Raw genomic sequence first — 144,179 nt, forward strand, 5'->3', positions numbered from 1 at the left:
CATGGGCATGGCTTAGTTTCATTGAGTTAGACAAGGCTGTGGTCCTAGTGTGATAGATTGACTAGTTTTCTGTGAGTATGGTTTCAGTGTGTCTGCCCTCTGATGCCCTCTTGCAACACCTACCATCTTACTTGCAACACCAATCACATCTTACAAGAATACACAAAAGAACTGTACAAAAAAGATCTTCACAACCCAGACAATCAGGATGTTGTGATCACTCATCTAGAGCCAGACATCCTGGAATGTGAAGTCAAGTGGGCCTTAGAAAGCATCACTACGAACAAAGCTAGTACAGGTGATGGAATTCCAGTTGAGCTATTTCAAATCCTGAAAGATGATGCTGTGAAAGTGCTGCACTCAATATGCCAGCAAATTTGGAAAACTCAGCAGTGGCCACAGGACTGGAAAAGGTCAGTTTTCATCCCAATCCCAAAGAAAGGCAATGCCAAAGAGTGCTCAAACTACCGCACAATTGCACTCATCTCATATGCTAGTAAAGTAATGCTCAAAATTCCGCAAGCCAGGTTTCAGCAATATGTGAACCGTGAACTTCCAGATGTTCCAGATGGTTTTAGAAAAGGCAGAGGAACCAGAGATCAAATTGCCAACATCCGCTGGATCATGGAAAAAGCAAGAGAGTTCCAGAAAAACATCTATTCCTGCTTTATTGACTATGCCCAAGCCTTTGACTGTGTGGATCACAATAAACTGTGGAGAATTCTGAAAGAGATGGGAATACCAGACCACCTGACCTGCCTCTTGAGAAATCTGTATGCAGGTCAGGAAGTAACAGTTAGAACTGAACATGGAACAATAGACTGATTCCTAATAGGAAAAGGAGTACGTCAGGGCTGTATATTATCACCGTGCTTATTTAACTTCTATGCAGAATACATGATGAGAAATGCTGGGCTGGATGAAGCACAAGCTGGAATCAAGATTGCTGGGAGAAATATCAATAACCTCAGATATGCAGATGACACCACCCTTATGGCAGAAAGTGAAGAGGAACTCAAAAGCCTCTTGATGAAAGTGAAAGTGGAGAGTGAAAAAGTTGGCTTAAAGCTCAACATTCAGAAAACAAAGATCATGGCCTCCGGTCCCATCACTTCATGGGAAATGGATGGGGAAACAGTGGAAACAGTGTCAGACTTTATTTTTGGAGGCTCCAAAATCACTGCAGATGGTGACAGCAGCCATGAAATTAAAAGACGCTTACTCCTTGGAAGGAAAGTTATGACCAAACTAGACAGTATATTAAAAAGCAGAGACATCACTTTGCCAACAAAGATCCGTCTAGTCAAGGCTATGGTTTTTCCTGTGGTCATGTATGGAGGTGAGAGTTGGACTGTGAAGAAGGCCGAGCACCAAAGAATTGATGCTTTTGAGCTGTGGTGTTGGAGAAGACTCTTGAGAGTCCCTTGGACTGCAAGGGGATCCAACCAGTCCATTCTGAAGGAGATGAGCCCTGGGATTTCTTTGGAAGGAATGATGCTGAAGCTGAAACTCCAATACTTTGGCCACCCCATGCGAAGAGTTGACTCATTGGAAAAGACTCTGATGCTGGCAGGGATTGGGGGCAGGAGGAGAAGGGGACGACAGAGGATGAGATGGCTGGATGGCATCACTGACTCGATGGACGTGAGTCTGAGTGAACTCCGGGAGTTGGTGATGGACAGGGAGGCCTGGCGTGCTGCGGTTTATGGGGTTGCAAAGAGTCGGACACGACTGAGCGACTGAACTGAACTGTACTAACATGTATATGGTAACACATTCAGAAAAATAAACGTTTTTTTAAATTTTAATTTGGGCTTCCCTGGTGGCTCAGAGGCTAAAGCATCTGCCTCCAATGCAGGAGACCCAGGTTCTATCCCTGGGTTGGGAAGATCCCCTGGAGAAGGAAATGGTAAACCCACTCCAGTGTTCTTGCCTGGAGAATCCCATGGACGGAGAAGCCTGGTAGGCTACAGTCCAAAGATGAGGTAAATTTAAACAAAAATAAAAATCCTACTATTTTTTTCCTTATAGGCTAGTTGACTATGATGTGCTTTGTTTGGGATTCGTATTTTCCATTTTGATAACATCTATCTGTTATCTTCCCGATGGCTCAGTGGATAAAGAATCTGCCTGCAATGTTGGAGGCACAGGATATATAGGTTCAGTCCCTGGGTCAGGAAGCTCCCCTGGAGAAGGGAATTGCAACCCACTCCAGTATACTTGCCTGAAAAATCCCATGGACAGAGGAACCTGGCAGGCTACAGTCCAAAGAGTGACAGAGTCGGACACAAGGAGGTACACTCACTCCTATAAGCTTTCATGCAGAACGCCTTTTTGGGCTTCCTTTGCTGTTCAACTGGTAAAGATCCACCTGTAATGTGGGAGGCCTGGGTTCGATCCCGGGGTTGGGAAGATCCCCTGAAGCAGGAAAAGGCTACCCACTCCAGTATTCTGGCCTGGAGAATTCCATGGACTACAGTCCTTGGGGGCTCAAAGAGTCGGACATGACTGAGCGACTTTCACTTTTACTTTCATCTATATTGAGGCCTTGGTTGATATTCACATTGCACCAACAAGCAATTTTCAAGTAATTTTAACACATCAGTTTCTTAACCACATACAACATGGAAACTGGTGGGATTTTCTTTTCTTTTCCTTTACCAGAACAAGTCTCCAAATGTTTGTAACTGTCAGTTTCTTCTTCTGCAACTGGGGGTGTCCCCCATCTCACTAGAATGTTGCTGTTTAGTTGCTAAATCCTGTCTGGCCCTTTTGGGACCCCATGGACTGTAGCCTGCCAGGCTCCTCCGTCCAAGGGATTTCCCAAGCAAGAATACCGGAGTGGGTTGCCATGAATGTTATAGGTTCAAATTAATAAGATTAACCACCCTAACTGATGCTAGTTTCTTGTCATCCTCCCTAACCTCTCCCTCCAGTCCTGTTTACCCTAGCTTATCTCTTTAAAAGTGATATCAAGGTTTGCAAAATAGCCTTCCTTGTAATCAGGATGCCTGAATCCACCCTTTTTTTATTATGGAGGCAATCTTTAGCATTTCATGTCTGGATTCCTCCTATCCAAAGCAGTTTTGCTGTCAGAGCAAAGGTGTCCACTGAGTAGAACATTAAAAGGATAGTATATCTCCTATCATGAAACAGAGCAGGATGCTGTGGGGCTTCGGGGGTACAAATCCTTTCTGTGGCCCCCATTTCTTATTTGTAGGAAGTCGGCTTCATTCAGCCTCTGTGACCTTCCCTGAGTTCCAAAGGGCAGGTTCAAACTGTTGGCTCCAATACTTTGGCCATCTGATGCGAAGAGCAGACTCATTGGAAAAGACCCTGATGCTGGGAAAGATTGAGGGCAGGCAGAGAAGGGGACAATAGAGGATGAGATGGTTGGATGGCATCACTGACTTGATGGACATGAGTTTGAGCAAGCTCCGGGAGATAGTGGAGAACAGGGAAGCCTGGCGTGCTGCAGTCCAGGGGGTGGCAAAGAGTCTGAAACTCAAGGACTGAACAACAGCAATCTAAGGAAGGGAGGGAATACAGAAACTAGGGAGGACAGTCTAGAAACAACAGTGTTGCCTTGGGGCAGGTTCCTGGTTCCTCTGGAACCTATGTTATATACATAACAATACCTTTACATTCTTCTGCGATCCCCACCCTGGTGGAGGTTGGCAACTTCTGGCCAAGGGCCAGATTTCTGCAGCCCACCCTGTTACCTCACCACCAACCAACCAGCACAAAGCCACACACCTGTAGCCCTCACCGCAAATGTTACCCATACAAACTTCTTCCCCAGATAAATGGGGAATGTTTCTGAGCTGCCTATTCTCCTTGCTTTTGTTGTTGTTCAGTCACAGTCACGTCCAGCTTTTTGCGACTGTATGGACTGAAGCATGTCAGGCTTCCCTGTCCAAATCTTCTCAAGTAGAAACTCTCAGGACTCAGATATTGAGTTTATAATTTGCTCCAATCATTCCCTCACAGTGCAGTCGGTAAAGAATCTGCCTGCAATGCAGGAGACCGGGGTTTGATTCCTGGGTCGGGAAGATACCCTAGAGAAGAAAATGACAACCCACTCCAGTATTTTTGCCTGGAGAATTCCATGGGCAGAGGAACCTGGCGGGCTACAGTCCATGGAGTTTTAAGAGTCGAACATGACTGAGTGACTAAACCACCTTCCACTAATCACTAAACCACCTCCCACTAATCACTAAACCTTGTTTTACTTTTGTCTCCATAGAAATGGATCTTATTAAATACTTGATTGCCTGTATCCTATAGGCGTAACTTTAAGAGCCTGCTTGCATCAATGCTTCCTGAAATGAGTAACTGACATGACTTTATTGTCAAAACTAAGAAACTGACTCAGTGAGATAAAGCAATCTATCGACTTCTGGACTATGAAATGTCTTTAAAAATATTTCAAAGGTAGGACTGTAGGAGAGCAAAATTTGCCACTTATGGAGAAGAAAATGGCAACCTACTCCAGTACTCTTGCCCGGAAAATCCCATGGACGGAGGAGCCTGGTAGACTGCAGTCCATGGGGTTGCTAAGAGTCGGACACGAATGAGCGACTTCACTTTCACTTTTACACTTTCATGCATTGGAGAAGGAAATGGCAACCCATTCCAGTACTCTTGCCTGGAAAATCCCATGGATGGAGGAGCCTGGTAGGCTGCAGTCCATGGGGTCGCTAAGAGTCGGACACGACTTCACTTTCACTTTCACTTTGACCCCTACACTATTTCTAGATGAATATCAAGTCCCCAAAAGGCTCAGGAATAAGCTTTGATCTTCCCCCCAACTGCCTAAAAGAATGTAAACAGAGGAGCTGACCCAGGAATGCAGCCATCACCATAGATAACCATAGGATGAACTCCTTGGTATGGTAGACAGGGAGAGGCTGTTAAAATTCCTCTATGTATCCCATTGTCTCTGCCCTACATTTTTTTTTTTTTACTAATCTTTTGCTTTCTATCTCCATGTGAGTGGCCTTCCCCCCTCCCCAACTCTGAGGTCCCCAAACCACTGCCCCCAACGGCTTTAGCTAAGGATGGTATTTAAGGTGAGGGTTTTGACCATTTTGGGGAGTTACTGAATTCCTCTGGGTCTCTCTTAACTATGCATGTGAGCTAGGTCGCTTAGGTGTGTCTGAGTCTTTGCAACCCCATGGACTAGACCACCAGGCTCCTCTGTCCATGGGATTCTACAGGCAAGAATACTGGAGTGAGTTGCCATTTCCTCTTCCAGGGGATCTTTGCAACCCAGGGATGGAACATGTCATGCGTCTCCTGCATCTCCTGCATTAGCAGGCAGATTCTTTACCACTGAGCCCCCTGGGAAGCCCTCTCCCATATATACATGTTATTAAATTTTGTTTGGTTTTCTCATTTTTAAGAAAAAAAATTACTAGGTTATTTGTGAAAATTATTTTTTCCTACTCATATCTCAATTTTTATAGCTAATTAAATGTTGACTAATAGAAGAGACCAGTGTGTTAATTAACAGAGTTTCCCAATTTAATTAATCTTCCCAAATTAAAATTAGATTATTCACTCATTTGATGAGGCTACAGCATTTCAGATATTGTGAAAATTCTAAATATGGTCCTTGCCTTTAGAAAGCCTACAACAGTGAGAAGGCAAATATTGAATACGTAATTAAACATAAAAAGTTCTAAGAAGGAGCAGTGTTACCTTAAATATGAAGGTTGTCGATGCCTTAAGTGGTGGCATCTGCCTTCTTTATCTTGGCAATTCATTGTATAAGGTCCAGTTAGCTAGTTTAGCAGGGCTTTGGCCTTTTCTAAAATATAGATAGAAATTCATTATTCCATCTTCTTAATTAAGCATATAAAAGAATGTTGCTATCACTGTTTCTAATTATTAGCAACTTAGATGATATTTGCTTCTTACAAAGCACACTTAACAAAGCAACACTGTTGGTGTATGCTAACCCCTTTTGGTCTTTCCTGCAGCTAAAAAAATGGAGAAAAAAATATAGAAAATTTTAAATATTGAAAAATCAATCTCTCAGTAAAACCATTATTACATTTGTTCTGCTCAGTATTCAGGGGCTCTAACAAGGCAGAACTCAGTATCTTTTTCATTCATAAAGTTTAATTACTCCTCTGTGCTCAGTCATGTCCAGCTGTTTGTAACCCCATGGACTGTGGCCAGTCAGGCTCCTCTGTCCATGGGATTTCCCAGGCAAGAATACTGGAGTGGGTTGCCATTTCCTTCTTAAGGGTATCTTCTCAACCCAGGGATTGAACCTGTGTCTCCTGCCTATGTCTCTTACTTTGGCAGGTGGATTTTTTACCACTTGAACCACCTGGAAATTGTTCCTATATAATATTTTTCCTCCTCTTCTACCATCCTAGAAGAGGTAATCTTGTAACTTCAAAGTCTAAATCCCATCAAATGGGTCACAGCAAGGTTTGAAAAAGTGTGACTTGTGTATTAATAAAGCACTATATGTAAATTTCTTAAGAAACATGCCAATAATAAGGATTCTATAGAAAATAAATAATTTTTAGCATCAAATTATATGTTTTGTCTGAAGGTGTTGCTTTATCTTTCATAAAAGAGGGATCACCAAGACGCTCACTGTACAAATATCAGTTCAGTTCAATGAGTCATGTCTGACTTTTTGCAACCCCATGGACTGCAGTACGCCAGGCCTCCCTGTCCATCACCAACTTCCGAAGTTTACTCAAACTCATGTCCATTAAGTCAGTGATGCCATCCAATCATCTCACCCTGCGTTGTCCCCTTCTTCTCCCACCGTCAATCTTTCTCAGCATCAGGGTTTTTTCCAATGAGTCAGTTCTTCTCATCAGGTAGCCAAAGTACTGGAGCTTCAGCTTCAGCATCAGTCCTTTAATGAATATTCAGGACTGATTTCCTTTAGGATGGACTGGTTGGATCTCCTTGCAGTCCATGGGACTCTCAAGAGTCTTCTCCAACACCACAGTCCAAAAGCATCAAATCTTCAGTGCTCAGCTTTCTTTATATTCATATACACATATATTTTATACATTCATACACGACTACTGGAAAGACCATAGCCTTAACTAGACAGACTTTTGTTGGCAAAGTAATGTCTCTGCTTTTTAATATGCTGTCTAGGTTGGTCACAACTTTCATTCCAAAGAGTAAGCATCTTTTAATTTCACAGCTGCAGTCACCATCTGCAGTGATTTTGGAGCCCCAAAAAATAAAGTCTGTCACTGTTTCTCCATCTATTGGCCATGAAGTGATGGGACCGGATGCCATGATCTTAGTTTTCTGAATGTTGAGCTTTAAGCCAACTTTTTTCACTCTCCTCTTTCACTTTCATCAAGAAGTTCTTTAGTTCTTCTTCACTTTCTGCCATAAGGGTGGTGTCATCTGCACATCTGAGGTTATTGATATTTCTCCCGGCAATCTTGATTCCAGCTTGTGCTTCTTCCAGCCCAGTGTTTCTCATGATGTACTCTGCATAGAAGTTAAATAAGCAGGGTGATAATACACAGCCTTGACGTACTCCTTTTCTTATTTGGAACCAGTCTGTTCCTTGTCCAGTTCTAACTGTTCCTTCCTGACCTGCATACAGATTTCTCAAGAGGCAGGTCAGGTGGTCTGGTATTCCCATCTCTTTCAGAATTTTCCACAGTTTGTTGTGATCCACACAGTCAAAGCCTTTGGCATAGTCAATAAAGCAGAAATAGATGTTTTTCTGGAACTCTCTTGCTTTTTCGATGATCCATCAGATGTCGACAATTTGATCTCTGGTTCCTTTGCCTTTTCTAATCCAACTTCAACATCTGGAAGTTCATGGTTCATGTATTGTTGAAGCCTGGCTTGGGGAATTTTGAGCATTGCTTTGCTAGCATGTGAGATGAGTGCAATTGTGCAGTAGTTTGAACATTCTTTGGCATTGCCTTTCTTTGGGATTGGAAAGAAAACTGACCTTTTCCAGTCCTGTGGCCACTGCTGAGTTTTCCAAATTGCTGGCATATTAGTGCAGCACTTTCACAGCATCATCTTCCAGGATTTGAAAGAGCTCTCTGGAATTCCATCACCTGTACTAGCTTTGTTTGTAGTGATGCTTCCTAAGGCCCACTTGACTTCATATTCCAGGTTGTCTGGCTCTACATGAGTGATCGCACCATGGTGATTATCTAGGCTGTGAAGATCTTTTTTTTGTAGAGTTTTTCTGTGTGTTCTTGCCACCACTTCTTAATATCTTCTGCTTCTGTTAGGTCCATACTATTTCTGTCCTTTATTGAGCCCATATGATGATGTCACAGGGTGATATGATAATCTGGTCATTCAGATAACAACATTCCCTTTCTAAAAATGTGGTAAGTTGATGTCACAATGGCTGAGATTCTTGATAAGAGATGTATTCCTATTGATAATTTCTAAAATTCTGGGTCCAAAAACTGCCCTAAAGTAGATTAAAACTTAAAGTAAAATTTGAGAATGCTAATATTTTGTACAGTATACCATAACCTGTAGAATGGGTAAGAAGTGAGACAGGAATATAGTATGAAAAGTATAAAAGATTCATATAAATAAGTGAGAAGAAATTTAAAAAGAAAAGCAGAAAACCATGATTGGATGATTTCCTCCTGATGTCACAATTACTGTACTTAACAGTAAATGCAGAAACTAGAAAAGACCCAAGTTAAAGTGTAAAACAGAGCGAACCACCACCCACGCCATCCTGTCAGTAGAGAGTGTGTGTACCACAATGCTAACATTCCAGGTGGAGTCCTCACACTGGTAAGTTATATTATTTGGCCTTTAAGCCATGCTTTCCTTTTCTCATTCCTTATCATTAACATGCACCTTAGCCTATTTTCCATGGAAGCATTCACATAACAGTGCTAGGATCAGAGGACCCCTCATGCTTTTTCTTCCAACATGCTCATCCTCTGTCCTCACTTACATCCTCAGTCCCCGTGTGGCTTCAGTATCTTTACATTATGAACAAATCTCTCTATACGTTTGATCTTCCTTCTAACAGCACTTTCTCTATTCCATTTTATCAGATATCTGTTTTTACTTGATGACACCCCTTGTCCTAAAACCAGAAAACAATTCACTTCATGGGAAGTAGGAATGGCCTCGTAGGTACTCATCAGAGAAGAAGGATGGACCTTTCCTCTGACATCATCATTCAGCACAAGCTCTCTTTGGATGTTGCTGCCCTATGATTATATCGTTTGCTGATTTTTCACATTCTTGTCCCCCAAGTGAACACCACAGTGCTCTCCCAGCTTTCTGCAGTTGTTTTAATGGCTGTCTTGTAGATTTTTGGCATACCTCTGGCCCCAAATCATGGCATACCTCTGGCATACTCTTCTTTCACACCTTGTTCCCAATCCACCACTAGGTTCTATGGGTTCTGCAATCAAAATATATCATGAATCAGCTGCTTCACTAGTATTTGTCTAATCCCAGCCATAGTCATCTCTCATCTGGACTTCTGCAATAGCCCCCATATAACTGTTGTTCCTGTACCAACACTCTTTGCTACTTTATGAAGAAGACTCTACAGAGTCAATCAGATCAGGTTATCATTAAAATCCTTCAAAGCTTTCTCATGAAACTTAAAAACAAAATTCAGACCCCTTAGAGTAGCAATTAAACCTACTTGATCTAGCTTTTGGATCTTGCCTCCCTTTAAGGGAAGACAACACTAAGGAAACATTCATGGACCACATGCAGAGAGACCAGGAAACAACCTCATCAGCAGAGACTACAGCATCACAAAGGTCCAGGCAATCCCACAGGGAGGCCTGCGGTACTGTGCTCTCCCAGTGCTAGTGAAGCATGGCCTAGGCCTACAGATGAAGGCGTTGGTCAATGGCCAGAGGCTAAGAGCATCCCTTGCCTTCTTCCACAGTACCGCCCAAGGTTTGCTAACAAGACAAAACAGCAGAAAAGGGGGTAGTCAACAATTTTATAATTGGAAAAGCTAAAATTATTTCATGTTTTCCCTCCAGTGAACTGATACTTCTTGACCAGCTAGAGTGACCAAGGACAATTTATAATAATTGCAGTATAATTCATATTCTGCAAGCCCTATCCTTAATAAAGATCAACTCGATATTTTTCTAAACGGCATTGACAGTATTGATGATAGAGTGCTTATTCTCTGCTCTCTAAATCTCAGACCACCCTGAGAAAGGCTGTCAGGCACTATTATTATTACTTTTAATAATACTTCTATTAATACTTCCCCAATGGCTCAGTGGGTAAAGAATCTGCCTGCAATGCAGGAGACACAGGATACAGGTTCAATCCCTAGGTTAGGAAGCTCCCCTGGAGAAGGGCATGGCAACCTACTCCAGTATTCTTGCCTGGAGAATCCCATGGACAGAGGAGCCTGGCGGGCTACAGTCCATGGGGTCACAAAGAGTCGGACCTGACTAAGCCTTGATCTCTTTCACCCTCTGTCTATGTTTGAACCAGAGTCTGCAATAACTTCACCACTCAGTCATCTGAAAACCTCTTTCACTTATTCATGAATAGCCTTACTATGAGAAAAAAAGGCATTCTACATGAAAGCTCATAGTAGTGAGATCAAGGGAAGAGCCACAGGTCCAAGGGGACATGAAATAATGTTCAGTGAATACTTTCTGGCTTTCAGAAAGACCAAAATTTTAACAGTCCATCTATCCCATTTCTTAAAACACGGGTTGTCCTTCCACAGCAAAAATAAATATCCAACTAACACTGAAAATTAAAAAAATTCCTTTAAGCTGGATCAAAATATTTTAGTGTAGCTTCCATATTGAAAATAGGATAAAAGGCCCTAAAACTAAATAAAAAAGTAAAGATGGACTTTGAATGTGTTAAAAAAAAAAACTGAAGGATGATTATAGCCAACTGTACATTGTTACAAGTTTTTCTTCAAAAGTATTAAAAAACATCAACTTAGAAGATAGCTAGATCCCAGGGCCATAATTCTGAAATTGCTGTTGTCTTTTTTGTGTGGTAAGCAAGAATACTGTAAAACCAGTATCCTAACATCAATACGTTGCGTTTTTGGTATTGCTTAGGGAAGAAAGATTCTGACCTTGCAGTTTACTGGCCTGAAGAGACGCCACTCCACCCCTACTTCATGGGAAGTAGGAATGGCCTCGTAGGTACTCATCAGAGAAGAAGGATGGGCCTTTGCTCTGACATCATTATTCAGCACAAGCTCTCTTTGGACATTGCTGCCCTATGATTGTATCGTTTGCTGCTTATTCTCATCTGGACTTCTGCAATAGCCCCCGTATAACTGTTGTTCCTGCACCAACACTCTTTTGCTACTTTATGAAGAAGACTCTACAGAGTCAGTCAGATCAGGTTATCATTAAAATCTTTCAAAGCTTTCTCATGAAACTTAAAAACAAAATTCAGACTCCTTAGAGTGGCAATTAAACCTACTTGCAAAGGCCCTAAAACTAAATAAAGTAGTTTTAGGGCCTTAGGTAATAGCCCCCATATAGCCCCCATAAAGTAGTTTTAGGGCCTTAGGTAATAGCCCCCATATAACTGTTGTTATATGGGGGCTATTACAGAAGTCCAGATGAGAGATGAGTGTTGGTGCAGGAACAACAGTTATATGGGGGCTATTGCAGAAGTCCAGATGAGAGATGAGCAAAATATAATCAAGGAGAAAAACTCAACTTTCATGGCCAATCAACTCTCATAAATGTTATACCTTTCCTCATTTTATTAGTTTTGAGGAAATCAAATTTAAAACTGATATAAAAATACAGAGTTTAGAGTGAGGTGATTCCTGTTTACCTTCTACTTTAAAATTTGCTTTGTGGACTTCCCTGGTGGTACAGTGGATAAGAATCTGCCTGCCAATGAGGGGGACACAGGTTTGATCCTTGGTCCAGGAGGATCCCACATGCCATGGGGCAGCTAAACCGGTGAGCCATAGAGCCACAACTGGAGAATCCCTGCCTCGCAGCGAAAGATTCCTCTCTCAGCAGAGATCCCACATGCCGCATCTAAGACCTGATGCAGCCAAGCAAATAGATAAATATTTTGAAAAAAAAGAATGATGATGGACACACATCAAAAGGACAGGGAGGAGGACATCTTGAAGGGATGCTATTGATCAAAGCTGGGACAGACTAACAAGAAAAAATAATGCTTATAGCTAATTATAACTTACTGAATAGAACTGGAAATCATGAGTCCAAACAGTTATAAGTGAATGAATAAATTGAAATGATATAAATGGATAGATTTAATGTTTGATGAGGAATATGCTTTTTGCGTATGTTCCAAGAACCTAGGCATAAATATATTTAAAAGGGGAAAAGTAACTTTTTATTTTTTTGGTTCTGCCAAAAGGCTTTTGGGATCTCTGTTACCCTACCAGGGATTGAGCCCTGTCAGTGAAAGCCTGGAATCTAAACACTAGGCCACCAGGGAACTCCCTAAGTGGGAAAACGCAACTTTCATGTGAGACAAGCCGGCAGACACCACCTTAAATAAGTGATATAACTGTTAGGGACTGGGCCATACAGCAAGAGGTTAGCAGCCAGAGAGGGAGTGAAGTTTTATCTGTGGCTCCCCACTGCTTCCCATCACTCCCATCGTCACCTGAACCATCTCCAGTCCCTCTTCCCCCAGGGTCCATGGAAAAATTGTCTTCTCTGAAACCGGTCCCTGGTGCCAAAAAGTTGGGGATCCTTGATCATTATCAACAGAGGGTCCACCATCAAAATCATGCAACATTAGGTAGAAAGCAATAAAAACAGCATCACTTTTGTGATTTTTCTGGTCAAAGATGCATAACTTATTCTAATCCTGAGGAAACAGACAAAATTACTTTAAGAGATATTCTACAGAATATCCAACCATGGTGTTTGCCTGGTGGTTCAGTGGTTAAAACTCTGAGCTCCCAATGCAGGGGGCACGGTTTCGATATCTGGCCAAGGAACTAAGACCCCTCATGCCCAATGGTGTGGCCAAAAAAAGAAAAAAAAAAGTCCAGTCTTTCATCATCAAAAGTATCAAGGGCATGAAAGCTAAGACTGAGGAGCTGTTACAAAATAAAGGAACAAAAGACACACGGCAAATAAATGCAGCTTGAGATTCTGAATCGAATGCTTTTGTTATAAAGGACATTATTGGGATAATGGGCAACTCTTGATGGAGCTCAACTAAAATGACAGTAATGCATCACTGTTAAGTGTCTGATTTTGATGGTTGTATTGTATTGTTATGTAGGAGAACATCCTTATTTGTAGGAAATATATGCTATAGTATTCAAAGGTAATGGGGTCCACAGCTTACTCTTCAATGATTCAGGAAAAAAGAAATAATTGTTGCACTAGATTGCAACTTGTTTTATGTTTGTGAGTCTTTCAAATCCAATCAAATAGTTTTAAGTGAAGTTTCTGTTATAGTCATCTCTGCAGTTAGTGTATCAGCTCTGATACTGTGTTATCTCCAGTTTAGGATGCGCATGTCATAGGACACAGAAGCAAATCAGAATCTGAGGATAAGCAAAGGAAGAGAAGGGCTTCCCTGATGGTTCCATAGCTAAGATTATGCACTCCCAGTGCAGGGGGCCAGGATTCAATCCTTAGTCGGAGAACTAGATCCCACATGTAAGATATGACTTGCTGCAACTAAGATCACATGCTGCAACTAAAGATCCTGCTCACAACAACTAAGACCCGGTGCGGCCAAATAAATACAGCTTTTTAATAAAGCCTTTGTTAAAAAAGAAAGAAAGAGGATCTAAACAAGACTCCAAAGACAAGACAGTACTAAAGACACTCTGAACTAAGGTTTTTTTCTACTAACACCTGAATAGATAGGGATTTGTACTTACTAGCATTTGTCCTATAAGAATATAGTTTAGTAAACTGTTCAAAATTCATGTAATGTGAGGGTTCATTCTTCTCAATTTATTCTTTTTGTTGATTTTTTTTTTTTTTTTTGGTTGCCCCCATGACAGCATGAGGGGGATCTTAGTTCCCTTGGCCTGGGATGAATCTGTGTGCCCTGGAGTGGAAGCACAGGGCCTTAACCACTGAACTGCCAGTAAAGTTTTTTGTTGAATTTTTGAAATCCTGTGTTTAGAAGAAGATATCAACTTACAGGAATTCAGTGGTTTTTGCTCCTCTAGTGAGCAACAGATAGCATGCTTCTATGGAATGACCTCTGGATAAGGAAAATTATTGTCAAGGGCTCAAGCCTTGAATTTGATGGAATCCCAATCTGCCTTATTCACAAAGCCTGTGTGACAAACTCTAAACAGGAGTTTAAGAGAAGTGCAACTTTATTCATATTGAAGCGATAAAGCAATTCACTTCCAACTCAGTCTATTTTTAATCAGAGGAAATTGCACAAAACACACACTCATACATATCCAATAATATACAGAAGAAAAGTACAGGCGAGAGATTTCTGAGTTACTCAAATCTGTCCAATTTAAGTAAAAAAATGTTAACTGACAATTTTGCAAATTCCTCCATATCAAATTTGCAAATATTTACAAACTTAAAGTAATAATAATTTTATATAATTTTATTTCTAATGTGGAAAAGTTCAGATGTCTTAGAAGTTGATTTTTCTCTATTCTGCATTTTTGAACCATTAAAACTCTTTTAAAAGTTGATTTCCCAAGACTTCCTGGTGATCCAGTGGTTAAGAATCCGCCTGCTAATATGGGGGACACAGGTTCCATCCCCAGTACCGGAAGATCCCGCGTGCTACGCGGGACCTAAGCCCGTGATCCAGACTGCTGAGTCTGAGCCCGCCTGCTGCAGATACTGATGCCTGAGATCTCTAGAGCCTGTGCTCCGCAAGGAGAAACGCCCGCGCAATGAGCCGCAGGCGCTGCAAGGAGAGCAACCCCCGCCTGTCACAAGGAGAGAAAGCTTGTGCGCAGCAACCAAGACCCAGTGTATCAGTGAAGGGAAGGGAAGGGAAGTGAAAGTCGGTCGGTCGTGTTCCACTCTTTGCAATCCCATGGATATACAGTCCATGGAATTCTCTGCGCCAGAATACAGGAGTGAGGGACCGAACCCAGGTCTCCCGCATTACAGGCAGAGTCTTTACCAGCTGAGCCACAAGGGAAGCCCAAGAATTCTGGAGTTAGTACCCTTTCCCTTCTCCAGCGAATCTTCCCGATCCAGGAATGGACCGGGGTCTCCTGCATTGCAGGTGGATTCTTTAGTGCAAAAATGAACAAATATTTTTAAAAAGTTGATTTGCCTTTTTATTTTTTATTATTATTTTTTTTCATTTCCAAATTTCTTCTCTATAAAAGTAGGCTTCATCGCTGTTGTGCCTGGACTTTCTCCAGGTGTGGCTTCTGTGTGCGGGCTTCTTATTTTGGAGCCCCTCCTGTTGAGGACAGGCTCCAGGCCCGCTAGTAGCGGGTGGTGCCGCATGCGGGCTCAGTTCTGTGACTGTAGGGCCCTACAGAGCAGGCTCAGCAGTTGTGCACAGGCTTAGTTGCTCCTCAGCAGGTGGAAGATTGAACCTGTGTCCCCCGCCCTGGTCCCCCGCAAGGCAAAGTGGATATCCATCCACTGGGCTACAAGAGAAATCCAAGAACTAGACCTTTAAAGTACTTTTGAAGGCACCTGTGTGTGAGTTTTGCTATTTACATCTCTTCTTTCACACTCTCAACAATGCCCATTGTAGGCTGTATGTTTTAGTATTGTTTGACTATTTTTGTTTTCTAAATTATTTTAATACGATGTTTCCTCAGTTTGCAGGTTTTTTTAAAGTTAATCAAATAGAATTGTACTTTCTAAATAGTTTCCTTTTTTGAATAAAATCATTCTTTTGTAATTCTTCTGTTGTTGTTTGTATTTTACTCATGTTTTCTAGCTGTATACTATTATTGGGCTCCAAAATCACTGCAGATGGTGACTGCAACCACGAATTAAAAGATGCTTGCTCCTTGAAAGGAAAGCTATGACCAACCTAGACAGCGTATTAACAAGAAGACACATTACTTTGCTGAAAAAGGTCCGTCTAGTCAAAGCTATGATTTTTCCAGTAGTCACATATGAATGGAGAGTTGGACTGTAAAGAAGGCTGAGTGCCGAAGAACTGATGCTTTCAAACTATGGCTCTGGAGAAGACTCTTGAGAGTCCCTTGGGCAGCAAGGAGATCAAACCAGTTCATCCTAAAGGAAACCAATCCTGAATATTCATTGGAAGGACTGATGCAGAAGCTCCAATATTTTGGCCATCTGATACGAAGAGCCAACTCATTAGAAAAGATCCTGAAGCTGGGAAAGATTGATGGCAGGAGGAGAAGGGGGCAACAGAGGATGAGATGGCTGGATGGCGTCACCGACTGGATGGAGATGAGTTTAGGCAAACTCCGGGAGATGGTGAAGGACAGGGGAGCCTGGCGTGCTGCAGTCCTTAGGGTTGCAGAGGCGGACATGACTTAGCGACTGAACAACAGCAACACCACTTGTCCAAGCTGAGGAGACAGAGCTGAGGGTCTGGTGCTGATGCTGGAGCCGACAGGATGTGAACTTCAGGCTTCTCACTGTCCTGCCAGGGTTCCTGGCTTGATTTCTTCCTGTCATTAGAAGCCAGACCAGGGAGCACACCCTGAGCAGCAGGGGCACCACATTCCCCGTGACCTGGCAGGGGGCTCCTGGATGAGTCCCCAGCTGCCCATGCAGACCCCAACTTCTGTTTGTGGCTTTTGAAAACAATTTTATTGATAAAATTAATTAACATACAGATAATTAACATACAGTAAAACTGCACATATTTAGAGTGTATAATATAAAATTTTTGAAAAAGTTAAAGTTTTTTTTTAATTTTAAAAAAGTTAAAATGAGGATATTAACTATAGAGGAATAAATTAATAGAAGTAAAGAGAAGAGAAATTTTGAACCTCGTCTAACAGGTAAGTGGGAGAAAGGTTTCCCGCTAACTGCTGAGGACTCTGTGAAGACTTGTGAGAAAGGGTGGATATTTTTGTTGTGTCTCCATAGTTTTTCTTTCTTTTCTCCTTTCCTATTATGTTTTCTTCTTGTTCCATTCTCTCTCCCACCCTATCTTTGTGAGAGCTGCAGCACTTTGCCAAGGACGTGAAAATTCCAGCCCTCGAGATATATTTTAACATAGCTGAGCAGCTCCCGGGAAGATGCCAGTAATGTCAGAAGCCACATTACCCTGGCTCCTGAACCCCATATCTTGGACAAGCAGTCTGTTTTCTTTTCCCTGTTTGGTCAATTTACTATTTTCTCTGTGACTAAGACATGGCTTCCCAGGTGGTACTAGTAGCAGAGAACTCACCTGCCCGTGTAGGTAGACAAAAGAGATGCAGGTTCGATTCCTGGGTTAGGAAGATCCCCTGGAGGAGGAAATGGCAACCCATTCCAGTATTCTTGCCCGGAGAATCCCATGGACAGAGGATCCTGGCGGGATATAGTCAATGGGGTCTTAAACAGTAGGACACAACTGAAGTGACTTAGTATGTGTGACTTAGGGGAATCAGTACTTTTCTCCCTTGTATGAAAACTTGCATGAAAAATGTTTCTTGAGGGAAAATTGTCTCTGTCTGCTTCTCTTTGTCCATTCATTCGTCTATCCTCCTCCCAGTACCCAGAATCAAACGCCCAAAGGTCCCAGACTGACAAGAAATCCTTCGGAATGCATTTTCATGCAAAATCGGATGTGTTGTCATTACCATTAAGAGAAATTCCTAATTACCTGGAATGGATGAGGATTGGAGGGAGCTGGTGCTTCTTGGCCGTCCATTTTACCAAGTCTGAGAAATCCTGAGGAAAGGTTGGCGAGGTGTTGACCCTAGTTAGGCCTTTGAGTTGTGAATTTTGGTTTTGTTTTTAACATACACCCACCCTGAGTTGTGTTTGAGTTAGGTCCTTAGATAGATCCCAGGTTGGTTTTCAGATGTGTGTGCTGTGCTAAGAGTCTTCAGTGTGTCCGACTCAACTCTGTAGCCCACCAGGCTCCTTCGTCCATGGGATTCTCCAGGCAAGAATACATTGGAGTGGGTTGCCATGCCTTCCTCCAAGGGATCTTCCCAACCCGGGGATCGAACCCACGTCTCTTACGTCCTCTGCATTGGCAAGTGGGTTCTCTACCACCAGCGCCACCTGGGAAGCCCTTGTTTTTGGATACCAGAAAGCAATCAGTATCAGCACACTCATTTTTTTCTACGCCATCACTAACTTCAACATTCAACGTCCAGGAAGGGTCCCTGGACGGCTGGGCTGGGAAGACCCTGCCTTCCCCCAATGAAGATCCGCCGAGCCAGGTAGGGTCACCCGAAGCTCAAAGCTATGGCCACCTGTCTGCCTGCCCATTCCTCTCCCTGGCTCTCTAGTGGTCCCTCATTTTCTGCCTTGGTGAGAGATGCGCTCCAAGGTCCTCTCCTGGCTCTTCTTTTGTTGTTGTTGTTGTTTTTAAATTTTACTCAGCCTGTGAAGTTGGCCAGCAAATATACTACTCCTCCTCTCTCTCCAGATTTTTGAAAGTCAAAGAGTTCTTGTGCAAATGTCCTTCTGTTGCAGGATGAATTGGGGCTGTCTAGTCAAAGCGACCGGAGAAGGCAATGGCAACCCACTCCAGTACTCTTGCCTGGAAAATCCTATGGATGGAGGAGCCTGGTAGGCTGCAGTCCATGGGGTCGCTAAGAGTTGGGCACAACTGAGGGATTTCACTTTGACTTTTCACTCTCATGCATTGGAGGAGGAAATGGCAACCCACTCCAGTATTCTTGCCTGGAGTATCCCAGGGACAGAGGAGCGTAGTGGGCTGCCATCTATGGGGTCGCACAGAGTCGGACACAACTGAAGCAACTTAGCAGCAGCAGCAGCAGCAGTCAAAGCGATGGTTTTTCATGTAGTCATGTAGGGGATATGAGAGAGGGACCTTAAAGAAAGCTGGGCCCTAAAAATTGATATTTTCCAGCTGTGGTGCTGGAGAAGACTTTTGAGAGTCCCTTGGACAGCAAGGAGATCAAACCAGTCAACCTAAAAGGAAATCAGTCCTGAATATTCATTGGAAGGACTGAGGCTGAAGCTGAAGCTCCAATACTTTGGCCACCTGATGCGAAGAACTGACTCATTGGAAAAGACCCTGATGATGAGAAAGATTGAAGGCAGGAGGAAAAGGGGATGACAGAGGATGAGATGGTTGGATGGCATCACCAACTCTACGGACATGAGTTTGAGCAAACTCTGAGAGATAGTGAAGGACAGGGAAGCCTGGCGTGCTGTAGTCCGTGGGGTTGCAAAGAGTCAAGAAAGACATGACTGAGTTGACTGAGCAACAACAGCTGGTTTTCTCTAAGTATAGGTGTGGCATTGCTGGGTCATATGTTGGTTCTATTTTTAGTTTTTTAAGGAACTTTCATACTGTTCTCCATAGTGGCTGTAATAATTTACATTCCTGCTAACAGTGTAAGAGAGTTCCCTTTTCTCCACACCCCCTCCAGCATTTATTGCGCGTAGATTTTGTGATGATGGCCATTCTGATCAGTGTGAGGTGATACCTCATTGTAGTTTTGATTTGCATTTCTCTAATAATTAGTGATGTTGAGCATCCTTTTATGTGTTTGTCGGCCATCTGTATGTCTTCTTTGGAGAAATGTCTATTCAGGTCTTTTGTCCATTAAAATAAAAATGCATTTATTTTTTTATTGAAGGATATTGCTTTACAGAATTTTGCAGTTTTCTGTCAAACTTCAACATGAATCAGCCATAGGTATACATATATCCCCTCCCTTTTGAACCTCCCTCCCATCTCCCTCCCCACCCCACCACTCTAGGTTGATACAGAGCTCCTGTTTGAGTTTCCTGAGCCATACAGCAAATTCCCATTGGCTATCTATTTTACATATGGTAATGTAAGTTTCCATGTTACTCTTTCCATACATCTTACCCTCTCCTCCCCTCTCCCCAGGTCCATAAGTCTATTCTCTCTGTGTATTTCTCCACTGTTGCCCTGTAAATAAATTCTTCAGTACCAGTTTTCTGGATTCCATATATATATGTTAGAATATAATATTTATCTTTCTCTTTCTGCCTTAATTCACTCTGTATAATAGGTTCTAGGTTCATACACCTCATCAGAACTGACTCAAATGCCTTCTTTTTATGGCTGAGTAATATTCCATTGTGTATATGTACCACAACTTCATTATCCATTCATCTGTCAATGGACATCTAGGTTGCTTCCATGCTCTAGCTATTGTAAATAGCGCTGTGATGAACAATGGGATACTTGTGTCTCTTTCAATTTTGGTTTCCTCAGGGTATATGCCTAGGAGTGGGATTGCTGGGTCATATGGTGGTTTTATTCCTAGTTTTTTAAGGAATCTCCACACTGTCTTCCATAGTGGCTGTATCAATTTACATTCCCACCAATAGTGCAAGAGGGTTCCCTTTTCCCCACACCCTCTCCAGCATTTATTGTTTGTAGGCTTTTTGATGTTGGCCATTCTGACTGGAAATGATATCTCATTGTAGTTTTGATCTGCATTTCTCTAATAACGAGTAGTGTTGAGCATCTTTTCATGTGTTTGTAGGCCATCTGTAGGTTTCCTTTGGAGAAATGTCTGTTTAGGTCTTTTCTCACTTTTTGATTGGGTTGTTTGTTTTTCTGGCATGGAGTTGTATGAGCTGCTTGTATATTTTGGAAATTAATCCGTTGTCAGTTGTTTCATTTGCTATTATTTTCTCCCATTCTGAGGGTTGTCTTTCACCTTGCTTCTAGTTTCCTTTGCTGTGCAAAAGCTTTTAAGTTTAATCAGGTCCCACCTGTTGACTTTTTATTTCTGTTACTCTAGGAGGTGGGTCATAGAGGGTCTTGCTTTGATTTATGTCATCAAGTGTTCTGCCTATATTTTCCTCTAAGAGTTTTATTGTTTCTGGTCTTCCATTTAGGTCTTTAATTCATTTTGAGTTTCTTTGTTTATGGTGTTAAGAAGTGTTCTAATTTCATTCTTTTACATGGAGCTGTCCAGTTTCCCCAGCACCATTTATTGAAGAGGCTGTCTTTGCCCCATTGTATATTCTTGCCTCCTTTGTCAAAAATAAGGTACCCTTAGGTGCATGGGTTTATTTCTGGGCTTTCTATCTTGTTCCATTGGTCTATATTTATGTTTTTGTGCCAGCACCATACTGTCTAGATGACTGTAGCTTAGTAGTATAACCTGAAGTCAGGAAGGTTGATTCCTCCAGCTCCCGTCTTCTTTCTTGAGACTGCTTTGGGTATTTGAGGCCTTTTGTGCTTCCATATGAATTGTGAAATGTTTTGTTCTAGTTCTGTGAAAAATGCCACTGGTAGTTTGATAGGGGTCACATTGAATCTGTAGATTGCATTTGGTGGTATAGTCATTTTCACAATATTGATTCTTCCTACCTAGGAACATGGAATATCTCTCCATCTGTTTATGTCATCTTTGATTTATTTCATCAGTGTCTTATAAATTTTCTGTGTACAGTTCTTTTGTCTCCTTAGTTAAGTTTATTCCTAGATAATTAATTCTTTTTGTTGCAATGGTGAATGGGATTGATTTCATAATTTCTCTTTCCAATTTTTCATTGTTAGTATATAGAAATGCAAGCTATTTCTGTGTATTGATTTTGTATCCTGCGACTTTGCTAAATTCACTGATTAGCTCTAGTAATTTTCTGATACTATCTTTAGGGTTTTCTATGTACAGTATCATGTCATCTGCAAACAGTGAGAGCTTTACTTCTTTTTTCCCTATCTGGATTGCTTTTATTTCTTTTTCTGCTCTGATTGCTGTAGCTAGGACGTCCAGAACTATGTTGAATAATGGTGGCAAAAGTGGATACCTTTGTTTTGCTCCTGATCTTAGAGGGAATGCTTTCAGTTTTTCACCATTGAGAATAATGTTTGCTGTAGGCTTACCATATATGGCCTTTACTATGTTGAGGTAGGTTCCCTCTATGCCCATTTTTTGAAGAGTTTTAATCATTAATGGGTGCTGAATTTTGTCAAAGGCTTTTTCTGTATCTATTTAGATGATTGTATGGTTTTTATCTTTCAATTTGTTAATATGGTGTATCACATTGACTGATTTGCATATATTGAAGAATCCTTGCATCCCTGGAATAAACCACACTTGATCATAGCGTATGAGCTTTTTGATGTGTTGCTGAATTCTTTTTGCTAAAATTTTGTTGAGGATTTTTGCATCTTTGTTCATCAGTGATATTGGCCTGTAGTTTTCTTCTCTGTGTGTTGTCTTTGTCTGGTTTTGGTATCAGGGTGATGGTGGCCTCGTAGAATGAATTTTGAAGTGTTCCTTCCTCTGCAATTTTTTGAAAGAGTTTTAGAATGATAGGCATTAGCTTTTCTCTAAATGTTTGATAGAATTCTCCTGTGAAGCCATCTAGTCCTGGGCTTTTGTTTTTCGGGAGATTTTTGATCACAGCTTCAATTTCAGTGCTTGCAACTGGGTTGTTCATAATTTCTATTTCTTCCTGGCTCAGTCTTGGAAGATAGAACTTTTCTAAGAATCTGTCTGTTTCTTCCAAGTTATCCATTTTATTGCCATATAGTTGTTCATAATAGTCTCTTATAATCCTTTGTATTTCTGCATTGTCTGTTGTAACCTCTTCTTTTTCATTTCTAATTTTGTTGATTTGATTCTTCTCTGTTTTGTTCTTGATGAGCCTGGCTAAGGGCTTGCCAATTTTGTTTATCTTCTCAAAGAACCAGCTGTTAGTTTTATTAATCTTTACTACTGTTTCTTTCATTTCTTTTTTATTTTTTTCTGCTCAGATCTTTATGATTTCTTCTATTCTACTAATTTTGGGGTGTTTTTTTTTTGTTCTTCTCTTTCCAGTTGCTTTAGGTGTAAAGTTAGGTTGTCTATTCGATGTTTTTCTTGTTTCTTGAGGTAGGATTGTATTGTTATAAACATCTCTCTTAGAACTGCTTTTGCTGCATCCCATAGGTTTGAGTTGTCATGTTTTCATTGTCATTTGTTTCTAGAAATTTTTTGATTTCCCTTTTTATTTCTTCAGGAATCTGTTGGTTATTTAGAAACGTGTTGCTTAATCTCCATGTGTTTGTGTTTCTTATGGTTTTTTTCTTTTAATTGATATCTAGTCCATAGCACTGTGGTCAGAGAAGATGCTTGATATGATTTCCATTTTTTAAAATTTACTGAAGTTTGATTTGTGACCCAAGATGTGGTCTATGCTGGAGAATGTTCCATGTGCACTTGAGAAGAAGGTGTATTCTTCTGCATTTGGAGGGAATGTCCTGAAGATATGAATGAGATCTGTTTCATCTAATTATATCATTGAAGACTTGTTTCCTTTTTAATTTCCATTTTGATGATCTGTCCATTAGTGTGAGTGGATGTTAAAGTCTCCTATTATTGTGTTACTGTTAATTTCTCCTTTTATGTCTGTTAGTGTTTGTCTTATGTATTGGGGTGCTCCTATGTTGGGGCATAGATATGTACCATTGCCATGTCTTCCTCTTGGATTGATCCCTTGATCATTATGTAGTGTCTTTCCTTATCTCTTATAATCTTCCTTATTTTAGGGTCTATTTTGTCTGATATGAGGATTGCTGGTCCATCTTTCTTTTGCTTCCTGTTTGCATGAAATATGTTTTTCCATCCTCTCACTTTCAATCTATATGTGTCTTTAGGTCTGAAGTGGATTTCTTGTAGACAGCATGTATATGGAGCTTGTTTTTGTATCCATTCAGCCCGTCTGTGTCTTTAGGTTGGAGCATGTCATTTATTTACATTTAAAGTAATTACTGATACATATGTTCCTATTGCCATTTTCTTAATTATTTCGGGTTGATTTTGTAGATTTTTTTCCTTCTCTTGTATTTCTTGACTATATAAGTTCCTTTAACATTTGTTGTAAAGCTCGTGTGATGGTACTGAATTCTCTTAACTTTTGCTTGTCTGAAAAGCATCTTAGTTCTCCATCAATTTTGAATGCAATCCTTGCTGTGTACAGTAATCTTGGTTATAGATTTTTCCCTTTCAGTACTTTAAATATATCCTGCCATTCCCTTCTGTCCTGCAGAGTTTCTGCTTAAAGATCAGCTGTCAAGCATATGGGGTTTCACTTGTGTGTTACTTGTTGCTGCTCCCTTGCTGCTTTTAATATTATTTCTTTGTGTTTAATCTTTGTTAGTTTGATTAGTATGTGTCTTGGTGTGTTTCTCCTTGGATTTATCCTGTATGGGACTCTTTGTGCCTCTTTGACTAGACTGACTATTTCGTTTTCCCTGTTGGGGAAATTTTCAACTATAATCTCTTCAAAAATTTTTTCAGACCCTTTAATTTTCTCTTCTTCTGGGACCCCTATGATTCAAATGTTGGTGCATTTGATATTGTCCCAGAGGTCTGTGAGACTGTCCTCAGTTCTTTTCATTCTTTTTCTTTATTCTGCTCTTCAGAGTTAGTTCCACCATTTATCTTCCAGCTCACTGATTTGTTCTTCTGCTTCAGATATTCTGCTATTGATTCCTTCTAGAGTATTTTTATTTTTTGTAATTGTGTTGTTTGTTTTGTATGTTTATTCTTTAATTCTTCTAGGTCTTTGTTAATTGATTCTCCCATTTTCTCCATTTTGTTTTTTGGGTTTTTTTTTTTAATCATCTTTACTATCATTATTCTGAATTCTTTTTCAGGTAGTTTGCCTATTTCCTCTTCATTTATTTGGAGTTCTGTGTTTCTAGTTTGTTCCCTCATTTGTGTAGTATTACTCTACCTTTTCATTATTTTTTTGTAAGTTATTGTGTTTGAGGTCTCCTTTTCCCAGGCTTCAAGGAGAGTTGAAATCTTTCTTTGAAGAAAATTGAATTCTTCCTTTTGGTTTCTGCCCTCCTAAGATTGGTCCAGTGGTTTGTGTGAGCTTCATATAGGGTGAGATTTGTGCTGAGTTTTTGTTTGTTTGCTTGTTTGTTTTTCCTCTGATGGGCAAGGCTGAGTGAGGTTTGTAATCCTGCCTGCTGATGATTGGGTTTGCATTTTTGTTTTGTTTGTTGTTTAGATAAGGCATCCTGCACAGGGTGGTACTGGTGGTTGGGTGATGCTGGGTTTTGTATTCAAGTGGTTTCCTTTGTGTGAGTTCTCACTATCTGATACTCCCTAGGGTTAGTTCTCTGGTAGTCTAGGGTCTTGGAGTCAGTGCTCCCACTCCAGAGGCTCAGGGCTTGATCTCTGGTCAGGAACGAAGATTTCACAAGTGGCTTGTTATGGCATTAAGTGAGATTAAAACAAATACCCAAAAACGAGAAACCAAAGATGAACCTCAGGCAAATGACAGTTACAAAATAATGATTAAAATAATGGATTATACACATATACACCCATAAGCAAAGTCAAAATAGTCCAACTAAAATAAAGTACAGTAGACTGACCCAGCAAACAAAGGAAACCAAAAAGTATACTTACCAGTTAAGAAGAAAACTAACCTAAGCACAAACTGGAAAATAGAACTAAAGCAAGTGGGGAATAAAGCAATGAAAACAAGACTAACAGATATGTTGAGAGGAAAGGAAAGAAAGAAAAGAAGGAAAGAACAGATATGTAACTTAAATGGATGTAGATAAAGAAGATTTATATATGTTAAAGTCTAACTGCAAGGGGAAAAGAACAGTTGGAAAGACAGACAAAAGAATAAATGTAGAAAAATATAATAGGTTTAAAAAATTAAAATTATAAGAAAGAAAAAAAAAAAACTGAAGGAAAAAAAAAAAGGAAATAAAAGGAAAACTCCACAGTACTGCAAAAGCCCAACATAAAGGCAGAGGTTTATAACAACAATAAAAAATGTGACTGAATATAGACATATACATATATACCCATAATCAAAATCAAAACAGTCCAACAAAAATAAAGCACAATAGATTGACCTAGTGAACAAAGGAAACCAAAAATTACATCCACCAGAACAAAACTAACTAAAGCACAAACTGCAAAACAAAACTAAAGGAAGGTGCCAATTGGGGAATAAGGCAATGAAAATAAAACTAACAAATATGTTGAGAGGAAAGGGGAGAAAGAAAAGAAAGAAAGAATAGATATGCAAAGTTAAATAGAGATTAGTAAAGAAGATTTATATATATAAAGATTAACTGCAAGGGGAAAAGAACAGTAGGAAAAGAAAACAAAGGAATAAATGTAGAAAAAATAATAATAGGTTTAAAAAATTAAAAATGAGAATAAAAAAAAAAAAGGTGGGGGAAAACTCAACAGAATTGCAAAAGCCCAACTTAGAGGCAGAGGTTTACAACAACAATAAAAAATATGACAAAAAAAAAGCAAAAAAATCTTAACTGGATTTCTTAGTGCCAATAATATAGACAACTATAACAGAGTAGGGGTGAGGGGAAGAGAAAGGAAAAAAAATCCCAAAGAATCTACAGAATAAGTCAAAAAATAAGAATAATAAATGTTTTTCTTGAGTCGCTGCTGTCAGCGTCCTTCCCCTCGCTGGGAGTCGCAGCCCACCTCACCTCCCTAGAATGCCCTCCAACACTGTGCTGATCTCTGGACCTGCTGTGGGGGCAGCTCAGATTCTAATCTGGTCCTACCCCTGTGTGCTCTTGCCTCCAATGCCCAAAGCTATCAGAAGTAGTTCATTTTCTTTTGTGGGAACTCTCAAAGGCCTTTTATATATTCCATAGACACAGAGTCTGCTTAGTTGATCATGTGGATTTAATCTGCTGCTTGTACAGCTGGTGGGAGGGTTTTGGGTCTTCTTCCTTAGCCACACTGCCCCTGGGTTTCAACTGTGGTTTTATTTCCACCTCTGCATGTGGGTCTTCCACTGGGATTTGCTCCTGAGGCTGCCCTGGAGGACTTGGGTTTGCTCCTGTGAGGGCCAGGTGTGGAGGTAGTGCAGCTGCTTGGGTCCCAGGGGTTCTGGCAGCACCAGGTACTCAGGGGAATTGGAGGCAGAGTAGGACAGCAGGAAATACAGTGCTCTAGAAGAGTATGGCAACCAGTATTGGCCAATACGCTCCAGTATTCTTGCCTGGAGAACCCCCCTGACAAAGAAGGCTGTCAGGCCACATTCTACAGGGTCGCAAAGAGTTGGACACGAGAGAAACAACCCTGAGCACATAGACACAAGAGTTTGGTTTTTTTTTTTTGCCTGTATCAGCTCTGCCCCAGTGAGGGTTGAGCATGAAGTTGGCACAGCTGCTTGGCTTGTGGGGACCCTGGCGACACCAAGTGTGCAGGGACATTGACTGCCTCCACCACAGGAGCTGTGGCCTGATCAGAGTCTTTTTTCCAGCCTCTTGTAGCCGGTGATCAGAAGGCCTCTTTGGCCAGTATTTCTCCATAGCTCTGCCAGTTCAGGCACCTAGAGGGCTCCCTTGCCCGGGGTTCTTCTCTGTTGTTTGGTGTGTCAGGCACATAGAGGGGCTCCCCTGGCTGGAGTCCTATTCTGTAGATTGGTGCATCAGGCATTTGACGGGCCAGCCTCTCTATTGTTCTGCTGCCGATGCTGGCACGTGAAGAGAGAGAGGCTATCGTGATGGCTCCACCCCCGCTATCCTTCCCCCCGCCCCTCCATGCGTGACTCACATTATCACCTTGCTTCCATGGTGCCTGTCTTTCCTCCACAGGCATTTCCCACCACGATCTCCTCCCTCACATCCCCTCAACCCATATGTCCATTGTTAATAGCAGCCCATGCCCTGGGATTGCTCCATAACCCCAAACTCCAGCTCCCAGTCACTGCGCCTTCCAGAGGATCAGAGCTCCTGTCTGCTCTATGTATGGCAAGAAGAGGTGGCAAGAATACACAGAAGAACTATACAAAAAATATCTTCAGGACCCAGATAATCACAATAGTATGATACTCACCTAGAGCCAGACATCCTGGAATGCGAAGTTAAGTGGGCCTTAGGAAACATCACAAAGAACAAAACTAGTGGAGGTGATGGAATTCCAGTTGAGCTATTTCACATCCTAAAAGATGATGCTGTGAAAGTGCTACACTCAATACACCAGCAAATTTGGAAAACTCAGCAGTGGCCACAGGACTGGAAAAGGTTAGTTTTCATTCCAGTCCCAAAGAAAGGCAGTGCCAAAGAATGCTCAAACGACTGCATAACTGAACTCATCTCACATGCTAGTCGGAGAAGGTGATAGAACTCCACTCTACTACTCTTGCCTGGAAAATCCCATGGATGGGGGAACCTGGTAGGCTGCAGTCCATGGGGTCGCGAAGAGTCGAACACGACTGAAGCGACTTAGCAGCAGCAGCAGGAGCACACGCTAGTAAAGTAATGCTCAAAATTATCCAAGTCAGTCTTCAACAGTATGTGAACCATGAACTTCCAGATGTTCAAGCTGGTTTTAGAAAAGGCAGAGGAACCACAGATCAAATTGTTGACATCTATAGGATCATAAACAAACAAACAAACAAACAAAAAACACACACACAAGAGAGTTCCAGAAAAACACCTATTTCTGCTTTATTGACTATGCCAAAGCCTTTGATCACAATAAACTGTGGGAAATTCTTCAAGAGATGGGAATACCAGACCACCTGACGTGCCTCTTGAGGAATCTGTATGCAGGTCAGGAAGCAACAGTTAGAACTGGACATGGAACAACAGACTGGTTCCAAATAGGAAAAGGAGTATGTTAAGGCTGTATTTTGCCACCCTGCTTATTTAACTTATATGCAGAGTATATCATGAGAAATCCTGGGCTGGATGAAGCACAAACTGGAATCAAGATTGCTGGGAGAAATATCAATAATGTCAGATATACAGATGACACCACCCTTATGGTAGAAAGTGAAGAACTAAGAGACTCTTGATGAAAGTGAAATAGGAGAGTGAAAAAATTGGCTTAAAACTTAACATTCAGAAAATTAAGATCATGGCATCTGGTCTCATCACTTCATGGCAAATAGATGGGGAAACAGTGGAAACAGTGACAGACTTTATTTTTGAGGGCTTCAAAATCACTGCAGATGGTGACTGCAGCCATGAAATTAAAAGACACTTGCTCCTTGGAAGAAAAGTTATGACCAACATATAATATGACAGTATATTAAAAAGCAGAGACATTACTTTGCCCGCACAGGTCCATCTAGTCAAGGCTATGGTTTTTCCAGTAGTCATGTATGGATATGAGAGTTGGACTATAAATGAAACTGAGCGCTGAAGAATTGATGCTTTTGAACTGTGGTGTTGGAGAAGACTCTTGAAAGTCCCTTGAACTGCAAGGAGATCCACCAAGTCCATCCTGAAGGAAATCAGTCCTGAATATTCAGTGGAAGGACTTATATCAAGCTGAAACTCCAGTACTGTGGCCACCTGGTGAGAAGAACTGACACATTCGAGAAGACCCTGATTCTGGGAAAGATTGAAGGCAGCAGAAGGGGACGACAGAGGATGAGATGGTTGGATGGCATCAGCGACTCAATGGACATGAGTTTGAGTAAACTCCAGGAGTTGGTGATGGACAGGGAGGCCTGGCATGCTACAGTCCATGGGGTCGCAAAGAGTCGGACATGACAGTGACTGAACTGAACTGACTGTATGGCTGTGGCAAGCAGCCATATGTCTGATTCTCATTCCATTTAGGCTGCCACAGATCAGCTGTTTCACTCGCATACTTAAATGTTTCTCCTCTGACTCAGACAATTGCCCTGATGTGGGGATTTGACCCCTGCATTGAAATGCCCCCACCTGCTGAGGGCAGGTCCAGTCCTACTAACACTCCTGTTTTTTTCCCCTAGTCCCTTCATCCTACTAAGTTTTGTGTGTTCTATATATTCTTTTCCACTGGTCAGGTCCTCCTGTCCACTCTCAGCTGGTGTTCTGCATGCACTTTTGTGTCTGAAGCTGTATTCCTGATGCATCTGTGGAGAGAGACATACTCCATGTCCACCTACTCCTCTGCCATTTTTGTATCTGCCCATTATTTGATTGGATTGTTCGTTTCTTTGATATTGAGCTGCATGAGCTGCTTGTATATTTCAGAGATTAATCCTTTGTCAGTTGCTTCACTTGCAAATATTTTCTCCTATTCTGAGGGTTGCACTTTGAATTTTGAACATGCTGCTTCCTCCATCTGGACGTCACTTCCACCATCCATTTCCCTACTTGCTCTCTATTCAAGTCTAAATGTTTCTTGTGTGTTTTGGTTCTGGAGTGATTTTTAACATATTTTTAAGCTTCCAGGACTAATTCTGTCAAAGAGCGAAACTTTCTCAAGTTATAAGTCTAACTATTTAAATTTGCACATTTGTTCAGAAAAAAAATTCAAGGCTATTTTTCCCCCATTACCTCAATGACTGGGTAGACTTGAACAAGTGGTTGTCATTGGGTGGAAGATTATTCTCCTCATATACTAGTGACTTTATAATGTCTTCTTTCGAGCACTGGTCTTGGCCATTAGACATTATCTTTAGGTCTTTGGGCCACTTGTAAGATCCCAATTATGCAGACATTTCAGTAAGAGCTCAAACTTCTTCATTCTCAAGACGAGCAGGTGAATTATTTTTGGAAGTGTGTATGTGTTATTTCATATTTCTGAGGAGAAAGAGAGGAAATTCATGAGAAGATCACAACCCCACTTGGGATATGTCCCTTGTATAATTAAATCTCCTTAACAATGTAAGTGGAATATTGCCTATTCTGAATTGAAATTGATGTTCAGTTTCATATGCCATATTTGCACTTTTCCAAAAGTATCACCCTCCACTCCAGCCTGCCTTCTGCCAAACCTCACCAAGTTCTGTCTTAAATCCAAAGAAGTAAGACCGAAAACTGGCTACTCTCTTAAGAACCTCAGTTCAGTTCAATTCAGCCACTCAGTCGTGTCTGACTCTGTGATCCCATGGACGGCAGCACATCAGGCCTCCCTGTCCATCACCAACTCCTGAAGTTTGCTTAAAGTCACTTCCATTGAGTCAGTGATGCCATCAACCACCTCATCCACTGTCGTCCCCTTCTTCTGCTGCCTTCAATCTTTTCTAGCATGAGGGTCTTTTCCAATGAGTCAACTCTTGGCATGAGGTGGCCAAAGTATTGGAGTTTCAGCTTCAGCATCAGTCCTTCCAATGAACACCCAGGACTGATCTCTTTTAGGATGGATTGGTTTGATTTCCTTGCATTCAAAGGGACTCTCAAGAGTCTTCTCCAACACCACAATTCAAAAGCATCAATTCTTCGGCGCTCAGTTTTCTTTATAGTCCAATTCTCATATCCATACGTGACTACTGGAAAAACCATAGCTTTGACTAGATGGACCTTTATTGGCAAAGTAATGTCTCTGCTGAACAAAAAGACTTGGGGAAGAAATATAAGAATATACAATGAAAAGAGAAAGAACTAAAAGGGAAAAGACCTTTGTTCTCTAGTACTTTGAGTATGGCCACTTTCTAAGTGCTGCAGTATATATACTGATATATATGACCTTGTGCAGGAGAATGAATGCTTTCTATTGAACTGTACTTCTCCCTTCAAATGTCAAGGCCCAAATGAGAATTATAGAACATTTATAATTTTATTTGGTTTAACTATTCCTCATTTAACAATTAACTTTTAGGTTCCAATGCTAAATACAAAACTACACAAAATCTAGAACTTTTCTCTAGATATCAAAATTAAGTTAAAGAAAACATATAAATTTGTAAATGTCAAAACAATAACGTAAAAATCTATAGTTCAGAGTTAAGTGAAAGTAATTACATAAGTTTTAACTGTCTCTCTCCTGCTATCTTCTAAATAAAATGGAGCTGTAACACTGATTTGCCTAAGAGCTGTCACACGATTTGTCCAAGACCCGAGAGCTGTGACGCACCGAGGGCTTTAATGTCCGTCGCTCCAAAGCTTTGTTGTGACGAGACAAAGAACCGAGGAACATACACTGGCGTGACATCTATGGTGCCGTGACTCGGGTTTAACCTGGCTGAAACAACCTCCGCATGGAAGAGGCCAAGCACAACAGGAGCCCAACTCAGCGAAGCTCCCGTGCTAGAAGCGGAAGGTGAAGAAACCCAGCGCAGGGGAAGGCCCATCGTGCTGGAAACCGGGACAGCAAAAAATGAACTCAGCAGAAAGCTCACGCAGCCCAGTCTCAGATTCCAGCAGACCTCCAGTTAAGGTAAGAGGTCCTCGCTCCTATGGCTGGAGGGACCTTTACAATCTCTCGTTTCTTGTTTCCTCGAACCTCTTGCGAATAGGCAGGTGGCAGGGGGCACAATTGAGGGACTCTGGAGAGGCTACTCCTCAGCATGTCCCAAAGGCGTTATCTGCTGAGCCCCAGTAGCTGTTACCCAAGCTGGTGAGGGTTCTTCTGTCCTTTCTCTTCTCTGTGCCAAGGATCAGACCAATGAAAATGTGAGCACCGGTCAGATATTTAGCAAATTTTCCAGTGGGCTATGAAGGGGATTCCTTGGTGCGTTTTTCCCACTGCTTTTTCCTCCTGTCCTTCAGCTCTTTCCCGGGACTCAAGCCTGGCCAAAACTAATGAAACTCAGGCTCTGATGTCTCATTGCAAAAATTCATTGAGAGACAAAGCGATAAGAGGTGGATTTGTTAGGATCCAGAGAGAAGCCTCTCTTCAGGGTGTGAACCATTACCGAGGGCAAGGGCTGGGGCCATGGTATTAGGCCTGGCTAGGTTATGTAGCATTTGATTTAGGAGAAGGCAATGGCAACCCACTCCAGTACTCTTGCCTGGAAAATCCCATGGACGGAGGAGCCTGGTAGGCCGCAGTCCATGGGGTCGAGTAGAGTCGGACACGACTGAGCGACTTCACTTTCACTTTACTAACTAAGCATATGAATTTGCTTAGGAAAGTCTTTAAGCCTGCTGACAGTTAAACTAAACTCCTTTTTTAATTTTTAAAGGAAAGAAGTAAAAAATCATTTACTTGCAAGTGTGTGCTCACTTGTTAAATTCCTATAATTAGTCTCATCAATATTTGTAGGAAAATTCAGTTAGGTCAGGGATTCTGGGTTCTCTGGGCACCCTGTAAAAGTGATATGTTAATAAATTATTAAAATCATTGTGGAATACAAAAGTCCTAATGTACTCAAAATATTTTTCAAAAATAACAAAGTTAGAAGATTTACATTACCCAGCTTAAAAATGTATAATACATTTACTGTAATGAAGACTATAATGAACACAGAATGTGGTGTTAGCATAAAGTGAAATATATAAATATGTACAACAATGAAGCAGAGTTAGAATCCAGAAATAGATAACACCATGGTCAATTAATTTTCAACAAAGATACCAAGATAAATAAAAAATGGACAGGATAAATATTTTCCACAAATAGAGCTTAAACACTGAGACTATATGCAAAATGAACCTCATCCTCACATTATACCATATAAAAATTTAATTAAAAGTGGATCATTGATCTAATTGTATTTATAAAAAAGAAAAATTAGTGACCTCATGTTAACAAAGATTTCTTGCACATGGCACCAAAATGAAACAAAATAAAAAGCTGCTAAATTGTATTCATCAATATTAAAATTTTCATTCTTCAAATGATATATTTAGCAAAATTAAAAGATAAGCTATAGATTTAAAGAAAAAAATTTGTGAAACATGTATCAGCTAAGGGTTTTGCATCCAAAAGAGCACTTACAATTCAATAAGACCAATAATCCAAAGGAAACCATGGTACAAACTAGAAGACTTGAGTAGACACTTCACCAAAGAAGGTATTAATATCTCTATGGCAAATAAGGACCTTGTCTTTGTCTGTTCTAGCTTCTAGGACAAAAATACAAAAATACAATAGACTGGATGGCTTTTAAGCCCCAGAAACTTATATCTCATAGTTCTAGAGGCTGAAAAGTCAAAGGTCAAGATGCTGGCAGATTTGCCGTCTGCTGAAGACCTGCCTCCTGGTTTGGTGTCTTCTGGTGTCCTCACTTGTTAAAGTGAGTAAGGGTGCTCTCTCTAATAGGCCTCTAATTCTATTCATGATGGCTTCACCCTTATAACCTAGTCATCTCCAAAAGTCCTACCTCCAAACATTATTACAATGTTGATTAGCCTATTAGCCTCCTCTGTCCTTGGAATTCTCCAGGCAAGATACTGGAGTGGATAGCCATTCCCTTCTCCAGGGGATCTTCCCAGCCCAGGGATTGAATCTAGGTCTCCTTCATTGCAGGCAGATTCTTTACTGTCTGAGCCACCATGTAAACCTGATTAGGCTTTAACATATGAGTTTTGAGGGAAACAGACATCTAGTCTAGGACACATAAAACAATGCTCAACATCCTTAGTTATTAGTAATACATGTGCATATTAAAACTACGATGAGATACCACTACACAGTAAAAAGTGAAATGGCTTAAGTAATTAAGGCAAACAATACTAAATGCTGGTGAGAATGTGGGGGAATTAGAACTCTTGTAAATAGCTGGTAGCAAAATAAAATGGTCCAAAAATAAACAAAATGGTCCAGCTATCCTGAACAACAGTTTTACAGACTCTTAAATGATTAAATATATAAAACAAGTAACTCAGCACTTCCACACGTCAATATCTACCCACAATAAATGAAAGACAGATGAAATTTCATAGCAGTGTTATTCATATTAGTTAAAAACTCAAAATAATCCAAATGCCCATTATTTAATGGGCATTAATATGAATATATTGTAATTTACATTCATAAAATGCAATGCTACTCAGCTAAAATGGAATAAACTACATTGATGAAAAAGGCATAATAAACTCGAAATATTTTGTTAATTGAAGGGGGCCAGACACAAAGGACTATGTGTAATATGATTTCATACATGTGATGATTCTAAAAAAATAAAACTAGAGAGACAGAAAGGTATCTGGTTGCATGGAGCTGAGGATAGGAGTAGGGACTGATTGTGAAAGATCAGGAGGGATCTTTTGGAAAGACAGATGTATACTAGAAGTGGACGTGATGATGGTTGAATAAAATAAACTTAACAAACATTTATTAGAAGTCATTAAACTGTACATATAAGGTGGGTGAATTTTATGGTATATACATTGTACCTCAGTTAAACTAATAAATTATTGTACAGTCCCACAAGCTTTTTGTTAACTGGGCTTTTTTTTTTTTTTTAATATCAGAATATGCCATATCCCCTGGAGAAGGGAATAGCAACCTACTCCAGTATTCTCGCCTGGAAAATTCCACAAACAGAGGAGCCTGGTGGGCTACAGTCCATGGGGTTGCAAAGAGACAGACACAACAGAGACTAACACACACACACACACCCCATATTAGAAATTAAACCTAAAAATAATTAAATATTTATTTACTAAATAATTTAAAATAACATTTATAAAACCATTTAGGCCACAGGACAAATATTCTCTAAATATTATTTTAAATATAATTTTGACCTCACAGACTCCCACGAGTCTCAAAAACACACTTTGAGAACTGATGTAATAAGGACGTATTTCCTGTGAAGTCGGGATAGGGAAAGGAATGATCCAGAGGTGGGGCTGCCTGGGCCCCTGGATGAGAGGCCTGTACCTTGTTACTAGATTTTCTGGGCCCTGCAAGCTAAGGATGCATGGTGGTACTCCTGCATTCCTCTCAAGGCCCTGTAGCTATATGGGTGAAAGAGCCAGCATTTTTGGCCACTTTATGCTTTCCACCACAGACTATAAAAGGCGATAGTAGCAAGGTCAGCAGCAGCAGCAAGGTCACAGTGTGCTTCCAGCCTGTGCTTGGCAATAAGATTCTTTTTAAACTATCCTTCCTGTACAACCTAAAAGTATCACCTGTAATAGACATAGACTCAGTCAGAGATTCTCAAATTATGGTCCAGGGAACAGCAGCTTGTGAGCTATACAAACTCGCCTCTCATTACATATGCAAACTCGCATCTCACTAGACGTGCAAACTCTGTGACCCCAGACCTACTGAATCAAGAATCTTTGTGGCTGAAGCCTAGCAGCCTGTGGTCTACCAAGCCCTGCAGGTGATTCTGATGTACCTACTAGGCTACGTCGGCCTTGACAATTAACATCAAACAGGCCTAGCATCCCTTTTTAGAAGGGAAACAGCACAGCTGGGAAGGGCAGCAACTTTTGCTCTCTCTCATCTCCTCACCTTCCTGTACGTGGACAGCGGGCAAAGACAGAGAATCAGTCCCTGGTGTTGGGGACAGACAAAATCAGGCCACAGAGGTTCCTTGAGAAGAAGCACCAACTGAAAGGTGAGAAATGTGAGTTGTATAAAACAAGATTGCCTTGCTTTTGGTTAGTGTTTGTCTTTCCTTGTAGTTTTAATTGGGATTTTAAGAAAGCCTGTAATCAAAGTTCCAGCCTCCTCTCTGACCCTTGTTTGAATAAAAATGAAACCAGGACCATATTATGTGGAACAACCCCACCTGTGGTCCCCTCAGGGGTTATCCAGAAAATCTTCAAAGAAGTGGAGTTGTGGTGAGAGCTGCTCTCTGCACCTGGAGACTCCCCTCTGGATGCCTTGGTGGTTCTGAGTTTGCTTCCATTAAAGAAGGAAGCTTTATTACAGTTCATTCCAAGGTCTGAGGATACTGCAGAGACAGCCATCTACATCCTCTTTCCTAACACAATCTTGCACTCATATTTTTGCTACTTGCAAATTTGTAAAGTACCAAATAACAAAAATAAACTACTTTAACTCATAATACATAATTAGCATTAGTGATTTTGTTAATATTTGTTAATATTTTTGGTATGAGTATTTTCTTTATTTTAATTTTGTGTTTCATTGGAGAAAGTTTTATTAAAAAAATTAGCCAACAAAATTTATTGAGATGGACTGGTAAGGTTGCTTTCATAAATATTGAAATAAGGATTGAGGGGAAGATAAATAGAAAAGATCCTCATGGTGTGAAATCAGTTATAGGGTTGATATCCTTTTTGGGAAAAATTCTGAGCACATATCAGTTCAGTTCAGTCGCTCAGTCGTGTCCCACTCTTTGCCACCCCATGAACCGCAGCATGTCAGGCCTCCCTGTCCATCATCAACTCCCAGAGTCCACCCAAACTCATGTCCACTGAGTTGGTGATGCCATCCAACCATCTCATCTTCTGTCGTCCCTTTCTTTTCCTGCCCTCAATCTTTCCCAGCATAAGGGTCTTTTCAAATGAGTCAGCTCTTCGCATCAGGTGGCCAAAGTATTGGAGTTTCACCTTCAACATCAGTCCTTCCAATGAACAGTCAAGCACATATTCTAGGGATTAAATAATGTTTTAAAATGTATTTCACAAATCACAGCAATCTCTGCATTTTTGAAAAACTCTTGAATGTTAGTGTTTGGTGGCAGGCACAAATTCACATGAGAAGGGTAGAAAAGAAAGTCTGATATTCCCACTTTTCCAAAAGATTTTGTCTTCTTTGAGGGGAATCTTGTCTCTGGAGAAAAATAGCCTGGTGGGCTATAGTCCATGGGCTAACAGAGTTGGACACAAGTATGTGTCCAACAGAGTGACCAAGTATAGCACAAGATCCTCTTTTCCCCCAAAGACCCAACTCAGCCCACAATCAGAATTCAACTTTCCTTTTGCTTGATAAGACCCATAGTCCATCAATTATCCCTGAATACAGGGATTTAGAACCCTGAGTGTGGAAAACAAATGAAATCCCCAACCTGGATTATAAACATAGATATGTTTCCCTACATCATTCTTCTATAATAAATTTTTAAAGTTTCAAAAATCTTTTAAATGCTTTTCCTGAACTCAGCTACCTTTTGATGAGGTTGTTTTCCTTTCATCAACTACCATCTCAAATTTGGTTTTTCTTTTCTCTCTTTGCTTTATTTTTATTAGCTTTTCCTTAAGACTCTCTACTTTTCTTCCGATTCTTATATTGTTGTCTTTCTCATGACTGAGCTCCCTCTCTCTTTTGTTGTCATTTTTACTTGATAATTAGTAGAAATTAACTGTTCTACAAGATGCTGATCCAATTATCCCTCTTTCAAATAGGTACCTGGTTTGTTTTGCAAGTGGAGATATAGAATCGTCTCAAGATGGCAGGGTCTAGAGAACAGTGGGTCTAACTCAGCAATTTAGCTTCAGGATCTGTACTCTTAACCACAGACCATAGTGGTCTCCAATGTCTTTTTCACTTTGGGTGTTAAACTGCAGACGCTTCATGCCAACTTCTTGAAATGGGAGTTTTCTACCACCAAGAATTGGAGAAGGAAATGGCTACCCACTCCAGTATTCTTGCCTGGGAAATCCCATGGACAGAGAGTCTGGTGGGCTATAGCCCATGGTGTCACAAAAGAGGTGGACACAACTCAGCAACTAAATATTAACCACCAAGAATAGTTTTGAAATGTGCAGAAAGTTTTGCCTGTTGCTTCTTTTATCAGTATCTCATATTCTCTACAATTTTGCTGATATTGCCCAAGGGTTATCTTTCTCTTGGGTTCATCAATTAAAGCAAGGGTAGTTTACTTCGGACCAGGCAGCGTTTGAACCTCTTTTTCTCTATAACTGCCCGCAAGGTCACGTAACCCTGCTATCCAATTTTCTCTACAATTACATTTCTTTTCTTTTTTCATACTGCTTTTTCTAAGTGCCTCTCTACTCCTGATATCTCTTGTTTCCCTCTCATCTCTGATCCTTTGGACCTTACTTTCTTCTTCCTCTCTTCCTATGATATAATACCCCAAATCCCTTGTCCTGTAAGTCACGACCTCCTCACGTTTGTGGAATCAGTCAAAACAAGAGAAACTTCACTCCAGTTTCTTGAAGTCACATCATAGGAAAAAGACTGAACATTCTGGAAAGCTTCACCTTTTGCCACCTCCTCTTTGCTGCTGCTGCTGCTAAGTCGCTTCAGTCGTGTCCGACTCTACGCGACCCCATAGACGGCAGCCCACCAGGCTCCCCCGTCCCTGGGATTCTCCAGGCAAGAACACTGGAGTGGGTTGCCATTTCCTTCTCCAATGCATGAAAGTGAAAAGTGAAAGTGAAGTCGCTCAGTCATGTCTGACTCTAGCGACCCCATGGACTGCAGCCTACCAGGCTCCTCCTTCCATGGGATTTTCTAGGCAAAAGTACTGGAGTGGGGTGCCATTGCCTTCTCCGCACCTCCTCTTTAGGATCCTATATATTTATTGCTGGTTCCCAGGTAAGAACTGGCAGCCGTGACTCTTCATTCTGGGATATTTTGATGATCAACACACCTTATGTTACGAAAGCGAACAGCAAGAGCAGAGCCCTGGAATGTGGCTTTGTGCTGAGATATGGGCCAGACAGAGAATGAAGGAGAAGGGAAAGGATTTCAGGGTGGCTTTGTCAGACATCCTGATTCAGTAGGCCCAGAGTAGAGATACACACAGGAACAGTCAAAGCTGTGTGGCAAGGACGGGGCCTATTCCTTCACAGCAGAATGATAATACAGACACTAGATTTTAGCAAAGAGATGCCATGTCTCAGAGACTGCATCAGAAATTTCCACAGTCCAGAAGAGTGGGAGGTCAGAAGAACTCGCCTGACTGTCCTTCAGAGTATGGGAGGCACAGAGACTGTGCAAATAGAGCAGTTTCTAAAGATGGGGCCACGTTTCAAGTTCTGCAGGCCACACTTAGTGGTAAGGTCTAGGGGATGGCTCAGCTACGGGTTTTGAATCTATCACAGGCAGGATATGCTACCCTCTCCTCAGGAAGATGCACATGGACAGAAGTCCACAAGGCCTGTCTTTATTTTTTATCATTTATTTACTTACTTCTGTCTGTGCTATGGCTTCTTAGAGTGGTGGCTTCTTTTGCTGCTGAGCATGAGCTCCAGTAGTTTTGGCACCTGGGCTCAGGAGTTGCTGTTCCCCAGGTCCAGAGCCCAGCTTCCACAGTTGTGGCATCTGGCCTTTGTTGCTCCTCGGCGTGTGGGATCTTCTCAGACCAGGGATTGAATCTGTGTCTCCCACATTGGCAAGCAGGTTCTTTTACCACTGAGCTCCCAGGGAAGCCCCAAGACCTATACTGATGAGATTTTTCAGTGAAATATGGAGACATCAGAAGGGGCTTCCTGCTGAAGAGAGGTTCTGACCTTCTTCACTCCATTGGCCTAGAATTATCAAGTCTGTTTTTGGTGCCCTGTGAGGAGACGAACATCTCTCCCATTCAGGATTTGGCATATCTGTATCAATATGCCTTTTACTGTGTTGTATTCAGAGTGATTGTCCAGTTGACATCAAGCCCTTAAAGGGCTCTCTCACATAAAAAATATTTATTACACCAAATTTCCAGAGAGCTAGAGAACCATTTAATAGAAATCTGGAGCTTGAAAGGTAGATCTATAAAAGACTCATTGAATCCAGGGCCTTCATTCTCTGGATCCAGATCCCTGAGGTCAACTTATCAGGAAGAGCAGATATAGCAAGATTTATTCCTCCACTCCTCATCCCCAAAGAGACTCAACAATATCCCATTTCCCATTCTTTTCCTACAATGTAACTTCAATCCTGCTCACAACTGAAAGTGTTCCATCCCTTTGAATCTGGGTAGGGTTATGACCATAACAGGTGAGATACTCTGTGTTGCACAATTCCTCCTGACAATATTGGGATGGAAATAACTAGGAAACTAATTACCAGGCTGTGAGGAAGCCCATGAAGCTACATGTGTGATTAGGTGAAGATATTCTGGGCAACAGCCTCAGCAGAGGTAACCCAGACAGTGTCATCTGCCAGACTTGTGAGTGAGGTCTTTTGTGTCCAGTACATATTCAGCTTTCAAGAGAATGACTATTAGGGGAGTCTGTACACCCAAGAGATTCAAGATACTCAGGAGTCTTCCAGAGCTGCTTTTGTTAAACGATTCTCATTTGTTTTCAGTCTAACATGAGATGAGGATTATGCCTCAGGTCTTCAAGTGCCAGTTAAAACTCCTACCTTGTTTGAAGTCAAATTGAGTGTATTTTCCTAAGTCATTTTCCTAAGTCATTTTGGTTATTGACCATAGGTCCCTTTGGATAAGGACTGGGTAATCTCCACAGAACATACTTGTCATGATGTCACAGAGAACTTACTCCTAGGGATGTGGTCACCTTATCAATCAAGGAGCTCTAAGTCTGAAAATAAGGAAAGTCTGGAAAGAAGGATCATTAACTAGAGAAAAAACCCCTCTGCCTCCTGATAATACTTTCTTGATTTCTTCTGTTCATATCTTACAGCAGTATTATTGGCTTCTCTTGTATCTATTCTGCCCCTGGGGGTGCTATTCATTTTATTAACTATCTCTACAATTCCATATGGGTCAAGTCATCTTGGTTCCTGCTCAACCCTTGCTAGTCATTACACAGATTCAGTCTTGGTGGATAGTGTATCCTCTTGGCTTTATTGATAAACACAATGCTGTGATTGATCTTCTGATTTCATAACATATTAACTTTAACATGAAAATGCCCTTTGGCTTTTTAATCCTGTCCTGTCCCATCTTACACACCTTGCATTTCATTCTTGCATTTCATTGTTTAAGCATGGGCCTTCATTTTCCTAGGGTTGTAGGAGCCTACAGGCATCAAATGTGCCCCATCTTCTAATGTCCTTGTCAGACTATTATATTCTGTATCCTGAGGAAGTGTCCCCAGCCAGTAAACTCTCTCTTATCCTATTTTATGTCCCAGCCCTTTGATCAAGTATTTCAAAATCTAGTCCTAAAGGAACTCTCACAATCTCTGCCAGTGCACACTGGATAATTCTCCCAGCTTCTTTGGGATACAGTCCCTTAATTCTCAGTTAGACCCAATGTCTTCATGGTTAGGTTTTGCTGAGGATTAAGGAAGCCGTGAGAGAATCTGAAGGGCTCCCTATTGACTCTTAGGGGAGAAACCTCTACTGTGTCTACATAGCAGCTCCAGGTTTAATAGGAAGAGTGAGATACCTCTGTAATCTTTGTGGATCCAGAGAAGTCTTATCTTGTCTTGTCAGTCTTTTCAGTTCATTTGGATAAATACTTTGGAGTGAAATAGAATCTGCCTGCAATACAGGAGACCCAGGTTTGATCCCTGGATCAGGAAGATCCCCAGGAGAAGGGAATGGCAACCCACTCTCCAGTATGCTTGCCTGGAGAATTCCCTGGACAGAGGAGCCTAGTGTGTTAATTTCTTTTATGGATTGTGCTTTTGGTGTTTTATCTGGAGAAAGGCTATTCTTTCTCCAGTGAAGTGCTGATGAAAGTTAAAGTCTCTCAGTCGTGTCCAACTCTTTGCAACCCCATGGAATTCTCCAGGCCAGAATACTGGAGTGGATAGTCTTTCCCTTCTCCAGGGGATCTTCCCAACCCAGGGATTGAACCCAGGTCTCCCACATTGCAGGCGGATTCTTTACCAGCTGAGCCACAAGGGAAGCCCAAGAATACTGGCTACCGTTAAACACTTGTAAAAAAAAAAAATCAGCTGACTATATCTTTGCAGGTCTCTACTTTCAGTTTAGTTCTAATAATCAGTATGTCTTTCCTTTTCCCAATACTGTGTGTTTTTAGTACTATAGAATTCTACTAACTTTTAAAATCAAGTAATGTGAATATCCTGATTTTATTTCTTAGGATTGTTTTGGCTATTCTATTTGTTTGGTATGCCATAATACATTTCAAAACCAGTTCGTATATACCTATAAAATTTTTCTAGAGTTTTATCAGAGATTATGTTAAATTTATATATCATATAGAGGAAGATTGCCATTTTAACAGTATTAAATTGCCCAGTGTATAAACATAATTCTTCCACTGATATTTTATTAAAATTATAACTAGTTATTTCATTTTTTTGGCATGCACATATGCCAAGTCACTTTACTTGTGTCCAACTCTTTGTGACCCTACAGATGTAGCCCCCCAGGCTTCTCTGACCATGGGATTCTCCAGGCAAGAATACTAAAATAGGTTGCCATGTGCTCCTCTAGGGGATCTTCCTGACCCAGGGATTGAACCTACATCTCTATGTCTCCCGCATTGGCAGGCACGTTCTTTACCACTTGCACCACCTTCATTTTCTTAAAATTTAATAATTGTGTTCAGACATAATTGACAAAAAATAAATTCTGCATACTTAAAATGTACAATTTGACAATCTTTTGATACATGTATACATTTATAAATCCTCCATCAAAACCAAGATAATGAACATATCAATATATTACCTGCAAAAGTTTCCTTTGCCCTTTTTTTTAAGTTGTAGTATAAGAACACTTAACATGATATCTACCCATTTAACACATTTTTAATGATACAATACAATATCACTAACTATAGGTACAATGTTTTTTTATCAAATCTCTAGAACTTATTGCATTTGACTAACTCATTCTTTGAAGTTATTATAAATGTGAAGTTTAAAGAAATTCAAATACAAAATTTTCATACAGGTGTGTGGCATTAAAATCAATTTTTATATATTGGCCCTTTGTTTTCTGACCTTGCTAAATTTGCTTATTACTTCCAGGATGTTTTATATTAGATTCTGCCAGAGTCCAACTCCAGCAGCCAGGGATTCAACCTGAAGAGATGGACAGTGTCGGCAATGAGACAGCCTCTCATTTTTCTATGGACTGCCTGTTTATTCCAAGTTTAAGATGCTCTTTTATATTTTTACAAAAACACTGGGCCAGAGGTTTGACATTTTCAGTTCCTCCTCTCCCAGATTTATTATCTGCATAAATCATTGTTGCTCTTCAAACAGAGTTTCTGCTTTAGTGATTCTCTTGAAATCAGCCTTATCATCTATTATCTACCTCCTCTAATGTGTTCTGTAGTTAACTTGTGATTACATTGTAGCTCATGCTACATTCCTCAGTTTACTACTTATCTTCCTAAATCCTGTTTTCCCCTAACATCCTGAGCTCACTATCTCTTAAAAAGGCTTCTAGCTATAGTGTCTCTAAAAATTCCTAACTTCTATAAGCTATAGTAAAATATGCTAACTTTACAACATTCCTTAAATCTTTAACTTCTGTTTTAATTATTTCTAAGCCCTAAGTTCAGTAAACTCCTTTGTCATAAACATTCCCCTCACAAATAAGCTTCAGATAGCAATCCCTCCCATGGCCTCAAGCTATGGCCTATGTGCTCATCCTGGAACACTCTTTTGTAAAAGTCCTTGAACAAATGTCAAAGATTAACTTTATGAATTATTTTCTGAGCACAGCTATAGAAGGCTTTGTGCCTTCTCATGCTCCTCTCAAGAACAATAAGCAGCTTAATATTCCTTTTCAGTCAACTCAGCTGAGGAGAGAGAAAGACAAGTCAGAATTGCAAGGCCTAACTCCTTCATCCCGGGATCCGTGCCTGCGGAATGAGGAGAGCAGGCTGGGGCCATGCCTCCATTTTGTCAGTAATGCCTAACGCGGCTCCCGACAAGATTCTTTGGGATTTTCTACACTCATAGCTTTATCATCTATGAATATACATAGTTAGCTTAAAATGTTTTTGTTGTTTAGTCACTAGCTCGTGTCCGACTCTTTTGAGACCCCAAGGACTGTAGCCTGCGGGGCTCCTCTGTCCATGCAATTTCCCAGGCAAGAATATGGAACGGGTTGCCATTTCCTTCTTCAGGGAATTTTCCTGACCCAAGGATCAAACCTGCATCTCCTGCATTGCAGGCGGTTTCTTTACCACTCAGCCACCAGGGAAGCCCTGCTCAAAATATACCTCTTTAAATAATCTTTGTCCACTTTCAGTAATACTATATTGCTTTTCATTTAATGTAAAATCCTTATAATATTTCCAATTCCTCTTTCTATTTCTTGTGTCATTTTTGTCATGTTTCATAAACACATGGTTCATTGTTAAGCTATTGCTTTAAATAGTTGATATATTGCAAAACCAATACAATATTGTAAAGTTTAAAAAAATAAAAAATAGTGAGTTAAAGAAATAAAAATATAAGAGCTTATATTTTGCCTTTATTCAATTTCCAGTATCACTTATTTTTTGTGAGTAGATCAGTTTTCTTCTTAGCACACCATATGCTTTTAAATGAAGAGCTTCTTTATCTATTTCTTATAGATTAGACCTGATAACACTGAATTCCCTCAAGTTTTCTTTCTTCTTTTTGAAAAATTCTAATGTTTTACTTTTGAAGTATATTTTCACTAGATATGAGAATTTTGGGTTAATAGTTGTTTTCTTTCAGCAATCTGAAGATGTCACTTAATTGTTTTCTTGTTTGCATGGTTTCTGCTCTAATTTTTATCTTTATTTTTCTGTGCATAATCTTTATTTTTCCTATTTCTGTGGCTCCCTTAATGAATTTCTCTTTGTAAAAAGAAAGAAGGAAAGAAAAAATTTCTCTTTGTTATTGATTTTTATTTAGTTTTAATATAACTTGCCTAGTTGTGTTTTTGTTTGCTTATTCGTTTTGTATTTTTCTGTCTGATATTCTCTGAATATCACAGATCTCTTTTATGCTGTCTGTCACTAATTTTGCAACAGCCTCTAAAATTATTTCTTTAAATGCTTCTTTTGCCCTGTTGGGTTTCCCTGGTGGCTCAGCTGGTAAAGAATCTGCCTGCAGTGTGAGAGACTTGGGTTCAATCTCTAAGTTGGGAAGATTCCCTGGAGAAAGGGAAAGGCTACCCACTCCAGTATTCTGGCCTGCAGAATTCCATGGACTGTATAGTCCATGGGGCTGCAAAGAGTTGGACATGACTGAGTGACTTTCACTTCACTTTGCCCTATTATATCTTCATTTTCTTTCTGGAAATCTAATCACACAGATGTTAAACAATGTTAAACAACATTTAATGTTGTCTTACTGCTCTTTGATGGTCTGTTCTGTTGTAATTTTTTACTCTTTGTTTTTACTTTTTGTGTTTAGTTTTTGTATTTTACACTGACATACTGCCATGCTCACTGATAATTTTCTTACTTGTACATACTTCTGAACCCAAACATAAAATTCTCTGCATATGTTATATCTAGCCTATCTGCTTATCTTATAGTTTTCATCTGTTTCCTGAAATTACCTATCTTGCATCTTGTCAACATTTTTTTAATAAAAGTCTTTAACATACTAATCATAGTTATTATTATTTAAATTATTAATTTATTTTAATTGAAGGCTAATTACTTTACAATATTGCAGGGTTTTTGCCATATATTGACATGAGTCAGCCATGGGTGTACATGTATTCCCCATCCTGAAACCCCCTCCTACCTCCCTCCTCATCCCACCCCTCAGGGTCATCCCAGTGCACCAGCCCTGAGCACCCTGTCTCAGGCATAGAACCTGGACTGGAGATCTGTTTCACATATGATAATATACATGTTTCAATGCTATTCTCTCAAATCATCCCACCCTCACCTTCTTCCACAGAGTCCAAAAGTCTGTTCTTTACATCTGCGTCTCTTTTGCTGTCTTGCATATACGGTCATCGTTACTATCTTAGTTATCTTAATAGTTCTAATATCTGTTTTATATCTAAGTCTGGTTTTGATGATTGCTTTGTCTGTTTAAACTAAATTTTTCTTGCCTTATGATATGCCACATGATTTTTGTTGAACCCCCGACATATTATATATGGCAGTAGATACTGTGCAAAGTTCTTTTTGTATGTGGTGGTAAACACAAACTTTCTTCTGCTAGGATTTTAAGTCTAGAGATTTGTGTTAATTTAGTTGGGAATTGGCTTCTTCAGAATTAGGTAACTATTGTTCAATGCCATTGTTAAAAACCATTTCTTTCTGTGTTTTTGTTATCCTTAGATTATTGGCTTTTCTCCTCAGGCCAACTCATTCTGTGATCACAAAATGGCTATGCAAGTGGGCATTATATCTGGAAAATGTCCAGAAACAGAAAAAGCCATCCGTTAATTCTGTGCATCTCTTTTGGAACAAGAAAATTTTTTCTAAAATTGTCCTAGGAGTTTTAGCGTCTTATTTCATTGGCCAGGATTTGAACAATTACCTTGTGTTAACCAATCAGAGAGAGTTAAAAAAGGGGAAAATTGTGATAGTTTCGGATACAATGTGACTAGCTGTCTATGAATGATCCCAGAACCTCTGATTTCTTTGTCTTTGAAAAAGAGATAATATATGTGGAAAATACTGGATTTCTAATAGGGAACTGAGAAGTAGTGCTGGAGGCCAATGGTGGAAAATAATAACATATTTTTACTGGTCTATAGGACTCTCTTTTCTTCACCATCCTCAAAACATGGGCTGTCCTCCTATAGGACATATGTGTATTAGCGAGAGAAAGCTTAAGCTCAGCTCACATGCTGAAAGTCAAGAAAGTCCTTTCCTTCTGTTTTCTTAGAAACATGGCATCTGCTTCCGCACAGTGTCTCCCCGCTGAGATCATCTGCTCCATCTGCAAGGACACGTTCACAGACCCTGCCACCATTAGGTGTGGGCACCGATTCTGTACTCCCTGCCTCTGTCTCTTGTGGGAAGATGCCCCGACAGTTACTTGCTGTCCTGTGTGCAAGGCGGCATCTCCAAAAATGGACCTCAAAAGCACTATTCTTGCTAAGAAACATATTCGTTCCACCGGAAACTCAGTTATCTGCCAGTTACCTGGCTCTGCCAAGCAGATGTGTAGGACACACCAAGTGATAAAGCTCTACTTCTGTGAAGCTGACAAGAGCCTGCTGTGTTTGTTCTGCTCTCGTTCCACAGGGCATGCCACTCACGAACACTATTCAGTAATGCAGGTTGCAGAGCACTACAGGGTAAGTAATATCTCTGACTGAACTTTAAAATGTGGAGGACCCTGTATCTGATAGGCACTGAGGAAAATACATTGGTTATAACCATTATCATTTTATGCTATTAACAAATACAATTTCTGAACACCATGTGCCAGGCACTATTCTGAAATCTAGAGATAAAGCAGTGAAGAAACTTGATATCATCCTTGCTTTCCTGATGTTTAAATTCTGTTGAGCTGAAAGAGAGGAACGATGATGAAATTGTTGAGGATTAGGATGCCGGTACTTCAGAAGTAATGTGGTAGGTGGGCTTCCCTGGTGGCTCAGACAGTTAAGAATCTGCCTGCAATACAGGAGACGTGGGGTTGATCCCTGAGTCAGGAAGATCCCCTGGAGAAGGGAATAGCTACCCAATCTAATATTCTTGCCTGGAGAATCCCATGGACAGAGGAACCTGGTGGGCTACAGTCCATGGCATTGCAGAGAGTCAGATACAACTGAGCCACTAAGCATGCACAGAGTGTGGTAGATAAATATCTAGTTTCAGTAAGAGTCATTGGCTACTACAAACATGATTATAATGGTCCTGTTCTAATTAGAGCAGATTTAGAAACACTGGCCAACATTTTCTAACAGTGCCACAGGAAAACTGAGGGCTAATATTTCACAATTAAATATAAAGCAAGAGACCTCACAGAATGAATTAAGAGGTATTCCTTCCTCTTCCATTATTTTAGAAGAGTTGGAGAAAGATTAGTATTGATTCTTCTTTAAATGATTGGTGCATTTCATCAGTGAAACCATCTGGTTCTGGGCTTCTTGTTGTTGGAAAATTTTTCATTATCGATTCAATCTCTTTACTACATACAGGCCTGTTCACATTTTCCATTTCTTCTTGAGTTAATTTTGGTAATTTGTGTCTTTCTAGGAATTTGTTCTTGTTGACTTAAAAAAATGCATAACATGAAAAAAAAAAAAAAACAGGAACAAAAGCAAGATTCACTTCTGAAAACTGACCAGATTATTATAAATTCACTGCTAGATTCCTCGGATAATGGATTAAATTTTTTAAAATTTAGACATTCCACCTTTGGTTGATCTCCCCAGATTTAGGAGTTAGTATTCCAAAGGAAAATCACTGACATCTCTGCTTTCTTTACTGTTTGTCCCATGTTCATCCCCTTATATCTTCTTTTAAATATCTGAAATGTACTAACTTTGCTATTCTAGTGCTACAAATAATAGTTATTTTGCAGGAGCACCTTCTCATGCAAATGAAGTCAATTTGGAAAAAGAAACAGGAAAATCAACGAAATATAAAAAAAGTGACCAACACATTCAGAGCATGGGAGGTAAGCCGCAGACCCTGAATCCCTTGGAGCCAGTTTGGAACAAATAACCTGGTAACTTACAGTGGAAGAACTTGAATTAAATCATAATGTCCCCTGAGAGGGTGATCAAAGAGAGCTGCATATGGAAAAACATGACCTTCAATGTAGGATTTCATGTTGAATGACCCCAATAGGTAAATAAAAGATTTTTCCTGATTTTCTTGATAAAGCAATATCTACCACTAATACTTCAGCAGAGACAAGAAAATGCAGTATCACAAAACAAAATGCAAGGGTCACTCGGATGGAGGTAAAAAAACAGTTCTGTAGGAGTTTAATAAACTTTGAACGTTAAGCTTCTCAAACAAATAAAAATCACCCTGAAGCTAATGTTTTAGTAGAACCTGTAAATTCATAACACAGAGATCTAAGGGACAAGAAAGCTAAATATGAGAAAAAATCATAGAATTATCTGGGACATGTAGATAGCTCCTATTAATTAGTACATATGGTATAAGGCAGGCAGTGAGAGATATGGCTGGCAATGTAATTATAGCCATGGCAAGATGCCTAGCTAAGGATTTGGGGTTTTATTATTCATTGGTTCACATTTATGAATGGAGAGCCTGAAACTAAAGAAGTTGAACTACATTTTCATTTTCAAAGAACTCAATGACTTCTAAAGAAGATATATCAGCAGGCTATATTACAGAATGTTTCATTAAAGAGAAATCTGTACATAGTGCTGTAAAAATACTGAAGGACAATAACAAAATTACCCTGATCATTTAAGATGGCTTTCCTAATGAACCATTCTTTCATAGGAGGGCATGTAATATGTTGCTCACTGTTCTAGGTCCACAGAAAGATATGGAAATGGACAAAAAGAAGCAAATCAATGACTTCAGTGGATATAATCTTGTAAGAGAAGTCATATAACAAGTAAAGAAGAATAACATTTATAATACATCACATTTGTAAAGTTCTTGGAAGAAAATTAAAGCAGGGATATATATAAATAGTACAGGTTTCGGGGATGTATGCTGGCCAGAGAATACCCATCATGAAGGTTACATCTGGGTAGAGATCTAAAAGATCAAACGGAGTGAGCCAGAAGGTCTCTGAGAACACATCCTTCTGGAGCACAGAAGATAGAAGCTATGGTCTGAAAGTCTGGGTCCCCCACAGTTCAAATGTTGAAATTCTAACACCCAAAATGATAGTGTTAGGAGGTTTGGCCTTTGGAAAGTGATTAGGTCATTAGGAAAGAGTCCTTATTAATGGGATTCTTATAAAAGAAGCCCTAAAAAAAAAAAAAAAGAAGCTTAGTAGAGACTTGCCCCTTCTGCCATGTGAGGACACAACCAGAGGATGGCTATCTAGCCAAGGCATAGAAGAAACCTAAATGTTCGTTGACAGATGAGTTGATGAAGAAAATGTAGTATATTTATACAATGAAGTACTGTTCAGCCATGAAAAGAATGAAATAATGCCCTTTGCAGTAGTATGAATGGACCTAGAGATTATCATACCAAGGGAAGTAAATCAGAGAAAGGCAAATATCATATGATATCACTTACGTGTGGAATCTAAAAGAATGATACAATTACACTTATTTACAGATCAGAAATAGGCCAATAGTCACAGAAAACAAGCCTATGGTTATCAAAGGGGAAAGTGAGGGGAGGGATAAATTAGGAATTTAGGATTAACATATATACACTATTCTACATAAAAATAGATAAACAACAAGGACCTACTTTATAGCACAGGGAACTATCAGTTCAGTTCAGTTGCTCAGTTGTGTCCAACCCTTTGCAATCCCACAGACTGCAGGCACACCAGGCTTCCCTGTCCATCACCAACTCACAGAACTTGCTCAAACTCACATCCATCTCATCCCGTCATCCTTTTCTCCTTCCACCTTCAATCTTGCCCAGCATCAGGGTCTTTTCTAATGAGTTGGCTCTTTGTATCAGATGATCAAATTATTGGAGCTTCAGCATCAGCCCTTCCAATGAATATCCAGAGATGATTTCCTTCAGGATTGACTGGTTGGATCTCCTTGCTGTCCAAGGGACTCTCAAGAGTCTTCTCCAACACCACAATTCAAAAGCATCAACTCTTCAGCACTCACCAGGGAACTATAATCAGTATCTTGTAATAACCTATAGTGAAAAAGAATTGGAAAAAAGAATTAGCTATACACATGTATATGGATAACTGAATCATTTTACAGTATATCTGAAACTAACACAATATTGAAAATCAATAATACTTCAACAAAAAAATACATGTATATGGTAAAAAATGAAAACCAAGTATGTGAATGTGCTTTGTAAAGTGGAGTATATTTTAATTATTATTAAGCAAAAAAAAAAAAGATGCCTATTTAAGAGGTGGGCTCTCACTGTACACCAAACCCGCTGGCACTAATCTTGTATTTCTTACCTTACTGAACAGTGAGAAGTAAATGTCTGTTATTAATAAGCACTCAGTCTTTAATACTTTTGTTAGTAGTCCAAATGAACTAGGACAAACATTCTGTATATAACACATAGACAACAGATGATAAGGGAAGAATAAAACCATCCAAATACGTGATCTAATTAACCCAATGTCGCTGCAGGGTTTTATAAATCTACGACTGGTGATGATACGAGCTGAATACCCTAAAGTGTGTCAGTATCTCCAGGAAGAAAAGCAAAAACATTTAGAGATGTTGGCAATTGAAGGCACAGTTATTTTTCAGCGACTCACTAGAAATGTAGCCAGAATGATTCATATGGGGAAACTCCTGAGAAAAATATATGAGGAACTGAAGGAAATGTGCCTTAAAGCAGATGTGGACATGCTCCAGGTAAGGACTAAGGAAGGATGTTAGCTGCAGAACACCAACCCGCTTGGAAAACACTTGTATCATTTGACATTATATCCTCTTTGACTTCTGTTATTTTTCTGACTCCAAAGTCCAGATTCTGACTCTTCTACCTCTGTGATGGCAGGTTTTGTTCCTCCAGTATAACCTGGAGACAAAACATCAGTTTTGCCTTCTATGGAAGAAGGAAGATTATGTGGCAAGATTCAAGTAACAGAGCCAGGAAAAAAAAAAAAAAATCTCCCAAACCTTCTTATATCCTTCTACAGTTGCCCTTCCAACTCTCTACAGGTTTTGCATCTGGGGACTCAACAAACCACCAATGGAAAATATTTTTTAAGAAAATTCAGAAATTTCAAAAAAGAAAAACTTGAATTTGCCAATGCTGACAATGATTTACATAGCATTTACATTATATTAGATCTTATAAGTAATCTTGTTATTTAGTCACTAAGTCATGTCCAACTCTTTGCGACCCCATATATAGCCTGGCAGGCTTCTCTGTCCATGGGACTTTTCAGGCAAGAATACTGGTTGTTCATTGTTCAGTTGTTAAGTTGTATCTGACTCTTTGCAACCCTGTGGATGGCAGTACGCCAGGCTTCCCTGTCTTTCACTATCTCCTGGAGAATCCTGGAGTGGGTTGCCATTTCCTTCCCCAGGGGATCTTCAACTCAGAGATCTAACCCTTGTCTCCAGCTGGGCAGGTGCATTTTTTACCACTGAGCCACCTGGGAAGCCTTTACATAATCTAGAGATGCTTAAAGTATACAGGAAAATGTGTGTACATTAATGGATATACTGTGCCATTGTGTATAGGAATTTGAACACCCGATGGATTTTAGTATCCAAGGGGGCTCTTAGAATGAATTCCCCTCATATAATGAGGGATGACTGTGTTGAACAGATAAGTTAACTTTATATTTGCACTTGATAATATGTGTAACGTGTGTAACCATAGGATGCATTCATCCTTTCTATTGTGAAGTCCTAGATTCAGAGAAGGCAATGGCAACCCACTCCAATACTCTTGCCTGGAAAATCCCATGGACGGAGGAGCCTGGTAGGCTGCAGTCCATGGTGTCGCTAAGAGTCAGGCACGACTGAGTGACTTCACTTTCACTTTTCACTTTCATGCATTGGAGAAGGAAATGGCAACCCACTCCAGTATTCTTGCCTGGAGAATCCCAGGGACAGAGGAGCCTAGTGCGCTGCCGTCTATGGGGTCGCACAGAGTCGGACATGAGTGAAGTGACTTAGCAGCAGCAGCAGCAGCAGATTTGGAGTCCACACACCAAAGAACTTTGGGGAAACCCCTGTGAATACTTCTGTATATCAGGACAAAGAACAGTCATTCATGCACCCTAAGAACATTTGACTTTCAATTTTATTAAGATTATGATCTTGTCAGTTGTATGTAAATGTGAGATTGGATTTCATATTTATAAGGAGAAGGGAAATGACAAATGATTTTATCCAAGGAAGAAAACTGGAAATAATGAATTTTTCAGTATAATCTCATATCCTGAAACTAGACTTAAGAGGAGAGTTTGTGCTGAAAACTAAGCCTTCCTCTCTTTTTCTTTACAGGGTGTGGAAGACACAATGAAAAGGTAAGTTTGCTCCTCTATTCAAATCATGATAATTGTGAGAGAGATCAGGCTATTTCTACTAAGATGAAGCCTCCCTTTCAATGAGAAGTTTCTTTCTCTCTGTATTTATTCCTTCCTTCTCTAATAGTCTGCCAGGCTTTATATAGTCTACCCTTTGGTGACCGTATGGTGGAGAGGAGCGCAGTTTCTGTTGCAAGGCTTTCTGTAGAAGTTGCAAAGAGATGACGGTTTTTCCTTCCCCTAATTTCCAAATCCTAGTTATCCAAGGACTATTCCTGGTCATCCATGGGAAAGGCAGATAAGCTCAGAGAAACAGTAGGTAGAAGGATGCTGAGAAAAGGAGTGAGGTAGAATTCATCAAGAAAGAACATATAGTAGTGCTGATGTTTCATATGTATTAAATGATAAGTTCCAACAATTTTCCGCCTATTAGATTTCAGGAATTAGATGAGAATTGCTGTGTGGATCCCCTAGGGAAGCTAGAAGAAAGGAAACAGACACACTTTTGATTGCGGCATCACATTCTACTAGGTTTGATATGCCAAGAGCAAGGAAGCAGATTGTAAAATATCATAGTAACTGCAGTGTTCCTCCATCTGAGCAGTTACATTCATACCCTTTAAAGGTAATTATGAAGATTCTGTTGAAGCATCATCAGTGGTTGCTAATGGCACCTTTGGGCCTTTCTCTTTACAGGAGTCAGTTAATGCAGCTGTACATTCCCCAGCCTTTGGACCCACAGCTCAGTACATGGACCATCACTGGGATGCTGGAAAGGCTTAACAGCTTCCGAGGTGAGAGGCAGCACTCTGCGTGAAGCAATCACATTTCCTACATGAGGACATAACACACTGATGATATCTCTTCACTGCTCTGTCTGTTCTGTGTAGAGAACAGGGGGGCAGGTACATATGCAAACCCTTATAACTTATTTTATCGCTAATTATCAGTCAGAAAAGTTAACAGAAGCCTGTCAAAAATAATCAGATATGACACATAGTTTTTTATTTAGCTACTTGCAGTGAGTTAAAATAATAATAATAAAAAGAACACTTTGACTTATAAAAATGCATATCCATTCGGTGTATTTCATCTTGTAGTTAGCTGTGGATATTTAGATTATATGTGGATATTGAGATTCTTAGAATTACTTTAATGCTGTTATTTAAATGTTTACCTGAATATTAAAGGTAATGATTGTATGTGAAAAATCACAAGACTTTCAAAAAGCTTGAAAACAATCCATAATTCATTGTGTAGAGGACTCCCTGAGACAAATGCAACTGAAGGTGAGCCCAGCGGACAAAGGAGAAGCTGGACTGAGATGGGAAGAGTTGGATTCTGATTTAGCAGCAACTCCATTAGAAATTCTGAGAGAAATCACTGCAAAAAAAGAGCACATATAGATATTTGGTTTATTTTATTTTTACTTCCTTAGATGTTAAGCCCTTCTATCCTAGGCAATGTGATCCCTATTTAGGACTAAAAATAACAATGTCATATAAAATATAATATATATTTATTATGATTTTTTTTTATTTTGTGATGATTGATTAATGAGATGACTTAAGGGCCATTTTGCTATTTTCTTGACATCTATGAATGGATTCCCAAACTTTTGGTGAGGTAGTGAAAATAAGCCAAGAGTCTGACATCTTATGTCTTTATGTATTCTCAAAGTTTTCCTTCCTCCAGTTGTATAATTAGGGATTTTCTGGCTCTTTAGATAGATAAGAAGCCCTTCCTGTTCTTTCTATGTATTTCCAGTGACACACTCTGTATAGAAGGGTGTGGTAACACAGGGTGTCTAACATCTGTGATTAAAGGGTATTCTGGAACTAGCCAGTACTGCCACACTTGTGGGAGCTAATTGTTACAAGTTCCAGAACTTTAGGAGCAATTATTAAAGGATTGGCGCCTTGAAACTGGTCATGGTGGGTTGAAATATTCCCAGAAAATAAAACAAATCAGTTTGGCTTCGTTTCAGAGATTTGGTTGCTACACATTTGTCACACCACCACTGCAGTGATATGTTCCTCAGAACTTGAAACCGCTGTTCTCTGACTTCATTGCTTTCATTTTCCTGAAGTGTATATCACGTTGGATGGGAAAATAAGAAACGGTTGCGTGCCTCTGATTGAAGCCCTGAGACGTCTGCAATGTGGTCCTGTCCATCAAGATGTGCCTTGGGACCCGGCACGTCCAGAGAACACGCCTACATGGGGTGCTCAGACCTTCACCGCTGGCAAACACTACTGGGAGGTGGACGTGGGAAACTCCTGTGACTGGGCTATAGGGCTCTGCAAGGAGTCCTGGACAAGCAGGAACGATATGCTGCTCAACTCTGAGGACATTTTTCTACTTCTCTGCGTCAGTAAGGATGGCCATTTCAGTCTCTTTTCTACCTTCCCATTCTTACCCCACTATATTCAAAGACCCCAGGGCTACATAGGGGTGTTTCTAGATTATGAATGTGGTATGATAAGCTTTATTAATGTTGCCAGAGGTTCCCTCATTTGTAATTTCCTCTCACGATCTTTCTCTTTCCCTCTCAGACCTTTCATTTGGTGTGGACCCAAATGATCAGGAACAGGTCACAAACCTAACCAAGGTTTTGGGAATTCTAGTAGCTGAGGGGGCTCCTATCCTGGTGACTTCTAGAATGGGGAAAATCAATTATAACTTCACTGTGTTTAACTTCATTTTACCTTTAGGACTTATAATGGCTGCATTATTTTTTAAAGTGGTGGTAATGTTAATGATGTCCATTTGTCTTTTATATTTTATTTAAATAAAAGCAATCACTTTTATTATATTGGGTAGGATATAGGCCCTTTTCATCTGCCATCTTAACTTATTAGAGATGAAAGAACACATGGGTGTGGAAACCCAGTCAAATGCATGAATGCAAAGCACAGAGGATTCTTCTTCCAGAGAATCCTTGTCAAAACTCCAGGGCAGCATAGAATTTTCCTCTCCTTCCACTCATCTGGCTAAATTCTACCCCTCCTTTAATCCTGGGTTTCCTGAAGTAGAGTAGATCAATTATAATATGACCTCAAGAACAGCTTATTCTTTCCCTTTGCAAAGCTCACAGTAGATTTTGGATCTTCTTTTGTAGTTTTCAGACTGCAAAAAAGGAAGGCCAATGTCCGTCCTCTTCATAACCACATTCCAGGGACGAAACACCAGGTTAAGGATATGAAAGACATCTGAAAAATATTTGAACAAACAAATGAATATGTAGGAAAAACATTAAAAGCAAAGGCTATGAACCAAAAACATTTACTATCATGTAGACACAGTCAGTAGCTCAAGAAGTGATGAGAAACATTAAAGAAGTGAATTAAGTTATTGTTCAGGTTCGTGGTGCAGAAATTCAGTTTAGTGGGCGAGATATAGATTGTGTATGATTTGATTCCCAGTGTTGCTCTTAGTAGTTCTCAATGATGAGCAGATTTTCAGGAATACACACATATTTTTACCAGAGTGATACTAGCACAGATAATATGGCTTAGCTGCTTGGAATCTGCAGTATTTTTAAGGAAGATACATAGAGTGAAAATACTCTGAATATATATTTTCAAGGATGGACAATGAACTTTATTTCTCACATATACAAAACATCCAACCTGTCAACAAATTTCATTTCAAAGAGTGTTACTGACTTAGAGATTAAAGCTTTGCAAAATAATCAGACACTGAAATTCATCTCTTTGGGGATATATTGCCCAACATAATGACTCTAGTTAACACTGTTGTATGATAGATAAGAAAGCTGTTAAGAGTAGATTCTAAAAGATCTCGTCATAAAGAATTTTTTTTCTTTTTTCTTCTATTTTCATATATATATATGAAGTGAAGTGTGAAAGTGTTAGTCACTCTATAGTCTGACTCTGATTCTGTCAGTTGTGTCCAACTCTTTCTGACCCCATGTACTGTAACCTCTGTCCGTGGAATTCTCCAGACAAGAATACTGGAGTGGGTAACCATTTCCTTCTCCCGGGGATCTTCCCAACCCAGGGACAGAACTGGGGTCTCCTGCATGGCAGGCAGATTCTTTACCAGCTGAGCCACCAGGGAAGCCCACGTATATACATATAAATATTTCTCTTCCCACTCTCCTTTCTTCTATCTCTGCATCTTTTGTTCACTCTCTTTACAGAGAAAGTGGTTTAGGGAATAATCTCAGGATTAAATGTATTTCTATGAAGTTGTAGTGGAAAATAAATTTTAATTAGAGTTTCAAGTATTTGCTTAGCGATTATTTAAAGCAATCTAATAATGCCCAGGTGGCGCTCAGTTGAGTTCAGTCGCTCATTTCTGTCTGGCTTTTTGCAACCCCACGAACCGCAGCACACGAGGCCTCCCTGTCCATCGCCAACTCCCGGAGTTTACTATAACTCATGTCCATTGAGTCAGTGATGCCATCCAACCATCTCATCCTTTTTCCTCCCCTTCTCCTCCTGCCTTCAATCTTTCCCAGCATCAGAGTCTTTTCCAATGAATCAGTTCTTTGCACCAGGTGGCCAAAGTATTGGAGTTTCAGCTTCAACATCAGTCTTTACAATGAATATTCAGGACTGATCTCCTTTAGGATGGACTGGTTGGATCTCCTTGCAGTCCCAGGGACTCTGAAGAGTCTTCTCCAACACCACAGTTCAAAAGCAGCATTTCTTGGGCGCTCAGCTTTATGGTAAAACTCTCACATCCATACGTGACTACTGGAAAAACTATAGCTTTGACTAGGCCGACCTTTGCAGGCAGGTGGCGCTAGTGGTAAAGAAACCGCGTGCCAGTGCAGGAGAAATGAGATGAGGGTTCCATCCCTGGATGAGGGCGCAGCAACTCACTCGAGTATTTTTGCCTGAGAATCCCAGGGACAGAGGAGCCTAGCAGGCGACAGCCTATAGAGTCCCAAAGAGTTGGACACGACTGAAATGACTTAGCACACACGCACAATAATGCCCTTATTTTTGGAAGGGATCCAAGAATTGTTGCATACCTAAACTTTTTAGATTGATTCTGACACCGGCCCAAACGGGATAAATTGTCAATAGTATGTCTCACGCACAGATAACTGAAAACTCAGAATCGACGATAAACAGTAACTATGTGAGGACTGCGAAAAATGAAAAGTGGAAAGTGAAATGAGGAGAGAAGTTAAAACTGGACTCATTACCCGCAATGGAGTGGGATTTTGTGGCATTGTGTTTCCGCTTCTCTTTCTCGGCATTGACTGAAAGGAAGGGAGACAGCTCTCTGGTTTGCACGGCTTGGGCATGCAGCAAAAGGTCACACACAGACGCCCGCTCTCTGCTCAAAGAACCGGGAAAAGATGTTTCTGCAAAAAGAAAAGTGTGGCAGAAAGTTTTTTTTTTTTTTTTTTTAAATCTTTTTTCTTTGTATGTGCTGGAAAGTTTCCCTCCGGGCCCTAGATGGGTAGGCTTCCCGGCCCCCCGCGGCCTCTGCGGGCCTCAGTTCCCTTTAGGAGGTGGGGGAGCCCCGGCCACCGGCCTCTCCGTGCGCAGGGCTGCCGCTCCTCCCGAAGGGGAGGGTCGCGCCGCCCCTGGGCTCGGGAAGCGCCACGGCCGCCCTCTGAGTCCTGCGCCGGCTCGATCTACTGAGCTCGGTGAGTCCCGCCTTGACCCCCGTGACTGCTGCAGCCCCTCTGGCCGTCTCCCTTCCCCGCACCTAGAAGAAGAATTTACTAGGTTGTCGGTCACCAATGCACGCGTGCTCAAGCGTCTGTGCTCCTTGACTGCCGTGGTGGCCTTCTGTCTGTGACCCCATGGACTGTAGCCTCCCAGGCTCCTCTGTCCATGGGATTCTCCAGGCAAAAGTACTGGACAGGGTAGTCATTCCCTTCTCCAGGGGATCTTCCCGACCCAGGGATCCAATCCAGGTCTCCTGCATTGCAGGCAGATGCTTTACCATCTGAGTCACCAGGAAAGCTCCAAACCACCTATTCTTCAATTTAAAAAGGAGGGGAAAATTTTCTTTCGCAATACAGTTGTTCAGGGGCCCAGTCATCTGGGACTCTCTGCAACCCCCATGGACTGCAGCACGCCAGGCCCCCGTCCCCCACCGTCTTCCGGAGTTTGTCCAAGTTCGTGATCATTCATTGGTGATGCCGTCCAGCCGTCTCATGCTCTGACACCCTCTTCTCCTTCTGCCCTCAATCTTTCCCAGCATCAGGGACTTTTCCAATGAGTTGCCTATTTGCATGAGATGACCAAAATACTGGAGTTTCAGCATCAGTGCTTCCAATAAAGTATTCAGGGTTAACATCTCTTAAGATTGGTTAGATCTCCTTGCTGTCCAAGGGACTCTCAGGAGTCTTCTCCAGCACCAGAGTTGGAAGGCATCAATTCAGTATTACAGTGGTAATCAATTAACAATACCGTACACCATATCAAAAACTGTTTAGCTCTTTCAGAATTCAAAGATATTGCTGGCCATGTCCACACCTCAAATTTCTCACATTGTTAAACAGCTTGGCATTGTGACTGATGATTTCTTTTTACTGTTGCAAAAACAGAATATTCCAGTCAAAGTCAGATTTTGAATTATTATAAAGGTTTCCCAACTAAGAGTCATCCCCCTCTCCAACAGTTTTCCTCCTGTATAAAAAATAAAATAAAATAAAAAAATACAGTTTTGTTGTTGGTGTTAGTTTCCTCCAAATGGCTTGGACTTCCACATCCTATAGCTCCAGGCGGTGAGTCCTATTTGGTCTGAAAAATCAAACAACAGTAGTACCGGCCAGGGACTGGCTTAGCACAGAGCAGCTAACTGCACTTCTCTACTTCCGTTATTTCATGTGTCACAACCATCCAGGCAGGATTTCTTGTTCAAAATCACCCTGCTGAGAAGTGTGGGAGTATGAAATCACTTTTGACCCAAATTAAAATCCACAAGTCATCAAGTCTCCTAGATCAGGCAAAATACAAGCAACATGTTGTTTTCTAAGCAACTATGTTAATTCATTCAACAAGTGTTTTCTGGCAAGCTGACAGTTCAAGGGACAATCTATCAGCTTGAGAATGTAATGGTTAATAAAACAGCATCCTTATAAGAGATAATCAAAGATTTAAAAAAAAAAAAAAACCACAGCTGTTAAAATGAAGACATGTACACAGTGCCACTGATCCGTACTTCTTCTGCCCTCACCCATGGTCTAGAAAATGCTTTAAGGCCTCCTCTGGTGGTCCAGTGGCTAAGACTCCTCACAACCAATGCAGAGCGCCCAGGTTCCATCCCTGGTGAGGGAACTAGATCCTATATACCACAACTAATATCAAAGTTGCAGTGTGCTACAACTAAGACTCAGCACAGCCAAAATAAAATAAATAAAAGTAACATTAAAAAAAATTTTTTTTAATGCCTTTATTGCAACCCATTGATTAAAATGTAGGAAAGTGCACCTACACAAGATATAGTCACAAACTAAGTGGTTTCCTTTGATGTCCTTTAACTCAAATAGAATTTGTCATTAAAAATCAGTTTCCAAATATATGAATTAATAGGGTTAATTTTTGTAAAAATGGGTTAGATTTCAACTAAAGTCTACTTATATGAGTATAGCTACATTTTTAAATTTGCCCTTCTATCTTTATTATTGACACCTTTGCATTTAAAAACAAAACAAAGGGATTATTCTAAAGTTCTTTGAAACTATTATCAGGAACTCTTTGCCACCATGATGTAACTCTCATTCGTAACAGACAACACCAGAAAACAAATCCTTTTAGCATTTTCTTTTGTAAAAAACATTTCAGTTCAGTTCAGTTCTGTTTGATTCTTTGCGACCCCATGGACTGCACCACGACTGCTTCCTTGTCCATCACCAATTCCCAGAGCTTGCTTAAACTCATGTCCATTGAGTTGGCGATGCCATCCAACCATCTCATCCACTGTCGTCCCCTTCTCCTCCTGCCTTCAATCTTTCCCAGCAACAGGGTCTTTTCTAAGGCGTCAGTTCTTCCCATCAGGTGGCCAAAATACTGGAGCTTCACCTTCAGCATCAGTTCTTTCAATGAACATTCAGGGTTGATTTCCTTTAGGAGGACTTCCCTAGTGGTTCAGATGGTAAAGCATTTGCCAACAATGTGGGAGACCCAGGTTCAATCCCTGGGTTGGGAAGATCCCCTGGAGAAGGAAATGGCAACCCACTCCCGTACTCTTACCTGGAAAAATCCCATGGAGGGAGGAGCCTGGTAAGCTACAGCCCATGGGGCCGCAAAGAGTGGACACAACTGAGCGACTTCACTTTCTTTCTTTTCCTTTAGGATGAACTCATTCAAATTCCTTGCTGTCCAAGTGTCAGGGGACGTTCAACTTTAAGGGATCCAATGTGTTCTTCTTTTGTGTGCTGTTTCTCAAGGACTCTCATTTCCTTATCAGTTCCTGGAAAACAGGAGCGGGCAGAGCTACACGCAGTTCTGAGATCATGAGAAAGGGCACCTGCTTGGATTCCTTTTAGTGACTCCCTTCCTTGACCTTTTACTTAAAGTAATCTATTCAGTTATGCCCCTCTTACTCAGGATACGGAATGCTTTCTGGCCCTTTGAAGATTGCTATTTGCTTGGCTTTGTTTTGCTCATTTTTTTTACTGCCTAATTTCTGCTTTATTGACTATGCCAAAGCCTTTGACTGTGTGGATCACAATAAACAGTGGAAAATCTTCAAGAGATGGGAATACCAGACCACCTGACCTGCCTCTTGAGAAACCTATATGCAGGTCAGGAAGCAACAGTTAGAACTGGACATGGAACAACAGACTGGTTCCAAATAGGAAAAGGAGTCTATCAAGGCTGTATACTGTGACCCTGCTTATTTAACTTCTATGCAGAATACATCATGAGAAACGCTGGGCTGGAAGAAACACAAGCTGAAATCAAGATTGCCAGGAGAAATATCAGTAACCTCAGATATGCAGATGACACCACCCTTATGGCAGAAAGTGAAGAGGAACTAAAAAGCCTCTTGAGTAAAGTGAAAGAGGAGAGTGAAAAAGTTGGCTTAAAGCTCAACATTCAGAAAACAAAGATCATGGCATCTGGTCCCATCACTTCATGGGAAATAGATGGGCAAACAGTGGAAACAGTGTCGGACTTTATTTTGGGGGGCTCCAAAATCACTGCAGATGGTGACTGCAGCCATGAAATTAAAAGAGGCTTACTCCTTGGAAGGAAAGTTATGACCAACCTAGACAGCATATTCAAAAGCAGAGACATTACTTTGCCAACAAAGATCTGTCTAGTCAAGGCTATGGTTTTTCCAGTGGTCATGTATGGATGGGAGAGTTGGACCGTGAAGATAGCTGAGCACTGAAGAATTGATGCTTTTGAACTGTGGTGTTGGAGAAGACTCTTGAGAGTCCCTTGGACTGCAAGGAGATCCAACCAGTCCATTCTGAAGGAGATCAGCCCTGGGTGTTCTTTGGAAGGAATGATGCTAAAGCTGAAACTCCAATACTTTGGCCACCTCATGCGAAGAGTTGACTCATTGGAAAAGACTCTGATGCTGGGAGGGATTGGAGGCAGGAGGAGAAGGGGATGACAGAGGATGAGATGCTGGATGGCATCACTGACTTGATGGATGTGAGTTTGAGTGAACTCCGGGAGTTGGTGATGAACAGGGAGGCCTGGCATGCTGCAATTCATGGGGTCGCAAAGTCAGACACGACTGAGCAACTGAACTGAACTGAACTGAAAACTGCCTTGTATGAAGATATATAAACATGCGTTTCTGCAAATAAAGCACCCTTGTTCCACTTGAGACTTGGGTCCTCTGCATCCCTCTTCTTGTCTACTGCAGTCCCCAGGTCGTGGTCTACAAAGACCGTGACATCCAAGGGACTCCAAGAGTCTTCTCCAACAACAGTTCAAAACCATCAGTTCTTGATCTTAGTTTCTATATCCCATGAATGGTCACTTTAATTTCTCATATTTATGCACAGCTACAAATGTCGCTTTCCTATAGATACATTCATTATTGCTTGCTCCAAGTCAGAGGTTTCTGAAGAGTCATTTGCCAACACTCAAAACCAACTTCTTTTTTTTCTCAAATCATTTACTGCTCTATCTACTTATCTATTGCTAAACATTCTTTCTAACACATACACATATTACCACTTGTAATATATTTATATGTGTAGAGCAGGAGACCCTTTTTAGGAACTACACTAAATAGAAAACTAAGCAGTACCTGGAAACTACTTTCTGAGTCCTTAAAATCTATGTAAACAACCAAGGAATTCATAGATAACAGACCTAAAATTAATCATCAAATTATTCCAAAAATATATAGCAAGACAAGATGGCTAAATGGTTTAATTTATAGAAAGATTGAAAGAATGTAATACTTTAAAAAATTTGACAAATGAGATCATTACATAGAAACAACCTCAGCTGGTATAGGAAAGCTTGGTCTCTGAATACCTGTGCCAAATTAAATCCCAGAGACAGAGTTTTGGGTGAAGCAGAAAAGGATAGCTTTATTGCCTTACCAGGCAAAGGAAGACATACCAGGCTTCTGCCTCAATAAACTATGTGCCTCAACCCCAGAGGACAAAATTAGGGTGTGAGCAAGGCTTGCACTCGTTTAATCTCATCTCAGCTAGTCTGTACCCTAATCTTGATGAGCTTCTCTGGTCCCTTTAATCTTACCTCAGGTGTTTTTTTGGCTGTCCCTCCCTTGATTAGCAACTGTTTGAATCCGCCCTTTGGAACTCAGGGAACATTATGGCCTACAAGACATGGAGGCACAGAAAAGCCTCCATCCTTGGGACTGGTCCCTAGCCTTTTCGGTGCTAGGGACAGGTTCATGGCAGACAGTTTTTCATGGACTTGGGAGGGGGCATGGCGCAGGCGGTAACGTGAGGGATGGGAGGGCAGACGATCTTCACTTGCTCACCCGCTGCTCACCTCCTGCAGCATGGCCTGGCTCCTTGCAGCCCATGGACTGGTGCCATCCACACCTCAGGGTTGGGCATCACTGCTCTGATTCCTCTGAGGCCTGGGAGCTTCCCTGGGGTTAGCTATGCAGGGTTAAGGCAGGAGGTGCTTTTTTGATTCTGGGACCAGAGAGCAGGGCTTCAGCAGGAGACCCAGCTGAGCGGGTAACCAGAGAATAAGTTCTCCGTGATTCAAACTGAGAATCGAGCTGGGGTCTCCTAATCAACTGAGCTATCAGGGAAGCCCTGTTTTGGTGTTACTAGACTGAAAATCCCAAGAGGGAAGGGAAAATATTTTTTATTATTCCCACTATCTTATACATGCTTAGAACATAGAATACTATAAAAATATGGTGAATGAATGAATAAATAAATGAATGAAAGAGTGAATATAAACAATATTATTCTGGCAAAGTTTTCCAAAATGCAGCTAACATAATAGGGCTGAAAATAATAAAGCATAATGTCAACAAAAGGCAAGTCATAATTGATTTCCAGATTGATAGGCCAAGGAAATTCCATTATTTTGAGATTTGAAATGATTATATATACTACAATTTTATTCTACAAGTTTGATTTTGAGATTTCCTCAGGGATGGGCTTCCCTGATAGCTCAGTAAGTAAAGAATCTGCCTGCAATGCAGGAGACCCCAGTTCCATTCCTGGGTTGGGAAGATCCGCTGGAAAAGGGATAGGCTACCCACTCCAGTGTTCTTAGACTTCCCCTGTGGCTCAGCTGGTAAAGATCCACCTGCAATGCGGGAGACCTGGGTTCGATCCTTGGGTTGGTAAGATCCCCTGGAGAAGGGAAAGGTAACCACTCCAGTATCCTGGCCTGGAAAATTCCATGGGGTTGCAAAGAGTCTGACACGACTGAGCGACTTTCACTTTCAGGGATGGCAAATATATATTATGGAAGATAATGTTTCTAGTGATAAGAAAATGGAAAATAGTACTTAGAAGAAGACAGTCAGGATTTTTAATTTTAAAGTTTTTATTGGAGTACAGTTGATTTACAATGTCATGTAATTAGTTTCAGGTGTACAGCAAAGTGATTTGATTATACAAATATCCACTCTTTTTTAGATTATTTCCCCATATAGGCCATTATAGAATATTGAGTAGATTTCCCTGTGCTATCCAGTAGGTCCTTTTTAGTTATCTATTTTATTTTATTTATTTTTTTATTTTTATTTTTTTCTTATTTTATTTTATTTTATTATTATTATTTTTTTAATTTTATTTTATTTTTAAACTTTACATAACTGTATTAGTTTTGCCAAATATCAAAATGAATCCACCACAGGTATACATGTGTTCCCCATCCTGAACCCTCCTCCCTCCTCCCTCCCCATTCCATAGTTATCTATTTTATATATAGTAGTGTGTGTATGGAGAAGGCAATGGCACCCCACTCCAGTACTCTTGCCTGGAAAATCCCATGGATGGAGGAGCCTGGTAGGCTGCAGTCCATGGGGTCACTAAGAGTTGGACATGACTGAGCGACTTCACTTTCACTTTCCACTTTCATGCATTGGAAAAGGAAATGGCAACCCACTCCAGTGTTCTTGAATGGAGAATCCCATGGACGGAGAAGCCTGGTAGGCTGCAGTCCATGGGGTCGCACAGAGTCGGACATGACTCAAGTGACTTAGCAGCAGCAACAGTAGTGTGTGTATGTTGATCCCAATAGCCCACTTTATCCCACACAAACACACTTACCCCTTGGTAACCATAGTTTTGTTTTCTACATCTATAACTCTATGTCTGTTTTGGAGACAAGTTCATTTATACCCCTTTTTTAGATTCCACATACAAGTGATATATGATATTTGTCTTTCTTCAGACAGTCAGGATTTAAATAGGCATATATACAAAATCACTTACTGGGACTTCCTTGGTGGTAGTTGCTAAGACTGCACTTCCAATCCAGGGTGCCAGGGTTTGATCCCTGGTCAGGGAACTAGATCCCATATGCCACAACTAAGACCCAGCACAGCCAAATAAATAAATATTAAAAAAAGAATCCTTATTAAAGCTTTAGATGATATAAACATTGCACATTGAAAAAACAAAACAGATTTGCTTTTGAAAGAATGATGCACATGATGGAGAATTCACATTTCTATAAACAAAATGATAACATGCCTCACAAGAAAGAAAAGTAAAGAAAATACTTTGGGATTTGGTTCTTGGGCTCCAAAATCACTGCAGATGGTGACTGCAGCCATGAAATTAAAAGACGCTTGCTCCTTGGAGGGAAAGCTATGACAAACCTAGACAGTATATTAATATTCATTGGAAGGACTGCAGCTGAAGATGAAGTTCCAATAGTTTGGCCACCTGATGCGAAGAGCTGACTCATTGGGAAAGACCCTGATGCTGGGAAAGATTGAGGACAGGAGGAAAAGGGGATGACAGAGAATGAGATGGTTGGATGGCATCACCGACTCAATGGATATGAGTTTGAGCAAACTCCGGGAGATAGTGAAGGACAGGGAAGACTGGTATGATGCAGTTGGTGGGGTTGTAAACAGTTGGACACAACTGAGCAACTGAATAACAACAAGATGGTGTATTAAAAACCAAAGACATCAGTTTCCCTACAAAGGTTTATCTAGTCAAAGCTATGGTTTTTCCAGGAGTCATGTATGGATGTGAGGATTGGACCATAAAGAAGGCTGAGTGCCGAAGAATTGATGATGAATTGTGATGATGGAGAAGATGCTTTTGAATTGTGATGCTGGAGAAGACTCTTGAGAGTCCCTTGGACTGCAAAGAGATCCAACTGGTCAATTTTAAAGAGAATCAGCTCTGAATATTCATTGAAAGGACTGATGCTGAAGCTCCAACACTTTGACCATCTCATGCGAAGAACTGATTCATTGGAAAAGACCCTGATGCTGGGAAAGATTGAAGGCAAAAGAAGAAGAGTGTCACAGAGAATAAGATGGTTAGATAGTATCACTGACTCAAAGGAAGGAATTTGAGCAAACTCTAGGAGATAGTGATGGATAAGGAAGCTTGGTGTACTGCAGTCCATGGAATCAGAAAGAGATGGACATGGCTTAGCAACTGAATACCAACATGGCCTTGGGATAAATGATGTCTGAAATGTGAAAAAATTACACAATTTGTAATGTGTTAAATTCCATGAAACCAGGAGTTCACTTCTTACATATATTTCAGACAAGTGAAAATCTCTCAAACAAATTAGAGGACAGGCTAATTTTCTCTAACAAACACCTCCAAACTTAAATGAATCGGAATGTGTATTTCCCAGGTTCTCCTGTCACCTTTCCTTTGATTTGTCGCTAGTGACTAAGAATTCAAGATTATGTTCAATATAGTTACTGTTATTAGATAATGAAAAGTGCAGAAAAATGTGATTTTTTGGCTCCACTTCTACTACTGACGTAAGTATGATTTTTATCAAATTTCTTCATATCTCTTTGATTAAAATTTTTTCTTTCCTTTTTAAATTTGGCTACATTTCATGGCACGTTGGACCTTAGTTCCCCGACCAGGGTTCCAACCACAGCCCCTGCATTGAAAGGCGGGGTCTCAACTACCAGGTCACTAGGGAAGTCCCGTGTTTATTGCATGTTTACTAGAACATTTTTAAAGCATTTTATCTAAGTTTCTATCCCTTTAATAGGATTTAATTTCCAGCCACCTAAAACAGTGGTCTTTTAGACTATGGAAACTTTCAAACTTTGGAGAGTGGGGCTCTGAATTCTACAAGCATGCTGTTGTTTTAAAGGGAAGGGCTTGAGTTTATTGTTTTCTTACTAGAGAAAATAATACAGGAAATTTCTTTTTTGAAAAGATAGGCATAAGATCTACAAAAAAACTGGGAGGAGGGACAAGTTATCACTATGTTGAAAGGAGATTAGTAGCAATTGTTCCTTTCAATCTCATTTTAGGAAAAACTGTTGTTCATTCATTCTCTATTTCTTTATTCTCAGCTACTAGGAAATCTTCCTTGATGAGTTTTTCTCCTCACAGTTCGTTTCCAAAGATGCCTAGGAAGCATCCACCACTAAATACTATATTAAGATAATCCTTTTAAGAAGAAAAATACTTATCTTCCTTCCATTTGCAGAAAGAAAGCAGCCCAGTAAGAATCAAAAAAGGACGTGGAGAAAAAATCTGCCTGATTTGTGTGGCCTGTGGTTGGAAGATCAACACAGTTTCTAGAGAGCTAGAATCCAGAAGAGCTTCTTACATGGATTAAAGGAAGGATTGCCTCCATGAAAGTTCAGACTAATCCAGCAGCGTCTCTCAACAATTTTGTATTGTATTGAATATTGTTCTTCATCAACCAGGTAAGAAGATACCATAGAGTCTCTTATTTCCCTCAACATCTTATCTTTGAACACAAATCTGTAATTCTGTGTGTATGAAAAGTGGGAATATTAGGAAATATGTGACTGGACTATATAATTTTTTTTGGTATTTCTTTTTTTCATTTCATTTCATTTATTTATTTGACCGAGCTGGGTCTTCCTCTCTCTAGTTGCAGTGGGCTGGCTTCTCAGGGCACGGGCCCCAGGTGCTGCAGCTTCAGTAATTGTGGTTCAGGGGCTTAGCTGCCCTGGGGTCTTCCCGGACCCGGGACAGATTCTTTACCGCTGGATCACCCCAGGGAAGTCCCTTTTTTGTATTTTTCTTTCATATTATTACTTATTTGCTTCACTAGCTTCTGTATTGTTGCCTTGCATGCTTTAGATTTTACAGTTTTAAGAATCAGCATATCTAAGCTATGTTATGGATCTTACTGTTGTTGAAAATTCAATTAACAATCAAGGGGGGAAAAAAGAGCATTTTACTCAAGCCAAGCTGAGGAGTATAACTCAGGAGACAGACTTGCAGAAGCTCTGAGAATTACTCTGCCTCTTAGACGTGGAAGGCACAGTCACAAACCTTTCAAGACAAAGTAATAGACATTAAACCTATATATTGATATTTTATATAAAGTTCACCAAAGGTATATAGTCCAGGTGAAAAATGAAAGTGTTACTCATTCAGTCATGTCTGACTCTGCGACTCCATGGAATATAGCCCGCCAGGTTCCTCTGTCCATGGAAGTCTCCAGGAAAGAATATTAGAGTGGGTTGCCATTCACTTCTCCAGGGGATCTTCCCAACCCAGGGACTGAACCCAGGTCTCCCACATTGCAGGCAGATTCTTTACCATCTGAGGGACAGTAGGGGACCCCCATTCTTTTAACACTAGCAGTGTAACCTTTTAAAGAAGAGGCTCTTTCCCAGCTCTGTACTGGGGTGTCATGATGACTTGCTACTCATTTTGCGTGTTGTTACCTAGACTATGAGCATCCCTGGTGGCTCAGAATCCACCTGCAATGTGGGAGACCTGGGTTTCAATCCCTGGGTCGGGAAGATCCCTGGAGAAGGGAATGGCTACCCACTCCAGTGTTCTTGCCTAGAGAATTCCATGGACAGAGGAGCCTGGCGGGCTACAGTCTATGGGGTCCCAAAGAGTGGGACACGACTGGGGAACTAACACTTTCAAGAAGTTACATTGCTAGCATTAGAAAAGAGGGAAAAGGAATTTCTTTATGTTCAGATAGACACCCACATCTTTGAGGAGATCTGGTTAGAGTGGAATGCAGATGGATACTGCACACTAGAGAAGGAAGAAGGAGGCCCGAATGAATACGGAAGAGAAATTCATGCTTACATTTTCTTGTCATAACTAAAAATATAAATTTTATCATGAGCAATGTCTCATTTCTTTTTTACACTGCAATGGTTTCAACTGGGGGTGATTTTTCCTTCCAGAGGGCAGTTGTTGATATGTGGATAAATGTTAGGTTGTCACAATTGGATGTTACTATTATTTCATGGGTAGACACCATGGATTCCGTTAAGCAGCCTACAAGGCAGAGGAGAGCCCAACAAGAAAGAAATAAGCAGTTCCAAATGTCAGTTGTTCTGATTTTGGAAAATCCCTGAGCTAGAGAATCTTAACATGGATTAGTAATAAGACTTTTAATTAGCCAGTTCCTGAATAGAACAGGCAATCAGTAAAAAGTCCTGAATAAATGGAAAGCTAAGACTTTAAAGAGAATATTTTTTTGCCTAAGATTTATATGGAATTCCTTGAAATCACTCTGGATTATTAAATTCACATCTACTAGCCAACAGTATTTTGACATGAGATTTTGTCACTGTGATTTGAGACTGTCTTTCAGTCTGTAAATATATTTTCAATACTGTGAATTCTGCATCTAAATGCATTCTTGGGTTATTCTGTTGCTTATGTATTAACATTTGTTTTAAGTACCAAGGAGTAGTTATGAACAAGACAGTCATCCTTCCTACCCTTATGAAGGCTATAGTCAGGGAGCAAGGAATTGAATAAAAGCTATAGGAATTCTAGTTACAATTTGAATCAGTGTGCTGCTGCTAAGTCGCTTCAGTCGTGTCCGACTCTGTGCAACCCCATAGACGGCAGCCCACCAGGCTCTCCGTCCCTGGGATTCTCCGGGCAAGAACACTGGAGTGGGCTGCCATTTCCTTCTCCAATGCGTGAAAGTGAAGTCGCTCAGTCATGTCCGACTCCTGGCGACCCCATGGACTGCAGCCTACCAGGCCCCTTCATCCATGGGATTTTCTAGTACTCTTGCCTGGAAAATCCCATGGATGGAGGGGCCTGGTAGGCTGCAGTCCATGGGGTCACTAGGAGTCAGACACGACTAAGCGACTTCACTTTCACTTTTCACTTTCATGCACTGGAGAAGGAAATGGCAACCCACTCAAAGGAATACATAATGAAGTATAAACTTAAGGCAGTGGCATAAGGGAGTGGCATCTGAAGACAGACTTGAAGGATAAATAGGGTGGGGTGGGTGGATATCATGAGGTGGGAAAGAGCTTTGATGCTTTTCAGTACATGGCTGAAAAAGCCATTGAATCAGAGCAAGAAAACAAAGTATAATGAAGTAAGTAGGGCTGAACTGGCTTCCTTGGTGGCTCAGTGGTAAAGAATCTGCCTGCCAATAAAGGAGACTTGGGTTTGATCCCCATGTCGGGAAGATACCTTGGAGAAGGAAATGGCAGCCCACTCCAGTATTCTTGCCTGGGAAATCCCAAGGACACAGGAGTCTGACAGCTACAGTCCACGGAGTTGCAAAAGACTTGAACACGGCTAAATATCACCAACAAAAGCCTAAATATTCAGAGTTTTGTTAGAATCAAAAAGTATTTTAATCTTGAATATGTATTCCTACTTCTTTGCTACTTTTGAAAAATAATCTATTGTTGTAATAGTTTTTCTTTCTTATAAGATCCCCTACAGATATCATCTTATGCACAGTTTTCTTTTCAATACTATAATTTTGTTTCCTTCTCTTTACCACCGTCATTTTTATAGATTACGTCAGCTTGGACCTCCCAAGAGAATTGCATGGACGCAGTGATAGCGCTGTGAGTAAGTGAAGGTTGCTGAGTTGTGTCTGACTCTTCGTGACCCCCATGGACTGTAGCCTGCCAGGCTCGTCTGTCCATGGAATTCTCCAGGCAAGAATACTGGAGTGGGTTGCCCTTTCCCCCTTCAGAGGATCTTCTTGACCTCGGGATCAAACTGACATCTCTTGCATCTCTTGGACTGGCAGGTGTATTTGATTCTTTACCACTAGTGCCAGCTGGGAAGCTCAAACTCCTGAAAAGGACAAGTTACTTCACTATCTCCATGTTTTTGTTTTTCTAGAATGTCCTACAGTTGGACTCATGAAATACATATTATTTTCAGATTAGCTTCTTTTACTTAGTGATGTGTATTCAAGTATACTCCATGTCTCTTTCTAGCCTGATCTCTCATTTCTTTTTAGCACTGAATACTGTTCCATTGTCTGTAGGTAGTGTAGCTTCTTTATCCAGTCAACTATCTAAAGACATGTTCGTTGCTTTCAAGTTTTGACAATTATGAACAAAGCTGCTAAAGCATCCCTCTGCAGTTTTTTTTTTTTAATGAGGTTTTTAGCCAATTTGGTTAAATACAAATAAACATGATTACTGAATAATATTAAAAAGATATTTAGTTTTATAAGAAAGTTCTCTATTACTGTTCAGAATACCTGCATCATTGTGCATTCCCATTAACAATGAATCAAAGTTGCTGTTTTTCCAAATTCTCTCCAGGATTTGGTAATGTCACTGTTTGGGATTTTGGACATTCCAATACAGGTACCATGGTATCTGTGGAGGTGATGGAATTCCAGTTGAGCTATTTCAAATCATGGAAGATGATGCTGTGAAAGTGCTGCACTCAATATGCCAGCAAATTTGGAAAACTCAGCAGTGGCCACAGGAATGGAAAATGTCAGTTTTCATTCCAATCCCTAAGAAATGCAATGCCAAAGAATGCTCAAACTACCGCACAATTGCACTCATCTCACACGCTACTAAAGTAATGCTCAAAATTCTTCAAGCCAGGCTTCAGCAATACGTGAACCATGAACTTCAAGATGTTCAAGCTTGTTTTAGAAAAGGCAGAGGAACCAGAGATCAAATTGCCAACATCTGCTGGATCATCAAAAAAGCAAGAGAGTTCCAGAAAAACATCTATTTCTGCTTTATTGACTATGCCAAAGCCTTTGACTGTGTGGATCACAATAAACTGTGGAAAATTCTGAAAGAGATGGGAATACCAGACCACCTGACCTGCCTCTTGAGAAACCTATATGCAGGTCAGGAAGCAACAGTTAGAACTGGACATGGAACAACAGACTGGTTCCAAATAGGAAAAGGAGTACGTCAAGGCTGTATATTGTAACCCTGCTTATTTAACTTCTATGCAGAGTACATCATGAGAAACACTGGGCTAGAAGAAGCACAGGCTGGAATCAAGATTGCCAGGAGAAATATCAATAACCTCAGATATGCAGATGACACCACCCTTATGGCAGAAAGTGAAGAGGAACTCAAAAGCCTCTTGATGAAAGTGAAAGTGGAGAGTGAAAAAGTTGGCTTAAAGCTCAAAATTCAGAAAACGAAGATCATGGCCTCCTGTCCCATCACTTCATGGGAAATAGATGGGAAAACAGTGGAAACAGTGTCAGACCTTATTTTTTTGGGCTCCAAAATCACTGCAGATGGTGACTACAGCCATGAAATTAAAAGAGGCTTACTCCTTGGAAGGAAAGTTATGACCAACCTAGATAGCATATTCAAAAGCAGACATTACTTTGCCAACAAAAGTCTGTCTAGTCAAGACTATGGTTTTTCCAGTGGTCATGTATGGATGTGAGAGTTGGACTGTAAAGAAAGCTGTGTGCTGAAGAATTGATGCTTTTGAACTGTGGTGTTGGAGAAGACTCTTGAGAGTCCCTTGGACTGCAAGGAAATCCAACCAGTCCATTCTAAAGGAGATCGGTCCTGGGTGTTCATTGGAAGGACTGATGCTAAAGCTGAAACTCCAATACTTTGGCCACCTCATGCAAAGAGTTGACTCATTGGAAAAGACTCTGATGCTGGGAGGGATTGGGGGCAGGAGGAGAAGGGGACTACGGAGGATGAGGTGGCTGGATGGCATCACTGACTCGATGGACATGAGTCTGGGTGAACTCCGGGAGTTGGTGATGGACAGAGAGGCCTGGCATGCTGCGATTCATGGGGTCGCAAAGAGTCGGACACGACTGAGCGACTGAACTGACTGACTGACTGACCAAGGTATCTCAATGGTATTTTAAAGTCCTTTCCTTTTCAGGAATTTTAATCTTTTTAATTTTGTTTCATTTTCACTTATTATTTGTCCCCGGAGGGGGCAACCAGTCTTTTGTTTTGTTCATTCGTATGTAAAACACCCTGTGGTAAGACAGATTGAAAGGCATGTTGGGAAAGCGCCTGAGGATTTTTAATTATGGAAAAGAAGCTTCATAATGTTCAATAAGAGTCTCAACTCAGAGGTTGGGCCAGTTTTCATTTACATTCTTAAGGGTAAATGAAAGGATAGAAAGGACATATCTCAAGCAGGGTGTGCTTCTCTCATGTATCACATAGGAGAATTTTCCTTTTCTTTCTCCACAGAAACATAGAATTGCACACTGCAAGACTTCGGAAATAACTCAACTGCTGAATCTTGAGAGTGACGTAGCTGAAGATTCTGCTGAGGTGCCTGAACTGCTGGGACCATTTAAGTATCCCAAAGACCTAGAAATGGCGATGCCTGAAAGTCAAGATGACTGGTCCAAGGAAGACATTGTGCAGTTACTGGAATGTATGGAGAAAAACATTCCATCCAACGACAGGCACACATTCAAAGCGACCCAGTCAGTGATGGACTGGGGTAAAGTAGCTTTTAAAGATTTTTCTGGGGAAATGTGCAAACTCAAATGGTTAGAGATTTCCTATAACTTGAGAAAGTTTCACACTTTGAAAGAATTAATCTTGGAGGCTAAGGAAAACGTTAACAATTCCAAAAGAAAAAAACACAAGAAACATCCTGATTTACCCAAGAAGCCCCTGACAGCTTACCTCCGCTTTTTTAAAGAGATGAGACCTCAGTACCTCCAAAAACACCCCAAGATGAGCAACCAGGAGCTGACCAAAGTTCTGTCTGAGGAATACAGGAAGCTGCCAGAACAGCTCAAGCTGAAATACAGTCAAGATTTCCAGAAAGAGAAACAAGAGTTTCAGGAGAAAATGGTTCTGTTCAGAGAACAGCACCCTGATCTAGTCCAGAACTCCATGAAACTTGATGTCCCCAAAGGAAGTCAAAGCAAAGTGCCAAAGAAGTTTCAGGAACATGTCCAAAAAGTGAGGTCTCCCCCAGAAAACCATTTACCCATGAAATGGAAATTCCACGGAGAGCCCGAGAAGCCCCCAATGAATGGCTATCACAAGTTCCACCAGGATCTCTGGTCGAGCAGGGAGCTGAAAGTGGTGCCCCCGAGGGAGCGCATGGTGGAGATCAGTAGACGCTGGCAGCGGGTCCCCCAGGACCAGAAGGAGCTTTATAAGAAGCAGGCGGAGGAACTGCAGACACAGTACAAGGTGGACCTTGATCTCTTTCTCAGGACTCTGTCTCCTGAAGAATATTCTACTTACAGAGAGGTGACCTGTGCTAAGCCTAAGAACATGAGTATGATGGGGGGCCCGAACCCCAAGATTAGAAGGATGGGTCTGCAGTCCCCATCATCAGGGAATTTGCAAGGAAGATTTAGAGAGGACCCGGTGCTTCAGGCTGCAGAGTTAGCATCATCAGACACGACTGGAGAACATTCTCCTGCCTCAGGGAGATCAGAGGAAAATGAAGAAGATGCAGAGGAGGATGCCACTAACTCCTCAGACCAGTGCAGAGAAGATGAAGACTGCAAATTTGAAAGCACTGGGGATGAAGATGAAGATTGTGATGTTGAGAGCACTGTCTGTAACTCACCTTCCTAAGGGGACTCCTCTGACTCAGACTCCAAAATTAAGTTTTTATCCCTTAAATGGTGGAACAGAGGACTTTCCAGCAAAACTCGAGGGAATCTAGAGTTACCAAAGGGAGTGGAGTCTCCTCCTTGCCCGTTTCCCTCCCTCAACTGTGTTTCTTGGTAAACAATTATACTACCAGAAATAATGATAATATTTATACTTGTTATACCTGAAATTTATTTCATACTATGTCTTGCCATATGTCTAAAACGATGTTAAAAGTAAAGATACGTTATTGTCCTGACTGTGACTTTAAAGCTGATGCTTCAAAGCATTAAGGCAGGATTTCCCCTGATGATGCCTGGAGACTGAGTCCTAGTACCTGCTGCTCTTGGGCTTCCAGGAGCACTTCCAGCCCTGCGCATGCACTGCTTGAAGGCCATGTTCTCCTTCAAGCCACTGCAACCCACTGAAGCCCGAACACACCTGCAGCTTGGCTCCCTGCTGTGTCTTCACACTGAGAACAGAGAGCAGGCAGGTAGCCACCTGGAGAGGGCAGGCTGACATCACAGCAAAACCCGCTGTTTCAAAGATGCTAAATCTGAAGCAGCAAGGCTTTTGTCTGAATTATGCTGTCAAGAGACTTTCATTGATTCAGGAAAGTCGCTGCTGTGAGAAGCAATCTAGATCTCACGCAGACCCTGACCTGGCACTGCCGCTTGGTCTTCCAGCTTACACGACTGCGCACACTCCAGAAGGGACACCATGTCAGCCTGCGGCCTCCTGCGTGTGGGACCGCGTTCTCCCGGGCGGTGGGATCTGAGTACACACAGGCGCTGTTCCCGCTCAGCAAGGGATGCGACTGCTGTTGCAGGAAGTCCACCCACTGTTGACCCTCCGTGGACAGATAGTAGAGGACCCGCAAGGGAACCCCACTCAGAAAGTCTCTGTGTATCTTCTTCCTGGTGCTCCAGGTAGGTGCTCCTGATGCCAGGCAGGTAAAGAGCATGAAGCAGCAACAGCAGTGCGTCTAGACCATCTCCACACTGCGCCTGAAGAGATCCTGCCGATCCTGCCGATCCAGCAAACCCACCAACCTCTCCACCCGTTACCCAAGGAGCATGCGTGCACACTTGTCAATGGGGAGACTGTGATGCATTCCACGCAAGCCAGCTACCGAGAGAAGGCGCAGAAGCACACAGACTTGTCCTCATGGCTGGAGAAGCTTAAAATGCTCGATTGCAGCCCATCCTCCTCCTTTCAAATAATCCTGAGTACACCAGCACGTACAGGCTGGGCAGAGGATACGGGCCACTGGGCTGCAGGAGATCTCCCAGGTCTGTTGGCTGCACCGGCAACGTTTCCCCCGCCTTCCGACCCTCCTAGCCACACAGCTCAGCTGCGTACCCTGCCGGGCCTGGCCTGTGTCTCTGCCAACGGCACGGACAGTGCTGAAGTCCAGTTCACCACAGCTTTGAGGCTCACCAATGACTGGCAGCTGTGGGCCTTCATTGTAACCAACCTGGTGAGCGGGTATATAAAGGAAGGAAACAGACACCCAGAGGGAACTGAACAGTTCGCTGGACAGGGTCAGTCCAGACCACAGCCTCGCTGTCAGCTCCCACTACCTCTGAGTGTGTGGCTTTTTTTTTACCTGTGTGTGCTCTTCTCCTTCTTCCAGAGCCGATACAAGGAGTCAGACACGCTCTACATCATGTTTATCTCTGTGTTTAAGCCTTTGCTTCTAGGGCATTTTGTATGTAGAGCAGTTTAAATAAGAACCTTAACATTTATCATCTGTCTTGATATTAAAGTGCTTGTAGTGACCACTCTGTTATCTGTATACATGTAAAGTTAGGGACAAGCTCTTAAGTTTACAGTCAGAAATTCAGTGTGTGCCTGTGTGCTCAGCCACTCAGTTGTGTCCAACTCTCTGTGACCCTCTGGACAGTAGCCTGTGAGGGTCCTCTGGAATTTTTCAGGAAGAATACTGGAGTGGGTTGCTATTTCCTCCTCCAGGTGATCTTCCCGATCCAGAGATCGAACCCATGTCTCTTGCATCGGCAAGTGGATTCTTTACCACTGAGCCACCTGGGAAGCCACCCCCAAAATTTAGTACTTGATATTTAATATTCCACTCTAGCTTCACAGAGGCCAACCCAAGTGTACATGCATGCGTGCATTTGTGTGAACTTTGAGCCTCTCCTTCACCTTTCAGTTATGTAAAGCTGTCGTAAATACCATCCCAATTCAGTGCCTTGAAGTTTTTTAATCATAAGAATTTAAAACAGACAGCAAGCAAGGCCCCAGGGAGCCATTACAGCTAAAGTGAAGGTGAAAATCACTCAGTCATGTCTGACTGTTTGTGACCCCATGGACTGTAGCCTACCAGGCTCCTCTGCCCGTGGAACTATCCAGGCCAGGATACTGGAGTGGGTAGCCGTTCCCTTCACTAAGTGTTTAGGAAAAACAGATAAATAAAACTCCAAAGCTTTACAGGAATGTGAGGAAGCAGCAGAAAGATTCCTGTGGGCAGGTGAACCATTGAAAGGAGTCGGACCCTTTGTGTGCGTCTCCCACTTCTTCCGACTGGTTGGGGTGGCCCTCAGGGCCTGCGGTTCTTGGGGTGCTGGTCCAGGAGGTGTCACGCTCTGTCACAGACCCAGAGCTGCCTCCCCTCCTTGTTGGGTCCTGACAGTCACCATGACTGAAGCCAGGGTCCCTCCTCTGGAGTCAGCACTCCTTGTCCAACTTACTGGGAATACAGGCAGGGAAATTGGAAAGGGCTGCCTGGCACAGTGGGTAAATCTGTTCGCTGCCTGGTTTTTGTTTCCTTAAAGGTTTTTTAAAATAGGTATTGGGTTGGCCAAAAAGTTCATTTGGGTTTTTCCACGACAGCTTATGGAAAAGCCTGAACAAATTTTTTGGCCAACCCGATATGTTTGGCATTGTTGTTGCTGTTCACTCACTGTGGTGTCCGACTCTTTTCGACCCCGTGGACTGCAGCATGCCAGGCTTCCCCGTCCTTCACTATCTCCTGGAGTTTGCTCAAATTCATGTCCATTGAGTCATGTTTGGCAAGCTGTCTTTTAATGGGTTTGTAATGTCTCGTGTTTTTAGCAGCCTGTATCTGTAGCTGGTGCTTTTAATTAGGAAAAAAAAATGTAAATAAAAAACATTGTTTAAAAGACATAACCATAGAACACAACTTCTCACTTGTGGATTTTTTTCTGTGTATTCCAAGTAAGATAACTTGAAGCAGCCAAAAAATAAAGTGAAGTACTTTCCCCCCCCCATCTAGATCCTTGTAGGTGCTTTTGTTATTGTGGTAAATATAAAAACACAGTTTCATTCTCATGACTACGAGGAAATATCTGTACTTAAATGAATTCTAAATGGTTGAAATGCTGAATGTATTTGGGAAACTATGCTGCAAATTATATGATTTGCTTCTCTGCTCAATATGAAATTTGTAAAATTAGCGCCAAAGACATGATTATTTTTATTTCAAATAGCAGGTAATATAGGGGGCTCTTGCTATTAAGATGTAGTAAGGTTTATTGAAGAAAAGTTAAATTTTACCTAACCTCCTTCTCCTTCTGCCTCTGTAACTCAGCTTGCCCCTTGCAAAGTCTAGATCACATAGGTCACGTAGTCTCAGAAAGTGGGGACTTACAATACTAGGAACTGGACTTTACTCACTTACCCTTGTCCTGCTCTTTGCAGTCACCCAGCCCCTGCAATCCTGCTTAATCATGCCTATCCATGTCAGACATCACCCTCCCCATGCTGACCATTGTTCCTGTGTGTGAAACACCTTGTTTAAACCAGCCTATTAGCAGCTAGTGTTGCCTACTACACTCTGTCTATAAAAACTCTGTAATCCCTTTGTTCAGGGCTCAGAGCTTGGAGTGTTAACTCCTCTGTGCCCATTGGTGTAATAAACCTGAGTTGTCCAACTCTCCGAGTGTGGTGCTTGGTTTCTTGAGTGCTGGTTTTGGCAACATTTCAACATGAGCTAGAGAGTAAGTTTAAAGAACCAGTATTGAAAAACTTATCAATATATATTTAGAAAGTATCTTTAGTGTTAGAAATACAATGGTGAATATGTAATTCAGTGTGGGGCAAAAATATTTAAATTAAAAGAAATGCTCTGTTGTATGATCGGAAAATGGGAACAGACATGCTCCCTGTCATACCATCCCATCCTTCATGCCCAGGTGATAATCCTAAATTAAAATAATAAAAAAGAGTAACATATCACCAGTATGATTGCAATGCCCACAATCACCCCCACACTTATAATATCTATGCTTAACAGAGCCTCCAACATACAAATACACTTAAGCTCAATGTGTGTAATCTAATTAGTTTTTGACATCCACTTTCAAATCTTGAAAACTTAAACTTTTAGACTCTAGTCCCTAACTTTTATTGCAAAACTCCTTTCCAATAAGGAGTATTTATTTATTAATTTCTTCAGGCAAAGATTTGTCCAGTGCCCCTCATGAAGCACTTTCTTTTTATTATTGTAGAAAAAAAGGACCTGCTAATTCTGGATTCTCTGAAAGAAATTCTTATCCCAGTCTCCAGGGTCAGTGGAGATTTCCCTGCAAATTGGTTTTCACCTGGAGGGTGAATAGTTGTGTAGGGCAGAGTAGTTTTCGAGGAAGGAGGAGAAGGTTGGGGGCTGACCTGGATCTGGTTAAGGACCAGGTCTGTCCATGCTGTTTAAGCCCTGGGGGGCAGGAAATGGGAAGCACATAGTCATATTTTGTTGAGTCCAGCAAGCTCACAACACAGGTGAATAACCATTTCATATACTCCAGACAAACGGCTGTAAGGGAAGATTTCACTGTCAAGATGATAGAAACCAACAAAAGTTGGCAGTTAGCACCTGCTTTATAACATAGCAGTAAAAAGGAGGGTCCATTACAGTAGAAAGAGCCTAAAGACAACGAAGTATTCTTTTGCAGCACTGGACAAGGGCTCTGCCAGAGAAGGAGTCCTGAGCATCCCGTCTGGGCCGTGACTCAGCCTCCTTACCTGTGGCCAGTGCAGATGAAGGGCCTGACAGGGAAAGTGCACATGCCGCCATCGTACCTCCAAAGGAGGGAGTGCTTGGCAACATCCACAAAACTTACACTCCCACTGACACAATCAAGGAACACTCCAACCCTGCCCAGAGGTCTCTCTCTGTACAGAGGCGTGGTGGGGGCTGTGGTCCAGAGTTGGTAATGGTCATCCTGCTTCACACACACAAGGAGAAAGTTGACCCTGTTGAACTCGTCCAGTATGCCATCGTCCTTTCTTATCCAGGAATCCTTACAGAAGCCTACAGCCCAGTCCGAAGAGCTGTCCACAAGTGTCTCCCAGTACTGTTTTCTGGAGGTGAAGCTCTGGGCTCCCCATGCAGCAAAATACTTCAATGTTCCACCATCCAAAGATGCATGGAGGCTGTCATGTTCATACTTCAGACTTCTTGCATCATCAAACAGCCTGATGTGCTAACTGCTTACTTCATTACTGAGTGAAAAAGTTATTGTGGAGAGATGAGAGAATATGCCAGTCAAAATTAATATTAAAATAAAATGACCTATGAGAGAGGAGGGTTTATCTAGAGTCTCATTGGGTGAAAAGTCTTAAGGTTATTAGAAACGTAGTTTTAACTGGAAAACATTGGATTCAAACGTTGCCAGGATATCTGCCAAGGAAATAGATTATTAGTTACAATGGAAAAAACTGCTTAAAAACTCAGAGATTATAAACAATAGGGAGGTCATGTCTACTTCTGGCTGAGTACTTTTTATTCCATCTAAAAGACTGGACAACAGGCATTGATCATCTCCAAGACCATGACAATATATCTTATCTCCACCTCCATTACTTCTGCTCAAGGGAAAAAAAAAATACATTGTAGAATAGAGAATTTGTGATCATTCTTCCATTTCAGTTAAATTAGCAAGTGGACATTGAGGAAATAAAACCTAAGTATGGCTTCTTAAAAGTGATTTCCTTATAGGCTTTTTTCTGCTTTTGATCTGCGGTTCCAGCCTAAGGTCCAGTCTTCCACTTCCTGACAAGTCACCCTCCAGGCTGAGGTTTATCATGGAGCTCTGTGGGGCCCATCCACCATTTGCTTCCTTGTGGTTTCCATACTTTTTTGAGGCTTATATGTTTGTTCATATTATATCAATGGGAAAACATATCATACATTCAATTGCTAAGAAACTTTCTCTATGTAACTGCACTTAAACTCTGAAACTGGAATACCCTGGATTAATAACCAGCTTTCAGTGAAAAACCGACATGGTAGGTGATGACATTTCTAGGGATCCAGGGGCCATTTTTGGAGTATGTCCTTTTCTTCATTATACAGATTATTCAAATTTATAAGTAATTGCTGAGGCATGAATCGCATCAGTCCTTGCACCAGCCTATGTGTATTCTGCAGAGGATTTTAGTGACTCTGTGACCGCACACGTCCGTACGTGCCTATTTGCAGGCTGTTCTGCACAAGCTGAGAGATGAAGAGGGAAAGACTGTCTGCAGAAACCAACACCAAGGGACCCTGCAGGGCAGACACACTGGTGGGGTGACACTCACCCCGGAAGTGGCCAAGCCAGTCCAACAGCCCGGCCATGGGGGGCGCAGGGAGTTCTGGGAGCAGAGGCTCCCAGAGGCATGTGCAGCTTGCTGACTCACTCCTGTAAGAGGAAGATGCGGTTCATCCTTCTGCTGCCCAGGGCTTCTTAAACACAGCCTTTACGATAAGACAGCATCCTTCAGCTTTTCTTCATCTAAATCCTTTTCCCACAAGCATGGGATAGGATCAGGCTATTCTTGGGAAATTTTTTTCTCATTTTTCTCATGGTGTGTTTTCACCCCCATTTCCAGAGGTACTTACCTTTCTCACCTAATGCCTGGAAATACTAGGCCTTGAGCTTCAACATGTTTATTATCTTGAAATTTAAATCAGTAAAAACTGGCCTTTTGGAAAAGTCTGCATTGGGCATGGCAACACATACCTCCCTCAGACACAGGAGCAAAATATGCTATTAATTACTTCAATTCAAGTGTAACAGGAAATCATATTCAACAAAACAGACGCGGATATGTGCGTGTTAAGTGAAGTGAAGTGAAGTCGCTCAGAATGTCCGACTCTTTGCGACCCCATGCGCAAGTTAAGTTGCGTCCAATTCTGTGTGACCCTATGGACTGTAGCCTGCCAGGCTTCTCTGTCCATGGGATTCTCCAGGCAAGAATACTGGAGTGGGATGCCATGCCCTCTTCCAGGGGATCTTCCCAACTCAGGGATCGAACCTGCATCTCCTGTGTCTCCTGCATTGGCAGGCGGGTTCTTTACCATTAGCGCCACCTGGGAAGCCCCATAGATACATATACACACAAGCAATGTAGTGTTGTCTGGCACACTGCGTGTTCCCTTTGTTAAATACAGCTCTATCTCTTACACAGTCCTCACAGTGCCATCATCAGCGTTGCAAGATCAGACTTACCATTTCAGTTTGTCTCCCAATTCCTGTCAAAAATAAAATAAGGAAACATAAGACTAGACTTCTTCATAAATAGCCAACCAGTATTTGGGTTGGGGAAAACTTCAGAAAATTTCTTATCACCACCATGAGAAAACAGTTGGGACACCCATTGTCTTTTTTCTCCCCAAAGCAAATTGGCACAGCATGTTCAGATAATCCAAATTCTTGATAAATTAAGAAATTTGGAGGGAGAAGAAGAGAAAGAAGTAAAAGGGTAGTGACTGGACAATCCTCAGCTCTCTGTAAATTGATGTTTCCTAGGACAGGGAGGCCTGGCGTGCTGCGATTCATGGGGTCGCAAAGAGTCGGACACGACTGAGCGACTGAACTGAACTGAACTGAACTGAGGGCTTGTCCTAAAAGTTTAATATGCCCCAAACTAAAGGCAACTCAAACCTGGGATATTCCAACAGGAGGTGAAAACTTATGAATGTGTCTAAAATTTCTCCCATTGCCCAATTGGAGATCAAAACATTGAATGGCAGTATAAACGTTGTTCCCTTCTGGTTTTTGCAGAATCAAATTACAAAAGGAGATTTTGAGAAGAGAGTATTCCCTGAGGAGTCTCCATCTTCACAATTCTGCAAAGCTTGCTCAATCATGATTTTCATGAGTTGCACTTTCTCTTTAGTATTTCCCACTAGGAGAGACTCCCACCTTATAATGCAAGAGATGAAAAAAATAGACCCTGGTACCATCTAATGGCCATCAAAGCTGTGAGCATCAGATAATACATTTTCAGTCCTCGGTCCTTACCTGGAGTAGCTCCACATTTGGTTTATAGGACATTTTCTTGAATTCTTTGTATATTACTTTGAGATCTGTCTTCTTTCCACTCAGTTCCTTTTGTTTCTTTCTGATTTGCTTACAAATCGTTTGGCCTTCTTTTGTAATAAACCCTTTGTAGTAATTTTCTCCCTCCTGAAGAATTGGAGTTACCATCTGATAAGTTTTCCTAATCATGTCTCCGTATCCATTCACGTAAAACTGTTGGGAGAGGGGTTTCAACAGCATTTAGTTTGCTCTGACTCATTCTGTCTCCCAAGAAGCTATATCCATCTGAAATTCATATCTTCCCTCTTCTCAGAAATCAAACTTATTCCTCTTTCCTTCACTTATTTTTCATGGTTTTTGACTAGGTCAAGAGTCAAACCCACCTTTTTCTCAAATAACTTCCATCCATTTCATACAGATGTTTCTGAAACATCTGGAGAAAACCTTTCCATGGGTCATTTCTTTCATATGCCTCCTATCAAATCTGAAAGACCCATGCTAGCAATTGAAATCTATGGGTAATTCATACATCATGTGCAGTATCCTGATTTCAATGTTAAGAAGTAAACTGATGCCTCATCTCAAACCTCCCAAACTCCATAGCCTGTCTTCTCTCTGAGCAGCTATGTTCCATTTTACCCTCAGGGTGGGTATCCTAAGGAACGATCTTCAGGTTTTCATCTACTGCCCTCAAACAGATGCTCATCCTCCCAGTCATTTCTTTCATTCCTTTTCTCTACAAACAGGTTCTGTAAGGTCACAGACTCCTACCCACATTGTTTAGAAGGTCATGCATCCTCATTCCATTGCATATTGCTTCCCAGTATTGATGAATTCACTCTCTCACTCTTGATCTGTTTTCCTTTATTCCTTTCCCTCCTGAGGCTTTTCTTTAACGTGTCACATTTTCTGCTTACTCTCTAGATAGTGAGCTGTCACTCTTTACCATGATACTCACACCCCTTAAATTGCTGTTCAATTTCCTTTGTATCCACCTGAGCTCATGTAGTAATCAGATTGAAAATACCTGTGTTTCTCAATAATCTATCCCTTACTTTCTAGAATGTATGTCTTATACAGAAATCTGTGCCTGAAATAACCCATGAATTTGTAAATGCCCTCTTGATCTTCAGAATGAGAACTGATCTTAAACCTGAGAAGTTTCCCCTGAGATCCTGAATCCTGGGTGTGGAGTTGTCCACATCCCGTCATGTGCCTCCATCTCAGCACTTGTGCTGCATTCTTCTAATGGATCTTTTGCTGTAGTTCCTGATCCATTAGATTCCAAAAAGTCCAAGAGGCTTGGAAATGTAGGTTGAAATGGTACATGGAATATTATTCTAAATAGTGTTCAACCCATTCTCTGAATGTTTTAGCACATGATTATTTCACCTCAAACTATTAAGGGACAAGTTTCTAGTATGGCTACCTTTATCTTTTTCAAAGAAAAATGCATTCTCCTATTTACCATCCAAGCGTCAGTTTTTTCACCATATTTTTTGAGGTTTCTTTCAACATCTTGTATCTTTGCCCATAAAGATCTCATTTGGTTTGCCAGCTTCTCCTGTAAAAGAATTGAATTTTAGCGCCAGAAAAGATTGAGGTTTCAGACTCCAAATGAGGGAGTGTACTAGGGAATGTCAGATACAGGAACTGGAGGAAGACTAGCAAGGCCATAACAGATCACCACATTTCCTTGTTCTTCCTCACTAATGATCAATTTTAAGAAATTTCGCACCACAGAACCACACCAAGGGAATCATCTGTCTAGGGAAAGAACAAGATTTTGTTGAAGATAGCTAATTTTCAAATACTGTGGCATCTTGTAATCAGAGTTTGATTCTAGTGATGCTTGTCCCCTGTTTATTCCAACGTACTGTATCTTCCTTCATTGTCCAGGGTTAGGAAACCAGGATCCAATGGCAAAGACTTTTTACACTTGTAGATTTTGGAGTCAAAGACTTTTCTCAAAATGAAGGCTTTACAGAGCCTTGAGCATAATAATGTGTCATCCAAATAATCATGGGGGCTTCCCAGTGGCTCAGCAGTAAAGAATCCACATGCCAATGCAGGAGATGTGGGTTCAACCCCTGGGTCAGGAAGATCCCCTGGAGAAGGAAATGGCAACCCACTCCAGTATTCTTGCCTGGGAAATGCCATGGACTGAGGAGCCTGGTAGGCTACAGTCCATGAGGTCACAGAGAGTCAGACATGACTTTACAACAAATTGACTTCATAACCAAGCCAGTGGATACAAGTTCCATAAAGGCAGGTGTGCTGTGGCATTTCTTCACAACTTTATCATTGCTAACTAGATTTGTACTGGCACTCAGTAAAGAGAAGTTTCAGTCATCATCATGATCATAATATCCTTTTAGTCTCTTAGGTGTACCATCCCCAAGCTTCCTAAGTGCTCTCAGAGGCATCACTCACCCAGGATTCCTCAGCAGCCTCTTTAGCTGGACAATGTCTGTGAGTCTTGTGCTCCTGACCTTGAGAGCAGACCAGAGCAAGCTCTTGTCGGCTTCACAGAAGATCGTCTTTGTCTGCTTGTGGGTCCCATACAGGTGTTCCTCACATTTCATGAATAGCCTGAGATTGGCTTTTCTCACAGTGTACACCAGAGTCCTCAGAAGAAGAAAATTGGTTTTGAGATTTGTCTGTTCTGATTATTGTCTGCATACAGGACAACTGGCAGGGACTTTGGCTTGTTCCCAGAAAAGACAAAGACAGGACCTACAGAAGCTGTGCCCATAGCCTATGGTGACTGGGTCTAGAAGGAAATTCAGGCAGACAAGGCAGGTGAGCTCCTTCTGGAAGGCTTCTGGGATTTCTGAGTCCATTTTCCTGGAGGAAGACAATCAGGAGTTTATTCCTCTTTCCCCAAGACATAAAGGAACAAATAAATTAGACTCAGGGGATGACTCAACTGTGGAACTGTATTGGGAACAGAAGAGACTGGAGTTTGCTTTGACACAAATGGAAAACTGAGACACAAAGAGAGCTCTCAAGAGCTGCAGGAAATTTTCTCGACTGCCAAACAAACACTATCTACTTCCTGCCCCCTCTTCCTCTACCTAGAGGAGAACTTCAATTTTGTTGAGATCTTATTTTCCTCTAAGTAGCATGAGCTTCAGGAGTTTGACTTAATTTTTAGCTGTTTGTTGTGGGTGTTGATTGCCCTAAACAGTCAATCACAATACGCCATGCCAGTCATTGATTTAGCACATGATACTTGACTAAACTTGTATTTTATTATTTCCTGTGATTGTCAGTATTCCTGTGATTGGATGTCCTTTGTTTTATCTCAATCTAAATTCACATCCACAATCACTTTTTTTCTCTCCAATACACTTTCTGAATACATTCAGAGTTAATGAAGATGAAACTAAATTTTGTCAAATAGGATCCTATGTAACAGAAACTACTGGCAGTCTCCCGCGTTGCAGGCAGATTCTTTACCTCTGAGCCACCAGGGAAGCCCTTCATGAATTGTAACATATACTAATTCCATATACTGATTGGTTGTCTTTGCCTTCCTGTTTAATCTGTATCATACTCATTAATCAAACCAAAACTGAAACCATAGGGTTATATCTTCCAAGTCTTTAAAACTATTATCAGATACCCCTTTCATCTTGTGGTAAGATGCAGTTTGCACGCAATGGTGATAATCAGCACCAAAAAACCAATCATATTCTTTAAAATTGACTTTGCTAAAATATCGGATCCTTGTCTGTACTAGTTAAGTACAGAAATTCCTCAGACGTCTTAAGTGTCACTTTTCTGCCTGCTAAATTATTTCTTAGTTTCTTTAAAATTTCAGCCATAAAAACTCACATGTCTGGAGAGAAAACAGTTACTTCACTTTAAAATAATATTTTTCTCAAATTATTGCATTTCTTACCTAGTTCAATAGAATACAATAATGGACAATATTATCTCTTATGTGTATACAGGCACACTCCATTTTTAAAATAGACCACTTTAGGTATTACACACGGAGATAAATAGCTCTAAAAATTATTTTTAGGCTCTATACCACTTTCTGAGTCCTCGTAATGCATAGGAATAACTAAGAGATGAATGAAATTAGAGAATTAAAATTAGTCACCATTAATTCCAACATGTATGCCATTTAGACAATATAGAGATACAATAATTTTACTAAGTTGTTACACATAGTTACTTCAATGAAACAACTTCAATTTTCTGTTAAAATTAGTAAATTGTGTCTCCCCCCTCCACTGCTTCCTCAAGATAGTCCCAGGAGCTGCTCTGTGGTGAACTGTGTACTTGCCTAAAGAGATATAGGAACAGTTCATCCTGGAGAATAATGTAAAGTTGGCTTAGGGATCAAAGTTCCATTGTGGTCGTGATAGCTTTCCGAAGTCTCAAGATCCAGGTGAGCTCCAAACACTCCCTCTGAGTACTGGAGAAAACTTTGTGTCCTGGAGTCTCCTTGTACTGAATCTCTGAACCCCACCCATTTGTTCCAAATGATTGTATTTCATCAATCTTCCAATGGGATTAATACAGATGATGAGATTCCCTGAAACAAGATAAAATTGCTTTAACACCTTGGCTTATCTTCATAAACATGTCTCTGCAAACATCCTCTCATCAAGAGTCACTGACTGTACTACAAAGTGAAAGTGAAAGTTCACAAACCCACCCTGAAATATACTGATATGTGACTTTCTGAATATTAATCATTCTTATTTTTAATTTACCAAAAAAGTTGGAAAGATTATTTTATCACTTAGAGAGTTTAGCTAAATGTCTTGGAAAACTTGGAAATCTATTTCCTGAGGTTAGTTTAAATACGTTCTGTCATGGAGGAGGAGCTTTATTTTATCAATTGATTGATTTTTGCATTTTAAAGGAACACTGTAATGTAAGAACTCCTGTGGTCACCACTCCAGAATGGAAACATCTCTTGCCCCTCACCTCCACGCTCCAGATCAAGCCCCCCAGCTCCCCCCAGCAACAACAGCCCAGGGGTTTCTGCCTGGTGCTCCCCACCCAGCTCATGCGGGACAGTAGAGGAAGGCCCCAGCTCAAACACACCTTCAGGCCAATGACATTAAAAGGTTGCTCTGGAACAAAACAGAAACATTAGTGACCACAGTGGAAAAATTAGGACAAAGACATATTTTGAAGAAATAACACATAATATCCTCACTTTTCTTTCCTGATATATTTCCCATTGGACAATCAGCTGGAGAATGCAGAATTTTTGGGAAGAGTGGGAATCAGGACCCTGCTTTTAACTCTTTCAAGACCCCTGTACTATTTATATACATTTTAAGGAGTTGATGGCTTCCCAGGTGGCTCAGTGGTAAAGAACCCACCTGCAATGTAGGGGACACAGGAGACATGGATTTGGCACCTAGGTAGGGAAGATCCACTGGAGAAGGAAATGGCAACCCACTCCAGTATACTTGCAGGGAGAATTCCATGGACTGAGGAGTCTGGAGGGCTACAGCCCATAGGGTCACAGAGTTGGACTCAACTGAAATGACTGAACTTTCGTTCAGGCAAGGCGTCGATGCTCCTAAATGTTTATGAATGTGCATTTAAAAATGATCTTGAAGATTCATAGACTTAGAGAATGAACTTATGGATGTCACGGGGAAGAATGGGAGGAAGAGGGATAGTCTGGGAGTTTAGGATGGACAGGTGCACACTGCTGTATTTAAAATGGATGACCAACAAGGACCTACTATATAGCACATGAAACCCTGCTCAATGATATGTGGCAGCCTGGATGGGAAGAGGGTTTGTGGGACAATGGATACATGAATGTGTATGGCTGACTCCTTTTGCTGTTCACTGGAGACTATCACAGCATTGTTTGTTAATCGGCTATACTCCAATGCAAAATTAAAAATTTTAAAAAATGAAAATGATCTTGAATTGCAAAAGCACAACCACTGTCTTGGGGGGCCCACAATTGTTAGTAAGCATCCCCAGGTCATTATTTTTCAATTCTTAACCAATTTCCCTAGCACCATTCTTTGGTAAATGAAGTATGGCAGTATAGGTTAATTTCTACAATAGTATTTTGTGTTCCCAATTAGTCATAAAGTGTTTTTAGGAATGCTGACATAAAGGTGACTTTATATTATTTCTCTGTTTTTCTGTATTTACAAATTGCAGCAGTCACAAAAATCAGGGCACCAGACACAAGTGTAGTTTCCTCTTTGGAAGACATGGGTGCTCTGGGTCTCCTCAGTGGAAGAGTTTGATGACGGTGTTAGCCCAGAGTTCTCAGAAGTGGATGACATTAGGCCTGTAAGTGCATGTTCAATGAAAAGTCTGCCCCTGCTGTGGGACGGGTGGGAACGAGGCTTAAGGGAGAGGGGATATATACATATATATATATATATATATATATATATCCTCCAATTAAAAATATACTTAAAAAACGCCAGCTGCTCAGACAGCAGCTAGGAAGATAAATTAGTGTAAGCTCTCTGGTTTAGAATCAGGATGAGAGACTTGTGTCTGCAAACGCCCTTCACGATAGCTCTTGGATTAGTTTAGTGCTTGTGTAAATAATCAGAGACCAGGTGACCCTGTGGGCATGTTTCAACTTGGCTGCTGCCTTAACTTCCCCTCTGTCATGTAGCCCTGCCAAGTTGGCATGTCACAAAGTCATTGTGAGTTTATATGCCAAAGAATTTACCAAATATAAAAATACCTCCTTGTTCCATTATGTTTATTATGAAGACCACACTGAGTAAGTGTACTAGGTAGATAGTCTGGAACTCAATAAATTGATCATGTCTGATCATACACATTTCTGAATGCAAGAGAAAGAAACTAAAATTTTGCCCACTAATGTTACTGTTTGTGAACTTGACTGATTTCAGTGGATTTCTCTTTTGAACCTCTTAACATTCAGTATGGTGAATGGTTTTTTAATATTTTTTGCTGTCATATGGAGTCAACTGTTTTAGAATATTAACTAGTTAAAAAATATACAAGAGATCATAGGCTAAGTGCAAGCTATTGTCACTTACATAGTTTAATATGTAGCATATTTTGTTCAATGATATCCCACATTTCAGAAATTTTGATTGATTTTCTATTTACTGATTTAGTTATTGTAAATGCTATATAATACATTCTTTGGTCCATGTGTCCTTGTTTGTTATAATTTCTGTTGGAAAGAATGCTAGAGAAGATGTTTCTAGGTCAAAAGATTTATGTAATTCCTTGGAAAGCCCAAGAAGCCCCCGATGAGTGGATATCACAGGTTCCACCATGATTTGAACTATACACTAAGCACCATTCCTTTTATTTACTAACCTGATATAAATAAGTATACCACTTCATTCCTGCACCTGTCTGGTTCATTTATGCAATTAAAGCACGCTGCTTACAATGTAGATGAACCTTGAAAATATAAGTGAAAGTAACCAGATATAAATAGTCATAAATTGTGTGAACCCATTTAATTGAAGCTATATAATAGAAAAATTCATGAAAAATAAAACTGGATTAAGGGGGTGACAAGACACAGGAAGGGATATGGGGAGTAAATATGTGCATTGATTTCTTTTTGGAGTGATGGATATGTTCTGAAATTAGACAGTTCTTGTTTCACAAATTTTTGTATATTACTAAAAAACACCGAATTATGTACTTTAAATGGCATAATCGTTATGGTATATAACTTTTATGTTAATAGAACTATTATTTAAAAGAGAAACACAATTGATTATATTTAATGAAATACTCCATAATAAATTTTTATTAGAAGAAAATTTAATTAACAAACTTATATGTTCAACATGGTCATGTCATTTTATATAAACAGGCAGTCACAATGCTTCATTAAATTACAGTGTGCTCAGAGATAGTCAGGGATTATCCTGTGGTCTCACATGAGGTTTTGGCGAACACCTCAGAGGAGAAGTAAAAATAATGGTCACAGAATTTGACAATTCATGGAGACCTAAGACAAAGGAAAGGCTTCAGAGGGAAGGAAAAGGGGGAAGGAAGGAAACTGTATATGAGGGATCCTCTGCAAACATCATAGAAGCTCACAGTTCCATTGTCATAATCCAGAAACACCCCAATCCTACCCAGAGGCCTTTTCACATACTGAATGTAGGGTGGGGTGTTGGTGAAGAGACTATAATGATTGCTCACTTTCTTGGAAAACAAAACACATGCTTCTTCAGAATAAATACTGATATTAGTATCGGTTATCAAGATATCTTTGCAGATGCCCAGAATCCAGCTGGAGGAGTGCGTCACATCCAGCTCCCAGTAATGCCTCCCGGAGGTGAAGGCCCGAGCTCCCCAGGACACGACACTCTCCACAATCTGAGGCTGTCTGGACGCGCCGTGGTGCTCATCTCTGAACATCACACTTGCATCATCGCCATCCTCAGAAAGGCTCATATGGTGAATGGTCATTGTCTGACTCAGAATGTTATCCACTGCAGAAAGAGCAGAAATCAGGTTAGCAAGTGGGATTTCCACGTCTCTGAGAGGCAGAAGGCAGAGGTTCCCTACCCACAGATTTTTTTTCATTTTCCCTCCTCCAAGAAAACCCAAAACAAAGACAGCAAAGTGAGTTCAGACTGCCCTTCTCCGAAGAGGAAGAGTTACTACTATATATATGGCATATATAAACACCTTAAATCATATCAAAAAAGAAAAAGACAGATATATCATGAACTGCATGAAGTCTGATTTAATCTCAGTCTCTTGATGATCACTCTGAAAACTGAATATTCTGTTTCTTTATAACCATATGAGCAATGTGATTGCTCTCTTTTGCTCTATGTCAGATGTAACTAAATATATGTATATGACTTTGCATTTTCATTAAACTGTAGGTTGTAAAGTACAGGCTTGATCTTTGCAACCCAAATATACAGGCAGAAAAGATGCAACAACTTGGGAAAGTCATATAGTATCATAATTTCAGATAAAAATAAAATAACATTAAAAGGAGGCTCCTTCCCAGGAAGCTCTAGTGAAGCAGAGTCCTGATCACACAGGGCTGACTCTTACCTCTGAAGTTGTTCAGCGTGTCTAGGATTCCAGTGACAGGCCAGCAAGTGAGCTCTGGGTTCACTGGCTGAGGCTTCTGCATCTCTGCCAAGTCAATCCTGTAACAAATGACATAGATACAAGTCAAGGCCAAAGGCTAATCATATGGCCATTACGAAAAAAGCAGTTTTTAACCCAGGACATTTTGTTAGAATTCTATTTTTGGTTAAATGCATATACAATATATTCTACACAGTTTGGAATATAAAAACATTACCAGATTCTTCTCCTAAATATCAGATCAGATCAGATCAGTCGCTCAGTCGTGTCCGACTCTTTGCGACCCCATGAATTGCAGCACGTCAAGCCTCCTTGTCCATCACCATCTCCTGGAGTTCACTGAGACTCATGTCCATCGAGTCAGTGATGCCATCCAGCCATCTCATCCTCTGTCATCCCCTTCTCCTCTTGCCCCCAATCCCTCCCAGCATCAGAGTCTTTTCCAATGAGTCAACTCTTCTCATGAGGTGGCCAAAGTACTGGAGTTTCAGCTTTAGCATCATTCCTTCCAAAGAAATCCCAGGACTCATCTCCTTCAGAATGGACTGGTTGGATCTCCTTGCAGTCTAAGGGACTCTCAAGAGTCTTCTCCAACACCACAATTTAAAAGCATCAATTCTTCGGCACTCAGCCTTCTTCACAGTCCAACTCTCACATCCATACATGACCACAGGAAAAACCATAGCCTTGACTAGACAGACCTTTGTTGGCAAAGTAATGTCTCTGCTTTTGAATATGCTATCTAGGTTGGTCATAACTTTCCCTCCAAGGAGTAAGCGTCTTTTAATTTCATGGCTGCAGTCACCATCTGTAGTGATTTTGGAACCCAGAAAAATAAAGTCTGACACTGTTTCCACTGTTTCCCCATCTATTTCCCATGAAGTGGTGGGACCGGATGCCATGATCTTCGTTTTCTTAATGTTGAGCTTTAAGCCAACTTTTTCACTCTCTACTTTCACTATCATCAAGAGGCTTTTGAGTTCCTCTTCACTTTCTGCCATAAGGGTGGTGTCATCTGCATATCAGAGGTTACTGATATTTCTCCTGGTAATCTTGATCCAGTTTGTGTTTCTTCCAGTCCAGCGTTTCTCATGATGTACTCTGCATAGAAGTTAAATAAGCAGGGTGACAATATACAGCCTTGATGTACTCCTTTTCCTATTTGGAACCAGTCTGTTGTTCCATGTCCAGTTCTAACTGTTGCTTCCTGACCTGCATACAAATTTCTCAAGAGGCAGGTCAGGTGGTCTGGTATTCCCATCTCTTTCAGAATTCTCCACAGTTTATTGTGATCCACACAGTCAAAGGCTTTGGCATAGTCAATAAAGCAGAAATGGATGTTTTTCTGGAACTCTCTTGCTTTTTTGATGACCCAGCAGATGTTGGCAATTTGATCTCTGGTTCCTCTGCCTTTTCTAAAACCAGCTGGAACATCTGGAAGTTCACGGTTCACATATTGCTGAAGCCTAGCTTGGAGAATTTTGAGCATTACTTTACTAGCCTGTGAGATGAGTGCAATTGTGTGGTAGTTTGAGCATTCTTTGGCATTGCCTTTCTTTGGGATTGGAATGAAAACTGACCTTTTCCAGTCCTGTTAACACTGCTGAGTTTCCCAAATTTACTGGCATATTGAGTGCAGCACTTTCACAGCATCATCTTTCAGGATTTGGAATAGCTCAACTGGAATTCCATCACCTCCACTAGCTTTGCTCGTAGTGATGCTTTCTAAGGCCCACTTGACTTCACATTCCAGGATGTCTGGCTCTAGGTCAGTGATCACACCATGGTGATTATCTGGGTCATGAAGATCTTTTTTGTACAGTTCTTCTGTGTATTCTTGCCATCTCTTCTTAATATCTTCTGCTTCTGTTAGGTCCATACCATTTCTGTCCTTTATCGAGCTCATCTTTGCATGAACTGTTCCTTTGGTAACTCTGATTTTCTTGAAGAGATCTCTAGTCTTTCCCATTCTGTTGTTTTCCTCTATTTCTTTGCATTGATCGCTGAAGAAGGCTTTCTTATCTCTTCTTGCTATTCTTTGGAACTCTGCATTCAGATGTTTGTATCTTTCCTTTTCTCCTTTGCTTTTCGCTTCTCTTCTTTTCACAGCTATTTGTAAGGCCTCCCCAGACAGCCATTTTGCTTTTTTGCATTTCTTTTCTATGGGAATGGTCTTGATCCCTGTCTCCTGAACAATGTCACGAACCTCAGTCCATAGTACATCAGGCACTCTATCTATCAGATCTAGGCCCTTAAATCTATTTCTCACTTCCACTGTATAATCATAAGGGATTTGATTTAGGTCATACCTGAATGGTCTAGTGGTTTTCCCTACTTTCTTCAATTTAAGTCTGAATTTGGCAATAAGAAGTTCATGGTCTGAGCCACAGTCAGCTCCTGGTCTTGTTTTTGCTGACTGTATAGAGCTTCTCCATCTTTGGCTGCAAAGAATATAATCAATCTGATTTCAGTGTTGACCATCTGGTGATGTCCATGTATAGTCTTCTCTTGTGTCGTTGGAAGAGGGTGTTTTTTATGACCAGTGCATTTTCTTGGCAAAACTCTATTAGTCTTTGCCCTGCTTCATTCCATATTCCAAGGCCAAATTTGTCTGTTACTCCAGGTGTTTCTTGACTCCCTATTTTTGCATTCCAGTCCCATATAATGAAAAGGACATCTTTTTTGGGTGTTAGTTCTAAAAGGTCTTGTAGGTCTTTATAGAACCATTCAACTTCAGCTTCTTCAGCGTTACTGGATGGGGCATAGACTTGGATTACTGTGATATTGAATGGTTTGCCTTGGAAACGAACAGAGATCATTCTGTCCTTTTTGAGATTGCATCCAAGTACTGCATTTCAGACTCTTTTTTTGACCATCATGACCACTCCATTTCTTCTGAGGGATTCCTGCCCACAGTAGTAGATATAATGGTCATCTGAGTTAAATTCACCCATTCCAGTCCATTTCAGTTCGCTGATTCCTAGAATGTCGACATTCACTCTTGCCATCTCCTGTTTGACCACTTCCAATTTGCCTTGATTCATGGACCTGACATTCCAGGTTCCTATGCAATATTGCTCTTCACAGCATCAGACCTTGCTTCTATCACCAGTCACATCCACTCAACTTCCCCATTGTTTTCAGATATTATTCCAGTTTTCAACTCATTGAACCTCATTCCCTTCCTCTATTCCATATGGATAATGCAAAGATACTGGGCATTTTACAGACAGAAAGTTCAGGCTAAGCCTTTGAGACTTCAGTCAGTAAGTAGCCATCAAGGATACATTCAGTGTCTACAAGGAAGAGTTCATCAAGCCAGACCTGTTTGCTCCTGTCAGCCCAGCAAGGGATCCAATTCCAACCTGGTTATTTTGGTCCAAAAAGTCTACCTTCTCAGTGGGCAGCAGAAAGCCACTCCCTCTGAGGTTCTGCCTACAAGGGACCTTGCAATGATGGAACAAGCTGCGTCACTGCTACTCCTCAAAACAAAAGGACAGTTCTGTTCTCATTCTTAGGGGATTTGCCTCTTTCAGGCCTTTTCCACTTTCCAACTCATTAGCATAGTTGCTTCCTCTGTGATATCTTAGAAAATCCCTTCACTAAGCTTAACGTGGTGAGGTTGGAGAGGATGGGGTGAGTGGGTAAAATAAAGCCCAGAATGTCAGAATGTTTTCAGGTATATTGGATTTCAGCCAAATAAGAGGGAAACTTCTGAGGCCAAGGATTGAAATTCTTTTGAAATAGAATAGAAAATAGCCATAAAGACAATATTGGTCATCTGTATATGAGGGTGCTGCACATATGGATGTACACGTGGATTCGATTTATAAATTCTCAGTTATTTGTTTATGTACTTGTTTATTTGCACATTTATTTATTTCATGGGAGGTACTTCTTGAACCAACTATTTTAAATATATTTTAAATACAGCAGTGTATATATGTCAACCCCAGATTCCCAGCCTATCCATTTCCCCCATCCTTACTCCTGGTTCTCAATGGAAAATATTCAGAAAAAAAATTCCAGAAAGTAAAACTTGAAAATGCCACATACCAGGGAACTATTTACAATGCATTTAATTTACATTTTATGTGTTAGTTGTTATAAGTCATCTAGAGATGACAAAGTGTATGGCAATATGCCTGTAAGTTAACTGCAAATACTAAGGCATTTTGTATAAGGAACCCTGTATCCTGGAGTTTAAATACTGAGGAGGACTTGAAAACAATCTCCCATGGTACTGTGCGTCTACTTCATCAAAAAGATAACAACTTTTCCAGACATAAAACTTTAGTGTATACTCACATTTCCAATACATTTGCCAAGACCTGCAAAGAAAAACAAAGATCATGTTAATCATGAGACTTTTGTCATTTTGCGTCTTCTTCTCTATTCTTTATTCAATGTTATTGTTTTTTAAATTATCTTCTAAGGAATACTCAGAAGGCATCCTAGTAACACAGCCTAAGCTAAAACATGGGGGGCTTCCTCAGGGCACATTATGGAAGGAAGGAGGTCAGAAGAGTCTGCGTAATGATGCAGCAACATCTAGGATTCCAGTATCGCCCACTGCCAGTGCTGTTCTCAAGGACAGAGCTCCACATTTAACAAAGCAATAGCGAAAACAGGGAACCGTATTTAACTATAGAGTGAAACTGATAACTCGTTGTAACAACCTTGCCTAGAGAACAGGTGAAGCTTCAGTGTCTCTGGAAAATTTGGGATAACGGGGAGTGACAAAGGTTTAGGGGAACACATACTGAGATTTACTCCAAGAAAGTTAACTTTCCACTGGTCACAGAATTTTGCTAATTTTAGATCATCTGTCTGGATAGTACTCCTGATCACACTGTAAAAATATAGTCCTATTTTAGCTAAGACATGGACAAAAATCTTCCAAAGATTACGAGAATATTTTGAATTAGGGGACTGGACTAATACAATAATGGGGGTCAAGGAGCACCATCCCTCAGCTGAGAGTGTCAGTTTAAGCAGTGAATGTTCCAGTGTCACAGCAAGTCGTCTAAAAGAGTGTTTCTCTCTGAGGACGAACCCTCCTTTCTCACCTGGAGCAGCTCCCTGTCCGGCTTGCAGCACATCCCAGTCAGCTCTCTGTACATTTCTTTCAGACTTGCTCTGTACTGAGTCATTCTGAACACACTCTCCTCGAGTTGTTCACACATCTCCTTGGCTTCTCGCTCCAGGGCCTCCAGATGCAGTTGTTCCTCCTCCCGGAGCAACAGAAGCATCCTCTGATATTCAGCTGTAATCATCTCCTTCCTTAAGGCCACGTAGTCCTGTGGGGATAGTGGATTCAAAGTATTGCTTATGCTCACATTCAAAAGAAAGCTTCCAATATTATTTCCTTGATGTCATCAAGAACATTCTAGACAAACTGTTGTCCTCAAGTATCTTCCTGTCCAAGGTTTCTCTGAGTTCCTAGTCTCTGGCCCTGTTTGATTCAAGCTATCTGAGGGGTCCCAAGCTCTCCCCTTAGAAGGATTCTTCAGGGTTCTTACTCTATCAATTATTTCCTCTTTAATTTGGATCATGTTTTTCTCTTGTTCCTTGCCCTGATTTTTCTAAATATTCTTTAATGTGGTAAACCCCATTTTGTATACTTTTACAAGATGTTCTCTTTTCCCTCTAGGTACTTCTATATTCTTCTCCTCTACTACAGAGTAACACTTAGTACAGTGTTGTCTTATACTTCATTTCTGAATTTTAATCAAATCCTCAAAATTTTGCCTAGGAACACTTTTCATGCCAAGGTTTTCCCATGTACTAGCATTCCTTGAACTAGCCTGTATTGGCCTGTTTCAATTGTTGACTACTGATAGGTTGTTTGAAACCATGCCTTTTCAAGGGAAGAGATTAATATTCTTTAATGGAAATGTAAATAGACCTAAAAGCTAGAATTATATCACTATCTATAGAAATAAATAGGAGTGTTTTTATTCTTACCTTAAATGACCTAGTTTTTTTAGCTTCCTGGTTCAGAATGATTTGCATTTCTTCTCTGATTTTCCATAAAGAGCCCATTCTCTTTAGAAGTTTCTCCTGCAAAATACCCAGGGGATTTAGACACAGAAGATGACACTGTAAATTTCACTCCCTTATTCCTGAACAAAGGCAGTTGTTGGTTACACAGAAACCTTGAGTTAGAATGCTGTGGTCAGATTTTCCCACATTAATCTGAATCTAACACCAAGAGGATAGTGACAAAAGTGTATGCTACAGAATTGGGGAAATGTTACAGATCATGAAATCTAATCACTAAGAAATTGAGAATCACATATTTATATAGCTTGATTAGGAAAGCCTCAAGTTCCCATCAGAAGCCTTTGTCCCTGGCACCACCCGCCCCGGGATGCTGCATTTCCACACGTGTGGACAATTGGGCAACAACACTGAGAGGACACATTATATGTGAGGATACACATTCAGAAATCCCACCTCCACTATCTCCACCCCCATCACCATCACAGCATCCTCGTCTTCCTCTCTGACTTAGGAGCCTCTAGATCCCAAATTGCTTGAGAGGCATCACCTACCCGGGACTCCTCAGCAGCCCTGTGTATCAGACTGTGGCTGTGAGCTGCATGCTCGGGGCGTTCAGAGCAGAGCCCACAGAGCAGGGTCTGGTCAACCTCACAGAAGAGGCCTTTGGCTTCCTGGTGTGTCACACAGATCTGCTCCTCAGAGCTGTGGTCGTAGTTAGCTCTGGCCTGTCTGGCAAGGGAAGCCAGCCTCTTGAGGACAATATTGGTTTGGAAACCGGGCCTCTCTGCTATTCCCCTGCACTCAGGGCAGCTCCTTGGAGTCTGGCCTTCTTCCCAGCAAAGGCTCAGACAGGGACGGCAGAAGCTGTGCCCACAGTCTATGGTGACGGGGTCCAGGAAGCAGTTCATGCAGATGGAGCAGGTGAGTTCACTCTGGAAGGCCTGCAGTGTGTCTGAATCCATGTTTCTGACAATTAAAGATAGAAATAGAAATGATAAGAGAGGAAGTCTTTCTTCTGCCCTGATCAGGGAAAATAAAGCCTTTGGCACAGTCCTGTCTTGAACTCTGTCTAATTTCCGTATTTGCTAAACCCCAACACAAACCTGCATGCTGAGTCGCTCAGTCGTGTCCAACTCTTTGTGATCTTATGGACTGTAATCCACCAGGCTCTGTTCATGGGATTCTCAAGGAAAAAATACTGGAGTAGGTTGCTGTGCCCACCTCCAGGGGATGTTTGCTACCATGGATTGAACCCATGTCTCTTAAGTGTCCTGGATTTCCAGGTGGGTTCTTTACCAATATTGCACCTGGACTTCCCCAATGGCTCAGTGGGTAAAGAATCTGCCTACAATTTAGGAGAAATGGGAAATGTGGGTTGGAGGCCTGGGTTGGGAAGATGCCCTGGAGAAGGAAATGGCAACTGGTCCTAGTACTCTTGCTTGGGAATTCCTGTGGACAGTGGAGCCTGGTGGGCTACAGTCCATGGGGTTGCAGAGTTGGACATGACTGAATGACTAAGCAGAAACACAGTACAACCCTGGAAATGGTGACTACAGATGGGTTGTATTCCTGCTATAATAAAAAGGATGCAATTAGATAAGAGAGTCACTTGCAACTATTTTCTTTTTTTTTGTTTAAAGTTAGCCTGAAGATAAATATTAGGATGACTCCAGAGTAATTTTTGTCAGCTGATTTGTACAAAAGCATATATATAATCTCAATCTGTCTCTCTCTTTCCATTTTGCCCTACTTAAAACCCACACTAACACACACTTTGTCTCTTCGCTAATGTTCTCTATGCCTGAAGTGACATATATGCTTTTCTAAAGCCAAACAAAATTGTTTAAGAATAATTTAAACTTAATATAATTAATGTTTTTTTAACTTTGACATTCTGAAACTGTAAACTGGTCAGTGTTTACTTACAACTTAAACTAACAAAACTATTCCTTTTAAGACAAAAAGAAAAAATAAATATGTCATTGCTAGTTCAGGAAGACAATTGTTCCTGGAGTCATTTCAGATAATCAGAGTTTGTCCTATTTTGAACTGGTGAATGTTCCCACTATAACAATAATCTGTAAAAAAAAGAATCAGTTGTTTAGTAAAGAAAGTGATGGGGAAACAGTGGAAATAGTGTCAGACTTTGTTTTTTGGGGCTCCAAAATCACTGCAGATGGTGACTGCAACCATGAAATTAAAAGATGCTTACTCCTTGGAAGGAAAGTTATGACCAAGCTAGATAGCATATTCAAAAGCAGAGACATTACTTTGCCAACAAACGTCCGTCTAGTCAAGGCTATGGTTTTTCCTGTGGTCATGTATGGATGCAAGAGTTGGACTGTGAAGAAAGCTGAGCACTGAAGAATTGATGCTTTTAAACTATGGTGTTGGAGAAGACTCTTGAGAGTCCCTTAGACTGCAAGGAGATCCAGCCAGTCCATTCTGAAGGAGATGAGCCCTAGGATTTCTTTGGAAAGAATGATGCTAAAGCTGAAACTCCAATACTTTGGCCACCTCATGCGAAGAGTTGACTCATTGGAAAAGACTCTGATGCTGGGAGGGATTGAGGGCAAGAGGAGAAGGGGATGACAGAGGATGAGATGGCTGGATGGCATCACTGACTCGATGGACGTGAGTCTGAATGAACTCCGGGAGTTGGTGATGGACAGGGAGGCCTGGTGTGCTGTGATTCATGGGGTCACAAAGAGTCAGACACGATTGACTCAGCAACTGAACTGAACTGAAAGAAAGTGAAAGTGAAATCACTTAGTTGTGTTCAACTCTATGCGACCCCATAGACTGTAGCCTACCAGGCTCCTCCATCCATGGGATTTTCCAGGCAAGAATACTGGAATGGGTTGCCGTTTCCTTCTCCAGGAGATCTTCCCAACCCAGGGATTGAACCCGGGTCTCCCGAATTGCAGGCAGACACTTTACCGTCTGAATCATCAGGGAGGTTCCAATTTGACTATACATTGTTTACTAAAACCATAGAAATAAGTTTGAATATACACAAGGGTTTCCGCTCTACACTGGAAATTCCAAATATCTGGTTAATGGAAGCAACATCAGATTTTTTGTTTTTTGATGTTTCCTTCTTGGCCAATTCCACTTTTTTGGAGTCCCTATTGGTTGATTGGATCTATTTTGAACACTTTTCACTTATGGACTGCAAAGTGATGTCTTTAAAATGATAGCAACTGTGACCATTTCAAGAAGGTTTTCTGATTAATTTAACCATTTAACTCATATTCATCTGTGTAAAGACTATGAAATGTATTCATTATGTTGAACATTTTAGGAATACTATGTGTTTTATAAATACTTACATATTTATAAATATGTGCATCAAATGAGATAGCTGATGAACAGGGAGAAAGTATAAAGAAGCCATGTGTAGAGTGGGCTAGAAACTGACTAAGAATTCTTTACGAATAAAACCACTTTTATGCTAATGACACTGGGAATCATGATTGCATTAAAATAATAGAAGAACTAAATGGGCTTCACTTTGGCTCTGTGATAAAGAATCAGCTTTCCATTAGATTAACTCCTTTTTTATGGGTTAACTCTTTTAATCTTCTAAACAATATTTACTAATTTTCTACTTTTATGCACATTTTATAAGGAAATTACTTGACATAGTATAGATAAAGACATTACTTGTTTGCAAATCCCAGAGGGAATAAATGCTTGATGCATTACATACATACAGATATTACTGATAGTAAAAAAAAAAAATTCCATTTCTGTCCATAATCACCATTAAAGTTTCATTCCTAAGTGAACATAGCTGAATTTCATTTACTTTGATTAGAACTCACCACTGGGTACAGTTGATGAAATGTTCTACTCCTATGCTGTAAGTAACTCTGCACGATTCAGTTCAGCTTTAGGTGTTCACCTCTGCCTGGCAGAAACTTCCCGAAGTCTCCACAATGCAGCCAACTCCAGTCCAGACAGCTCTGGACTCTGGAGAAAAGTGAGTGTGGATCTTCAAGAGATGCTATACATAGTCTTTGAAGACCACACCCATCTCTTCCAAGTGATAGTGTTATCAGCCCTGTGAAAAGGTATAGGTGCACATGATTAGATTTTCCCAGGGCTGAAAACACTTTCAGATGCCAATGATTGAAGTCCTTTGAGACCAACTTAATCCAATTGTCACAATCCAGTCTCTGCTAAAAAGTCACATTTTGAATTTATAGTTGTAATCCATGAAGTTGCTGTTTGGATAATAAATAAACTCCCCAGATGTGAATATCTCCATTTAATGAACTGCATCATAGTTCTAATTTCAGATGACCAGTATATCTATTACTTTGGGCAAGAATCCCTTAGAAGAAATGGAGTAGCTCTCATGGTCAACAAGAGTCTGAAATGCAGTTCAGTTCACTTCAGTTCAGTGGCTCAGTCATGTCTAACTCTTTGTTAGTCCACCCCATGAACTGCCACATGCCATGATTCCCTGTCCATACCAACTCTGGGAACTTGCTCAAACTCATGTCCATCGAGTCAGTGATGCCATCCAAACAACTCATCCTCTGTCCTCCCCTTCTCTTCTTGCCTTCAATCTTTCCCAGCATCAGGGTCTTTTCCAATGAGTCATTTCTTTGCATCAGGTGGCCAAAGTATTGGAGTTTCAGTTTCAGCATCAGTCCTTCCAATGAATATTCAGGACTGATATTCTTTAGGATGGACTGGTTGGATCTCCTTACAGTCCAAGGGGCTCTCAAAAATCTTCTGGAACACTATAGTTCAAAAGCATCAATTCTTTGTCACTTAGCTTTCCTTATGGTCCAACTCTCACATTGATACATGACTACTGAAAAAAACCATAGCTTTGACTAGACAGATCTTTGTCAGCAAAGTAATGTCTCTGCTTTGTAATACACTGTCTGCTACTGCTACTGCTAAGTCACTTCAGTCGTGTCTGACTCTGTGCGACCCCATAGACGGCAGCCCACCAGGCTCCCCTGTCCCTGGGATTCTCCAGGCAAGAATACTGGAGTGGGTTGCCATTTCCTTCTCCAATGCATGAAAGTGAAAAGTGAAATTGAAGTCGCTCAGTCGTGTCCAACTCTTAGCGACCCCATGGACTGCAGCCTACCAGGCTCCTCCATCCATGGGATTTTCCAGGCAAGAGTACTGGAGTGCGGTGCCATTGCCTTCTCCAATACGCTGTCTAGGTTGGCCATAACATCTTCCAAGGAGCAAGCATCTTTAATTTCATGGCTGCAGTCACCATCTGCAGTGATTTTGGAGCCCTGCAAAATAAAGTCTCTCACTGTTTCCATTGTTCCCCCAACTATCTGTCATTAAGTGATGGGACCAGATGCCATGATCTTAGTATTTTGCATGTTGAGTTTTAAGCCAGCTTTTTCACTCTCCTCTTTCACTTTCATCAAGAGGCTCCTAAGTTCCTTTAGTACTTGGGTGCAATCACAAAAATGACAAAATGATTTCAGTTTGTTTCCAAGGCAAATGATTCAACACTACAGAAATCCAAGTCTGTGCTCCAACCACTGATGTGGAAGAAACTGAAGTTGACCAATTCTATGAAGACCTACAGCACCTTCTAGAACTAACGTTAAAAGAAAGATGTCTTTTTAATCATAAAAATTGGATTGCAAACGTATGAAGTCAAGAGAAGCCTGGACTATCAGTCAAGTTTGGCCTTGCAGTATGAAATGAAGCAGGGCAAAGGCTAACAGAGTTTTGTCAAGAGACTAAACTGGTCATAGCAAACACCCTTGCCAAAAGCCCAAGAGATGACTCTATGCATGGACATCACCATACATAGAGTGCATTTTGATCAATACCAAAATCAGATTGATTATTATTATTTTTTTTTTTGTAGCCAAAGGTGGAGAATCTCTATACAGTCAGTAAAAACAAGATGTGGAGTTGACTATGGCTCACATTGTGAGTTCTTATTGCAAAATTCAGCCTTAAATTGAAGAAAGTAGGGAAAACCTCTAGGACCTTCAGATATGAGCTAAATCAAATCCCTTATGATCATACACTGAAAGTCATAAATAGACTCAATGTATTAGATTTGACAGACAGAATGCCTGAAGAACTATGGAGGAAGGTTAGTAACATAGTACAGGAGACAGTGACCAAAACCATCCTAAAGAAAAAGTAAATGCAAGAAAGCAAAGTGGTTGTCTGAAGAGGTTTAACAAATAGCTGAGGAAAGAAAAAAAATCAAAGCAAGGGTGAAAAGGAAAAATATGTTCAACTGAACACAGAGTTCCAAGACTAGCAAGGAGAAATAAGAAGGCCTTCTTAAATGAACAATGCAAAAAATAGAGGTAAACAAGGGAATGGAAAGACTTGAGATCTCTTCAAAAAATTGGAGATATCAAGGACTGTTACGTGCAAGGGTAGGAATGATAAACAACAGAAACATTAAGGACTGAACAGAAACAGAAGGGATTAAGAAGACATGGCAAGAATACAGAGAAAAACTATTCAAGAAGGTTCTTAATGACCTGGATAGCCACGATGCTGAGGTCACTAACCTAGAGCCAAAGATCCTGGAATATGAAGTAAAGTTGGTCTTAGAAAGTATTACAACAAACAAAGCTAGTGGAGGTGATGGAATTCCAGCTGAGCTATTTAATTCCTAAAGGATGATGCCATTAAACTGTTGCACTCCATATTTCATCAAATTTGGAAAGCTCAGTAGTGGCCACAGGACTGGAAAAGGTCACTTTTCATTCCAATGAAGGGCAATGGTAAAGAATGATCAACTACCCTATAATTGCCCTCATTTTACATGCTAGCAAGTTTATGCTCAAAATCCTTCATGCTAGACTTCAGTAGTACATGCACCAAGAATTTCCAGATGTACAAGCTAGATTTCAAAGAGGCAGAGGAACCCGATATCCAATTGCCAACATTTGTTGGATCATGGCGAAAGCAAAGGAATTCTAGAAAAACATCCACTTGTGCTTCACTGACTACACTAAAGCTTTGACTGTGTGGATCACAACAAGTCGTGGACAATTCTTCATGAGCTTGGAGTAGGAGACCACCTTACTTGTCTCCTGAGACACCTGCTGTGTGCATCAAGAAGGAAGAGTTAGAACCAGACATGGAACAGCAGACTAGTTCCAAACTGGGAAAGGAGTACGGCAAGGCTGTACTTTGTCACCACGGTTATTTAACTTGTATTCAGTAAATGTGTGTGCCTGCTCAGTCGCTTCAGTCGTGTCTGACTCTTTACTATCCTCTGGACTGAAGTCCACCAGGCTTTTCCGTCCATTGGATTCTCTGCCCACCATAGGTGTGACAGAGCTCCCAGGAGTCTGTGACTCCCTGTTTCTCTGTGAGTGATCTTGTCCCTCAGGACTCCTGCAGTGAACTGTGGAGGGGAAGATACGATTGACTGGACATAGAGAAGTTTCCTTTAGCAACATTGTCAAGCTTCTGACGTCTTTCTCCCTTCTCTCTGAAGTGAGGAGTTGGCCCTTCCTTATCTTCGAAATGGAGATGGGCATGTGGGCAGTAATAATTCTATATGTATTTTTGTACTTTTAACTTTCAATGAGATTTTCTTATCTCAATCATTAGAAATTAAAAATTTAAAACTCCTTGATCTGCATTGCTGCTGCTAAGTTGCTTCAGTCTTGTCCGACTCTGTGCATTAGCTTTTCCTTAAAACCAGCCTCCTGTGACTCAGTGGCACTAATTATCTTGGCCACATTTAAATTTCTCTGGTTTCTGTTCCAATCCGTTTCTCATGCTCCTGGTTGTAAGGGAATCATGCTTTTTGCCATACATTTGATTTATTTGTACTATGCTATGCATTTGCCCATGATCTGGGTAAGTGTCTTAGTGCAGAGATTACTAAACTATTTGGGAATTCATGTACCATTATGGGACTGCTTTTGTAATTTTAGTTCATTTTAAAATGTGTTTAAAGCTAGTGCCATCTCATTAAACTTTTCTAAATATTCTTGGCTAGCTTCATTTTTGGTTCTCATGGACAGTTAGTATCACACAAGTGCATGCATGCATGCTGAGTCATGTCTGAGTCTTTGTGATCCCATGGACTATAGCCTGTCTGGCTTTTCTGTCCATGGGATTCTCCAGGCAAGAGTACAGTAGGTTGCTATTTCCTCCTCCAGGGGATCTTCCCAGCCCAGGGATCAAACCTGGGGTATCCTGCATTTGCAGGCAGTTTCTTTACATGAAGTTGTGTTCCTACATATGAAAAGAGTAGAGTTTTGAGGGTTCATCTTACTCCTTGATACCTTAGTGAAATACTTTATTCTTTATAAATATACAGGTAGGGCACCTACTATAAAACACATGGAACTCTGCTCAATTGTTATGTTGCTGACTGAATGGGAGGGAGGTTTGGAGGAGAATGGATGCATATATATGCATGGCTGAGTCCTTTTGCTTTTCAGCTGAAACTATCACAGCATTTTTTTTTTTCTTCTAAAGGTTTATTTATTTTGGCTTCCTGGCTGTGAACCTGCTTTCTCTAGTTGCAATAAATGGGGGCTACTCTTTGCTGTGGTGCTTGGGCTTCTCACTACAGTGACTCCTCTTATTTCAGTGCACAGGCTCTGGAGTGCTGGCTCAGTAGTTGTGGCGCATAAGCTTAGTTGCTCCGAGGCATGTGGGATATTCCCAGAGAAGGAATGGAACCCTGTCCCCTGCATTAGCAGGGGGATTCTTAACCACCAGTCCATCAAGGAACCATTGTACATTGTTTACTACATTGTACATTTACTCTAAAATTGTAAATTGGCTGTTCAGTTCAGTTCAGTCGCTCAGTCGTGTCCGACTCTTTGAGATCCCATGAAACCCAACATGCCAGGCCTCCATGTCCATCACCAACTCCTGGAGTCCACCCAAACCCATTTCCATTGAGTCAGTGATGCCATCCAACCATCTCATCCTCTGTCATCCCCTTCTCCTTCTGCCCTCAATCTTTCCCAGCACCAGGGTCTTTTCAAATGAGTCAACTCTTTGGATCAGGTGGCCCAGAGTATTGAAGTTTTAGTTTCAACATCAGTCCTTCCAATGAACACCCAGGACTGATCTCCCTTAGGATGGACTGGTATACAGTACAAAATAAAAAGCTTCTTTTTTAAAATTATAAATACTAAATGAATATAGGCTTAAATTCTGAATTTTCTAGTGGAAGAAGATGGCATTGGTTAAAATAATGAATCTATATTTATTGCCTCACCTATCCATTCATGAACTGGGAATAAAACTCCAATAGTTTAAGATCGAATTTAAGATTAGATTTAGTATTTCTAAAGTGACTGGCTCACAGTTCATTCACATCCACAATATGTTAAGTGGATTTCTTTCCTCCTGGCAAATCTAAACATATCTTTTGATTGAAAAAACTCAAGAAGAGTGCGAGGCACTGCTCACACTGCCAGAGAGCTTCGTCCTTTTCCCCTAGAAATGGAACTGAATCCAAGGATCTAGCAACTCAGCCCCAGAGGTATTTCTGCCTCTTTGGCTGTGAGACCCAGCTGCTCCATGTCATTAGATCTTCCTTCTCAGAACCTGCCCAGCCTGCACTTCTGACCCCTTCACTGCGGAAGGACAAGTGCAGGGCAGCAGCAGGAGGAGAGCAGGGGTCAGGGACTCAGCTCTCAGGATTCTTGGTCTCCCCTTTCCTTGTCTGCAGCTTCTCCTTCAATGAAGAGCAGGAGTTCTTGAACTCTCGGTCCTGAGTCCTTCCTAGTTATTCTGTCCCTTCTCTCCAGGAGTGGAGCTCTTTGGTTTCCCTGGGGGTGCAGGCCCTGGAGGTGAGGGGCGCAGACTCTGAGTGTAAAGAGCAGCTCTGGGACCCCTGCAGCCCCCCGCCCCCTCCTGCACATCCTCCAGGGGGGACTCTGGGCTGAGCAGAGCCTCACCACTGCTTTCCCAGATGCGCCAGGTACACGAGCCGGTCTGGGGCTTCAGGGAAAAGCTCCCTCTCTGGACAAAACCACATTGGGCTGTTAGAGATTCAGTGCCTATGGAGGCAGGGACGAGAACACAGAGCCCAGTGTCGCCCCCTCAAAGGTCTGCAGGGTCCCTATCTGCTCTGAAGGAAGGTCCCAGCGGGCAGCCACCCCTGGAGTCCAGGGCTGAGTCTAGTGGGGCCCCGCAGCACTGTGGGCAGATTGGCCTTGGGCGGTAGGAGATCACCTCCCTCCTGGGTCCAGTCCCTTCAGAAGCTGTCAGGATTCCTCAGTACCACAGGGTTTTCTCCACCCTGGGGATATTTGTGAGCTCCTGGAGAACCACGATTTTTAATCCCTAAACTTCCTCCTGGTTCCTGGGCCTTGGCTACTCCTGGGGATTTTCCAGAGCTAATGGAGCAGGCTTTTCCTCAGACCCTCTTGAGATCCAGTCCTTGGGAAAAGAGAGGTCTCTCCTACCACCAGGCTCTGGAAGCAGGTGTCTGAGACCCTGCAGCTGAAAGAGCTGGGTCCCCAGTCCCCTGGCTCCTCCTACTTGTTTCTGTATTCTGTCCAGGGGGCGTCAGAGAAGTGGGCCTCTCCATGCTTTGCTCCAGGAGACGTGAAGTTCCTCATTACCACTGAGCCTAGAGCTGGAATGGTCGGAGCCAGGGCTCTCTCAGGTACCTGGTTGGGGGACCAGGAACGGTGCCTACCTTCCTGTTGAACTTGATCTTCACCTGCCCGGGACCTCCATGACACTGAACCCTGAGTCACTCAAAGTCTTTCCATAGATGGACTTAAACATGTAGCTACATATTTTTTCTGAAGAAAATAGAAAGGCAAATGAAATAAAATGATTTGCGTTTTAAAATATAACAAATAAACACAGTGATATATATTTATATATCCAGTGATATATTTTTGTTATTTCTTTCTTTAAACAACAACCCTCACACTGGATGCATAAATAAACTCGTGTTAGCAACCAAATGTCAATTTTCTCATAGGTAAATTCAAATCCACCTTGAGGGAGTTAAATTTTTATGCCAAGTAGTAAAAGCTAAAGTGTTAACATTAGTTATGTATCTAGAAAAAATGGTTAACTTTACCAGCTGAGCCACAAGGGAAGCCCTGGATAGCCTATCCCTTCTCCAGCCAATCTTACTGACCCAGGAATTGAACCGGGGTCTCTTGCACAGCTGGTGGATTCTTTACCAACTGAGCTATCTGGGAAGCCCAACTTTATTCTACAAGACCTAAATAATAATAGTAGAACAGTACAGATTAACATCCCTTTTAGTTGATAATTTACATAGTATCTGCAAATGCTGCTGACAGCCATGACACCTCTAGTCATCCTCCTGGCAGCTTTTCAACAAATCTCAGGTACTCTGACTTCCGGTTTGGGTTGTGGGGTCCTTAGATACCAGATAAATGGCAGATGACAAGGCTGAGAGGTCCGGCCACCAGATAAGTCACAAAATTTTTCTGTGGCTCCCTTGGTCTAAGAAGCATAAACTGCAGATTCACGGACCACGTGGTTCCATGATTATGGTGCAAACAGGAGAGGAATCCACAAGTGTGATCTGTGTGTGTGTGTGTGTGTGTGTGTGTGTGTGTGTATCTGGTGAGACCAGGAATACCGGGAAAGACTGATTGGAATCACTGCCCTCCCTGCCACGCACACCACACCCAGGGCTCTGACTCCTTTGCTAAACCTGCTCCCAGTATTTCCCCCACATTCCAGTTGATATTCTACCTAATTTCTGGCTATGCCTCACTGTGCAAGCCTGCTGAACCTCTGGTCCTGTAATTCCATTCCCCGCCCACTTCATTCTGCACCCAGTGATGTTTTCTAGACAGCTTTCCCCTTGGTCGCTCCCACAGCAAACTAGTTAGATCTTTCAGAATTCAAAGATGCATCTTGATGGTCACGTCTACACCTCCAACTTTCCACATTGTCAAACAGCCTGTGAATGGAGTTGGTGATTTTGTTATTTTAGGAAACTTAGTACTGTGAAAACAAAAGAAGAATCCAGTAAAACTCAGTTTTAAAGTGGCAACTGTCTTTGACATAATAGAGTCACTCTATGTAGAATTTCCCTAGATTAAAAAAAAAGAAACACTAAAAACCAAAAAATAGACAAAGACTTTCTGGACAGTTCTGATTGGAAAAAATATCAGATTCAGGCATTACCAGCATATCTGCTGAAGAAATGCTATCTAACCCCACTAGACAATTCCTAAAAACTCTGAGATTATAAAGGGGAAGGGGGATCATGGCTACTTATCTCTGGTTGCTTTTCAGGCCACAAGGACGTTCATGACCTGTGCATTGCTGCAAGTCCTTAGTAATATGTGTTGCCTCCACTGCGTCTTTGGTTTGGGGGAGAAAGTGACTATTCTTAGACTGAAATACCTGGTGATCACATTGTCAGGATTATTATGAGATGGTAGTTGAGAAAATCTACACTGAAAAGAAAAACTTAAATGCACCTCCTTAGAAGAGATTCCCTACTAGTGATTTTCTGCCTTTCACTCCCTGTCACGTAGGAGGTCTGGTTTTCCCTTCTCTTCCAGTTGTCCTCCAGGTTTGGCTCTACATAGTTTTTCTTCAGTCACCAACTTGTATTATTTTCTTGTTCATAAAAATTGCTTTGCATACTTAGTTATTCATATATCAACTGTAGTGTTCATTGTAACAAAATTACTTACTGAGAAATGTTTAGGGGAAATTTTTTTAAATGTGAAGTACCTCATCCATGTTACTGTTTGCTCTGCTTAGTTGATCACTTGTGTCCCACTCTTTGAGACCCCATGGGACTGTAGCCCGCCAGGCTCCTCTATCCATGTGGATTCTGCAGGCAAGAATAGTGGAGTGGGTTGCCATGCCCTCCTCCAGGGGATCTTCCCAAGCCAGGGATCGAACCCAGGTCTCCAGAATTGCAGGCAGATTCTTTACCATTTGAGCTACCAGGGAAGTGCATCAGAGTGACTGAACTGAACTGAACTGAACACAGTGGTTAAGATTGCCAATGCAAAACCATGTTCAGAGGACGGGGATGTGTGGTTTCACCAATGGGCTACATTATCTTGGAAATGGTTGAGTCTGTCCCTCAGTCCAGTGATGGCTCCTGGATTGAATTCTGGGTTCACAGACTGGTACATAGAGAGCAGCGCTGACTCATTCCTGCAGAGACTCCTCAGGATGGGGAACAGATGTGCACCCACGGCTGATTCATGTCAATGTATCACTCTTAAAAACCCCTACAATATTGTAAATTAATTAGCTTCCAATTAAAATAAAGAAAAACCAATACAATATTGTAAAGTAATTAACCTCTAATTAAAATAAATAAATTTATATTAAAAAAATAAAGAAATTAAAAAATTTAAAAAGAGCTTCCCTTTATGTTTCATCATAGTGTTTATGAATGTCATACATATTCACCTGAAAATGTTTCATCAAACCTTTTTCTCATGCACAAACACCAGATAAATTTGCATCATTCTTAGAGTATCTTTCTAATTTTTCTCTTGTCTGCTTCCACTGGCCTGACTTTCAGAGGTTCTTGCCTCGCTCACCTGTTACTGAAACAGAGCAGGACCCTACGCTCCTTTCTCCTGCCTCCAATGTCCTTAGCCCACCTTTTATCTCTCAGTTCAGTTCAGTTGCTCAATCGTGTCCAACTCTTTGCGACCCCATGAATCGCAGCACGCCAGGCCTCCCTGTCCATCACCAACTCCCAGAGTTCACTCAGACTCACGTCCATCGAGTTGGTGATGCCATCCAGCCATCTCATCCTCTGTCATCCCCTTCTCCTCCTGCCCCCAATCCCTCCCAGCATCAGAGTCTTTTCCAATAAGTCAACTCTTCGCATGAGGTGGCCAAAGTACTGGAGTTTCAGCTTTTGTGTCATTCCTTCCAAAGAAATCCCAGGGCTGATCTCCTTCAGAATGGACTGGTTGGATCTCCTTGCAGTCCAAGGGACTCTCAAGAGTCTTCTCTAACACCACAGTTCAAAAGCATCAATTCTTCAGTGCTCAGCTTTCTTCAAGGTCCAACTCTCCCATCCATACATGACCACTGGAAAAACCATAGCCTTGACTAGATGGACCTTTGTTGGCAAAGTAATGTCTCTGCTTTTGAATATGCTATCTAGATTGGTCATAACTTTCCTTCCAAGGAGTAAGCGTCTTTTAATTTCATGGCTGCAGTCACCATCTGTAGTGATTTTGGAGCCCCCCAAAATAGTCTGACACTGTTTCCCCATCTATTTGCCATGAAGTGATGGGACCAAATGCCATGATCTTCGTTTTCTGAACGTTGAGCTTTAAGCCAACTTTTTCACTCTCCTCTTTCACTTTCATCAATAGCCTTTGTAGTTCCTCTTCACTTTCTGCCATAAGGGTCATCTGCATATCTGAGGCTATTGATATTTCTCCTGGCAATCTTGATTCCAGCTTGTGTTTCTTCCAGTCCAGCGTTTCTCATGATGTATTCTGCATAGGAGTTAAATAAGCAGGGTGACAATATACAGCCTTGACATACTCCTTTTCCTATTTGTAACCAGTCTGTTGTTCCATGTCCAGTTCTAACTGTTGCTTCCTGACCTGCATATAGGTTTCTCAAGAGGCAGGTCAGGTGGTCTGGCATTCCCATCTCCTTCAGAATTTTCCACTGTTTATTGTGATCCACACAGTCAAAGGCTTTGGCACAGTCAATAAAACAGAAATGGATGTTTTTCTGGAACTCTCTTGCTTTTTTGATGATCCAGCGGATGTTGGCAATTTGATGTCTGGTTCCTCTGCCTTTTCTAAAACCAGCTTGAACATCCTTTTGTCTCTAGAAAAACTTTAATCAAAATATAAATTTAATCAAAGAAGTGAGAAAATCCAGAAACAAAGGAAAAACAATGAAACAAGATGAAATAATCACAGTTTAGTCATTAAGCAAAGTCAAGGACCTTTAGTTCCTCTTCAAGGACTATAAATAATATTCTGATCCATATGCTTTGAGCGGTTTTGTAGAAACTAAAATTCCCACTTGATGGAAGAAGTTAACTGCCTGATTACCAGACTGTCCATGACATGTTGTTGTTGTTCATTCACTAAGTTGTGTCCAATTCTTGGCAACCCCATGGACTGTAGTACACCAGGCTCCTCTGTCCTCTACTATCTCCCAGAGTTTGCTCAAATTCATGTCCATTGAGTAGGTGATGCTATCTAACCATCTCATCCTCTGCTGCTTCTTTCCCCTTTTGCTTTCAATCGTTCCCAGTATCAGGGTCTTTTCCAAAGAGTTGGCTTTTTGCATCAGATGGCTGAAGTATTGGAGCTTCAACTTCAGCATCAGTTCAGTTCAGTCGCTCATTCGTGTCCAACTCTTTTCGACCCCATGGACTGCAGCACACCAGGCCTGCCTGTCCATCACCAATTACCGAAGTTTATTTAAATTCATGTCCATTGAGTCGGTGATGTCATCCATCCACTTCATCCTCTGTTATCCCCTTCTCCTCCCGCCTTCAATCTTTCCCAGCATCAGGGTCTTTTCAAATGATTCAGTTCTTCGCATTACGTGGCCAAAGTATTGGAGTTTCAACTTCAACATTAGTCCTTCCAATAAATATTCAGGACTGATTTCCTTTAGGATGGACTGGTTAGATCTCCTTGCTGTCCAAGGGACTCTCAAGAATCTTCTCCAGCACCACAATTTGAAATCATCAACTTTTCAGCACTCAGCCTGCTTTATGGTCCAACTCTCACATTTGTGGGGCTTCCCAGGTGGCACTAGTGGGAAACAACCTGCCTGTCAATGCAGTAAGTGTAAGGGATGCAAGTTCAATCCTTGGGTTGGGAAGATCCCCTGGAGGAGGAAATGACCTACTCCAGTATTCTTACCTGGAGAATCCCATGGACAGAGGAGCCTGGCGGGCTACATAGTCCATAGGGTCACAAAGAGTCGGATACGACTGAAGCAAGTTAGCCTGCACGCCTTCTTACATTTGTACATAACTACTGGGAAAACCATCACTTTGACTACATGGACCTTTGTTGGCAAAGTGATGTCTCTGCTTTTTAATACTCTATCTAGGTTTGTCATAGCTGTTCTTCCTAGGAGCAAGCATCTTTTAATTTCATAGCTGCAGTCACTGTCCACAGTGATGTCGGAGCCCAAGAAAATAAAATCTGTCACTGCTTCCACTTTTCCCCCTTCTATTTGCTATGAAGTGATGGTACCAGATGCCATGACCTTTCTCTTTTGAATGTTGAGTTTTAAGCCAGCTTTTTCACTCTCCTCTTTCATCCTCTTAGAACTCTTAAGAGGCTCTTAGTTCCTTTTCACTCTCTGCCGTTAGAGTGATCTGTGTGCTGTTTCTGCATGGAGTCCCCTCCTTTCTTTTATATACCCCTGGAACTCCCCATGTAAAAGTTCTTGCTTACAGACTGTTAGCGGGGAATGGGCCTTTGGACATACAGGATTACTCCGGCAGTTGCTGGTCTCCAAAGTAAAGCAATCTTTCCTTTCAACTAGCCTTGCCTCTGGAGTATTGCCTTTCAAGTGGTGAGCAGCCAGACCTGCCTTTCATTTAATGCTACCTGGGGAAAATTAGCCTGTGCACTAGAGTAAATTTATCCATTTGAATAATTTTATTAATTTATTTATTTTTGGCTGCACTGGATCTTTGTTGCTGAGCAGGCTTTTCTCTAGATACATCAAGCAGGGCAACTCTAGTTTCTGTGCTTGGGCTTCTCATTGCCCTCGCTTCTCTGGCTGTGGAGCCCAGGCTCTAGGATGCTCTGGCTTCAGTAGCTGTGATGTGTGGGCTCAGTAGTTGCAGCTCCCAGGCTCCAGACCACAGACTCAATAGCTGTGGTGCTCAGGTTTAGCTCCTCCAGGGCGTGTGAGATCTTCCTGAATCAGGGATCAAACACGTCTCTCCTGCATTGGCAGGTAGATTATTTTTACCACTGAGCCCCACCAGGGAAGCCCTGAATTGGAATCTTAAAAACATAAGTAGCAATTTATTACCCATTGACTCCTTCAAGACAGACTTCTGCAACACAGGAGGAGAGGAAAAAGCCCAGACTAATTTCTGGTAAAGGGACACGGGAAATCAAATTCACCACAATGAACACTGCAGTATGTGTTATCTTTTTCCAGCTGGTCTTTTTGTTTTCTTCAAAAAGTAGAAGTGGATTTGCTGGATCATGTGGGGTTTATGAATTATATAAATCATATTGTAGTAATGTACTATTATATTGAAACTTTCAAGATTTTATCAACTTTAAAAAAATTTTAAATATGATTTTCTTTTTCTTCTGTATTCTTTATTTTACACTGCAAAAAACTTTACAGTCTATTCTGGTAAGTAAACTTTCAAGATTTCTGTGTCTTGAGGTCTCTCCATTAAAATTTCTGAAATTTCCAAGGTATCCAGTCTTATTTTCTCTGTCAGTGTCATTCTGTTAATATATATATATATATGTATTAATATTTAATTGTCTGTGATAGAGAATTTCTTTATCTTATGAATTTTAAAGGTAACATATTTCACTCTTTTCCATCTGCTATTGGCTACATGTAATAAGAAACAGAAGATATTAAGAAGAAGTGGCAAGAATACACAGGAGAACTATACCAAAAAAAAAAAAAAAAAAAAGATCTTCATGTCCCAGACAATCACTACGGTGTGATCACTCACACTCAGCTAGAGCCAAATATCCTGGAATGTGAAGTCAAATGGGCCTTAGGAAGCATCACTATGAACAAAGCTAGTGGAGGTGATGGAATTCCAGTTGAGCTATTTCAAATCCTAAGAGATGATACTGTGAAAATGCTGCACTCAATATGTCAGCAAATTTGGAAAACTCAGCAGTGGCCACAGGACAGGAAAAGGTCAGTTTTCATTCCAATCCCAAAGAAAGGCAATGCCAAAGAATGCTCAAACTACCGCACAACTGCACTCATCTCACACGCTAGTAAAGTAATGCTCAAAAATGAATCACCAGTCCAGGTTCGATGCATGATACTGGATGCTTGGGGCTGGTGCACTGGGACGACCCTGAGGGGTGGTATGGGGATGGAGGAGGGAGGGGGGTTCAGGATGGGGAACATGTGTACACCCGTGGTGGATTCATGTTGATATATGGCAAAACCAATACAATATTGTAAAGTAATTAACCTCCAATTAAAATAAATAAATTTATATAAAAAAATTCTCCAAGCCAGGCTTCAGCAATACATGAACTGTGAACTTCTGAATGTTCAAGCTGGTTTTAGAAAAAGCAGAGATCAAATTGCCAACATCCACTGGATCATCAAAAAAGCAAGAGAGTTCCAGAAAAACATCCATTTCTGCTTTATTGACTATGCCCAAGCCTTTGACTGTGTGGATCACAATAAATGGTGGAAAATTCTTCAAGAGATGGGAATACCAGACCACCTGACCTGCCTCTTGAGAAACCTGTATGCAGGTCAGGAAGCAACAGTTAGAACTGGATATGGAACAACAGACTGGTTCCAAATAGGAAAAGGAGTACGTCAAAGCTGTATATTGTCACCCTGCTTATTTAACTTCTATGCAGAGTACCTCATGAGAAACGCTGGGCTGGAAGAAGCACAAGCTGGAATCAAGATTACCAGGAGAAATATCAATAACCTCAGATGCCAGGAGCCAGCGAGAGGCACTCCACTCGTGGCAAAGGTCATGAAGAAGGAGGCTCAGCATACGCAAAGGCGGGATCGAGCCTCAGGAGTCCCCCTGGATATTATCGAGCATCTACCCCCAAAAAACCAGAGTCTACCTACTTTATTGCTTTGTGCTCTCACCTCTGATTTTACTGGGGGCTGTCCCCCACCACCATCTCGCTCTCTCTGACAAAGAGTTAACTTACAGCTCCAATTAATAAAGTTCCTGGGCATTAGAAGTGTTTAAGTCCAAACCCCTCAGATAGCTCTCTAACTAGCCTGACAAGTTTACCTGGACTCCTACAGCTATGCATATGATTGTTTACAGTCTCCCAGCCTCGAGGGGCATGGGAAGCTCAAGATATTCAAATAGCTTAGAGCCTCTCAGAGAGTTAGAAACTGTCAGAATAAAACTAGTAAAAGATTTCATTGATGAGCCAATGCTTGCTGCCAAGTTTCCACATCCCCTGTATTGTATCGTTGAATGTGTATTAATTAATATAGTTGGTATGTAGAAAAAATAAGTAGTGGCCTTGGTGCTAGCAACTTTAGACCCTTAAGGTAATAAATTCTTTCCTTTGTTGTAAACCCATTACACATCTGCCCTATAGGAATGCAATTTTATCTAACACTTTCGGAAGATGGCGCCAAACCTTAAAATAATTACTCAGAGAAAATAAGTCTTACGATTGACAAACCTTTGTCAAGAGTCATAAAGTTAATAGGCCTTCTGGCCAGAAGATGATGTAAATCACCTAAACCATTTGTATACGATAAATTTTCAGGAAAGAAACCCTAGTTTTTGATAAGGATCAAAGACTGCTGACTTTGCATCCCCTATTATCCTCTATGTGTAACTTAGGGTATAAAAACCCCTGTTGAAAATAAAGCTACGGGCCTTGCTCACCAAAGCTTGGTCTCCCCATGTCATTCTTTTTCTCAATTTCCAGCTGAGTCTCCATCTGGAGTGTGGAGGTCTTCTGCGACCATTTATTTGCCTGGGTTTCTAAGACCCACTCGAGAAGGTGTCTGAGGTGGGGCACCTTCCGCTATTTGAGAGGGCGCCTGCAGCCTCCGTGGTCAGAGCTAACCTGGTGTCACAGGTGATACTGATTTTCCGTGTAAACCAAGCTACTCAGCCTCCTTTCTCCACTGAATTTTCCTACAGAGCTATCCTCATTCTATTACTCTTTATATCTTTGATGAATATTTAAATAAGTCGCCGACACCATCTCCCCTTTGAATATCCTGGATCAGCTGGGGCTGGACCCTGGCACTCAGATATGCAGATGACACCACCCTTATGGCAGAAAGTGAAGAAGAACTAAAGAGCCTCTTGATGAAAGTGAAAGAGTAGAGTGAAAAAGTTGGCTTAAAGTTCAACATTCAGAAAACTAAGATCATGGCATCTGGTCCCATCACTTCATGGGAAATAGAAGGGAAACAGTGGAAACAGTGGCTGACTTTATTTTGGGGGGCTCCAAAATCACTGCAGATGGTGGTTGCAGCCATGAAATTGAAAGATGCTTACTCCTCGGAAGAAAAGTTATGACCAACCTAGACAGCATATTAAAAAGCAGAGACATTACTTTGTCAACAAAAGTCAGTCTAGTCAAGGCTATGGTTTTTCCAATGGTCATGTATGGATGTGAGAGTTGGACTGTAAAGAAAGCTCAGTGCCAAAGAACTAATGCTTTTGAACTGTGGTGTTGGAGAAGATTATTGAGAGTCCCTTGGACTGCAAGGAGATCCAACCAGTCCATTGTGAAGGAGATCAGCCCTGGGATTTCTTTGGAAGGAATGATGCTAAAGCTGAAACTCCAATACTTTGGCCACCTGATGCGAAGAGCTGACTCATTTGAAAAGACCCTGGTGCTGGGAAAGATTGAGAGCAGGAGGATGATGGAGGATGAGATAGTTGGATGGCATCACTGACTCAGTGGACATGGGTTTGGGTAGACTCTGGTAGTTGGTGATGGACAGGGAGGCCTGGCATGCTGCAGTTCATGGGGTCACAAAGAGTCAGACACAACTGAGAGACTGAACTGAACATATATTAAGCCATTTTAATATTGGTGAAACATCTTTTTGTTATGAGTTTGTACACCTATTAACTTGTTAAAGCAGATTTATTTCAAGCAGGTAGGTTTATGTTACTTATTTGGGATTTATCTGTACATGCTGCTACTACTGCTAAGTTGGTTTAGTCATGTCCAACTCTGTGTGACCCCAAAGAAGGCAGCCCACCAGGCTCCACCATCCCTGGGAATCTCCAGGCAAGAACACTGGAGTGGGTTGCCATTTCCTTCTCCAATGCATGAAAGTGAAAAGTGAAAGTGAAGTTGCTTAGTCATGTCTGACTCTGCAACCCCATGGACTGCAGCCTACCGGCTGCTCTGTCCATGGGATTTTCCAGGCAAGAGTACTGGAGTGGGGTGCCATTGCCTTCCCTGATCTGTACATGTTGCAGACACAAACCTTCTAATAGTGGGGAAATTAGATGGGATGACCAATATTAGGTTGTGAATTTTACAAAGAAATATGTAAGATGCTCTGAGTCAACCCAACAAGATGCTGTCATCTAGTTCAGAAGCTTTACAAATAACATCATGAAAAAGAGATTTTAAAACTGAGACTTGATGAAGTAATATGTTCAGCAGGGAAATGAGAACTCCAATCCTGCCTTATCCCACTAAGCTGGGTAAACAGAGCAAGGTGATTTTTGACATCGAGTTACCCTAGAAATCAAAGGAGCAGACAAGACATAGAATAAAGAGCATACAGTATTCCAAGATATATCATTTTTATTTAAAAATTTATACAAATTTATACAGTTAACATATCAATCCTTTAAAAATAAACACATTTCATAAAGGAAGGTGAAATTATAGAAAATTGTACAGACACAAACTAGTGGTGCCAGTTATCAACATTTCTGACACCTGTTTTCAAATTTATAAAATGTCCTTGATCATGAGTATCCAGAGCACAGAAAAGGTTTGAGAGGGAAAGAGAAGGAGAGGAAACTACAAATGAGAGAACTATTGGCCACATTCACAAAGCTCACGACACCACCATTATAATCCAGGAACACCCCCACATGGCCTAGAGTCTTTCTGACATATTGAGGTGATAGTGGGGAGGTGGTAAAGAAACTGCACTGATTGTTCTCTCTGGTACAAAGAAGTAGAAAAATTCCCTCTGAGTCAAGGACCATGTCACTGTCTCTCGTCCAAGAATCATTACAAAGTCCAATGGCCCAGTTGCAACAGCCCGCCACATCCACCTCCCAATAGTGCTGACCAGAAGTGAATGACTCAGCTCCCCAGGCATGAAAATATTTAGATCTTGGTGGAGTGTAGTCAACCCCAGGACCATCAGGACCAGCCTGCACACGTCTCAGATCTTCAAACACAGGGACATGACGAGTGACTCTTTCATTATCCAACGCAATGTACACTGCAGGAAGAAGGAAAAGTTACGTTAGCAGCTAGTGTTATAAATTCCTGATGGACATGAGCTCTGTAGAGTGTCTGAGTTTCCTAACATATGACTAGAAATTAGAGGCAGAACAGCAAGAGAACTTGAGGAATCTTTTGCAATCCATGATCTATAGGTCTGTCTTCATGAGAAGAATTGAGCCAGACCAAATGGGAGCAGTCATAATTTCTGTCTATGAGACCTATTGCTATGTTTTGGTCATTATTTTCCCTGGAACATTTGAAATTGGCAGTTAATTAAAACTTCACTGTCAGAAACAAAAGTAGCTTGCTATCTCCACAGAAAATACACTCTAATAAAAATAATAGTAATAAAACGCTGATCACTTTTCCTGACAACAAGAAATTTCCACTACAGCATCAAAAATTAAATTGAAACAAAAAACTTGTATTTTTTGAAGTGGTTTCTTTGTGAGAATTTTCTGCCAGCATACCTTGAAAAGAAAAGGGAAAAATCTTTTCACAAAAGAAGTGCTCAGCTTACTTTGCCAATGTTGTGTATAAACTGTGTATAAAATTTCCTTTTATGTTTATAACAAACTTGACCATAGAGAGGATTTTTGTATGATGTGAGTGAAGTATGCTTTGTATTTATTACAAAGAGTTTTATAAACCAGCTTAAAACTCTCTAAGCATCTCACAACCATTGATAACCTCCCTTACCTAAAACTTGGGATGTACTGAATGTACTTGCAGAGTTACATGCTTCATGTAAATCGTCAACACTATACCTCAGTCTGCTGCAAGTGTCAATTGTCTTTTCCTGTTTTTTACCCCCCGATACTTTACCATGTTGTGCTTCATCGCTCAATCGTGTCTTACTCTTTGCAACCCCATGGACTGTAGCATGCCAGCTCCTCTGCCCATGGGGATTCTCCAGGCAAGAACCCTGGAGTGGGTTGCCATGCCCTCCCCTCCAGGGCATCTTCCCAACCCAGGGATCAAACCTAGGTTTTCTTCATTACAGGCAGACTCTTTCCGTCTGAACCACCATGGAAGATAGCTTACTATCTCTCATTATAAATGTCTTTTTTCCAGATGCCATTTAGTTTTATTCCATATACAATATTCTCCTATAAGGGTAAGTGTGGATATTAAAATTTCCAGCACAGTCCACAGATTGGACAATGGGGAAAGGTAACCCATAGGACAGTAACAGAGGCCAGTGTATCCCACCCCCACCAGAGGGCTGCCTGTTCCTTGGAATTGGTGGGGCCAGTCTATGAGTCCAGGGACGGGCCACGCGGTGAGCTGTGGGGCTGCAGGCCGGGGCATGCGCGGCTGCACTGACGCACCCTGCAGGAAGGGCACGTCATTACTCTTCCGGAGCTCACATTTTCATCACAGTAATTGCGTCCACACACGTCTGTGGATTTCCGTTAAATCTTCATAGTTAGATTCCAGGGCCATAAAAGTAATTCCCCAACCTAGAGAATGTGACCAGTGGCAATTTATTTTATGAAAATCAAATAAAATCCTACCCCATTTGCTAACACTGCCATCCTAATCCAATTCAAATCAGTCATGACCATATCTGATTCCTCGCAGCCAATCTCAGGGCTACACAAAATGACTTGAAATGAAAGACATTCAAGAGGGGCACTCTGACTTTTAATTCACTCTAGTCACCACAAAAATGCTCAGTGTCTGTGCAACCACAGCTAGTGGTTGAGGAGCTTAGCTTGGATAGCAATCCCAATTCTTGGGACCCGCTTTTCCTGAGGGCATCATAGAGTCTTTCGTTTTCGCCTCCCCATATGCTGGGAGGCTCCCCATATGGAAACCCTGCACCCGGATGATCCTCTGTTGGCTCATTCTCTCCCTGATTCCACATTAGGCTTCTATAAAATCCTTATTTCTTGAACATTATTCTGTCATGACTTTGGGTACATTCCTTCTTTTTTTTTCTAAAAATTAAAATCAGCAATGGTAGTTGTTGTCATGAGATTTTTGCACAAAATCCTGCAAGTAATTCCCCTGCCCAGCTCCACCCTGGGTAAAACAACACACAAAACTCTACCTTTGGAGAAAGGGGAATCTAAATACACCAAGAAAGAGGTTTTAGTGTCTTGATAACTCATGCTCCCATTTTAGCATCAGTTGACTGATCACAGTTACAATTACCAAAACTTGAAAATGAAGGCAATTTACCTTTTGGACATGTTTTCATAAAGCTGTGCAGAGAGAAACAACAAAAAAAATAACATGTTAATACACTTCACAAGATTCACAGTGAAGATTAATTTCTCATTTCCAAGGATGGGTTAACCCAAATTTCAGCACATTGTATCATGTACACAGAAACAGGAGGGGAAACGAGTTATAGGGATTCGCAAATTTTTCATTGCCAGGTCCAGGTGCCAATCCATACATCTTTAAACACCTTCTCTGTGGCAGTTGTTCAGTAATCAAATGTATATTAGAAGAATTTAAGAAGAATTATTCTCGATTTCTTGCCTACTTCTCCATGAAGCTTTGCAGATCTTGTGTTTGGCAAGAAGGGCTCTTGGTCATTAGCATTACTTGGACAGATAAAACTCTTATCGCAGCAACAGAAAACATGATTTCAAACACTAGACGGAAAGCAAAGAAGAGGTGGGTATTATCCAGGGAACACCATGACTCTCCAGTCCTCTGTCCTTACCTGGATCAGCTCCATGTCTGGCTTATGGCACAAATTCCTTGAGCTCCTCATATATCTGCCCTCAAAGTTTCTGCTTCAGGTCCATATTGTATTGACTTTCTTTGAGTTGTTGAAAAATCTCTTTGCTTTCCTCTTCTGTTTTCTCTAAATGATGCTTCTCTTCATCATAGACTAAGTGAAACACCTTCAGATATTCAGTCTGTTTCATCTTCTTCTGCGTACTCACGTAGCTCTGGGGAGACAATGAATTAATCAGGTCACATCCATGACTGTTACCCACTATTTATCTTCTTTTTTTTAAAATTTTATTTTATTTTTAAACTTTACATAATTGTATTAGTTTTGCCAAATATCAGAAAGAATCCGCCACAGGTACTTCTAACATTTAGAAATTTTGGTATGTTCATTAAAAACAAAAATCTGGGAATCCATTTTTTTTTGTTCTAGTTGCTTTTTTTTTTTTTTTTTTTTTGGTGAGGGGCACTTTTCAGGTGGCTCTAGTGGTAAAGAAGCTGCCTGCCATGCAGGAGATGTAAGAGACAAGGGTTCGATCCCTGGGTGGGGATGGTCCCCTGGAGGAGGGCATGGCAACTCACTCCAGTATTCTTGCCTAGAGAATCCCAATAGACAGAGGAGCCTGGCAGGCCACACAGTCCATAGGATGGCACAAAGTCGAGCACGACTGAAACTACTTAACACACAGTTGCTTTTTATTTTATTGAGCCTGAAATCAACATTTTGATGCTAAACACTGCCACAAATATTCACACTTCTTAAAAACTTGAATTTGTGATTTAATAATTGTTTTATATAATATATGGGGTACACTAATGACTAAAACTACTGAGTCTATCTTATCCTCACATATTCACCTATAGACTGACTCTTTGCCATAAAGAAATAATAGCAAATATTCACGGAACTAGATAACATCTTCCTAAAATATTTACTTTCGGGTCCACAACCTGCATGCAAGGCAGAACCTCGTGCACATGAGTGCAGCGTGACTCCCCTGTCTGATGCTGAACACTCCATGCCTTAACTGGCTTCCACCCTTTCCTAAGAGACACTGGTCAACAGACAACTACCTTCTAGTCTTAATTCCCATCTTCTCCCCTTTTTTTTCACTTTCTACTTTCCTTCTTTCCTTTAAACTTTAAAAATGATTCACACTTAAGAAAAACAAGACATACACCATTGACCAAAGTCTTCACTGGGTTCTCTCTTGTATTGTCTTTACTTTCAATGGGCAGATTTTTTGATCATGAGTGTATGTTCACAGTACTCATTTGTGGAACTCAATCTTTCATCAAAGCAGCAAACTCTTTTCAATTTCCAGGTCTTCTTTAATGAAACCACATTCCTCTTATCAGGAACCTCCTTTGCTGAGTCCCCATAGTTTTTACTCTGCATGTTTCTAAGAACTCCTTCCGGTTGCCCCAATCCTTCCTTTATTAAACCTATACACCTTGGGCTTCAAACAACCCCCCTTCTCTTATTTCACTCTATCAGTCTACTTTAACCACATCTTCTTTCCCTGATTGACCCGTTAATACAGAGATTCCTCCAGTTATCTCCCGATGTAAAAATGTTTTTCTTTTCATCCTTAAAACACTACTGTGATCTCCATCTCATGCCTAGAATATGCAGAAAACTGTGAAATGTTCCTGTCCAGACCAAGTCTTTCACGCAAGGTCCATCCTCGTTCACCCAGTTGCATACTACCTATTTGTGTTAGAATATCTGCCAGAAACTCAAAGTTTCACATTCTCAAACTCTTATATTTTCTTAACACAAAATGGTACTTCCTCCTTTGTTTCTATCCTCAATGATGCCCCACCTTCAGAGTAGAAACTAGGTCTCAGTTTTTAAATTTTTCCTCTTAACATTACACATCAAGTGCTTCCTGTTTTTTTTTATTTCTCTACCATCAAGAATATCTCTTGAATTCTATCATTTCCCATTATCTGTGGGTAATTATTTCCTAAAGTTTCCTTTAAGAATTTCTCAACTTTCAGATCTGGCTTCCAATGTCTCTAAGTTGACACAATAGAGTAAACAATGGCAAGTGTGCTCTGGGAAAAGAGTAAGTTTAGTTTGAGATGTGTTGATTTAGTTATCTCTCCCTAAAAAACCTCTTTCCACAGAAATTCCCCTGCCCTGACTTCTACCGTAAAGCAAATCTCTGCCCAAACATAATCCTGCTTTGTAAGTCTTTTCTGATCATATGTAAAATTCAATTTTGTAAAAATTATTTTTTTAATAAAATTACAAAATTTTATTACTTGGCTTTATTGCTGTTATTCTCAAAAGCACTTACCACATTGGATTGTGCCACAAATGTTATGTATAGAATTGTTAATTGACTCTCTTCATTACTCCATTTGATCTGTGAGTACAAGGAAATCTGTTCCTTTCATCTATTTCTACACTGGCTTAGAACAGTTATCATGACATATCTGCCACTCAACGTTTCAAAGGACAAACGTTGTAAACTATAACCTTATATCATCTTTGAATAATTGAGATAATTTTGTTATATCTCCTTGTCATTCACACAGCCCAATTTAAATTTTCTTTATAGTGGAGAGAAGTGTCTTTAAATATTGCTTGTTTATATGTTTCACATCCTTAAATGTTTACTTACTCAAGAATCTAGATATACTTCTATTTCACCACTTTTATGTAGGGTGCTCAATTCACATTTTTGAATCAACAAATGATAGATCCAAATTTCTCTGCAATGAATTTAGGTCATGTTTGAAACTCATCTATCCTCCATTTCCAGCCATATCTCTCAGCTCTGCGTCTCTAATGAAATACATGTGTCAACCTACATGAACTATGTAGAAGCTCAATATTCACATGATTCCTCTAGTTTCTAGTCTTCAACTCTCACATGTTTACTTGCCTGGCACCGCATGTATTTCCAACTTCAATTTGTCCTTTTCTAACTAAATAGTTAGAGCTGTCTTCCTGAAGTTTCAAAAAATTTCCCTGTGAGAAGCCCTGGGTTTATCTCATTGACAAATTATGACTGTGATTTTTCTATAACTGTTGGTATGTTATGGTGTTAGCCAGGAAGTAAGATCTTTCAGTTCAATATTTTGATTTTAGAAAGAAATCCTACAAAGGGATGGACTCCGTTCCACATGATTACAGGAAAGCCTTTTGTAATTGGTCTGTCACCCATATTGAAACATAAACATTAGAATATTTAGTTCAAACGTAGGTTTAGAATAAACATCATGTGTCCCAATTCTGTGCTGAATGAAATAGAATTTCTTGCTTATATCCCATGTTCTGATTTTGTTGGTTTCTCTGTTCAGATTTCTTTTATTTTCTTGTATCTTTTTCCACATGGACCTCATTATGTTCAGAAGCTTTTGCTGCAAAAAAACCAACAGTTTGATTATCAGAGAACTTGGTAGCAAAATTTTTCAGATCCTAGGGTAAGAAGGATAGTAGAGAATATCAGATGATCGCTAGAGAAGGGACAGTGTTCATTTCATTTCACTTTTAAGCCCAAGTATCTACTGTGTGGGCTTCCCTGGTGGCTCAGTGGTAAAGGATCCATCTGACAATGCAACAGATGCAGGTTTGAGTCCTGGGTAGAGAAGATCCCCTGGAGAAGGAAACACTCATTCTCATACTCTTGTCTGGGAAATACCATAGACAAAGGTGCCTGGCAGGCTCAGTCAAGAGAGTTGCAAAAGAGTCAGAATAAGTGACTAAAAAAACAAGGCTACTATGTAGGATGTTTATAACTAGAGAAGACAGAAAACATTGAAGAGGCTGCTTCTCCATAGAGAAAATTGGCTCTCGAACTTTATTTCACCTCGCCAATTTTTATCATGCAAAGTCCATCTCAGATTTCAGTTGTCTGGCTGCTAGTTCTCATCTCCTACTACTCTATTCTTTTAGCTAAAAGGCAGTGTTTCTGATTAGACTCTATTAGATTAGACTATTGCAGACTCCTCCATCCATGGGATTTTCCAGGCCAGAGTACTGGAGTGGGTTGCTATTTCCTTCTCCAGAGGATCTTCCCGACCCAGGGATCGAACCGGGGTCTCCCACATTGTAGGCAGACACTTTACCATCTGAGCCACCAGGGAAGTAGACTATTGCCATCATGCACAGTAATCATTATGCACATACAGGGCACAAGGGTCACTGAAATTAGCAAGTTTGCCCACCTTGGTCTCACATGGACTTAGTACAAATCCAAACACAATTAACCTCATCCTCACCATCAGCTTGAGTTGTAAGAATTTAAAATGTAAAACCTTAAGTGCTTAAGATTGAGGACGTCTTTTCTTAAATAATTTATCCTAGGACCTGGTCCACAATGTTAGTTAGCATCTGCTTTATTTTTGACATGAATGAAGAATAGTTATCTTCATTTTCTTTGGCATTCACTCTCAAACAGAAAGTCCCCCAGATTCAAACTTCCCTCTTAGCCCTTGCTTACCCGGTATTCCTCAGCCGTCCACTGAAGGGAACCATGCCTGGGAGTGCCCTGCTGCTCAGACATACAGCAGAGTAAACAACGCACATCCTTGGTGACTTTACAGAAGAATTTCTTGGTATATCTGTGTATCTCACATATCTCTCCTGCACGATTGGGTAAGTCATAGAGTCCTTTCTGTCTGGCAAGAAATACCAGTTTCCTCAAATCAGTGTTGGTTTTCAGGTTCAGTTGATGGGATGTTTCCTTGCACACAGGGCAGTGAGGAGGCCGTTCGCCTTCCTCCCAGTAGAGACAGAGACATGGCATACAGAAGCTGTGTCCAGAGCCCAGTGTGACTGGGTCTATGAAATACTTCACACATAGGGAACAGGTGACTTCATTCTGGAAGCTTTTGGAACTCATGTTTCTGAAGAGAGAAAAGAAAAAAGAAAGAACATTATGTTGCCGTGAGCTTTAAAAGAAGTGCCTTTTAAAAACCACAAGCAGTATCATGGGGCATGAAACTTACTTCCCATTCATAGCAACACCTTAGTGTATAGAGCAGGACAGGTGATGTATTGCATGCAATGGAAAGAGGATGCTGGGTAATCGAGTGCCCTCATGACAGGATACTGTCAGACACAGCTTTTCCATCAGGGATTCAGCTCTCATCCAATTCCAACACAATCCTCTGCCACAGAATCTTGATCATATTCCACCTAAAACAACCCTCCTTAAAACAACTATCCTTCTGCCAGTGATAGCAGTTAATGGATATGTATCCACTTAATCTTATTTGGCACATGAAGTTTGAAAAAAATATTATTATAAGTGTTTTGTCAATTTTCTGTTTCTTTTTTCCCATTAAAACAAACAACAAAGAGTCAACAATTTGGGATTGGTCTGGACAGTTTTTGAAGGTGATGAATGGGGCTGTTTTTTGTGACCACAAAGTGAATTTGCTTGGAGATCAAAGCATATATCCTGAAGGGAACAGAGAAATGGGAGACCTGGGTTTTTGACAATGTCATGGATACAATAAATTAGCCAACTCTGGTAAAGATAATCAATAAATATAAGAGGAATCAAGGAGATAGCAAAACATTTAACAGCCATCAGAATTATGAATATAGTCAGGGAAGAATGTGAATCATCAACGAATGTGAAACCATTTGAAAAAAAATAGTATAAGCTCAAAAATTATCTGCTAATATGTTCCTCATTTTATAGGCCTCCCTGGTGGCTCAAATGGTAAAGAATCTGCATGCAATGTGGGAGACCTAGGTTCAATCCCTTGGTCAGGAAGATCCCCTGGAAAAGGGAATGGCAACCCACTCCAGTATTCAGTCCTGGGTGTTCTTTGGAAGGACTGATGCTAAAGCTGAAACTCCAGTACTTTGGCCACCTCATGCGAAGAGTTGACTCATTGGAAAAGACTCTGATGGTGGGAGGGATTGGGGGCAGGAGGAGAAGGGGACGACAGAGGATGAGATGGCTGGATGGCATCACTGACTTGATGGACATGAGTCTGAGTGAACTCCAGGAGTTGGTGATGGACAGGGAGGCCTGGCGTGCTACGATTCATGGGGTCGCAAAAAGTAGCACACGACTGAGAGACTGAACTGAACTGAATGATAATGATAATAGGAGAGGCTCATATGTTTATTAATTCTTGGCATTGGATCCACTTTTCTTCTATGGATTACCTATTTTAACTTTCACAATGATATTATTAACTAATTTTCTGTCTTAACATACATCTTAAAAAGAGGGCACTTGACATAGTGTGGGTGAAATAAATTACTTGTCTACAAATCACACAATGAATAAATGATTGATCTAGTATTCATATACAGATACTACCAACAAGGGGGAAAAAAAGCCAAAACTTAGCTTTAGATTCATTTTTAAATGTACATAGCAGAAATTCATTGCACATTTATCACAACTCACTTTGGGTACTGTTAATGCAATGTTCTACTCTTGTTCAGTAAGTAACTGTTAAATTCAGTTCAAGGATTAAGTGTTTACTGCTTTGTGGCTGCTGCTGCTGCTGTTAAGTCGCTTCAGTCATGTCCGACTCTGTGCAACCCCATAGATGGCAGCCCACCAGGCTCCCCCGTCCCTGGGATTCTCCAGGCAAGAACACTGGAGTGGGTTGCCATTTCCTTCTCCAATGCATGAAGGTGAAAAGTGAAGGTGAAGTCGCTCAGTCGTGTCTGACCCTCAGTGACCCCATAGACTGCAGCCTTCCAGGCTCCTCCGTCCATGGGATTTGCCAGGCAAGAGTACTGGAGTGGGGAGCCATTGCCTTCTGCGTGCTTTGTAGCAGTAACTTGTAAAAGACTCCACAGCCCAGCCAACTCCAAACACAACAGCCCAGGGCTCTGGAGAAGAATGAGCTTGGCTTTTTGCTGGATGCTTTATATATTCTCCAATGACCATGCCCATTTCCTCCCAGTGACAGGGTTATCAAATCTGTGAAAAGATACAGGTTAGATACCTGGTTAGATTTTTATAGAAAATGCAAAGTATAATTAGATTTTTACAGAGTTGAAACATACCTTAGTGCTAATGATTGAAGTGAAACCTTTGAAACCTACTTAATTCAAGTGCCACAATCAGATATCTAGTGACATAGTTATTCCTTAAGTTCATATTTTTAATCCCTGGAATTGCTGTTTTTAAAATAAATGAACTTCCAAAGTATGAATTTTATATATGTATTCAATGAACTGCGTTGTTGTTCAGCCACTAAGTTATGTCCTACTCTTTGGGACCTTATGGACTATAGCACGCCGGGCTCCTCTGTCATCCACTGTCTTGCAGAGTTTGCTCATCTTCATGTCCACTGAGTCAGTGATGCTGTATAATTCTTCAGAAGTAGGAATCATTCTAATTCTGTTTTTCAAGTCAGTTCAGTCAAGCTCCCTAGTAATCCCACTTACAGCACCGGCAGAAATGGCCCCCTACTATTTGATGAATCTTGTTGACCTCATCTGAACTGAAAATCTCTGAAATTGTATACTGCTCTTTGAGTTCTCCATGAATTTCTTCCCTCTGAGTCTTTGTTTTTGTTGTTTTTGGTAGCACACTAGTGCTTTTATTGTTTTCTTTCTTTTCATCTATAACTGTGCACACAATAGCAATCGGTGGCTCTTTTCTAAGACTCCATCTCTTGCCCTAGCACCCTGGTTATTATCTCATTCCATCTCATTGTATTGTTCAATATATGCATAATTGGAATATCGATGCTATGGTGTAGGCTTAATGATCATGTTATAGTTGTATATCACACGATTGACTAAAAATGACAATAGACATTTTTTTTCTGAAAGAAATATGGGTTTGTCTGCTAAGTTTCAGACAATTGTCTCCAAAGGTTTTCTTTATCTTGTCTTGGTTTGCATCCTGTTCATGCTCCATAAGATATTTTCCTGCTTAATCAACGATTGACCATGGTGTTTCACTCAGGGAGGATACCTGACAGCAAAATTCAAAACACTGTCTTTCTACTACATGAAATGATCATCACCAATCTGCTCTTGTCACATAAAGCTGTGGCTAAAAAGTGGAACATATTCTTATGATGTTAAAATTTTAATCTTTATCTATTTGTTTATAGCCGTGCTGGGTCTTTTTCTAGTTGAGTGGGAGGGCTACCCTTTGCTGTGGAGAGGGGGCTGTTCTTCATTGCAGTGCTCAGGCTTCTCATTGTGGTGGCTTCTCTTGTTGCAGAGGACGGGCTCCAGGTACGCAGGCTTCAGTAGTTGCAGCACATAGGCTCACTAGTTGTGGTACACGGGCTTAGTTGCTCCGAGACATGTGGGATCTTGCCAGATCAGGGATCAATTCTATGTCTCCTGAATTGGCAGGGGGATTCTTCACCACTGGGCCACTAGGAAAGTCCCCAATTTGAATCTTTAATAATATATTCTTTTGGAAATTAAAGATTGAAAATAATAAGTTTACCCCTGACATTACTTTTTTATTTTGTGTACCTCTGCACATATAACAATAAAGTTACAATTTCTACCTAGATGTGAGTTTTTTTGTGTGTGGAAAAGATCATAGTGTATTACCAATCTTGCAATTCCATTGCATAAGATACCCTCAGATCCTTAGTGGGATATGAAATTCTGTTCATTGTCCAACTTCCCAACCCCTTCTCTCCACAAAAAAACCACCTCAATTTGAGAAATACCCTGAATAGAGGGAGTGTCTCAGTTCACTTCAGTCGCTCACTTGTGTCTCACTCTTTGAGACCAAATACAATGCAGCATGCCATGCCTCCCTGTCCATCACCAACCCCTGGAGTACAACTAAACCCATGTTGTCTGTTGTGTCCGTGATGCCATCCAACCATCTTATTCTCTGTCATCTCCTTCTCCTCCTGTCCTCAATCTTTCCCAGCACCAGGGTTTTTTCAAAAGAGTCAGCTCTCCGCATCAGGTAGCCCAAGTACTGGAGCTTCAGCTTCAACATCAGTCCCTCCAATGAACATCCAGGACTGATCTGCTTTAGGATAGACTGGTTGGATCTCCTTGCAGTCCAAGGGACTCTCAAGAGTCTTCTCCAACACCACAGTTCAAAAACATAAATTCTTCAGTGCTCAGCTTTCTTCACAGTCCAACTGTCACATCCATACATGACTACTGGGAAAACCATAGCTTTGACTAGACAGGCTTTGTTGGCAAAGTAATATCTCTGCTTTTTAATATCCTGTCTAGGTTGGTCATAACTTTCCTTCCAAAGAGTAAGCGTCTTTTAATTTCATGGCTGCAGTCTCCATCTGCAGTGATTTTGGAGCCCAGAAAAATAATGCCAGCCACTGTTTCCCCATCTATTGGCCATGAAGTGATGGGACTGGATGTCATGATCTTAGTTTTCTGAATGTTGAGTTTTAAGCCAACTTTTTCACTCTCCTCTTTCACTTTCATCAAGAGGCTCTTTAGTTCCTCTTCACTTTCTGCCATAAGGGTGGTGTCATCTGCATATCTGAGGTTATTGATATTTCTCCTGGCAATCCTATTCCAGCTTGTGCTTCCTCCAGCCCAGCGTTTCTCATGATGTACTCTGCATATAAGTTAAATAAGCAGGGTTACAATATACAGCCTTGACGTACTCCTTTTCCTATTTGGAACCAGTCTGTTGTTCCATGTCCAGTTCTAACTGTTGCTTACTGACCTGCATACAGGTTTATCAAGAGGCAGATCAGGTGTTCCCATCTCTTTTAGAATTTTCCACAGTTTATTGTGATCCACACAAAGAATTTGGCATAGTCCATAAAGCAGAAATAGATTTTTTTTTTTTGGAATTCTCTAGCTGTTTTGACGATCCAGAGGATATTGGCAATTTGATCTCTGGTTCCTCTGCGTTTTCTAAAACCAGCTTGAACATCTGGAACTTCATGGTTCACGTATTGCTGAAGCCTGGCTTGGAGAATTTTGAGCATTACTTTACTAGTGTGTGAGATGAGTGCAATTGTCTGGTAGTTTGAGCATTCTTTGGCATTTATTTCTTAGGGTTTGGAATGAAACTGACCATTTCCAGTCCTGTGACCACTGCAGAATTTTCCAAATTTGCTGGCATATTGGGTGCAGCACTTTCACAGTATCATCTTTTAGGATTTGAAATAGCTCAACTGGAATTCCATCACCTCCACTAGCTTTATTTGTAGTGATGCTTCCTAATGTCCACCTGACTTCACATTCAAGGATGTCCGGCTCTAGGTGAGTGTGAGTGATCACACCTTCGTAATTATCTGGGTCGTGAAGATCTTTTTGTACAGTTCTTCTGAGTATTCTTGTCACTTCTTTTTAAGATCTTCTGCTTCTGTTAGGTCCATACCATTTCTGTCCTTTATTGAGCCCATCTGTGCATGAAATGTTCCCTTGGTATTTCTAATTTTCTTGAAGAGATCTCTAGTCTTTCCCATTCTATTGTTTTCCTCTGTTTCTTTGCATTGATCACTGAGGAAGGCTTTCTTGTCTCTCCTTGCTATTTTTTGGAACTCTGCATTCAAATGGGTATATGTTTCCTTTTCTCCTTTGCCTTTCTCCTCTCTTCTTTTCACAGCTATTTGTAAGGCCTCCTCAGACAGCCATTTTTCTTTTTTGTATTTATTTTTCTTGGGGATGGTCTTGCTCCCTGTCTCCTGTACAATGTCATGAACCTCTGTCTATTGTTCATCAGACACTCTATCGGATAGAGTCCCTTAAATCTATTTCTCACTTCCACTCTATAGTCATAAGGGATTTGATTTAGGTCATATCTGAGTGGTCTAGTGGTTTTTCCCACTTTCTTCAATTTAAGTTTGAATTTAGCAATAAGAAGTTCATGATCTGAGCCACAGTCAGCTCCCAGTCTTGTTTTCGCTGCCTGTATAGAGTTTCTCCATTGTTGGCTGCAAAGGATATAATCAATCTGAATTCAATGTTGACCATCTGGTGATGTCTATGTGTAGAGTCTTCTCTTGTGTTGTTGGAAGAGGGTGTTTTCTATGACCAGTGTGTTCTCTTGGCAGAACTCTGTTAGCCTTTGCCCTGCTTCATTCTGTACTCCAAGGCCAAATTTACCTGTCACTCCAGGTGTTTATTGACTTCCTACTTTTGTATTCTAGTCCCCTGTAATGAAAAGGACATCTTTTTTGGGTGTTAGTTTTAGAAGGTCTTGTAGGTCTTCATAGAACAGTTCAACTTCCGCTTCTTCAGCATTACTGGTCAGAGTATAGACTTGGATTACCGTGATATTGAATGGTTTGCCTTAGAAACGAACAGAGATCATTCTGTTGTTTTTCAGATTGCATCCAAGTACTGCAATCGTTTTGTTGACTATGATGGCTGCTCCATTTCTTCTAAGGGATTCCTGCCCACAGTAGTAGATATAATGGGCATCTGAGTTAAATTCACTCATTCCTGTCCGTCTTATTTCGTTGATTCCTAGACTGCTGATGTTCACTCTTGCCATCTCCTGTTTGATCACTTCCAATTTGCCTTGATTCATGGACCTAACATTCCAGGTTCCTATGAAATATTGTTCTTTACAACATTGAACCTTATTTCTATTACCAGAGGGAGTGTCTACTTTGTAAAAATTTCATTTGACCTCTCCAAGGGCTTCAGCCACCTTAGCTCCAGTTACTCTACTTCTCTCACTTCTTTCAGTTCAGTTCAGTCACTCAGTCGTGTCAGACTCTTTGCAACCCCATGAATCGCAGCACACCAGGCCTCCCTGTCCATCACCAACTCTAAGAGTTCACTCAGACTCATGTCCATCGAGTCAGTGCCATCCAGCCATCTCATCCTCTGTCGTTCCCTTCTCCTCCTGCCCCGAATCCCACCCAGCATCAGAGTCTTTTCCAATGAGTCAACTCTTCTCATGAGGTGGCCAAAGTACTGGAGTTTCAGCCTTAGCATCATTCCTTCCAAAGAAATCCCAGGGCTGATCTCCTTTAGAATGGACTGGTTGGATCTCCTTGCAGTCCAAGGGACTCTCAAGAGTCTTCTCCAACACCACAGTTCAAAAGCATCAATTCTTCAGCTCTCAGCCTTCTTCACAGTCCAACTCTCACATCCATACATGACCACAGGAAAAACCATAGCCTTGACTAGACGGACCTTTGTTGGCAAAGTAATGTCTCTGCTTTTGAATATGCTGTCTAGGTTAGTCATAACTTTTCTTCCAAGGAGCAAGCGTCTTTTAATTTCATGGCTGCAGTCACCATCTGCAGTGATTTTGGAGCCCAAAATAATAAAGTCTGACGCTGTTTTCACTGTTTCCCCATCTATTTCCCATGAAGTGATGGGACTTTAGCTCCTCTCATTTTGGTTCACAAATCAGAATCCACCATAATTTTGGGAAGAATTTAATTTATAAGAGGAGACTGGCAAATATACTCATCCTGGACTTTGTTACCAACATAATTACTTATATGAGCTGAAGGAAAAGCTTGGATGATGTCATAAGAGCAGTGGAAACAGGAAAACTTGAACACACCATGCAGTTTGAATAAACTGTCTATAGAAGAATTTTGTATGAGGCTTTCCTGTATGTTCATCTACTTGGTGAACTGGAAACTTACTTATAGAGTCTAACAATAAGATCTAGAAATATGTTGTTATAAATAAATTAGGTGGGAGAAATCAAGGAAATAAATGGAAACAGCACCATAGTCTTTTCCTCTGTACTCTTCTCCATTAAACATCAAAATAACAAAATCAACAACTGGGATTTATTATTATTTTGTATACTTTCTATCTAGGCATTTGTTTGTATGTGTGTGTGTGTGTTCATGTGTGTGTGTGTGTGTGTGTGTGTGTTCAAGACAGAGAGAGAAATAAATAGAGAAAACCAGAAGCAGAGAGTACATTGATTCTGTGAATTATTTAATGTAGAAGCCAAATAACTGAAGGGAAGTCTATGCCTGCTCTTAAGCCCAGGTTCCTGGAAAAAATAACATAATTCCCAGGAAAAGCTAAAAAATAAGTCAGGATTGAAATCACTATATTTTTATGGGGTATTACTTTCCCCTTTAGAGGATATCACCCTGTGTTCCTCAGTTTTGTGCAAAAGTGACAAAATTAGGAGATTAAAAATTCATCTGGATTCCTATTTCTATCCAATATAAATAAACAGGTATATCCTAGTCAAATAGCTCAAAATCAGAGACTAAGAGAAAAAAAAATAAGTATGAAAGACTCCTTTTGGTTAACTCCAAATCTTTAAAAATATGAGAAGATTGTTCATTTGCTTCAGTGGACAGCCTGACCTTCCCCTACTTCAGAAACCTCCAGTGACCACAAGTGAAGGCTATATTCTGCATGTGATGATTTCCCCTTTTTATAAATTGTAATTGAGGTAGGAGGTAGATGGGCCCTTAGCAGAGCAGCTGGAAGTTTTCAAGAAGAGTAAAACTGAATTTTGTTTTCCCTAGATGCTCCAAGGACAAAGTTAATCACAGGAGATGAGCTCATTTGGAGTAAAGAGCATGAGATGACCACTCCTGAGGTCAATGAAAGCTCCCAGACTGTACAAGTGCAGAAAGATTCATAGGAGTAAAAAAGGAGTGGGAACCACCCCATAATAGTTGATGCCAAGCTCCCACAAGCCTCTGTACTGAATATATCCTGGAAAAAAATGTGCACATATGTTGGGAACTGTTTTAGAACAGGGAAAGAAGTGCAACAATTGGCCAAAGGTAAGCAAATACCCAGAAGAACTGCCCTATGTAAATTTTTAATCACCTCCTTACTGCACTCCTCCTCATTAGGGAGGACACTCACACCCTTTAGCTCCAGGTGTGCATTTCTGCCTTGCTTCAGTCTTAATTAAACAAATTGTGTTTCCTCTCACTCTTTGTGCTGTGTCTCTACTAAGAAACTCCTTAAAACATTTTCCTTTCAAATGGAGGCAAGGACCTGGGCCATTTTGTTTCTAGCCTGTAGCGCCTGGTCATCTAATGGTTATATTCCCAGTTTTCATCCAGGTTACCCAGGTTCAATTCTCGGGCAGGGAACTAAGATCTCTCTTCAGGACCACTCAAGGGTCTCCAAGATCATAATCGACACACACAGTTCAATAGCAACAATTACAACATTAATGGGCTTTCCTAATAATTCAGGTGGTAAAGAATCTGCCTGCAATGTGGGAGACCCCGGTTTCATTCCTGGGTTGGGAAGATCCCCTGGAGAAAGGAAAGGCTACCCACTCCTTCTGATTCTGGCCTGGAGAATTCCATGAACAGTCCATTGGGTTGCAAGGAGTTGCACACGACTAAGAAACTTTCACTTTCACTTTCTTTCACAACATGAATAACAAAAATATATCTCCTTCAGTGGGTGCAAGAGGGCTGGCTGAGATGGGAACAGATACTTAACCCAACAGAGGATATGGGGTTCAACTCTATTCCCTGTTCAGGTTGCTGATCATACCAGCATGTGAATCTCTCTCCAGGGATAAAAAAAATTCCATGCCAGATGTCACTGGGAGCATTACAGTTAACAGTGTTGCTTAATATGGCAGGTGCTTCTCTCATCCTGGCCACTGATCAAAGTAGAATTTTACCTTTTTAAAATAATACTTATACATTTCCAATTTTATTGATCTGAGTCTTCTCCCTTTCTTTCTTGATGAGTCTGGCTAACGGTTTTTCAATTTTGTTTATCTCCTCAAAGAATCAGTTTTTACTAATAGTTTTATTGATCTTTGCTATTGTCTTCTTCATTTCATTTTTGTTTATTTCAGCTCTGAACTTTATGATTTCTTTCCTTCTACTAACTTTGGGGTTTCTTTGTTCTTTTTCTAGTTGCTTTAAGTGTAAGGTTAGGTGGTTAATTTATGTTTCTCTTGTATCCTTGGAAGGAAAGTTATGACCAACCTTGATAGCATATTGAAAAGCAGAGACATTACTTTGCCAACAAAGGTCCATCTAGTCAAGGCTATGGTTTTTCCAGTGGTCATGTATGGATGTCAGAGTTGGACTGTGAAGAAAGATGAGCGCTGAAGTATTGACACTTTTGAACTGTGGTGTTGGAGAAGACTCTTGAAAGTCCCTTGGACTGCAAGGACATCCAACCAGTCCATTCTAAAGGAGATCAGTCCTGGGTGTTCTTTGGAAGGAATGATGCTAAAGGTGAAACTCCAATACTTTGACCACCTCATGCAAAGAGTTGACTCATTGGAAAAGACTCTGATGCTGGCAGGGATTGGGGGCAGGAGGAGAAGGGGAGGACAGAGGATGAGATGGCATCACCGACTCGAAGGATATGAGTTTGGGTGAGCTCTGGGAGTTGGTGATGGACAGGGAGGCCTGGTATGCTGCAATTCATGGGGTCACAAAGAGTCTGACACGACTGAGCAACTGAACTAAACTGAACTGTATTCTTGAGGTAAGGCTTGTATTGCTATAAACTTCCCTCTTCAGTTCAGTCACTCAGCTGTGTCCAACTCTTTATGACCCCATGGACTGCAGCATGCCAAGCTTCACTGTCCATCACCAACTCCTAGAACTTGCTCAAACTCATGTCCATTGAGTTGGTGATTCTATTGACTTTTACTGCATCTCATAGGGTTTGAGTGGTTGTATTTTTATTGTCATTTGCTTTTAGGTATTTTTTTTTTTAATTTTCTCCTTCATTTCTTTAGTGATCTCTTAGTTACTCAGAAGCGTATTATTTCATCTCCATGTGTTCGTGGGTTCTTTTTATAACTTTTTTTCTGTAGTTGATATCATTGTAGTCAGTAAAGATGCTTGAAATGTTTTCAGGCTTTTCTTAAATTTACCAAGAGTTGATTGTGACCCAAGATGTGATCTATCTCGTTCTTGAGGAAAAAAGTGAAATCTATTGTTTTTGGGTGAAATGCCTCATAGATATTAATTAGGTCGAACTGGTCCAATGTATCAATTAAACCTTGTGCTTCCTTATTAATTTTCTGTCTGGATGATCTGTCCATTGGTGTGAGTGGAATATTAAAGTCCCCCACTACTATTGTGTTACTGTCAACTTCCCCTTTAATAGTTGTTAGCATTTGCCTCATTTATTGATGTGTTCCTATGTTGGGTGCATATATATTTATAATTGCTGTATCTTCTTCTTAGATTGATCCTGTGGTCATTATGTGGTGTCCTTACTTGTCTCTTGTAATGGTCTTTATTTTAAAGTCTATTTCCATTTGCATGGAATATCTTTTTTCAGCCCCTCACTTTCAGTCTGTATGTGTCCCTAGGCCTAAGATGGGTCTCTTGTAGACAGCATATATAGTGGTCTTATTTTTGTATCCATTCAGCCAGCCCTTGTCTTTTGGTTGGGGCATTCAACCCATTTTGTATTTGCATCCATTTAGCCAATCTTTGCCTTTTGGTTGAAGCATTTAGTCCAAAGTGACTCAGTTATACACATATATACATTCTTTATATATATATTCTTTTTAAATACTCTTATCCATTATGGTTTATCACAGGATACTGAATACAGTTCCCTTTGCTATGCATTAGGACTTGTTGTTTATCCATTCTAAATGTAATTGTTTGCATCTACCAACCCTGAACTCCCAGTCCTTTCCTCTCTCTCTCCCCTTTCCTGTGGCAACCATAAGGCTAATATCTATGTCTATGAGTCTTTTAGTGTTTTGTAGATAAGTTCACTTGTGCAATATTTTAGGTTCTATATTTAAGTGATATTATATAATACTTGTCCTTTTATGACTTGTTTCTCTTAGTATAATAATATAAAATTTAGTTGGTTCCATGTTGCTGAAAATGGCACTATTTCATTCTGCCTCTTGAGAAATTTGTATGCAGGTCAGGAAGCAACAGTTAGAACTGGACATGGAACAACAGACTGGTTCCAAATAGGAAAAGGAGTACGTCAAGGCTGTATATTGTCACCCTGCTTATTTAACTTATATGCAGAGTACATCATGAGAAACACTGGGCTGGAAGAAGCACAAGCTGGAATCAGGATTGCCAGGAGAAATATCAATAACCTCAGATATGCAGATGACACCACCTTTATGGCAGAAAGTGAAGAGGAACTAAAAAGCCTCTTGATGAAAGTGAAAAGAGGAGAGTGAAAAGTTGGCTTAAAACTCAACATTCAGAAAATGAAGATCATGGCATCTGGTCCCATCACTTCATGGGAAATAGATGGGGAAACAGAGGAAACAGTGTCAGACTTTATTTTTCTGGGCTCCAAAATCACTGCAGATGGTGACTGCAGCCATGAAATTAAAAGACGCTTACTCCTTGGAAGAAAAGTTATGACCAGCCTAGATAGCATATTCAAAAGCAGAGACATTACTTTGCCAACAAAGGTCTATCTAGTCAAGGCTATGGTTTTTCCAGTGGTCATGTATGGATGTGAGAGTTGGACTGTGAATAAGGCTGAGAGCTGAAGAATTGATGCTTTTGAACTGTGGTGTTGGAGAAGACTCTTGAGAGTCCCTTGGACTGCAAGGAGATCCAACCAGTCCATTCTAAAGGAGATCAGCCCTGGGATTTCTTTGGAAGGAATGATGCTAAGGCCACCTCATGAGAAGAGTTGACTCATTGGAAAAGACTCTGATGCTGGCAGGGATTGGGGGCAGGAGGAGAAGGGGACGACAGAGGATGAAATGGCTGGATGGCATCAGTGACTCGATGGACGTGAGTCTCAGTGAACTCCGGGAGTTGGTGATGGACAGGGAGGCCTGGCATGCTGTGATTCATGGGGTCGCAAAGAGTCGGACACGACTGAGTGACTGAACTGAACTGAACTGAGTAGTATTCCATTGTATATATGGACCACATCTTCATCCATTCAGTTGTCAATGGATATTTAGGTTGCTTCCATATTTGGACTATTGTGAATAGTGCTGCTATGAACACAGGGTTGCATGTATCTTTTCTAATTATAGTTTTGTCTGGGTGTATTCCCAAGAGTGAGATTTCTGGATCATATGGTAATTTTATGCTTAGTTTTCTGAGGAACCTCCATACTGTTTTCCATGGCTGCTGTACCAGCTTACATTCCCACCAGGAGTGTTGGAACATCACACTGTATATTAAGCAATATTCTTTGGAGAAAAAAGGAAAGAATGCATAAAAGTAGAATATGAAGAAATGAAGTAGAAAATTATAAACAAAAAGATAAACTTAAAAACTAATTTTAAAGATCAATAATGTAGATTATGATCTCAATTAAGCAAAATAGGAAGTAAATACATATTAGGATAAAAATGGAGATATAATCCAGATACACATGAGATTTAAATAATTACAAGTGAATACTCTAACTTTCTAAAATTCTAGATTATGTAGATATTTTCCTAGCAAAAAGATAAATTAGCAACACTGACATAAATGGAAAATTAGGATACTAATTATTGTAAAATAGGTTGGAAAGGTGATTTAAAATATATTACTAAACAAAGAACTGTGATCAGAAAGTTTCAAAGATGAACGTTATCCGATATTTAGAAAAGAGATAGATTTAGTTTAAATTATAGAGCATAAGAAAATGGGAGAAGGCTCCGAAACTCATTATAGAAAGACAATACAATATTAATAACAAAACATGATGAGTGTACAAAGAAGGAAAAGACAATACAATATTAATAACAAAACATGACAACAAGTGTACAAAGAAGGAAAACATAGTTCAATGACAGTTTAAATTATGACTGCAAATAAAATATTATTAATTGGAATTTACCAGTGAGATCTTCAGGTAGGATTCCAGAAATATGAGAGTACAAATCAGGAACTTTAACACATTTTATGACACCATGGTGTTAATGAAGAGTGCCAAATAAGTACAGCCATAGATGTTTAAAGCTACTTGATGAAATTTAGCAGATATTCTTAATAAACCCTGACTAAAATAAGAAACAAAAGAAACTTTCTTGGGATGTCCTGTCTTAGGATAGAATAGTTTTCACTTGTAAGCAATGAGAAGCCCATTTTGACTATTATTATCAACTTTAAACAATACATTCTAGCAAATGCAATAAGAAAAGAACAGTAAATAATCAATACTATCAATGGAAAAGAGTAAAATTATCCATATTTTTGATAAAAATTGAAATCTAAGAAATCTAAGTCTGCTGGTCCTCTTAGGGGAACTGTTCAAAGTGGCTGTGTACATTATGCTGCGAAGTTGCTTCAGTCGTGTCCGACTCTGTGCGACCCCATAGACAGCAGCCCACCAGGCTCCCCCGTCCCTTGGATTCTCCAGGCAAGAACACTGGAGTGGGTTGCCATTTCCTTGTCCAATGCATAAAAAAGTGAAAACTGAAAGTGAAGTCACTCAGTCGTGTCCGACTCTTAGCGACCTCATGGACTGCTGCCTACCAGGCTCCTTTGTCCATGGGATTTTCCAGGCAAGAGTACTGGAGTGGGGTGCCATTGCCTTCTCCCGTGTACATTATAAATACACAAAATAAATTGATTTTTCTTTGTTTTACATAACCAGCTATAGATGAAAATAAAGTTAACCTATTCAAAATGGCAACAAAAACTGTAAAATAATTAGAAATAATTTTAACAAGAACCAGTATAATATCTATATTAAGAGATCCATAAAGCATTTCTAAAAGAAACTAATCAATATGTTGACTAAAGGAAAGATTTACCATGTTCTTGGTAACACGATAGCAAAAAAGTGACAGTGCTTCTTAAGTTAATATATGAATTACAAGAAATTTTAGTAGAAGGCCTAATATTAAAGTGATTTACAATTATTTTGAAAGAAAAATATCCAAGAAGATAATATTGGCTTAGCATGTATAAATTAGTAAAACAGAAAATGGAGTAATAGACTACAGAGTACGTTTGTGAGTATATGTGCATATGTATGTGTATGTATGTATAAGGTAAAGATAATATCTCTGTTCACTGTGAAATGATGATTATTTTTTGGTTTATATCAATAGTGCTGTTAAAATTGTCTTTCCTCCTCAAAGAAAAGAGAATTGGATATCCCACCTATTGTTATATACAAATACACACACACACATGCCTACAAAGGTAAATAAATAAAATTATTATGTGAATTACAGGAAAGTCATCATAATCATAGGAAAGATGTTAGCAGAATATTTGAATATTCTATGAGTATGAAGACTCATAATAATGTCTAGAATCCAAGGAGAAAATGTACGTATTTAAGTCTGATTAAAGAAAAATTGAGAACTATTTTAATAAAGATCCCATGAGTGAGGTCAAGTATATATTTGGAAGACAATTTCAGGGCACATAAAGGATATAG

The 144,179-nt window shown here is 40.8% G+C and overlaps 4 protein-coding genes and 2 pseudogenes across 7 annotated transcripts; 3 read left to right on the forward strand and 3 right to left on the reverse strand.

Annotated features, from left to right (window-relative positions):
* The first annotated feature begins 35,966 nt into the window (after positions 1-35,966).
* On the forward strand, positions 35,967-56,272 carry LOC102402778 (tripartite motif-containing protein 77). 4 transcript variants are annotated; one of them, XM_044943376.2, is made up of 7 exons: positions 35,967-36,215; positions 47,242-47,656; positions 48,892-48,987; positions 51,596-51,826; positions 53,435-53,457; positions 54,154-54,251; positions 55,547-56,272. In XM_044943376.2, exons 2-7 carry the CDS (start codon positions 47,246-47,248, stop codon positions 56,038-56,040), a joined length of 1,353 nt encoding a protein of 450 aa, XP_044799311.1. In that variant the 5' UTR covers positions 35,967-36,215; positions 47,242-47,245; the 3' UTR covers positions 56,041-56,272. The 4 variants fall into 4 exon arrangements, with proteins under 4 accessions (XP_044799311.1, XP_044799312.1, XP_006055378.3 ...); XM_006055316.4 differs by having other exon boundaries at positions 36,006-36,206; XM_044943377.2 differs by lacking the exon at positions 48,892-48,987 and having other exon boundaries at positions 35,970-36,206.
* Positions 56,273-67,968: 11,696 nt separating this feature from the next.
* On the forward strand, positions 67,969-79,765 carry LOC102405719 (upstream-binding factor 1-like protein 1). The gene is made up of 2 exons (XM_044943396.2): positions 67,969-68,745; positions 74,470-79,765. The coding sequence occupies exon 2, from the start codon at positions 74,599-74,601 to the stop codon at positions 75,826-75,828; it is 1,230 nt and encodes a 409-aa protein (XP_044799331.2). The 5' UTR covers positions 67,969-68,745; positions 74,470-74,598; the 3' UTR covers positions 75,829-79,765.
* LOC123333758 lies at positions 76,225-79,765 on the forward strand (annotated as a pseudogene).
* A 231-nt stretch (positions 79,766-79,996) lies between these two features.
* On the reverse strand, positions 79,997-88,677 carry LOC123333759 (annotated as a pseudogene).
* Positions 88,678-91,860: 3,183 nt separating this feature from the next.
* Positions 91,861-103,257, reverse strand: LOC102402449 (tripartite motif-containing protein 64-like). Its single transcript, XM_044943393.2, has 7 exons — positions 103,040-103,257; positions 99,764-100,178; positions 99,174-99,269; positions 98,276-98,506; positions 97,515-97,537; positions 93,168-93,265; positions 91,861-92,587 (listed from the first exon to the last, which is right to left on the reverse strand). Exons 2-7 carry the CDS (start codon positions 100,172-100,174, stop codon positions 92,088-92,090), a joined length of 1,359 nt encoding a protein of 452 aa, XP_044799328.2. The 5' UTR covers positions 100,175-100,178; positions 103,040-103,257; the 3' UTR covers positions 91,861-92,087.
* A 23,911-nt stretch (positions 103,258-127,168) lies between these two features.
* LOC123465841 (tripartite motif-containing protein 43-like) lies at positions 127,169-128,912 on the reverse strand. Its single transcript, XM_045165897.1, has 2 exons — positions 128,455-128,912; positions 127,169-127,372 (listed from the first exon to the last, which is right to left on the reverse strand). The coding sequence occupies exons 1-2, from the start codon at positions 128,854-128,856 to the stop codon at positions 127,169-127,171; spliced, it is 606 nt and encodes a 201-aa protein (XP_045021832.1). The 5' UTR covers positions 128,857-128,912.
* Positions 128,913-144,179: the final 15,267 nt, after the last annotated feature.

The sequence above is a fragment of the Bubalus bubalis genome, chromosome 5, assembly GCF_019923935.1.
Source record: "Bubalus bubalis isolate 160015118507 breed Murrah chromosome 5, NDDB_SH_1, whole genome shotgun sequence".
Lineage (NCBI taxonomy): Eukaryota > Metazoa > Chordata > Mammalia > Artiodactyla > Bovidae > Bubalus > Bubalus bubalis.

Coding starts and splice junctions, on each gene's coding strand:
- LOC102402778 (XM_044943376.2), top strand. CDS start 47,246: ATGGCATCTGCTTCCGCACAGTGTCTCCCCGCTGAGATCATCTGCTCC. Junction 53,458..54,153: donor GTGGAAGACACAATGAAAAG/GTAAGTTTGCTC, acceptor TTCTCTTTACAG/GAGTCAGTTAATGCAGCTGT. Junction 54,252..55,546: donor AAGGCTTAACAGCTTCCGAG/GTGAGAGGCAGC, acceptor ATTTTCCTGAAG/TGTATATCACGTTGGATGGG.
- LOC102405719 (XM_044943396.2), top strand. CDS start 74,599: ATGGCGATGCCTGAAAGTCAAGATGACTGGTCCAAGGAAGACATTGTG.
- LOC102402449 (XM_044943393.2), bottom strand. CDS start 100,174: ATGGATTCAGACACACTGCAGGCCTTCCAGAGTGAACTCACCTGCTCC. Junction 98,507..99,173: donor AAAAAACTAGGTCATTTAAG/GTAAGAATAAAA, acceptor CTATCCCCACAG/GACTACGTGGCCTTAAGGAA. Junction 93,266..97,514: donor TTGGCAAATGTATTGGAAAT/GTGAGTATACAC, acceptor CATTTGTTACAG/GATTGACTTGGCAGAGATGC.
- LOC123465841 (XM_045165897.1), bottom strand. CDS start 128,856: ATGAGTTCCAAAAGCTTCCAGAATGAAGTCACCTGTTCCCTATGTGTG. Junction 127,373..128,454: donor GGACGGCTGAGGAATACCGG/GTAAGCAAGGGC, acceptor GTTTTTTTGCAG/CAAAAGCTTCTGAACATAAT.